General features: G+C 49.4%; 1 protein-coding gene and 1 long non-coding RNA gene across 2 annotated transcripts; one reads left to right on the forward strand and one right to left on the reverse strand.

The window, feature by feature from the left end:
* Positions 1-25597: 25597 nt before the first annotated feature.
* NTF3 (neurotrophin 3) lies at positions 25598-97384 on the reverse strand. The gene is made up of 2 exons (XM_008259713.4): positions 97144-97384; positions 25598-26691 (listed from the first exon to the last, which is right to left on the reverse strand). Exons 1-2 carry the CDS (start codon positions 97159-97161, stop codon positions 25897-25899), a joined length of 813 nt encoding a protein of 270 aa, XP_008257935.1. The 5' UTR covers positions 97162-97384; the 3' UTR covers positions 25598-25896.
* Positions 95724-97606, forward strand: LOC138843709 (uncharacterized). The gene is made up of 2 exons (XR_011378671.1): positions 95724-96425; positions 97185-97606. It is a non-coding gene; the product is annotated as an uncharacterized lncRNA (long non-coding RNA).
* Positions 97607-144179: the final 46573 nt, after the last annotated feature.

A 144179-nucleotide genomic window follows, 5' to 3' on the forward strand; every position in this document is an offset into this window, starting at 1 on the left:
GCGGAGGATTAGCCTATTGAGCTGCGGCGCCGGCCAAGAATTCTTTTTTCAACAATACCAGTTTTAGTGATGCCCCATGAAAGAAGTTTTGGTGAGCTGAATTTAACAAACAATTATTCAAGATAGTCATCTGTCAACAGAAATTGTCAAAATTACAATTCTTCCAACTGAAAATGACTTACACAAATAAGTAGATTCTAAAAATGGTATTGATGAGTTTGCTTCGGTTTTAAGCCAGGAAAGGAAAAAATTATATTACATTGCAGCTTGGTATAAATAAAACATATAAATTTAAAATAATGCTATGAATTACTTTTCAATGTTTTTTTTTAAATCTCCTTTCACATTTTTGGTGAAAAAGTAAGAATTAAATATTTACCAGCAGGGGTAGGCATTTAGCTGAGTGTTTAGGGTGCCCATGTCCCTCACTGGAGTAGCTGGGTTCAATTCCTGACCCTAACTCCTGACTCCAGGTTCCTGCTAATGCAGACCCTGGGAGGTGTCAGTGATGGCTCAGGTGTCTGGGTTCCTTCCATCCACACAGTGGATAAAGATTGAGTTCCTGGATTCTGGCTTCAACTTTGGCTCAGCCCAGGTTATTACAAACATCTGGAGAATGAACTAGGTGTGACTGGGGCGGGGGGGGGGGAGTGGGGGGAGGAATAAGAGATGGCCTATCAACTGGTCTACTCACCAGAGGCCTATAAAACCTGGGGCTGGCCCAGGCCAAAGACAGGAGCTGGGAACTCAATCCAGGTCTTTCATGTGGGTGGCAGGGACCTAGGTACTCAGGCCATCACCTGCTGCCTCCCTGAGTGCACGCTGGCAGGAAGCTGGAATCCCAATGGGAGCTGAGGCTAGAAGAACCCAGACTCTCACATGTGAGATGCAGGCATTCCAAGTGGCAGCTTCATCGTTGTGTCAAGTGACCACCCAAAATACTTAGCCTTTAATTTAAAATTTTCATGAACTTTTTTCACATATACGCTTGTGTATATAGGGAAGCACCGTTTTTTCCCTTTGGCTTCAGGCTCCACTATGGTTGGCATGGCACTGCTGGATCCTGACTTTATTTCAGATTTTGGTATAATGTGCATCACAGATTTTTATATAAATTTCAACTTGGAAAAATATGGTCTTAAAGCATGATTAATTTGATTGCTGAGTTTTTTTGGTATTCCCTTGAATTTGCACCCAAGGCAGTGCCTCATTTTCCCATCCTATTCCAGGTCCTGGATAATGGTCCCCTGCTGTTCCAAGTGCCCAGGTTTTGCACTGTCCGTGTGCCCACACCTTGGTCAATAGTTCTCCCTTATCTGGAGGTTTCTTTTTCATGGTTTCAGTTACCTGTGGTCAACTATGGTTGGACAACATTAAATGGGAAATTTCAGAAGTACATAATTCATAAGCTTTAAATAACTTTGGTTGTGGCGTATTGGCATTTATTTTCTATTTTGCTATTAGTTATTGTTAATCTCTTACTGTGACTAATTTATGAATTAAACTTTATCATGGGTGTATAGATATAGAAAAAAACCCTAGTGTACTCATACAAGAGGTCTTAAAAATACATGGAAAATGCATATTATGATAAAACTATGCATGAACTTATTTTTTTACAGTTTTTTTAAAACAACCTTCAGTTTTAAATTAAATTTTAAAAACTATTTATTTCAATAAAAGATGGAAAGACAGAGGAAGGAAGAAAGAGAGAGAGATCTCTCATTGGCTGGTTCACTCCCCTAATGGCTGCAACATTCAGGATCAAGCCAGGAGCTGGGAACTGATTCTAGAGCTCCCATTTGGGTGGCAGGGACCCAAGTAACTGAGCCATCTCCTGCTGCCTCCCAGGGTGTGCACTAGCAGGAAGCTGGTTCTAACACAGAGCCGGGACTCAAATCCAGGAGCTTGTGCATAGGACATGAGCATTTTGAGCAGCATCTTAACTGCCACACCACATGCCTTCCCTAAACTTGTGTCTTAATCCACGTATCCATGAACTACCTGTGGTTTCAGGCATCCCTGTGGGCTTGGACTGGCTCCCTCATGGATTAGTGGGGAACACTTGTCAAATTATCTAATTTACCTGCTTCTCTGCTACTTGCTGGAGTCCCGACTATTACTTGTCCGGGGTTGGACGGCCCCTGCGGAGCTCGGCCAGGGTTTACATGCAATTCGGTCTGACTCCAGGGGTGCTTATCTGCTCCGCTGTGCTGGGGGACCCTCCTGTGACAACCAGGAATGCAAGAAACGAGACCCTCTGGGAAGCAGCCTGGCTTTGCAGGTACCTGTGTGTCTTCCTCTCCGGAAGAGGAGGCTGGGGATGGGGCAGGATTCTATAAGCTGCCCCCTGGCTGGGCACGCTGTGGCTGCTTCCTTTGCAAGCTGAAGGGTGACAGGGCCCTGGCTCTACCTGGGAGTCCCCAGATCTCGGGAGGAAGGCTTCTGAATAGGCTTTGATGCTGGGTGGCTCCCCACCCCTTTTCCAAGTCATCCTCTAATTGAAAATGATTCCATGCTGCTGTCGGCCTGGAGGCCTTGGGTGTCTGCACCCTGGTGGGTACCAAGTGCAAAAATTCTGTTCTGATGACCTCAAGCCCATAAGCCCAGGAAGACATTGGCAACTGTGTACTTGTGCCTGACAAGTAGGTGCTGGGGCCTGCAGGCCTCGGGGCTCCCCGCAGACGGAAGTGTCAAGGGCCCCATGCACACAGCCTGTTCTCAGACTGCAGCGCGCCCCACACTGCCTCATGGGGACTGGCAGGCCAAGCAGAGGAGGGGCCCGCAGTGGAGGGGGCTTCCCTCCCAGGTTATGGGAGTTGAGAACATCAAATGCAGGGACTGGGCTTTGGAAATGACACCCAGAGGGGCTGTCTCTGTGGCAGTTCCCAGGTGGAATTTACCTCCTGGAGACCCCACTTCTCTGGACCTCCTAGGGTGGGTGGGGAGAAGAGAGGGTTTTACTCACTTTAAAGATGCAAAAACAAGCATTCTGAGAAGATAAATGACTTATCCGAAGTCCAACCATTTTCTATTGATTAGAGAAGCGAGGGATTTTAATTTACACTTTTAGAATTCTGAGAGCAATGGTGTATGAGTGATGCTACAGATTTTCCCATTCACTTAATGGTTATTTTGCAAAATAAGATATTTGCAGATATTAAGAGAATGAGTGTGGGCCGGCGCCACGGTTCACTAGGCTAATCCTCCGCCTTGCGGTGCCGGCACACCGGGTTCTAGTCCCGGTCGGGGTGCCGGATTCTGTCCCGGTTGCCCCTCTTCCAGGCCAGCTCTCTGCTGTGGCCAGGGAGTGCAGTGGAGGATGGCCCAGGTCCTTGGGCCCTGCACCCCATGGGAGACCAGGAGAAGCACCTGGCTCCTGCCATCAGATCAGCGTTGTGCGCCGGCCGCAATGCGCCAGCCGCGGCGGCCATTGGAGGGTGAACCAATGGCAAAGGAAGATTTTTCTCTCTGTCTCTCTCTCTCACTGTCCATTCTGCCTGTCAAAAAAAAAAAAAAAAAAAGAGAGAGAGAGAATGAATGTGGACACCTGTGCACTCGCTTCATAAGTGTTTATGACGCAGGTGGTCAGAGCAAGGGTTGGTTCTAAGCAGGTGGTGCCTGGTAGCACAGGAGGCTTCTTGTACCCAGGCAGTTCATGCCAGAAACAAATAAGTAAACAAATACACGGTATAACATAAAGTAGTGGTGAAGGCTGTGAAGAAAAGAAAATGATCCATGTAAAGGGACTGAGAGTGAAAAGCAGTGTGGAAGGAGCAGGGGCAGTGGTGATGGAGGCTATTGCATCTTTGGTGGTCAGGAGGAAGCTCTCTCTCAAGAGGTGGAATGTGAGCAGAGCTTGGAAAAGGACCCCTAAGAAGATCTGAGCTGAGAGGGTCCCAGGCAGAGGGAATCCCATGTGCAAAGGGCCTGAGGTAGGAAAGTCTGGTGAATTTTACAGAAAAACAACACTGCTGGTGTGACCAGAGCAGGGTTGGGCAGGTCATTTAAAGGCTGGTGGGCCCCACTGAGAAGCCTGGATTTCAGGTTAAGTGCGTTGGGAAGCCCTCGGGACACTTTTGAGTTGAGGATGAACATGGTCTGACTTGTGTCTGGATGGGATCTCTGCCTGCTGGTTGAAACAGCACATGCAGGGGAGAAAGATGGAAGTGGGAGGCCAGTGTTGAGATTTTTGTACAAGAGCAGGTGAGAGGTGCTCACGGCTGACCCCAGGAAGGTGACAGTGTGTTGAGGTGGGGACAGTTGTTCTGATGCTGTAGGTGTTGTGAGGGAAAGTTATGGGGTTTAAAATGGAGGAGATCACGGGATAACACTAGCAAGTGAAAGTATTATTTTTAGAGATGGGTAAAATTGTGGAAGGTGGAGTTGGGGACAGGGCTGGAAATCAGAAGTTTGGCACTGAATATTTGTAGGACAAGTGTACTTCAAACAGTTGGAGGAAAATAAATTTTTTGAAAAGACTTATTTATTTTACTTGAAAGTCAGAGTTACACAGAGAGAAGGAGAGGCAGAGAGAGAGAGAAAGAGAGAGAGATTTGATGGTTCATTCTCCAATTGGCTGCAATGGCTGGAGCTGCGCCGATCTGAAGCCAGGAGCCAGGAGCTTCATCCTGGTCTCCCACATGGGTTACAGGGGCCCAGACACTTGGATCATCTTCTGCTGCTTTTCCTGAGATATTAACAGGGAGCTGGACCAGAAGCAGAGAAGCCAGGACGTGAATTGGCACCCACTATGCCACAATGCCTACCCTGAGGATTTTGTATTTTTAAGAAATACGTTAGACAATATAGAGGCATAGAGGACAGCCTATGTGTAAAGATGCTCAAGAGAACAAAATAGAGGAGGGCTAGGATGACATGGGGTGGATTTGAGGCACTTCATCAATGAATTCCTGCTGCTTCATAACAAACCACCCTAAAACAACAGTTTATTGCAACGCACAAGTTTATGGGTAGCTGCTCCATTCTGCTAGCCTGAGCCAGACTTCTTTGATCTTGGCTGGGTTCAGCTGAGCGGCTCTTCTGGTCTTCTGGTCTCCAGGGCAGGGGAGGGGCTCACTCAGATTACTGTCGACTAACACAGAATGCCCTTGGCTGGGCTGGCTGGCGCTGCTCCACCTGGGCTATGGCACTCACAGTGCTCCACTCAGAAGCCAGGGATTGCAAAAAGCCTCTTGAAACCTGGGCTCCACAGTTACACATGGATAACTGTGTATTTTGTCATAGCCAAAGCAACCCCAAAGCCAGTCCAAACTTAAGGAGCGGGTGAGTGAGCGCCGCCTCTTGATGGGAAAAGCATGAACTCCCAAGGGAAAGGACTTGGATACAGGGTGAGGTGGAGAACTGGGGCCAGTTTTGCAGTGAATTGACTCTGGAGAACCACACAAGCCTTGCAGTGGTATATTCCAAGGCAGCAAGCAGGCAGGGAGAGGCCTGAGCACCAGAGGGAGCCCCCATGCTTCCTGGAGGTCTCAGGTATGGTTGGCCACAAAGCTTCCCTTTGGAGGAAATCCTCCTATTGTGGGCGTCACAGGCTTCTTTTTTTTTAAGATTTTATTTATTTATTAGAGAAGTAGAGTTACAGACAATGAGAGAGAGACACAGAGAGAGAGAGGTCTTCTTCTTTCTGCTGGTTCACTCCCCAGTTGGCCACAAGAGCCGAAGCTGCGCTGAATCGAAGTCAGGAGCCGGGAGCTTCTTCCTGGTCTCCCATGTGGGTGCAGGGGCCCAAGCACTTGAACCATCATCTACTGCTTTCCCAGGCCATCAGCAGGGACCTGGATTGGAAGAGGAGCAGCCAGGACCTGAACTGGTGCCTAAATGGGGTGCAGGCGCCACAGGCGGAGGATTAACCTACTGCACCACAGTGCCAGCCCCAATCACAGGCTTCTTAGAGCTGGCATGGACCTAGACCTCTGCCAGAACCATCTTCCCCCTTTCCAAAAAACTGAAGCCCAGAGAAGGGAGGTGGCTCACCCAAGGTCGCAGGCTGCTTTTGGCTCCAGGAGAGACTCCGGAGATGTTTCCAGGAAAAGGAAGTATTTCCTTTTCTGACTTTGAAAATGTCAAATGACAGCACTTTCCAAAGTGAGAGGGCAAGTCAAACCCATTGGGTTGTAGGGAAACATTTCAGAAATGAGAAGGGGATTTGCGGGGTGGATAGGGTAGGGATGTGATTTATCAAGAAAATGAGAGCTGAAGTCAGCGTCTCCACACGGCCGGCAGCAGCTGCCGTGAGACCTGGCTAAGAGCAGCTTACGTTGAAGTCGAACACGGGGACATCGTGTTTTCCGTGTTGACTTAGCTCCCTCCCCTCGACCCCTGGTCTGTTACACCATGCTCCATTCACTCTACCTCTCCATTCAGGAAAATGCACAAGCCAGGTCATTACGACCGTTTATTCATTCAACTTAAGAAAGCACCCGCTGAATGCCCACTATGTGCTGGGGGCCCATGGAGGCGCAGCAGGAAGAATGCACAGACTCTGCTCTTGAAGCATTTGCAGAGGTTATCAATCAAGGGCACTGAAACACCAGGCAGAGAGAGCGGGTGGGAGAGCGCAAGAACAGGACTTGGGACAGAGTGCTGGCAGGGGCTGGAGGAGATGGGGGCTCGGCTACTGGGTGGTCAGGAAGGCTTCCTAGGAGAGGTGGCCTCCCAAGGTGCTATTTGAAGGACAGGAAGGAGGCGGCCACGTGGACACCCAGGAAAGAGCACTCCAGGCCCATGGAGCACCTAATACCGGGGCCTCACTAGCAAACCCAGGGAGGGAAGGAGCTGCCTGCAGCCCAGCCTAACCTGTCACCTCTAACACACAGCAGGTTTTGCTCTCACACAAAGAGTTTTTTTAAAAAACACTTTTTTCCCCCTATTGGAAAACAGACTGTGTCAGAATTGGCTCAGAAACCATTTGCTCTGCTGACAGGGGAATAGAAACACAGGCCCTTGTGTCTCGATCGCCTGTCGTGGAGCCAGCGCCCTGGTGTGTGGGGCAAGAAAGACTTGAACCCTGGAACCGCATCCAATTTCCACCCAACCCCAGTAACAAGATCTCATCTACTTGACAAGCGGGCCGTCTCCCCACTTCCCTCCGGCTTCCCCTCGCCCCCCGCCCGCCCCGTCCCTGCCCCCTGGAATTCACGGGCACAACAGCTGCACCGAGAGCTCAGTTTTCAATGAAACAATAAAATACTCCTGCGTGTCCCTACGAGGATGGCATTTATGACCCGGGTGGGCCGGCTTCCTCGCTCAGACGCCCCCTCCCCGATTCCCAGGCTCACCAGCCCAGACGCCCACATGCCCCTGAGCCTGTCCTTAAGCCTCTGGGAACCGCAGCATGGGTGCCTCTGAAGGTCCTTGGACACCACACAGTCTTGGAGAAAAGAGGCACGCACATCCATGCCCACCAGGAGGGTGCGGTGCCCATTTGCCCTGTGCACCAGCCATCCATCCAGGCACTCTCTCTGGCACCTCCCCCTCCCCAGGACCCTCAGCTCCTCCCCTGTGTGCACAGCTGCCTCAGGTGAGCTGTCTGCTCTCCTGACCAAGGACAGGAGAGCCCTTGACTGTCTCAGCGAGGAGAGCGAGCGCGTGTGCCCCAGATTCCCAGGAGCCCTGCACCCCACCCCTACCCTGCCTCTGTGCCCAGCCCCTCCCAGAATGAGTACACGATGCCCTTGGCTCCACAAATTTCCCTTTAGCACCGCAGGCAACTCTTGGACAGCGAGCACAGGTAGCCCTGGGCTCCCTTCAGGGCCACATTGGACTGTCTCTGCCTCGTGGGGGCGCGGAGGAGGAGCGTAGGTTGCAAGTTTCCACGGCGCCGTGGACCAGCTGACACTTCCACCTCAGCCTCCAGGAAACGTATGTGGCGAATCCGCACGTGTTATCTAATTTTTGGTCAAATTGCTTTATAAGAACAAGGGGAACGCTCATCCACATGATATAAATGGAACCAAGATAGGAAGCCTTAGGCACACCCAAGGAAGTCCAGAGAAATCCCAAGCAGCTGCTCGCCAGAGTGAGCTGACTGATGGTGCTCAAATGTAGTAAGCCCAGGGCCATCCTTCCAGAAGGTTCTTTCCCTGGATTCCCATGTGGCTCCAGTCTCGGCCAACCAGTGAAGCTTCCTCTGGCCCTCCTGCTGCAGTCTTGTGCCCCTGCCCTCCCCCATTGCTCTATCTCCATCCATCCATCAGACCTGTGCTTTTATTCTGGGAACTTCTCACTGGCCCTCGCTTTCCATTGTATGTTCCGTGAAAGAGGGACCCCAAATCCTCGGAACTGTGCTGCACGGGATGTGCTCAGTAAGTATCTCTTAAGTGATTATTGAGTCGTAGCAGAAATAATGTGCAAACAGGGTCAAATTGGTCAAATTAAGGGCTCTAGATTGCAAACCTTGTAGAGGAATGGTGGGCAAGATCCTGACGCTCTGCAAACCTGTGACTATGCTTTTGAACGTTTGATTCTGGAGCACTGTACATGGTGGTAGGGGGCAGCTTCTGACAGGCTGAGCCCAGAGTTAGAGGAGATTACAGAGACTGGGCAGGGTTCAAGGCAGCAGAGTGAAATCTGCAAGCCTTCTTGTTAGCACTGGCATACCGTGGGCCAGGTTTTGCCTCGGGGATGGCTTGGGAACTGACGCCAGGGCCCATCTGGAATAAATACTCGGTGTTTTGAGATGGGTAGGGGTGTTTTGAGATGGGTAGGGGTGCGGCCTTGTGCTCTTGCAGACAGGAAGCAGCTGGAGCATGGGTCTCCCTGGTAGGAGTGCCTCTGAGATGGGATACAGGAAACAGGATGCGTGGCTGTTCTCCTGCCCAGAGGAGCAGAGATCAGATCCCAGTGAGGCCTTGTGGGAAGAGAACGGGAGGAGCTCCCGTAACAAAGACAGCCTTTCCCCCATTTCCCATGAGTCTCCAGACCAAGCCCTTGGTCAACACGCTGACCACCCTGTACTGAGCACTTAGGAAGTGCTGGGCTGTGTGCTAAGTGCCTCATCTGCAACAGCTCAGTTCCCCAGCTACCCTGTGTTGTTGGTGTTGTCAGGCCCCTTTCCTGCGTTTTAAAGATGACAAGAGGAACAGAATCGAAGGGCTACTTTGCCCCAGGTTGCACGGCCAATGTAGGATGGAGTTAGTGTTGGAGCGCCACTGTGGCTGCCGGGTTCAAACTCAGCCACTGGACCATCTTGTCCGTGAGAGCCATGCTGGGGGACACAAGAGACCCCCCTCCCCCCATCTCTAAACAACACTCTCACCCCAAGAGAATGCAGAGGCTCTGTGTGGCAGGCATGGATCCCAAAAACCCAACCCTTTAAAAGGAAACTGCTGAAAAAGCAAAAAAAAAAAAAAAAAAAACAAAAACAAAAAAACAAAAACCCTTACATGCCAAATAAGAGAAGATCTGTATTTGGTAGATCAGGGGAGGACAGTACCTCGTGCCTCCAGAGCCAACTTCCTTTGGGCTTCAGGAAATTGTTTATCTAGACACAGACAGGAAATATGCATAATTTCAAACTATCCCCGCACACAACTATGGCTGGGACGAGTGGGCATGGCTGGGGGGCAGCAGAGCACGCAGCTGGGAGTATCTCTTGGCTCATTGTTTGCAGGCCAAGCTTGCAACCCTGGCCAGAGCTGCTGTACTTCAAGGTTAGGGAAGCTTCAACCACAGCCTCTAAACCTCCCAAGGGGTAGGAGGTGCCCTAGCAATGTTTCTACATGGTTAAGTGCTTTCCAACCTCTTTTGAAATAATATTAACATTATTCTGAAGTCTTGGGGGCTGGCGTTGTAGTGGTTAAACCACTGCCTGCATCACTGGCGCCGAGCACCGGTTCAAGTCCCAGCAGCTCTGCTTCTGATGCAGCTCCCTGCTCTTGTGCCAGCGAAGGCAGCAGACGATGGCCTGGCTGCTTGGGCCCCTGCCACCCGTGTGGGAGATCCAGATGGAGTTTCAGTTTCCTGCCTTCAGCCTGGCCCAGGCCTGGCCATTGAGGCCATCTGGGGAGTGAGAGAGCTCATTCTCTCCCTGCCTCTCCCTCTCTCACTCTGTAACTCTGCCTTTCAAAAATTACAGAAATAAATATTTTAAAAACATATTTTGAAATCTAAAGAAATTGTAACCAAAAAAGTATTAATTTATTAAGAGGAAGAAATACATGTCCAGGAATAATGATACATTTCCAATGGAAGTAATGAATAAGCCCTCAGGTTATTACATAATCCAATTAAAGGGAAGGAAGAATTATACCTATGTTCACATTGGAAAAAAGATTTTCTTTCTTTCGCTGACTCAACATAAAACCCCACATTGACAAAGATATTGCGGCAGTGGGAACATGGTTGTCAGATTGGTTAATGAGTGTTGGCAATTCAAAGAGCATTTCAGATTAACACCACGTTCAAAGAAAAATGGAAATGTTCTGACATCTTTCAGCTGATATATGAAAGACTCTTGAAAGAAGTTTACATAAATTTGTAGCAATTCTGAAAATGTATATGATATTACCCTTGTTAAGATGTGACCTTCAAAACATTTCAATATTGGAAAAGCAAAATTTGATCAATTATGTTACAAGAGAAGATACATTATCTATTCTCTGCATAGAAAATAATATTATAAAACTCTTGTCAAATATGAAGGATATGCAATCAAAAATATGGGGGCTGGCATTGTGGTGCAGTGGATTAAGCTGTCATCTGTGAAGCCAGCATCCTATATCAGAGCAGAAGTTTGGGTCCTGGCTGCTCTACTTCCAACACAGCTCCCTGCTAATGGTCTGTGAAGGTAGCAGCAGATGGCCCAGGTGCTTATGCACCTGCACCTGTGTGGGAGACCCAGATGGAGTTCCAGGCTCCTGGCTTCAGCCTGGTTCAGGCCCAACCTTTGCATGTGAACCAACAGATACAAGATCTCTCTCTCTCTCTCTCCCTGCTTTTCAAATAAATAAATCACTTAAAAAATGAAAAGACATGAGAAACAAAGTTTGAGGATATTTCAAAAAGCTGATGGAAAATGAAATTAAAAATAAGTTTATTTCATCCAAAAATATTTGAAATTGATGTGATTTTTTTCCATAATGTGCATTTTCCGTGAACTTTTTGGAAATCCTTCCTATTACAAGAGGTATGCTAGGTGGTAAATGAAACTAAAAATATTATGTTATTTCTCTATATTTTCTGATTTTTGGGTATGGTATCTGTTAGCTTTTAATAACAATAATTTATTATAATTTATTGTTCTCCTGTATTTGTATGGGCTAGTTACAGATTGGGTGGTTTCACAGATATTGCATGTCTCACTCTTCTGAAGTCTAGAAGTCTGAAATCAAGGGGTTGGCAGGGCTGGTTTCTTGCAAGGATGGTGAAAGAAAGATCTGTTGGAGGCTGCGCCCTCTGCTCGTCCCTGGCCATCTTCTCCCTGCATCTTCACTTCATCTGCCCTCTCTCCTAATCCCTTTCTTGAAAGGACACAAACGGGGGCTGGTGCTGTGGTGTAGCAGGCAAAGCCACCGTCTGCAGTGCCGGCATCCCATATGGGCACCTGTTCAAGTCCTGGCTGCTCCACTTCCGATCCAGCTCTATGCTATGGCCTGGGAAAGCAGTAGAAGATGGCCCAAGTCCTTGGGACAGTGCGCCCGTGTGGGAGATCTGGACAAAGCTCCTGGCTCCTGGCTTCGGATTGGCACAACTCCAGCTGTTGCAGCCAATTGGGGAGTGAATGGATGGAAGACCTCTCTCTCTCTTACTGTCCTTCTCTCCCTATTTAACCCTGACTTTTAAATAAATAAATAAAATCTTAAAAAATGGGGGGGGGGCACAGACCACACTGGATTAGGGCTGGCTGTAATGACCACATTGGGACTTAACAATATCTTTCCAGGCCCCGCCTCCAAATACAGGCACACTCTGAGGGTTTAGGGACTCAGCATATGAATGTGGGGAGGGGATGCAATTCAGCCCACAAGAGAACCCAATCTTGTAGCTTTTTTAAAAAGAGAAACCCACATATTTTAAGTGTTAAGCACCAGAAAATCTTCTTTTTAAAAGGTTTATTTATTTGAAAGGCAGAGTTATATAGAGAGAGGGAGAAACAGAGGGAGAGTCAGAGAGTTCCATCCCTGGATCACTCTCCAAATGGCTACAATGACCAGGGCTCGGTCAGGTCAAAGTCAGAAGTCAGAAACTCCATCCAGATCTTCACGCGCGTGGCAGGAGCCCAAGAACTCAGCTTGGGTGTGAGAACTCAGGAGACAACCAGGGGTGCCCGGCTCAGTGTTAGTAAGAGGAAGGAGACGGTGAAGGAGAGGGAGGGTGAGAGGGAGAGAGAGAACCAGAAGAGAGGCTGGGGCTACTCTGTCAATGGCCCCAAAATTCCAGCCTTGGACCTTGGATGGCAGGCAGGATGGTGTGGAGCCTGCCGAAAGTGGCATTTGATGAACAATTCCTGTCTGGGAACATTCTCCACTCCCTTAGAAGACCAAGTCAGGGGGCCAGCACTGGGCGCAGTGGTTAAGATGCTGCTTGGGACTCCTGCATCCCAAACTGGAGGGCCTGGGTTCAAGTCATGACTCCACTCCCAGCTGCAGCTGCCCACAGATGTGCACCCTGGGAGGCAGCAGGAGATGGTGCAAGAAGTTGGTCCCTGCCACTCACGTGGGAGACCCAGAATGAGTTCTTGCCTCCTGGCTTCAGCCTGGCCCAGGCCTGGTGGTTGTAGGTATTTGGGAGAGTGAACCAGAGGATGGGAGATGTCTGTCTGTCCCTTTCTTCCTCTGTGTCTCTCTGCCTTTCAAACAAAACAAGTCAGAAGAGAAGAGAGCCTGCTAAAATGTGGACCTCCTGCAGGACAGGATGAGCCCGTCTCGTCTCATTGGTCAGCAGCATTGGCAATGCAATGCAATGCAATGCAATGCAATGCAAGGGAATGCAAAGTGCCATGAGACCTGTGACTTCCTGTATTCCTTGCAGCCTTGCTGCGCTGCCTGTGGAGTGAGGATGGAACAGGCCAGTGGCCTGGACCTGGGCCTGGAATCCAAGACTCACTCTGAGGATGCTGACTTCACTGCAGCTGACAGCCAGGCCGACATGAAGCAGGGTCAGGTCTGAAGTTCAAGGTAAAACTTGGGAGGAAGTGACATGGACAGGTCTATCATCCTGGAACTGGGACCCGGCAGACAGGGCAGGCACCGGGGCTGGTCCTCCCATCAAGGCAAGGGGACTGGTGAATAGTAAGGGTGCTGTTGAGTGATGGGCGATGAGCCATGAAATGGCCCCACCACTTTCTGAGTCTTGCACCCCGTGTCTCCTAACCTGGCTTTCAACCAGCCAGGATGCCTGTTCCCTCCAAAGGAATTTTTTTTAAGATTTATTTATTTTACTTGAAAGTCACAGTTATTCTGAGAGAGGAGAGGCAGAGAGAGAGAGAAAGAGAGAGAAGTCTTCCATTGACTGGTTCACTCCCCAATTGACTGCAACGGCCAAAGCTGTGCCGATCCGAAGCCAGGAGCCAGGAGCCTCCTCCGGGTCTCCCACATGGGTGCAGGGGCCCAAGGACTTGGGCCATCTTTTACTGCTTTCCCAGGCCATAGCAGAGAGCTGGATTGGAAGTGGAGCAGCCGGGTCTTGAACCGGCGCCCATATGGGATGCCGGCACTGCAGGCGGCAGATTTACCCACCACGCCACAGTGCCTGCCTCCCTCCAAAGGATTTTAAGCCTGTTATTCTCCAGTGGTGAAGACATGGAGAATCCTGGATCATCCCTGGAGCTGCCACACCTGCTCATCTCTTTCCAGGCACACCTGGATCTGCACGGCCACAACCAAGAGGAGGGTACAGAACACCAGCGTGGGAAGAGGCAGCCAGAACCCTGCTTGACAGACAGGACCCTTGGGTCCCATAGTGCTCCGTCTCCTGCTCACTGCATGGCGCAGGCACCCTTTTCTGCGGGATTAGCGCAAGCTCTCTAGCATGGAACGATGATGGCACAGTGAGCCTTGTGTACTGGTCCAGGCCACCCTCGCTCTGTAAGTTCCAACAACACAAATGCACACGTCAGCTCCCTCATGCACCTTGCAGTATCTGGCGTATCCTCCCTTGCCTCCCTGCAAACATCCTCTCCTCCAGGAAGCCTTCCCATGCCCCACTTAGGTGCCCTAAGAGCAAGCTGTCATGGTAGCTGTTGAGACATTTGTCACATTGCGTCACAGCTCTTTGTGCCTCTCTCCAGGAGATTGTTGTAATCTCCTTCTTGGGGAGGGATGGGAGGAGGGAAGGCGGCTCCACCACAGAGCCAGTGCTGAGGGGACATTTGATTTGTCTGAGGTCCTGCAGTAGGACCATTGTTCTGGGATCTATATGATGAGCACACCGGGCTCTGCTTGTGGGTTCTGTGTCTCTCCTGGCTCTGGCTCTTCTATGTTGGCTGCTGGCGTCTGTGGGCATCAAGCCATTGCCAAGGATCCAGTCACAAGGAAGGGCTGGCACTAGTGGGTTTTTGGTGACTCTTGCACCATAAAAATGAACTACAAGGACAAAGCCAGGGACAGCCTGGGTCTTGCTATGGCCACGATGGCTGGAGCATGAGGTGGACACAGGCAGATGTTGTCCTCTGCCTGCTCATCTGCTTCCCACCCAGTTGGCTGTGCTTTAGGGGCAGAGAGGACATTTGTGAGGGTTAAGAAAGCTTTCAGGTTGGGGCCGGCGCCGTGGTACACTAGGTTAATCCTCTGACTGTGGCGCTGGCATCCCATATGGGCGCAGAATCTAGTCCCGCAGCTCCTCTTCCAGTCTAGCTCTCTGCTGTGGCCTGGGCTAGCAGTGGAGGATGGCCCAAGTACTTGGATCCCTGCACCCGCATGGCAAACCAGAAAGAAGCACCTGGCTCCTAGCTTCGGATTAGCGCAGCACTGGCCGTAGCGGCCATTTGGGGAGTGAACCAATGGAAGGAAGACCTTTCTGTCGCTGTCTCTCTCTCTCTCTCTCTCTCACTGTCTGTAACTCTACATGTCAAATAAATAAAAAAAAAAATCTTAAAAAAACAACAACCAGAAAGCTTTCAGGTTTAGTTCTGCACTTAAAGATCAAGTGCACCAGAAGATCTGACTTGGGGCAAGGAAAAGGACAGGGCCCTGAACTTGAAGGTGGTGACAAACAGCAAGATCACAGGTGTGTGTCTGTTCTGTGGGGTCTGCAGGCCCTGGCTCTCCTCTTCTGGGCACCTGGAGACACAGATCCTGTCCCTCAGGGGAGACAGCCAATGTTACTGAGAACTTCCTCAATGCCTCATGTTGTGCCAAGTGCTTTACATGTTTGTCGTCCAGCTTAATAACATCCCTGTGGGGGAGCCAAGTTGCCTGAACATTAGACTGGATGGTGTTGGGCCAGTTGGGCCAGTTGTTACAATCCTGAATGACCGCCGTACCAGGTAATTGCTGTCCCCAGCCCAGCCCAATAGTGATCTCCCTCTAGCTTAGGTGCCCTGGCTCCTTCCCTTGGGATCCTTAGGAATTCCCTACTGGCTATTGCTTGAAGAAGAGACCAGAGGAGGTGCCCAGACTTTGCAGCTGTCTACCCGCGTCCATGCCACTCTTGTGGTTATATTGTCATCACCACCTGGAGGTGGGGGCTGTCACCATCCTCATTTGATTGGAACTTGAAGCTAAAGGAGATCAGGGAACTGGCCCTAGAATGCATGACTGAGTGGTGAAATGAGGGCTCCAGCTTAAGTTTGCTTGGATTCGGTCACTGCACCACCGTGCAAACCAGAGAGGCAACCTCTGAAGGGTCTGATCGTTACGGATTAGAGATTCCATCTGCAGAACTCCCGGTCTCTGAGAAGTGTTGGGCACACAGAGGAGCTTGTTGGCCGAGTAGAAGGGGGGTGAGGGCCACTCGGCCCTCTCAGATGCTCTTCTGCTGGCCCACTGGAGGAGTCTGAAGCCCCCGTGCTCTCACTCCTGTAGACTGCCCCTTACGGCAGTGTGCAGTGATGGAGGCTGTTGTGGCCTGGATGACAGGAGACCAGGTTCTCGTCTCAGCCCTGTGTAACCATGGCTGGGCTGCCTAACCTCTCTGAAGTCTCGCTTAGTAGGCTGAGATTGGAGGTAATTCTAACAGCCTTTCTGGAACTTCTCAGAACTCACCTGGATCAACTCCCTCCTTTCCAAACTCAAGGCCTCCTCCCTACACTTACTCAGAAGATAGCCTGTGCCAGCTCTTAGGACAACTTGTGATTGAATTAAAAATACTGTGATACCCTATTTTCAGGGCAAACTGAGGATGTTGGAGTAGAAATAACTCAATCACACTCTCCGGAGTAGTTTTCTTGTGCGTGCCTTGCATGAAAAGAAAGCTAGCCCTGGGTTGGACCGCACCTACCCTGGCTGGGGAGCTACCCAAAGGACCCAGGGGCACAGGAATTCAGAGGGAGTGGCCCTGTCCACCTCCTGGCCTCCTTGCAGCTTCAGGGGGAGAGCCCAGGGCCTGCCCTGGCAGCAGGAGAGGGAGTGAGTCTTGCTTTTCTGGAATGGAACAGGTTTGACAGGGTAAAAAGCCCCTGCAGGGAACAGAAGCACCACTATGTATAACGCACACCTCTGTTATGGGGAGCACAGGTACATGGTCTCTGGTAAGAAGCTCCCCATAGCTGACTAAGGCAGAAGTTCGGGCGCTTGGGCACTGTGTCCTGTTTGCACTTCTCTGGCCAAAGTGTAGCTTTTGACTTTTGGTTAAAGAGCCTGTGCTTTATTTAGGGCCGTGAGCTGCTGAGCGTGTATACCAATGTGTTTGATTCCCTTAGGCATACTGACATTTCGTGACTCGAATTTCACAGTGGCAAGCATTTCAACCACAAAAATATACAAGGTTATTCTGAAAAGTTCATGGAAAATGGAATTAAAAAGATACGTTTAATTACGGCTAAAAGTTCTTGACATGTATGCCTTTTTCCCCCATGATACATATTTCCATGAACTTTTTGAATTTCCCCTCATTCAGTATATGTGATACTATCATCACCCTACTAACTCTGTGTCTTTTTGTTGTTAATCTTTCTTACTTATTCACTGAAAGACAGACACCAACCCTTCCCCCCTGCCACACACACACAGACACAGAGACAGAGATGTTCCCTCCACTGTTTTGCGCCCCAAATGCCTACAACATCTGGAACGGGGCCAGGCCAAAGTCAGGAGCATGGGATTCAATCTTGGTCTCTCACATGGGGGCAGGGATCCGAGGATAAGGTCGGCTCCTGCTGCCCGCCAGGGTGCACCTTAGCAGGCAGCTGGAAATGGGACTACGCCTGGGACTCAAACCCAGGCACTTGGATGGGAATGTGGGTGTCTCCAGGGGCATCAGAACCTTTGTGCCAAATTCCCACCGGTATTGCACCTCTCCTTGAACAACCAGAAAGTACTCTCTAACACATTTGCATGTATCTTTCATTTTCTTGTCATACCCTCTAGACAGTAGGCTCCGTGAAGGCATCAGCCTCATCCTCTCCTGTGAGCTCTACTCACCAACACCTGGAAAAGAGCTGGTGCATGGGCGGTCTCCATACCAATTTGTTGAATGGGTGCATGGCTGCGTGTTGAATGAGTGCTAAATCAAAACATGATGTTTCTGGCTAAGAATTATGTTCAGAGCCCTGGTTCATGACTTTGCATTTTCTTCCTTTAACCTTACCTAAAAATTTTCTTACCATTCCAGTCCACTTCCCAGCACTTTGCCAATGGAACAATGGAGTCCTATGTGTCTGGACTGTGAAGGACATTCTGATCCTGTACTGTTGAACCTCTTGTCTTCTCTAACACATTGGATATTCTAAAGAACTGAAGAGCAACACAACCCTTCTCACTGATGCATTCTCCCGGGGTCTGACCCAAATCCTTACTCCTGTTGAAATTCCAGTTTATGAAGGACATTCATTCACCTGCTCACACAACAAATGTTGACAGAGTGCCTACTCATGGCCTCACACTTGCCTCAGCCTTTGGGATAAAGTTCTTATTGAAACCAGCATAACTTGATGACTCATAGGGATTATAACTTAACGAGGCAACGGAGTAAACAAGTAATTACACAAAAAGCCATGCAACCATAATTCCAGCTGTGCCACGTGATGTGAAATGAAACGTTAGGTCCTATGAAAATACACAATGTCGGGGAAGGGTTGACCCTCAGTGACTCGGAAGGAGGAGTTGGGAATGGTCCTGCAAAGGAAGAGAATTTATAAACTGAGGCTTGTAGGATGCACACGTGTGAATTGGATGAGAAGAGCCCAGGACAGAGGAAGGAAATTCAAGGTAGAGGGAACTAGGCCTGAAAGCTCTGCAGCACATATGTGTTTGCTCGCTTCCAGGATTTCCCCAAGACTGAGGAGGCCTTTATGCTCTTAGTTGACCAAGAGGCTTTCAAGGCAACTCCAAGCCTAGAAAACAGAACCACAATAATTCCAGTAATTCTTTCTCCTTGATAATCTCTCAGCTTTTATGTCCATGGCACATAACCCTCCTGAACCCTATAGAGAGTCGAGATTCTCACACCCTGGTTTGTTGATGAGCATCAGACTCTGGTTTCTACTGTCCTGGACAGGAACCAACTGTAGATGGCGAGGCCCGTCTATGCTGGATAACCTCTATAACTAAGAGCTCTTCTTGCACACCGTCACACATAATTCTCTCTTGTTAATCCATTATTGTCTATCGGATAGCCTTACCTTATCATGGGCACCGTTATCCAGGTTCCTGCCTTCAAATCCACTCATCCCTCTGTCTTCTTGAATTGGGTTTAGGATCATTAGCTTTGAGAAATGGTGTGATCATCTTCCTAATATCTTCCTCTCTCACCCCCCACATCCAATTTGTTACCAAATCATGTTGATTGCATCGCAGAATTACTTCTGTGATCCAACGGACTTCCTACTCCCCTGCCTTGTCTCGGTCTATGCCTTCGCTGTTATTTACTGCTGACTTCCCAGCTATAACTCCATCAGTCTGTCTGCAGCCCATTCGTCAATTATATTGCCACCAAAATTATCTTGTTAAAAAATGCTGAAAAATCCATGTAGACTCCTATTCCCTAGTGGAGCAGTGATTCTCAGGGTGAGCAGCAGCGTGCAACACCACCTGGGAATTTGCTAGAAATGTAAATTTTCCTGCTCCACCCCAGGCCTAATGAATTCTGATTCACTCAGGTGACCCAGCCCAGAAATCAGTTGTAACAAGTCCTCCAGGTGATGTTGATGCAAGCTCAAGCTAAGAGCGCCGAAACAAGCAATCCCAAACTGTGCAGACCATTCCAAGCTGGCCTTGACTTTGCTGGTCCTGACGTCTCTCTCCAGCTTCCTACAGTCCTAAAATTCTCATTGCCCCAACTCGTCTACTTTTCTCTGCATATTAGTTGCTCCCCATTCTGCACATGCACAGGCTGTTTCCGTCTGGAATAGCCTCGCCCTCTATCTCCTCCCATCAAGGTTCTACTCATGCTTTAGGAGACAGCTCAGAAGTCACCACCTCAATGAAGACCTTTCCCGACAGTCCCCAGGCAGCACTTCGGTGTCTGCTTTCTGGGATCCTGAGCCCTTTTGTTGACAAGCTGGTTATGGTTCCAGTTGCAGATTTGGCCGTAACATGGGGAAGGCTTGCTTTTAGACCATTGCAGCTGTTTTCACAGCAAGCAAGCTACTTGGCTAGGAGGTGCCCACAAAGAGACTGCAGGAATTGTCAAGCTGCTAACCCTTAGGGTCCCACCCTTTCCACTCGTTGCTCTTCCAGGAGAGATGCACCTCTTGGGCTGAGTGCATAGACTTGGCAGAGGGCCTAGCACCTAGTATGCATTTGGCAAAGATTTTTAAGTATTGAATGCCTTTATAAGGAAGGATGGATTATTGGATCTCAAAGATCTTGATTCAATCTGAAATTCCTGTCTTCTATCTTTTTTTTAAGTGGATATTACTGAAGGGCTGATCTTCTTTCCCCAGGTGGAAGTGACAACCAGGGATGAGTTCAGGAGTGAGGTCTGTGTGGTCAGTTTTATGGCTGCCTGGAGATTCGTCTGGCTTTACCAAGACTCATCCCCAAGGCTTCAAACTCAGGTGCAAAACTGATGATGTCAGGTCCCCCGTTGGGCATGACTCTGCCTCACTGAACTCTGGCACAGCTCACATGATGGGAACAGCCTCAAACTGCCCTAGCCATGAAGCTGTTGGGTGGGAGATGTCGTGTTTGGAGTGGAGAGCCCACTCCTCTACCCCAGTCTATAGACAACTGCTACTGCAGCGAGACACTGTTCCTACTGTCTATTACTTCCCTCCCGTCCAGCGATTGTTGGAATCCCTGCCGTATGAAGCGTATAATCTGTTTGTGCCAAGTGCACACTAGCCTCCCCACTCTCCTTACTCCCTCGAAATTCAGCAATCCGGGCCCCTGAAATACTGAGCAGGCTCTTCACCACTGTCTTACTCACATGGTCAAGGGCAAGCACTTCCAAGCCTACATGCGTAGACCTCTTGGGCTCCTGTCTTGCACTTCTCCTTACTAGCTGAAGTTATTTCTTTCAGTCTCTGTCCTCAAAAGGGTTAAAATGACGAGGGTGGTTATGAGAGTCCACCTGAGACATGTATGCAGAGCCTAACGTGGAAGAAGCAGCCAGTAAAACACAACAATCATTGTTATTTGTTCCTTGGTCCAAGCTTAACTTCCACCCCCAACCCCCTGCATCAGCTTCTACTTATTTCCCACCAAATCAGAAGGCCCAGAACTCCTTCTGTTTTGGCTGGTGCAGTCAGCCTGATGCGGTTTCTGTCTGTAAATCCTACACCACGGACAGCCTGTTTTCTGGCTTCAAGAATGTTCATTTTCCATATGCTCCCCAGCTGGCTACCAGTTCAGTCTCCTAAAGGTTAAACTTGTGTTCAGGAGCATTCTTTTTCAATCATTACCTTTTCTTACAAAAATGCAATCCATCAATGGTTAGGATATCAAAGCAGCTACAAACGCACACACACACGCACACACACACATCCATGTATGCACACCCAGCCATTCACACATCCCCTAGCTCCTCAGGCTATGTTTTACAATTGCCCAATAGCCTTTTATGTTTTGTGTGATGGAGACATCTGTGGTTGCCCTGGCAATGTCATTATTGAATTCTACAATTCAATACAACCAAACTCATCAGTGGTAGCCACTTCCTCTAAGTAAAGGCTTTGAGTCTTTGGACCATCCCCTTTCTTGACCTCCTTGCTTGTCCCATCCCTGGGACCCATAACAGGGATATTTCTATGTGTCTTGTTGGCCTTCCTTCTGCTCACAGTGATTCAACGCAGGCTGAGCCCTGCAGAAGAGTGCTTCCAACCTGCTCTGTGCTCCTGCTCTTCTTAGCTGGGCCAACCTCCATCTAGAACCAAAGGCCCAGGGTCAACATTGAGGCCTTTGCACTTCACCTTGTGACATCTGCGTGCTTTATGAGAATCCCACTGGCAACTGTAACTTGAGAAGGGGATTTGTAAGGAATGTGGGTCTCCTTGGGTTTGGGAGGTGGAGACTTTGAGGCAGACTAGGCTGGAGGAAGTTCCAGATGAATTGGTCCTCATTGACTGGGTTTGTGGAAGGGAACACCTGCAGGGCCCTTAGGCCAGGGGCCTTGGGAGGATGGGATGGGTGTTGTGGAGTTTGAGAGCACCTTGCTGAAGCAGAGCCCACCATGTGGGCAGGGCTGGCGCTCTCTGAGGCAAAGCCAGGCCTAACTGAGGACCTAACATTGGCTTTGCAGATTCAGGGCCACCCGAGCTTGCAGCCTGGGGGATGTGTCTTCCTGGTGAAGCCAGACGAATCTCCAGGTAGCCATAAACTGACTACATGGATCTCATTCCTAAACACATGTTCAAAGGTGATAAAATAAATGCAGATGGCTTCTCTGAGCCCTCAGTGGAGGGCTTTTACATTGACTAAGTGAACTATTAAGCACACATAGACACACATGCACTCACACCCATGGGAGAGCAAGCAGAAGTAGAAAAATTCTCAAAAATGCCAAATTCTGCAATATCAACACTAGCCTGCAGATAGCATTGTTGAATGAAAGAGATAGGGAGATGGAGAAGGAGAGAGAGAGAGAGAGAGAGAGAGAGAGAGAGAGAGAGAGAGAGAAAGGGAGAGGGAGGGAGGGAGAAAATTGTCCCATAAATCTGCAACAAAGAAAGAAAATATACAACACACTTCAGAAAAGCACACAGACAGAACTACTAGCAAAATACTAAGTTTTTTTGTAGAGAATGGTTAGCAATGCATTCCTTGATGTGCTGAGAAGGATTAAAGACCTGCCAGTCAGATGGGGCCAATGGTTTGGTTAGAGACCTACAGAATGGAAAGGGGAAAATGCTACCCTAAGGTCCGCCTCTCCTGGGGTAGGTGGTGGATACACTTTAATTAGGATTAATCACTAGAGTGCTGGGAGACTCCCACCACAATTTCAGAATGTGGGTTTCTGTAAAGCCCTTAAAAGCTAGTTGTCATCATCATCATCATCATCATCATCCTCATGAATGCTTTGAAATGCTTCCGGAAATGGATGGTTTCATTACACTGCCAAACAACTTTATGACATACACACTATCCCCTTTTACAGGCGAGTGGACAAAGGTTCAGAGAGACTAAGCCACTTGCTCAAGTTCACCTCCCTATGTGGGGGAAACTTAAGACTCATGAGGGAGTAGAAAGAGGCTCCTGCCCAGGGCCAGCAGAACTTGACATTGCAGCACTTCCTAAGCACTGAGGCCCATGCCGTCTGCACACTGCCCCTCTGGGCTACAGAATCTCCTGATGGCCATGCTAGGACAGGGGAGCTCTCTGAGGTCACACAGCTGTTGGTAACAAAGCTGGCCCATGATGCCTTTTCTCCTGTCCTGCTGAGTTCTTCACCCTGCAGCACACCTCCCCATTTACCGAAGCCCCCAGAAGAAACCAGGCACTAAGATAAAGGGGGACGGAGGAGTGTGTGGAGTTGTCCAGGAGCCAGACACTAGCCCTGCAGGGCCCTCCTATCTCAGAGATGGTTTTAATTTTCAATCTATCAACACCACAAGTGTGTAAATTGGATGGAAACAGGCCTCCTGTCAACCATGATGAAGGCTCTGCCCTGGGTCCAGAGGCTTCACATGTTGACTTTGGCAGCAGCCGAATGCCCTCTATGCCAAGACAGTTAGGGAGAGGAAGCTGGATAATGCCTCATTGCCCTGCCACCCAGTGTGGAGGAGGCTGAGTCACTATGCAGTCTGCAGCTCAGATTCTGCTCTCCAGAGTATTCATCTCATCCCAGGCCACTTTCTCCTTGGAGCTGCATGCGCCCCAGGATGCAGCCCCAGACTTGCTCTTGATGTGTGGGCAAATTCCTTGTGTTCTAGGTAGGGTCCAAGACTCAGCCCTGCTAGCTAGGACCTGTGCCTTCCACTGCTGGTCTGTATCACCCAGGTCCTTCTCCCAGATCAGCCAGACCTTCTACTGATTCACAATAGAAGTTCCAGAAGGAGCTCTTAAGAACTCCTCCACAAAGGTCCTGAGGAGGGAAGAAAGACCCCGTGATGGACAGGTTAGGTAACTTTTGTTAAATTCTTAAATATATTGTCTCCAATTTCCCAGAATCCCCTGTTTAACTAGGGCTACAGTATTTCTTTGTTAGGCTCCTGTACCCAGAATTGACTTGTCTTGTTCCTGCAATGCTGGTTCAACAGTCTGGACCTGAACCCTACAGGTGCTTCCTGGTTGCAGTGTCCTTTAGTTGGCTGCTTGGGGGAGGCCTACACTCTTGCTGGAAGCCCAGGAAAAGGTTCAGCTGTCACCTTCCAATGATGAGCTCTTGAGAACTGGATTTGGGTCAACCCCAAGACCACCATTGTCCTATCAACTTGTTCTTGAGGGGTAAGCTCAGTAAAATGAGAGCCACAAAAGATCCATGTGTAGAACTGTGGTTCCATTTCTCTAGCACTGTAACATTTACTCTGAAATGCAATGCTGCTATTTAGAAGGGAGAGGGAAGAGAGACAGGTGATGAAGGATGGAGACTGCTGTATCATCATTCCAACATGGACTTCAACCTGATTCTATGACTAATCTGCTAAATGACCTCAGGTGAGTTACACCTCCTGTTTCTTCATCTATAACCTTGGAGACAATGGCTCGCTCCAAAGATTTGTGACAATGAGTTGTCACCATGTTTGCACGTGCATGGCCCATAGCAAAGCACATCATCAATTCCTCATCCTTGCTCTTCTATTTTGGGTTCCAGAATCAAGTGTAGTACAATGCCACTGCGTCTGCAGAGGCTGTTCCAAAGGTTCACGTCATACTCTTCGTGGGCACATGTTAGAGAGCTCAGACCACGTGTCGCTCAGGGTAGGAATAGCAGACATGAGCCTTCATTACAGGCAGGGCAGTGCAGGCCTGGTGCTGGACGGGGGTCAGGGCAGAAACGAGTGACTTCTGAATTAGATTGGTGGGCACTTTTCACCTCCAGCAAGATGGGAGTGAGAACGCTTATGCTCCAGCCCCTCAAGAGGACAAACTGCTTCCCATCTGGAAAAAGACATCAGCAAACTCCCTGGGGGATGCTGATAAAGCCCTCTTCTGTTGTGCCTGGACAAGACAAGTGAAGCCATCACCACAGCCACCCTTGGGCTGTCACGGATCCCCAGTGGGACTCAGTGGGCACCAAGACAGTCCCTTCCATTTGGGATTTTTACATCGCAAGTTGATGAACTAACTCACAACGACACAGAGGAACACGAACACGGAAGAGAGAAGTGAAGGGGTGAGGAAGGCTCATTTGCCAATGGCCACCCGACACCAGGAAGTTACCAATCGTTACTCAACTGACTCCTTGGGACTGCTGGAATGGAGGCGGGACTCCCCATCTGCCTCTGTCCCTGTCAAGTACAGGCTGGAGAGCCTTCAAGGCCACAGGGGAGGAGCTGGAACATGAGCCCTGATCTGACCCAAAGGCCAGGCACGCTCCAACTCTGCATGAGTCTCTGGGAGAGACCACCAGATGAGCGAGTGAGGTCACGGGCCAAGAGGGTCTGTTCCGAGTCAAGTTATCTTCTGTGTATAGATTATTCATGAGCCAGAAGCAAACAGAAGCAAACAGTTACGAACAGCTTAAAAAATTTTCCTATGTGCCTTAAAGGATGAAAAGCACTTACAGAAAGCAAAACAAATACCAGAGCCAAAAAAAAAAAAAAAAAAAAAAATCCAACCCTTACACAACCCCAGGCACCCAAACAACAAATGTATTGAAAAGCAACTTCCAATTCTAAAATTCCCAGGTTCATTCGTACTGCTCCTGGACCCTAACACTGGAGCAAACCACAATCCTAACTGGCAAAGTGAACAGTGGAGAGAGGCAAGTGAGTACCTGGTAGTCCATCCTGCTGGGCAGAATCCAATATTAAGCTCCAGGCTACAGGGGTCTGATTTCCAATGAAGGCCATAACAGTCCTTTTAATTCATCAATCAACCATGAAATGTACCGGAAGGAGGCTATCCCTGTGTTGATACACAACTCTGACATCATCTGATTTTAACAAGTTTACTAAGACGACAGTCATGGCCTTGACAATGGTGAATGCGTACACAGTTTTACAGAGCAGCTCTCGAGAGCTGGATCACAAAACAAGGTTTAACAGATGGGAGAGGCCTGAAGGAAGGCAAGCACACGGATTTTATTGAGAAAAAAGCTTATATACTGTAGGGTTGCCGAAGTTTAATAAATAAAGGTCAACTTATAATATATAAAAACAATATAAACATTTATATGCTACATGCATATCATATAATTTAAAGTAATAATTTATATATGGGGAGAGAGGCCAATTCACGTTCTTCCGATTTTTCTCGACAAGGCACACACACAGGAGGTGTCTATCCGTATCCACCGCCAGCCCACCAGTTTGTTGTTTTCCGAAGTCAGTGCCCGCACGTAGGTTTGGGACGTTTTGCACTGGGAATTCCAGTGTTTGTCATCGATGCCCCTGCAACCGTTTTTGACTGGCCTGGCCTCTTTGCATCTCGTTTCATAAAAATATTGTTTGACGGGAGAGTTACCGGTTTTGATCTCCCCCAGCACCGTGACCTGGTGTCCCCGGATGTCGATGGCCGACGACTTGTCGGTCACCCACAGGCTCTCACTGTCACACACCGAGTACTCCCCACGGTGGCTCTTGTGCTCTGCATACCGCTTCCTCCGGGAGCTTCTGTTGGCCACCACGGGGTTGCCCACATAATCCTCCATGAGATACAAGGGAGGGGGCTCCAAGGGGGTGCTGTCACTCAGCAGGACGCGGGGCGAGCTGTAGCGTCTCTGTTGTCGCAGCAACTCCGTGTCCATTGGGATCATGGGCTGGAATTCTGACCTGGCGGGCTCTCCCTGCTCCGGCTCCCGGGGGGCCTCTGCTTTGGGCAGGGTGTTCTGGTAGCCCTCCTTAACGTCCACCACCTGCTTGGACAGCTTGTTTTTCAAAATGTCTGCCTGGATCAGCTTAATAATCAGGGAATTGAGCGAGTCTTCCGGCAAACTCCTTTGATCCATGTTGTTTCCTTGGATGCCACGGAGATAAGCGAGAAATATCACATAAAACAAGATGGACATCACCTTGTTCACCTGTAAGATCTGAAAAGGAAACACAGGTGTTAATCACAGGTCGAGGCAGCCGACCAATGCCATCCTGGCAACAGCCGCTTGATGCTGCGTGTCCCCAGGAGGGCAGGAGAGAGATGGCACCACCAGCGCTCCTCTGCAGATGTTCTGAGGATCCTGCGTCTTCCCTCCACCCTTGGGAGAGGCCAGGGAACGCACTCTGGGTCCTCTCACTCTGGGTCCTCTCACTCTGCTGTCCTTTGCATGGTATTGGCATTCAAGGTCCTCTTTATACCGTGAGGGCACGAAGCAACGCCACTTCCTAAAACACCCTCTGAGCCCAGAAAGACACGCATGGTCCACTCTACCTTGGCCAACTACGAAAACATTGAAATCACCTTCTTTGATCGGCACCAGTGACCTTGGAATTGTCCTGGGAAGCACAGTTCTAATGCTCCCCAGCTAGGGCCCCTGGGGTCTTTCAATGAAGCACACTGAGGCTGGGGATGTGGTCAGACGCCCCTCAGCAAAGGATCATCAAAAAGCTCATGGTAGGCTGGCGCCGCGGCTCACTAGGCTAATCCTCCGCCTGCGGCGCCAGCACACGGGGTTCTAGTCCTGGTCAGGGCGCCGGATTCTGTCCCGGTTGCCCCTCTTCCAGCCAGCTCTCTGCTGTGGCCCGGGAGTGCAGTGGAGGATGGCCCAAGTGCTTGGGCCCTGCACCCGCATGGGAGACCAGGAGAAGCACCTGGCTCCTGGCTTCGGATCAGCGCGATGCGCCGGTCGCAGCGCGCCGGTCGCAGCACGCCGGCCGCAGTGGCCATTGGAGGGTGAACCAACGGTAAAGGAAAACATTTCTCTCTCTCTCTCTCACTGTCCACTCTGCCTGTCAAAACAAAACAAAACAAAAAACAAAAAAACTCATGGTAAACACATTTCATATACAAACTACACATGGATTTCAAGAGTCTGTTTTGGGGTACCACAATAAAATGATGTTTTAATTCTACTTTCCCACAAGTTTTAGGAAGTACCCACATATTATGGTAACAGAGATGGGCTCACGCCTGGCTGGGCCACACCTGGTATGACCTTTGTCAATGAACAGGTGGGACCCCAGACACAGGGTGAGAAAGCACTGAGCCTCAGAGTGCCCTGCAAGCTCTCAGATGGCCACTCATTACCAGGACGCCCAAGGGGATCTGACCGAGGCCTGCAACCTGCAGAAGCACTACCTGCAGAAGACGGAGGTCCTGCAGAAACCCACTCTACTGAACCGGTGGACGTGGCTTGGATACCGAGAGGCACCGTAGATTTGTTTCTCCTGCTCCGGACTTCCTGTTTCCATTACAACCTGTTACCTTCCCAGGGATATTTCTAGCTCTGCTGCTCCTGGCTGGAGTGGCACTCCTCTCCCGCCGTCGCCATGGTAGAATGGCAACACAGGGCGCCTGCGAGTCCTGGTGGAATTGCTGTGCGGATCGTGAGATGCTCTCACTGTTCGTCTCCCCCTCAGTGGGGCAGAGCCAGGCTTTCCTGGGGGCTTGGCCCTGGAGGGAGACTCTCCAGGAGGAGCTGGGATCCTAACCTGCACCCCGATGCCCAGTCCCACCCTTGGGAGGCTTTCCTTCTTTAATTACCATCGCTACCACCTCATTGGCCTCCGGGGACACATCATTTCCTCTTTAAAGACTAAATGTGGAAGATACAATCCCTTCCCTTGGTTCACCTTTGGTACTTTCAGAATTTACCAAATCCAGGGGCAAAATGGGGAGGAAATAAACCAAGGTGACTTAAGAAATACAGGAGCAGACCTGCTTACCAACACCCATGTCTGAGCCTGCTAACGCCAGCCTGCAGACACAGCCTCTCCCCATTTGGGCTGAAGAGCTGCTTGCTCGCTTGTCCCCAAGGCTGACAGCATTGCAGGCGCTTTGGTCCAACTTCCTCTTCCTGGCTCCTGGCCTGCCTCTGTGATAAGGAGACCATCTCCCTTCCATGGGAACTACTTTTCTGGACAACCGACTTCTTCAAGGTCAAAGTTAAGAGAAGCCAGGATTCTAGCATGACTGCCCACCCCTAGAGATTGCTCTACGAATTGTAGCATCCTAGGGAAATGGTCTCCGCTGAATTACTCAATTCCTCAATGTCTGTGTGTAAGTGACAATTATTGCAGTCTTGCAGGCCCAGCAAAATGAAAGTACAACACACATGCAACCAGAATTACCCCACACCTGCCCTCTTCCCCACCCCAAAATACAACTACAATAAAATCATTTGGGATTGAAGTTTGTCCAAAATCTCCCCAAAGGCCAGCCACTGTCAGCGCAGGGTACCCTGGGTTTCTGTTCATAGGCGAACCAATCAAGCATGGCTGGAGAAGGAGGTACCAGGCAGAGTGGGAGTTGATACACAGGCTATTAGGAGGGGATTACATGGGTGAGCTGGAAGGGAGAACGCAGAGTGGCACCCATAGACTGGTGATGAAAGAGGAAGAGTTTTGAATGGCAGTGGCCTAAATATGAATCCCAAGGCTATTAGATGTAGAAAAACCATAAAAAGAGAGCATCAGCCCCAACTCCTTCATTTTACATACGAGGAAAACCCAAACTCCAGTCCAAAGAGGAGGAGAGGCACATGAGGGGAGGGAAAATGTTCTTTGCACCCTGGCCCTGACCTCTCTCTTTTGTTGAATTATGGTTGGGCTCCAACCCCAGCCACTCCGCTGCCCCTTGCATGTGCTTTATGACCCGTGTGCACCTGCTCACCCCTGCACCTTGCCTATCTCTGTTGCTCCTGTTGGGATTTCAGCTCTTCGTCAGTGCCTGGGTCACACGCTGACTTTTCTATGAAGCTTCCCAAGATCTTAGCAGCAGCACCCAATACCTCCTCTGTGTTCCCTCAGCCCAGTCTCCACATGGCTACGATAACAGGTATCACATCCCCTGTGGAATGATACGGTTTGCATAAGTCTTCCTCATTCCTGTGTCTGTACCCTTTTTTACCATCAGTCCAAAAACTTGTAATGACAGTGCTATGGTTTGAACGTGACGGGGCTCATACAGACATCTAAACCCTAAGGTCATAAACTGATGATACTGAGAAGGAGAAAAGATAAGGCAGTTACGGTGTGTAGCATTCATAGGGGCTGCGCCCTTGGAAGGCCTGCGTCTGGGCCCACCCTCTCTCCCTGCTTCCTGGATAATGATTTGCTCCTTCATCAGGGCCATCTGCTGCCCTCATCAGTGACCAAACCATGGGGTCTGTCCCACCTTGGACTTGAATCTCCAAAACTGTGAGCTAAATGAACCTTTTCACTTTATGATGGTAGGCAGCTCTGGTATTGGTTACAGCAATGAAACGCTGACTAATAGGTACTTTGGAATAAGCACTGGGAGTACATCATCTGCTGCAGGCTGGTGCTTCTAAACTACACAAGGCTGCATTAAAACCCAACAGGCTGGGACCTGCATCATGGCATAGCAGGGGAAGCCACCATGCGTAATGCCAGCATCCCATGTGGGCAGTGGTTCGAGTCTCGGCTGCTCCACTTCCAAACCAGATCTCTGCTTGTGGCCTGGGGGAGCAGTAGAGGATGGCACAAGTCCTTGGGCCCCTGTACCCACATGGGAGATCCGGAAGAAGCTCCTGGCTCCTGGCGTCAGATAAGCCCAACTCCGGCCATTGCGGCCATTCGGAGAGTGAACCTGTGGAAGGAAGACCTCTCTCTCTCTCTCTCTCTCTCTCTCTCTCTCTCTCTCTTTCGCTCTCGCTCTCTCTCTCTCTCTCTCTCTCTCTCAGCCTCTGCCTCTCTGTAACTCTGTCTTTCAAATAAATAAATAAATTTCAAAAAAGAAAATAAAAAAAAACAAGAAAGCAGTGTGAGCTTAACCCAGGCGAGACAGGTCAGTGCATTTCTCTGTTGAGGACGTCTATGTCTCCCTTCTAGTGGTCAGCGCCACGTGCACAGGCCCCCACGGAGCAGCTGTCACATAGTGCTTTTATCATCCCTGTGCCTCCCGTCTGATGACAGGGACCACACCGCCTCTCCACCTCCACCCCCCATGTCGGCGCCTTGCATGAGGCTGAACATCCCGCAGAGTTTCCGTGTCTGCTTCTCGCCCAAGCATCTCCTAGGATGGCCACCTTCCCCAGGCCCCGCTTAGTGGCCTGAGATCCTGCATGGGCTTGTGCCAAGCCTGGTTTTGGGAGCCAATTAACTCTGCCTTCTTTTCCCAAAGAAAACACAGGCCCTTGGCTCTGAAGCAGGCCTGGTCCCCTAGGCTTTTCTTGGTTATAATTAGAAAAAGACCTGTTAAAGACCTCAGTAAAACCCCCTTCCTAGGCTCTCCCCAGTGCCCACTTCCCTTGCACAGTTTTCCAAGATCCTGACCAACGTGAATATGCTATTTTCCTCACTTGGAAATGCTTTTCCTGCAGATGGTGTTTTCTCAGTCCCTGGAGCAACATTCCTACAAGGTTTCACCATTCCTCAAAATACTCAAAAGAGAGCAATTTCTGATTCCTCCTTTTTGGCTCTGTTTGCAGCGTGCGCATGCACACACACACACACACACACACACACACAGAGGGTTTTTGGGTATTCAAGCAGCAGCTGCCATGGGACAGGAAGTGAGAGTGGAGTGTGGTGGAGGAGCTGCACCCACAGTTACCTGCGTTGGTCCTGCCACACCCCAAGGGCTGCGGTTGCATCTTCAGGACTCCAGCCTCACTAGGCAAGAGTGGCTTCTCCTGACCACACACCTAAAGACTCCATCACTTATTGCACGCGTATGGAATAGATTTGTAGCCTGGCCACAGTGAGGTCATCAAGAATAAAAATACTATGTGAGGTGCTGTGGCGTAGTGGGTTAAACCTCCGACTGCGGTGCCGGCATTCCATATGGGCGCTGGTTCATGTTCCTGTACGGGCGCCGGTTTGTGTCCCAGCTGCTCCTCTTACAATCCAGCTCTCTGCTATGGTCTGAGAAAGCAGCAGAAGATGGCCCAAGTCCTTGGGCCCCTGCACCCACATGGGAGACCCGGAATAAGCTTCTGGCTTCAAATTGGTCCAGCTCCAGATGTTGCGGCCATCTGGGGAGTGAACCAGCAGATGGAGGACCTTTCCCTCTGTCTCTCCCTCTCTGTCTGTAACTCTGTCTCTCAAACAAATAAATAAATAACTACATGAGGATGGGCACTCGGCCAAAAGGTTAAAACACTGGTTAGGACACTTGCATCCTGTATTGGCGTGCCTGGGTTCAATTCTCAGCTCCCCTCCTGATCAGTGTCTTGCTAATGTAGACTCTGGGAAGCAGGAGTGATGGCTCAGGTAGTTGGATTCCTGCCACCCATGTGAGAGACCTAGATTGAGTTCTGGCTCCTGGGCTTTGGCCCTAGCCAAGAACCACTGCAAACCTTTGGGGAATAAGTGAGCAGATGGGAGCTCTTTGTCTCGCTCTGTCTCTCTGTCCATCTGCCTTTTTTTTTTTTAAGATATATTTATTTATTTGAAAGGCAGAGAGAACAGACAGACAGACACACACACACACAGAGGAAGAGAGAGAAAGAGAGAGAGAGATCTTCCGTCTGCTGCTTCACTCCCCAATTGGCTGCAATGGCCGGAGCTGGGCCAATCTGAAGCCAGGAGCCAGGAGCTTCTTCTGGGTCTCCCACATGGGCGCAGGGGCTCAAGTACTCAGGCCATCCTCTGCTGCTTTCCGAAGCAGGGAGCTGGATTGGAAGTAGAGCAGCCAGTACATTTGGGATGCTGGCATCACAGGCGGTAGCTTTATCTGCTATGCCACCATGCTGGCCCTGCCCCTCTGCCTTTCAAATAAATACATTAAAAAAGAAAAATAAATGAAAACAGTGTTTTAAAGAAACATGTAATATGCTGAGTATTGACATCCATTCAATTTTTCAAAAGGAATTATTTTATTTGAAAAGCAGAATGATAAAGAGGTGGGGGGACAAAGAAAGAAAGAGATCTTCCTTGCAATGGTTTGTGCCCCAAATGGCCACAATGACCGAGGCTGGTCTTGGCTGAAGCCAGGAGCTCAGAACGCCATCTGGGTCTCCCATATGGGTGGCAGGGGACCACGTACTTGGGCCATCACCCACTACTGTCCCAGGTGTTAGTAGGGAACTAGACTGGGAGTGGAGCAGCTGGGACTCAAACTGGCGCTCCAGTGCAGGATTCCGGTATCACGAGCTTAACCTGCTGGGACACAACGCTGGCCCACACATCCACTATTTAATTCTGGAAACCCCACTGAAGTGGGTCCTATCACTCTTGCTGCTGCTGCTGGAGAAACTGAGGCATAAGGAAGTTAAAGACCTGGCTAACAAGTAGCAGAGCAAGGATCTGAGCAGAGCCTGGCTCTAGAGCGCGTGAGCTTAACGACTGCACTATGCTGCCTCTCTGTCTGCCGCTGCTCCCAAACTTTCAACAGGCTGATTTCCAGAGGCAGCTCAGGTTCCAAGCCTTGAGCCAGGACAGCTGCCATCCAGCAGGATGAGGGCCTCCACTCCAGGCCGGGTCCCAGGAACTCCCCGCCACTGTTCCTGTTTCCTTCTCCCCACATGCCTGATAAAACATTTCTCAGAAAAGTCAATAGAATTCAGTTGTCTCCAGCCCCTCCTGGGCCTGGGGCTCTATACCCTCTCTGGGTAACCTGTCCCAGCACAGCAGAGACCAGAGTGCTGGGCATGCTACCCCACGCCTTGGGGTTGGGACCAGCCCTCAATTCCTAGGGGAACTTATAAAGAAGGGAGAAAGGTCTTGTTCTAGCTCTGCTCAGTGGGGAGTCACAAAATCAAAAGTGAACACAGTTCTACACTTGCCAACTTTTAACTATGCAAATTCAAGGGATCTCATTCTCTCTCCTGCAGCCACACCCTCTGAAGGCAAACCCGCTGGCTGGCTGGGGGTAAAGAGGACACTGTCCAGCTGTTGCCAGAAGGGCCTAATTCTTCAGAGAATTTCTACAGCGATGTCATGGTCCCTCTGACTAATCCTAGGTTCTCAGAAGCCTGCATCCTGCCAGATAACCCTAATATCTTGTTCGGGGAGTGGAAAGCAAGAGAGAGGTGGCAGAATGACCAAAAGAAAAGGAATGTGGTGGAAATATTAAACGAAACTATAAAAGACTGGCTCAGCCTGCTCCCCGGATCTTAATTGCAAAATTAATTCAAATTGGCTTTGTCCTGATCTCAGGCCCCGAGGCCTCCAAGTCAAGTCAATGGGGTCCATGTGAAGATGTTCTGACCCTTGACAAAGCTGGCAGCTCAGCGGAGCCTTCGCTGGGGATTGGTCTGGTTTGGGTTAATCTCTTTATTAATGAACCCGAAGCCGGAGGGAGGAAAAAGCAGCAGATTAATTAAAATGCACACATGATGCTCCAAGGGATGGCGCAGCAAGCGCCTGTGAGGACGAACCAAGCTGGCTGCAGCACCCCGGGCCACTGGCAACCTGGAAATAGCACGATTAGCCCCCAACTGGAAACCCGTAGGTGAAGTTACTAGGGGCAAGAGGAATCCGAAACCAACAGGAGAGGGCTGCGGGGCTAGAGGGAGGGAGCCTCTTGGAACATTGACAAGGAGCAGAAACGAACTCACCAGAGGAAGGCTCCGCAGGTTTGCACAGCGCCTCCTCCAGGGAGCTCTCTGCATTCCACCTCCTATTCACTCATTCACTCTCGGCACAGTGCTGCAGTGGGGGCAACTAGGACACTCCCTGTCCCAGGAGGCACAAAAAAGACCCAAGTTGAGCTTTTGAGAGGACAAAGAGCAGAGCTAGGGGGGAGGGGAGCAGAACAGCAACTGTCATTGCAAGACACTGTGGAGCGCACGGTGAATTCACAGACAACCTGGAGTGGTCGTCCACCCTGACAAAGATGAATTCCCAGGCTGCGGTGAGTGAGCCGCCGTGAGAGCGGGCAGGTGCACCTCTAACAGGCGGGAGCAGAGGCGGGGAGCTGAGCTCCTATCTTCGTTAAAAACCTCAAATTCTCTAGTGGCTCCTTTTGTAAAAAGGTAATACTTTAAACTCATGGTTCTGAAAAGGACTGAGCGTCAACTGGCGGCTCAAGATGTGAAATAGGACAAGATACTCAATTCTCAGGGCCAGCTGGTCTCCCTGTGGAAACACAACCCACAGTCAACAGAGAAGGCACAGAGGCAGATGCAATCGAGAACCCTGCAAAGGTCACGCTCCTGTCTCACCCCGGCGAGTCCTGAACTTGGTCCCTCCTGGAGCCAGAACATGAGGAATGGGGGATCTCTGGATACATACGGGCCCTTGGTCCCGAAAGAAAGCCAAGTGCGTGGTGATGGAGGTGGGAAGCTGTGAGCTGGCTTTGCACAGCTGTGGGGAGAGGGATTTCACATGGTTCAAATTCAAAGCCTACCCTCCTCCTCTGGCCCCCAGGCAGTGAAAGATAGAAGGTAGAGCCCATGTCAAAACAATGTGCACCAGCAGCTCCAAGGAGGAAGGCAGCACAGCTCCTCCCCAGCCCCGTGAACCCGCTGGCTTTGCCTCATGTTGGCACAGAGATCTGGAAGGAGCTTGGGATGCCGACATAAGCCCCAGGAAACCAGATTTACTTGATCCTATGCATGCCACAGACTTCTACTTTATGGCCAGAGGGTTGGCTGGGGAAGATCTGCAGAGAAAATCTGACTCACTCCCGCTACTGGCCAGAATGGCATGCCTAGTAAATTTAGTTTTATTTGTTTGGGGGCATTCACATTCACCAGGAACTGTGCATACAGGTATGCGTGCATTGGTACGAGCATGGGTGTGTACACACACACACACACACACTGTAGCCTCTGAGACAAGGGTGGGTTATTGTCGGGCTGTTTTCAACGTTTTGCATTGTTTCATGTTCAGAGACACCCTGAGTGTGAGGTTGCTACAGTTACACACCCAGTGGAGCAGGGAGCCAGCATCAGAGAACAACTGGAGCTTCAGAATCCTTGCCCCAAGGCAACCTTTTTGTTTCAAGTGCACGCCTCACGGTTGGGTTGGGTTTTCGTGTCAGGCTTACACGTCAGTTGTAAAATGCTCTCCAATGATCGGTGACACCCTTACAGGGTAAGTGGTGCTGAGTGGTTGATTTTTAATTACTATCATAAATAACTATGAGGATGAGGATGATGATAAAGTGTCTATCTTGTTCCCCCAGCCACAGCTACATCTCAGAAGCGACAGCATAAAGAAATGGGCTGTGTCTGCAGAGTGGAAGCTGAGGGAGACCCGAAAGCATAGCTTTCATGCCATTCACACTCCACCCGCCTCTTCCAAACCCACACCACAGCTGGCTTGGCAAGGCCCAAGTCTTTTCCTGTCCATCAACCACAGCAGCAGCACCAAGGCCGGGATCAACCCTAACCATACTGGTTTGGCCCCAAGAGGACTTGGCTGCCGAAAGAGTAGTCAGGCGGCGGGTTCCCTCCTCTGGGTGTGGCGATCCGGCGCCTGGCCCCTGCGCCTCCCCTCCGCCACCCAGCCCACCTCCTCTCTTGAGGATGAGGCTTCGGCAGATGCTCCACAACACGCCCTCTCCAGGACATCACCCTGCCTGGAGACCCCGAGCGCTACACCTGCCCCCTACCAGGGCTGCTCCCGCCTTTGGCTGCCACAGCCACGGCCATACACTTGAACCCGCGCACAGGCTGGGATCTGGGGTCTCAGCCACTCACAGAGCAACCCTGGGAAGTGCAGCAGGCAGGAAGAAAACCAGTCTCCCATCAAAACCAGAGTGGGCAGTGGGCACTCAGTAAACATTAGGACTCCAGTCCCAGACTGTCTGGGGAGTCTTTCAGGGCAGCTGGGCCAGGCTACAAGACCAACCCATAGCCTGTCCTCTGAAAGTAATTTTGGCACAAACACTCTGAACCCAAAGCTGTCTCTAATCACAGACGCAAGTCATAATAATCGCTCGTAATAGCAGCAAACATCTTCCTGAGCCCCACCAGATGCCAGACTTTTCCGAACACTCCACATGGATTATCTCAATTAATCCTCACTGATACGACTATTATCCCCACTTTGCAGCTGAGGAAACTGAGGCTCAGCGGGATTAAGTCATTTTGCCCAAGATCACACATCCATCGAGAGGCACAGCCAAGATTTAAACCCCTGCCTGGGCACTGGTACACTTCTAGCCAATGTTGCATCACGCCTCCCAGTTCATTCCGGAGCCCCCGGCACCTGCCGCCGGCTTGCGGTGAATTAGGCAGTGAGCACCATGCTGGCTTTCATGCTTCTTGCCTTTCTAGAGAAACGATTCTCGGGACAGGCCCTCTGAAACGTGTGGAGGGCATCTTGCAGGCGTGGGCTTGGCATTGCCATTCAGAGCGGCCACAGCCTTACCCGTCCAGCACGGAGCCAGGGGCTCACTCATTCACGCTTCAGCTTCTCAAAACACAAACCTTTCCTGGCCTCGTTCCTCCCCCACCTTGTGGAAAAGACGGAGGACCCAGGAATTCTTCTCAAAATTGGATTTCTGAAGGTGAGACGGATTTCTGACTCTGGTTTCCATTGAGCACACAGTATTTGTGTGTGATGAAGATAAACAAAATAATGTAGACTCTTGACACATTTCCTGTTTTGATTTGTTAATAAAAACCAACTCTGCCACTAACTAGCTTTGCGGCTTCCCCCGGGGTCTCAGTTCCCGGCAGTATTTATCGCACAGGGTGCTCTGTGGACGAGAGGCAGAACAGTCCTGCCTTCAGTTGTGTGTGTCGCCCACACCTGCAGCTCCCATCCACCAGCTGGGTTGACCTTGTCACCCCTGGGTAAGAATCGCATAACTCAGTGCTGCTGGTGGGCAGAGTGTCTGCTTTTCGTTTTTGGATCATTGGCCCTTTTAAAAATATGATCAAAGCTGAAAAACCTTTAAACACACATACACACACACAAATGTACTCAGGTGCATACATAAGCACACACATACAAAGTATAGACAAACACACATATACACACATGCACACATACATACATGCACATACATACATGTGCACACACATGCACAGACACAGATACGCACAGAAAGGAAAATTCTGCCAACAGTTTAAGGTGAGTCACAGACTTGCTAAGGTCTGACCCGGGGGCCACAGATCCTGCCCTGAGGATCCTTGGGCTACAAGTTCCTTTTCGGTTGGAACGCTTGGTGCTTCTATTACCCCACGGCAATCCCGAGTCATTTCTTTATCAGCCTCATTTTCTGGTGTGCCCTGTCTCTCTGTGTCCCTGGGAAGCTGGTGCTAAGAACTGGTGCTCCAAACGGCTGGGATTCTCGTGTCGTGAGAAGGCAATGGGAAATGTGACTTGCCCAAAATGAAGCATGAAATTAACAGAAGAGCCAGGATGAGAACACACATCTCCAAAGGACCAGCCCTAAGCTGTAGACACAGGACACACGGAAGGACACCTGCTCGCACCTGCCAGCATGCTTAGGGGACCCTGGCCACAGGGCAGGTTTCATACTCTATTGTGAGAGGGTGGGGTGGGCACCCAAGTCACCTGACCCAGCCAGGGAAGGAGTCCATGGAGGCAGAAAGTGTCCCTTCTCTCTTTCACAAGTGTTTGTGTGGCATCGGCTACTGACACCGACATTCACCCAAGGCATCGGCCACCGTGCGTCTCCCTACCCTCTCTTTGCTGCCACCACTCTGCATAACTTGCCTCCCCCCGCCGATGGTCTCCCTGTCCCCCAGCCTCCTTGAGACCTGGATTCTTTGCCCTGTTTGGGAACATCACTTGTTTCTGTGGGGCTGCTGCCCATGCCAGCCAACTGCCACTACCAAGCAGGGGCACCACATGCTGAGGCCGGCCGCTGCCTCTCAACACCCATGGTAGACAGGGAAGGGCGGCATACAGCCACAGAGCAGGGCTTCGGGAGGTGCCCCTGCAGGCTTGAGATTAGAGGTCTGGGCATAAGCAGAGGCTCCTGGATGCAGCAGACAGCAAGGTGGGCAAAATACACTGGGGCCTGATCTTGGGCAGAGCACGGCTGCCGATGGTTGGGCATCCTCCCACAGAGAGGTGGTGTCTGTGTCCCCTTGCTGTATACATAGCTGCCTGGGCTTGTGGCTGTTCCAACTGTTATGCAAGGGTGGAAACAATGCCACTGCTCTCAATGACCAGTCTGAAAAGGCCATGCCCTTTGGCCTTGCTCTTGGAGCCCCAAGCTACCGTGTGAGTCATCCAAGGGTCCAGAGGCCACCAGGCTCCCCAGGAAAGAGCCCACAGGTCCAGCCTTCCAGCCATTGGTGCCGAGACACTCATCCAGCAAATGGAAGTGACATGGAGGGTGCAGAGCCAGTGACGCCTGTTGAAGCCACCTGGCCCAGGGATGTCACCCAGCCCCATCCTCCCGAAACTCCTGACCCACAAGAATCAAGTTACAATAACATGGCAGTTGCTTTAAGCAACTAGACTTCAGGGTGTCTGTCACTGGCAGTAGAACAGCAATACCCACAGCTGCCGACCCTAAAGGGATTTGGAGGGGCCACCTTTAGTGTCCACAGAGACACTGCCTGCAATTTAACCAGCAGGGGCTGAGCACGTTTCCGCAGGTTGGATACGAACAGGTCTCTGGGAGCAGTGCTGGGGTGCTTCTGACTCTAGAGGCTGACTTCCGTCCCTTGGCACAGTCGGTCACCTGCAGGTGTGGCCTAGCTGAGGGTCGGCGAAACCCAGTGGCTGAATGCAAAATGGAAAAGCAGAGGTGTGGAGCCATATGCTTCTCACAGAGACTTCAGGATGAGTGTGTGTGTGTGTGTGTGTGTGTGTGTGTGAGAGAGAGAGAGAGAGAGAGAGAGAGAGAGAGAGAGACTCTCACCCACACACAGTCAGTGAGAGAAGAGAGACGCAAGGAGAGGGAAGGGGGCTTTCGTGAACAGGGGGCTTCAGTGGAGTGAAAAGGCCCCGGACAGGTGACTTTCTACCTGGCTGGGGAGAGGCAGGAAGGGTTGGGGAGTGTGCCCTCTGCAGAGCCTCCGCAACTGTAGCCCCAGAGGGTGTTTGCATTCAGATGCATGTTCAGAACTGCTCCACCCTGCCACCATGCCCCAGAACTAGGCAAATCCCTGCACTAAATCACACTTAATTCCTCCTGCCAGGGAAATGAGTGAGCTGGTGCCCGACCCGGCAGGTAGCCTCAGGCCAGGTGCAGTGGGAAAGCACGAAACGGGAGCACCCACTTGCAAACAGGGATTCCTGGCAGCATGCGGAGGCCCAGGAAATGGGCTGCAGTGGCGCAGGCCATCTGCACCTGTCCCAGGAGGGGCTGGGACGATGCCCAGAGGCACTGTCCTCAGAGCTAGAAGACTCTAGAACACACACTGCTGCAACACGGGTCAGGGGAGTGTGTGTGTGTGTGTGTGTGTGTGTGTGTGAATGTGTGGCATGCATGTCTGCGTGTGGCGTGCACATCCTATATGGTTTAGATAATCACTCGGGTGTCCCCCCAAGGTCTGTGTGTTAAGGGTTTGATCCCCAGAGTCTTGTGTTAATGGATTAAGGATGGAGCTTAATCCAATTATGGTGTCTGAGGTGGGGCCTGGGGAACTGATTACATTGGATTAGGCTGTTAGGGTGGAGTCCCCAAGCAAATGATGACTGCTTTCGAAGAAGGGTGGACAGCTACCTGGTCCCTGCCTCTGGCTGGCCAAGGGCTCCTTTGTTCACACACCCACCCACCCTTGTCAGACACCGTCCTGTTGAGTCCACCTGATCTTGGACTGCGATCCTCCAAAAGCGTGAGTGAAAGTCAGCATATTTTTTTTAAGTGGCGTCCCTCAGGTACTTGTTACAGTGATAAAAGCTGACTAGTCCAGTGTGTCCTCTGTATGTGTGTGTGTGCGCACACGTGTGTCTCTGCATCTGTGTGGTGTGCATGTCTCTGTGTATGGTGTGTGTGTGGTGTGTGTTGGGGGGGTTGGGAGTGGGTACTGAGAAGGGGGGAAAATCCAAGGGCTGAGGCCTCCTCCTCCACCCAACCCCCTTGCCTTGGAGCCATTGTGAGTCTTAGGGTGAGTGTTTGGTCCACCTCCCAGGGTGGCATCAGTTGGTTCTTCTGTACAGGGAGGGCCTCCAAGTGGATCACCCCAAGGTCACTGCAGCTGCACAGCCTGTCCTCTGGGGTCCCAGGCTCAGGCACTGTGGGAGAGCCTCAGGGCACCTGTGCTTTCCTAGGTTCCCAGATCTGGAAACATGTGAAGACAGGCAGGGTGAAGCTGGCAGGACAGAAAGAGGGACTCTGGGTCAAGTTTGCATTTCTCATGGTTTCTCCAAGCCTTCTCCAATTCCTTTTGTTTAGAAACCTCCTTGAATTTCCGAAGGCGTTCCCCTCCCCCACCCCTCCCCTGAAAACCCTAGGAGCTCCTCCAGCCTGTAACCCTTCCGGATAACACGTTCCATATGTCGGTCACTCTTGGCATGAAGCGTTTGCACTCACTTTTCGGGTCACCTCCTGCACGGGCTCCTCTTGTGCCTCTCCCCAGAACAGCCTCCCCACCCCTTCGGGTCCCCATTGGGCCCTCTGTGCAAACAGCAGGCCTGGGAGGAGACTGGAGGGTGCTTCTCCCTCCCTCCCAGGCCAGCTCCCACCCGGAGTTCCTGCAGGGTGCCACACAGCGGGCCGCCTTAGCTCCTGCCCACCCCCCGCCGACAGCTGCAGGGAGACCCTGCAGTAAGCACTGGGGCTAATTGAGCAGTGCTCTCACTGAGCTCCACCTTACTTGCTGAGAGCAGCTTGTACAGCAAGGCAACACAGCCTTCTATTGTCCTCCCTTCCCACCCCAGCGCCCCCGCCCCCCAGGGCTACCCATTGTACTAAATAAAAGCCGAAAACACGTTTCCAACAGAAGTTCCAGCGCTCCCTGTGTGCACACAGACAAATACTGCAGCCCTGCTTGCTTGACCCTCGGCTGGGGCTTACCACCCTCAGCAGCCCCTCCTTGCTTTCTGATGCACCTTTAGAAATGATTTACTTATTTTTATTTATGTGAAAGGCAGAGTGACCGAAACAGACAGAAAAAGATCTCCCATGTGCTGGTTCACTTCTGCGAATGCCTGCAACAGCTGGAGCTGGGCCAGGCTGCAGCCAGGAACCAGAAACTCAGTCTGGGTCTCCCACACGGGTGGCAGGGACTCAACTACTTGAGCATCACCGCTGCCTCTGAGAGTGCACATAAGCAGGCGGCCAGAAGGGAGAGAGGAGCTGGGATTGCACCAGACACTCCGATACGGGTGTCCAAGCAGCATCCTAATCACTGCACCAGACACCTGCCCTCCTCTGCTGGTTTCTGTGTTTGACAATTGAAAGCCATGCAGAGCAAGCCTTGCACTAGTTGTTGTGGGGTTTCCATCAGGCAGCAGAAGGTGGGCTTCAACAGCTGCAGACGGGTTGAGCTGCACGGGCAGAAGGTTGATTTGAATTGATCACGGGTGCCTGAGACTTGCATGTGATTCCTCTTCCTTGAAATCAGAACTGTATTTAAAGGTTTCAGACTCCCAGCAATGCTTCAGGATCAAGCAGAATCCACCTTGAAATAAACAACAAGGCAGCCCCTCAATCTAACAAATGGAGGCAGGACTGGGTGGGGCAATGGGCAGCCCCTGATGGAGGCCACCAATGGTTTCCCCAAAGATCTACAGGTCTTGGTCAAAGACAAAGGTCTGGGTCACTTATGGCAGAGCCATCGTGGCTCCTGAAAGTAGGGAAGGATGACAGATGAGCTCCCGCCAACCACTGTGCCTTACATGTACACATCACTGTCTCTGGTTTGGGGCCAGGGGAGGTGGAGTCAGGAAGCCATAAAGAGGACATGGCTAAGGTGACACAGAGGAACCCAGGGCAGAGAGGAGGTGAGTGACGCACTGAGAGTTGTTGCAGCCGGAGGCAAAGCTGTAAGCAGAGCCTCTGCTACCCAGGTCCTGGTCCTGTATTCTTCCCAAAAGACAGCCCTCTCTGTGATCAAATCCTGCGGTGGCCAGCACAGAAGCAGAGAGCTCCATCCTTCATCCCACCGGGACACACTGGCAAGTCCCTTTGTCCACAAGATGCAGACTGTCTGTGATGCACTCAGCACGAAGTGTGGCAGTTCTAAAACAGGGCAACCTCTGGCCATGGGAATGTCCTCCTGTCCAGGGAGGTGGACGGGTCCTGTCATTGCCTCCTTTCTGCACCCATGTCCATTTGATTCTACCCAAAGAAAACCTCTTCCACTTCTCCTACTGTCCTCCCTCCCAGCCCCCAACCTTGGCACAAGGCATTCTGCAGATTTATTGCATTCTAGAGATCAAGCAACAAGTTAAGCAAAAGTGTGTGTTAAAAGCAATCCTTTTCAACAATGCTGCCATTAAGAAAATAGCAACAGTCATAAAAAAAAAAAAAAAACAATGTTTGATGAGGGGTTTGGATGATGCCTGGCAGCTAATGAGACAACTGGATGAGCATAATTGGGGAATCTGACTACAGGAGCTCCAATTTTGCTGCTGGGCTTGGCAAGGAACCCATTGGTTTCTGTAATGTGGTGCTAATGAGCGGATTAACATGGAGGTTAAGATGGAACTCAGAATGTGCAGGCATGTGCCCTGACGCTGTAGTAGGTACTCACAGGAGCGGGCCAACAAGGACTTGGTGAATCAAAGTGGGAAAAGGCCAGGGCCTTCCTAATGGGCAGTCATTGCTGGCCGAAGACTGGTTCTTCCACTACCGGACCAGGGCATAAAATGCCAGCACCAAGTACTTCAGGGAGGTTATTCTGGTTTACTATGAAGAATGTTGTAGTGAGTTTTTGGGCATGGTGTCTAAATGGCCACATTAACTAAAGTTTTCAAAAGACTTTATTTATTTGAAGGGGACAGAGAAATAGAGAGGTAGAGGTAGATAGAAATATACAGAGAGAGTCTTTTATCCCCTGGTTCACTTCCCAAATGGCTGCAATGGCTGGGGCTGAGCCAAGCTGAAGCCAGGAGCCAGAAACTCCATCCAGGTCTCCCATGTGGGTGGCTGAGGCCCAGACACTTGAACCATCCTCTGATGCTTTCCTGGGCACATCAGCAGGAAGCTGGATCAGAAGCAGAGAAGCCTGGACTTGAACCAGTGCCCAAATGGGAGGCCCAATAGTGATAACTGCAAAAGAAAAAAGAAAAATGCTCCATCTCTGGGATGGAGTGGGCACCAACGCCACAGGCCTGTGAGAGCAGCTGGTGCCCTCCAACCCCACGTGCAGTGGGTCATGAGGCTGGTGCGGAGGGGATCTCTGCGAACTGCAGTCACAGAACGGGCTCTGGAAATTCTCTTTATGTTGGCGTTGATTCAGAATGGGAAATCTGGAACCTGCAAAATGACACACTTTAATTCTCCTTGGTGATGTTAATAATGTAATGGACTAGTGCCACACTAAGAATTTATGAAGCAGGGGCTAATCCAAGGGAAAGAAGGAATAATTGTAGCCATGCAAGCAGAAGGCAGTGCATACCCTACTTGTGCTTCTGAAAAATTTGAATGCAACTAACTTTTTTTGAGAATTGAATTCCAGTTTAAAAATATGAAGAGAGCGGCCGGCACTGTGGTATAGCAGGTAAAGCCGCTGCTTCCAGTACCAGCATCCCATATGGGCCCCAGTTCGAGTCCCGGCTGCTCCACTTCCCATCCAGCACTCTGTTATGGCCTGAAAAAGCAGTACAATATGGCCCAAGTCCTTGGGCTCCTGCACCCACATGGGCGACCCAGAGGAAGCTCCTGGCTCCTGGCTTCGGATTGGCACAGCTCTGGCTGTTGCAGCCAATTGGGGAGTGAACCAGCGGATGGAAGACCTCTCTCTTTCTCTCTCTGTGTAACTCTGACTTTCAAATAAATAAATAAATAAAATCTTAAAAAAAAACGAGGAGGTATTGCAATTAAAAAAATCTTATTGTATAATTCCTATGGAAAGCAGTAAACAAACATTCATCTGTGTGACTCTATGATCTGTCTATAAATCTATCATCCTATCTATCTAGCATAACTATGAATCTATAATAGCTATCATCTATTTTGCTTTAAGCTAAAACAAGGACTAGCTTCAAGCAAAGTGTCCTTGAAATGTAAAGCAATTGTGCTGTAAGTCCACTGCAATTCCATAATGAACACACGGGCTTCGAGGTTCACTCGCCACTGATGGCGTAAGACTTACTCTTGGACTGGCCCCTCCACTGTCTGCGTGCCCTGTTAACGAGCGTTATTCCCTGTGGCTCAGCCTCAGTGGGCTGGAAACCAGGAAGAAGAAGAGAGGCAGGAGGACCTCCGTGCTGGAAGCACCTGTTGTTTCTGTCCTGAGTCCTAATCACGCCGCCCTAAATCCCTGCAGCGTCCCCTTACTCTGAACTTTGTTTTCCCTCGAAGCAAGCTCGTTCCTTAATTCCATTCTCCACAAACATTTTGAAGCACCTGTGTGTGACGCCTCCACTTTATCAACATCCCAATAAGGAAAGGAACTGGGAAAGCCAGCAGAAGTTGTGCACTCTGCTCCTGGTGACAGCTCAAGGGCAGTCCCAAGATCAACCATGACAATAGCTATGGTCACCAAGGACTCACTGATGGCCAGGAAACTGCTAAGCATTCTGCAATCATGGTCTCCTTTAACTCTACAGTAACCCTAGAAGGGAGAGCCCATGGTCCAGCCCTTTTACGTGACACCTGTTTGCTCCCTACCACCCTCAGTGAGGTCTGGGGCAGCATCCCATGGCTAACCACGTTAACATGTCTGCTGTGAAATCATAAACAGTCACCGAAATGAAACAAAGGTTGTGTCAACTCAGGTCAGATTTTGCAGCCAAAAGGACTCTGAGTTTCTGTGTTTGGGGATTATAAATCAAAGCTTGGGGCTGCGTGTTATTCTATTCATAAATAAGAAAGCCAAGCCCAAGAGGAAAAGGCTGCTTGAGATCTGCCCGTGGCCATGTGGTAGCTATGATTCTAACAGAGCTGGGACTGAATCCCAGGCATGTCTGACACCAGCACTGTGCTCTCAAATGCCAGACCACTCCGTGAAGGTCCCCATCTTGGAGATTAAGAGAGCGAGGACTCTCCAAAGATGGTTTTCTGAGGAGGCCAGACCACAGGGCGACTGCACACATCCTTTTCTAAGTCCTCTTTCATTATCAAACATCAATGTAAGTGCATTTAAGAAACACTTTTAACATGAAAATATATTAAAAAATCTATTGACATCCACAAGTATCACCATGGAATATTTGGGTCCAGGCTGTTTTAAGCATATGCAAAGTTTTCCTATGAATTACATAGTTGAGATATCATTCAACATATGTTCTTCTGTAACTTTCTTATCTCTTATCTCTGTAACTTTCTTGTAACTTAACATTATAATCTAGGCAGTCTCCCATCATATTAAAATTCTACATATACGTAGTTTTGATGGCTACATAGTATTCCATCAGGTCAAGGTGCCACAACTTTCTGGATGACACCATCTTCTTGGACATTGATTACTTCCAGACTCCACTCTTCTTCCTACCTACCAGAGTTATTCTCACAACCCCTTTCACTCCAGTGGCTTCAGGGAAAGAGAGAGAGAGAGAGAGAGAGAGAGAGAGAGAGAGAGAGACAGCTCCCAAGCACTGTTTGGTTCACTCCCCAAATGCCCACAACGGCCAGGGCTAAGCCTGGCTGAAGCTGTGGGCCAGGAACTGAACCCACATCTCCAATGTGGGTGGCAGAGCCCTCTGGAGTCCTCACCAGTGCCTCCTAGGGTGTGCCCTGGCAGGAAACAAGCCAGGAGCTGGAGCCTGGAAATGAACCCAGGTGATCCATGGGGATACACAGGCAGCTTAATGGTTAGGCCAAACTCCTGCGGCTCCATGAAGTTCTTGAGGCACCCTCATATGTATTGCTTATGCCAAGCTAATTTATAATTTACGTCTTCAGGGTCAGCTCAGTCTCCTCTGTAGATCCACAATTTGTCGTTACGTCTTGGGTTCCTCACGGGAGCTCCCTCTACTAAAGCCTCTTAAAACAGAATCCAGAAAGTCTCACCTCCTGTTACCCAGAACACAAGAGTCTCTTAGCAGGAACTCCCTCACCTTTCTAACCTCTATGTCTACTCAAATGTGTGCAATTATGGTGACCAGATACGAGGTTCTCCAAGTCAGTGCTGCTTTCCACAGTGAAAGGGGGAGCTAAGAATAATATAAGGGGCAGCAGCACACAGGAGCCCTGGGGCCAACCAGAGTGTGTGGTTGCCCTGGGTAGAACCTTAACTTCCTCTGAGTGGCAGTCATCCTGTCACCCCATCTCCAACAGAGGCTGGGCCCCACGCACTCCCATTTCCTCAGAAGCTTCCTCCTCTTCTTCAGGGTCTCCAGCCCTGCTGTGTCTCCCCCCTGCTCCTCTGCAGGAATATCACATGCCAGTGCCATCAGTCTGCCGACAACCGTCTGATCCCAGCCACAGCTGTGAGAAGGGCATCGCGTTTTCCACCTGCACTGGCAAACACCGTCAACACCACCAGCACCAGGTCCTTAAGGACACAGCTGGAAAGAACACTGCTGGGCTCCTCATTTCCAAATCAGCTGCAGCCCTTGTCCGCCCCTGGACTTTTGGGCAGGCCAGTCTCCCTCCCCAAGCTGTAGGACAGCTCCCCTGCTCTGGTTTTCCGACCACCTCTGAGACTCACCTGTCTACTCTCTCTATGCTGCTACCCAATACTCTACCTTGCCTTCTCTTCTGTGGTTGTGACTACACTGTCTCATCCCTTTTGGGTGAGTAACGTCCACTCCCAAATCGTTGGCACAAACCTGAATCCTAAACACCACGCCGTAAGTCCATTGGGATATTTGATAGGCATCTCAAGGGCAAGGATTCATGGGAAAAAATGAAATTCAAAGATAAATTTGTGGGGCAGGTTTGGGACATGTCTTTTTTTTTGGACAGGCAGAGTGGACAGTGAGAGAGAGACAGAGAGAAAAGTCTTCCTTTTGCCGTTGGTTCACCCTCCAATGGCCACTGCGGCAGGCGCGCTGTAGCCGGCGCACCGCGCTGATCCGAGGCCAGGAGCCAGGTGCCTCTCCTGGTCTCCCATGGGGTGCAGGGCCCAAGCACTTGGGCCATCCTCCACTGCACTCCTGGGCCACAGCAGAGAGCTGGACAGGAAGAGGAGCGACCGGGACAGAATCCGGCGCCCCGACTGGGACTAGAACGCGGTGTGCTGGCGCCACAGGCAGAGGATTAGCCTATTGAGGTGTGGTGCCGGCCGGGGCATGTCTGTTAAGACACCACGTGGGACACCAGCATTCCATATCAAAGTACCCATGGTTCTAGTCCCAGCTCCATTTCAGATTCCAGCTTTCTGCTAATGCAGCCCCTGGGAGGCAGCAGGTGACGACTCAAATAGACGGGTTCCTGTCACCTGTGTGGGAGACCTGGATTGAATTCCTGGCCCCAGGCTCCAGCCTGGCCCAGCCTTGGGCATTTGGAGAGTGAACCAGCAGATGGGTGATCTCTGACCCTTTCTTCTTTCTCTGCCTTTTAAATAGAAAATAATAAACATTTAAAAGTAAGTTTACTTAGGTGCAAAGAGTTTTGAAATCCACAGCTAGAATTTTTAATAATATGATTTTCCATGAACTTTCTGAAGGCCCCTTGTGTGTCCAAAGCTGGACTCTTCATCTTCGCCCACATCCTGCTTCCTCTCTGGTCACCTGTCTTTTCTCTTTCCTAGGAAAGGATGGCACCAGAGCTCATGCCTCCATCTTTATTTTTATTTATTTGAAAGGGAGAGTGACAGAGAGATAGGAAGAGATACACACAGGGAGAGAAAGCTCTTCTATCCATTACTCTCCAGATGGCCTCAATAGCTGGGGTTAGGCCAGGCCAAAGCCAGGAGCCTGGAACTCCATCTGGGTCTCCCACGTGGGTGGCAGAGACCCAAGCACTCAGATCGTCTTCTACTCCCTTCCCACGTGCATTAGCAGGCAGCTGGACTGGAAGTGGAGCAGCTGGGACTTGATACGGGATGCTGGTGTTGCAGGTGATGGCTGAACCCACGGAATCACAATGTCAGCCCCACATTTCAGTATTCTCTTTCCTGTCACCCGTGTCAAACTGATCTTCAAATCCAGCCAGCCCTGCCTACTCCTAGTTTCAAGCCCACGGCACTCTGTCCAGAGCCCTTGCCAAGATTGCTCCATTGCTGCTGAGACCCAGCTGCACCCTCTCCCAGGCTCCCCATCGTGGCTTCCTCTCCGAGAAGAAGCTGAGCTGGTTCACCCCCCAGCTGGAGAAGCTTCCATTCTGAATCACCTTAGAGATGAAGCTAAAACTCTTCAGCCGGGTCCCTCCTTTGATGCCTGGTTCCTGGTGCCCCATCTCCCCTCTTTCTCGGTCCCCTCTGCACCATGCACACCAGCCACAGCAAGAGACTTCAACCCTCCGGACGCACACTGGGTGCCCTCACCCCAGCAGAAATTTCCCTGACTAGCCCCTGGGCCAAGAATCCTCCTCCTGGCCTCCTCCCCTGGCTGACTTCTCTTTGGCTGTCTGACCCCACGCATCCGTCAACTCCCTGGCAAAGCCTTCTCCCTGGCACTCACCAGGCACGATTACAACCGTCCTTTCCCATGTTGCTTTTCTCCACCTCTCTGCACGCATCTGGATGTTCTTAGAACCTACAAGAGGGCTCGGTACATAACAGTAGTCAGGGAGAGAGTCCCAGAGACAGAGCGACTGCGTCAATGGCACAAAGATCTTAAGAGGCGTGGCCACGTATAGCTACGTCTTGGGCTGGTTACTGTGGGTGCTCCTCCTCCTCTCAATAGGATCTCACTCTGGCTCAGAAATCCCACGCTGTTTCTGCTCCCTAGGACTTTTTTTTTTTTTTTTTGACAGGCAGAGTGGACAGTGAGAGAGAAAGAGACAGAGAGGAAGGTCTTCCTTTGCCGTTGGTTCACCCTCCAATGGCCACCACGGCCGGTGCACCTTGCTGACCTGATGGCAGGAGCCAGGTACTTTTCCTGGTCTCCCAAGGGGTGCAGGGCCCAAGCACTTGGGCCATCCTCCACTGTACTCCCTGGCCACAGCAGAGAGCTGGCCTGGAAGAGGGGCAACCGGGACAGAATGCGGCGCCCCGACCGGGATTAGAACCTGGTGTGCTGGCGCCGCTAGGTGGAGGATTAGCCCGTTGAGCCGCGGTGCCAGCCAGCTTCCTAGGACTTTGCTATGGGCTGCCTACACCCTTGAAAGATATTTATTCAGGGGTGGGCACTTGGCCAGCAATCAAGACAGCTGGGATGCCCACATACCATAACAGAGGGCCTGGGTTCAAGTTCTGGGGCCACTCCCGATTCCGGTTTCCTGCTAATGCGCACCCTGGGAGGCAGCAGATGATGGTTTAAGTAGCTACTGTTACTGCCACCCCCATGAGAAATGTGGACTGAGTGGCTCCTGGCTTCAGCCTGGTCCAGTCCCAGTTGCAAGGGAATCAGCTGATGGGAGATCTCCATCTCTCTGCCTTTCAAATCAATAAATACTTTTTAAAAGAGCAATACTTCTTCAGAGTGAGTCAGGAGTAATAAAGGCGATAGGGGCCAGCGCTGTGGCTCAGTAGGCTAATCTTCCGCCTTGCGGCGCCGGCACACCGGGTTCTAGTCCCGGTCGGGGTGCCGGATTCTGTCCCGGTTGCCCCTCTTCCAGGCCAGCTCTCTGCTGTGGCCAGGGAGTGCAGTGGAGGATAGCCCAAGTGCTTGGGCCCTGCACCCCATGGGAGACCAGGAGAAGCACCTGGCTCCTGCCTTCCTGCCTGCGGATCAGCGTGGTGCGCCGGCCGCAGCGCACCAGCCGCAGCGGCCATTGGAGGGTGAACCAACGGCAAAGGAAGACCTTTCTCTCTGTCTCTCTCACTGTCCACTCTACCTGTCAAAAAAAAAAAAAAAAAGGCGATAGGACGAATCAGAAAGGGACTGAGTTGAGGGTAGGAGGTGGGAGGGGGGATCCTGGATGGCCTGGGAGATGATGGGTGCTGTGAGAAATCTCACCCAGAACTGCATGTCAGATGCTGTAAAGCAAGGGTCCAGAGGTCAAAGACAAACATAAGAATCTCAACTCCAGCAGCCCCAGTCCAGTAGCCTTTCTCTGAAGAGGAGGGGGCAACTCGGTCATGCAGGGAGAAAGATGCCTGCATGGAGACGGGCATAGCAGGCAGAAGCCCCTCTTCATCCAGGGCTCCTCCCTCAACTGCACCTGCTGGCCCCCGCCCCTCCAGCAAGGCTTCTGGCCCTCCGGCTCTTGAACAGGATCAGGAGTAGATTGGAAGCCCTCAGGGATCACAGAGAATGCACAAGCCTAGAGAAGCTGCAAACAACACAGGTGGGAGCCAATATCTAAGGGAATGTGCCTAGATCAAGGCTGGATCAAAAGGCCCCTTAGCCATGGCTGGGCCCATTTCTCATCCAGCTCTGCAGGCCAGAGCTTCACGTAAGGTCTGGCGTGATGTAATTACTTGGGGTTGAGGAGTGCTCACCAGTAGGTACACAAGGATCTGTGAATAGCAGAAATCAAGGAGAAAGAGCCTGTCCACCCTTCCAGAGGCAACAAAGAGAAGACAGCCGAACCTCAGGCTCAGGCTCACGCCCAGGTTCATGCCCAGGCTCATGCCCAGGCTCATGCCCAGGCTGAGTAGGGGAAGTAGGGGAGTAGGGGAAACTGTTTTCAGCAAGACCACGTTGACAGGGAGAGGAGCTGTGTTGGGATCAAAGAATACACAAAGGGGACTCTGCTGCTGTACACAGAGTATACACAGCTTGCGAGTAAGACTCAGAGGGGCCATGCTCCCCCAAAAAAGCAGAATGCGGGAAGTTTTTTGTTGTTGTTGTTGTGTTTTTTTTTTTTTTTCCTTTAAGAAGTTCACTGAGTAACAGCTCAGGGGACGAAAAACTCGGGCGTGGGCAGAACAACCTGCAGTCTCTGGAGGCAAAGGCTTGCTCTGGGACTGACTCCATGGCCTCCCAGTGCCATGGCCTTCTCCCCTCGCATCATGATCCTGGAGCGCTGAGCCTGGCGATGAAGGAGGGCAAGATGGGTGCAAAGGAGAGAGAGACCAGCAGTGGGGATCAAGCCAGCCCTGAAGACTCTCCTGAGCCCCCAGCATCAGGGAGGCCGGTGCTCCCCCCTGCCCTCCCTCCCACTACCCCACAAGCAGGTCCACATTAGAGCAACCCAAACACTGATCCAAAGAGAGGGGCAGAGTTTGTAAGCACTGGACGGTGGGGGGGGGGGCACGGAGGTGGTGGCCGTGTTCCCCAGGGTCACATGACGAGCTGCAGAGCCACGTGCTGCTCTGTATGTTGTCCAGTTGATCCTTAGAGTGGCCAAACCAAGAGGACAGATACTTTCCTTGTTTGAAACTTAAGAAGGCGGAGTTTCTTAAGCTTGAATGAGACTGTCCAGTGACCAGCAGGCAGCAAGCGGCAGTGCTAAGACTAGCCCTGCTCCCTCGCTGACTCCTGTTCTTGTCCCTAAACTTTCACACTCACAGAAATGTCAAAGTATTCCTCCTAATAAATAGAAAGAAAGAAAAAGCCAAAGGTTTCCTGGAGCCTGATTTCGTCTAGAGGGAAACCTTACTGCCAAGCACATGCATCTCCTGCCTTTCTCCACCAAGCATCTCAGGCATCTCATTTATCAAAAGAAACCAGGCGAAAGTTCTCAGTAAGGAGACAAAGGTTCTGGGCCCCTGGGCCACATCAGGTGTACAGGGACTATGCCATGTGCTGGCACCGCACTCTCTGTCTCTCCTGGACCTTCTGCCACTGACCAGGACAGAAAATCTCCCCTAGACAGTGGAGACTTCCCCACCAGGCCATCTGTCCCTGGATTCTAGGGATACCGAAATCTATGCCTAGGAACAGAACCAAACCTGTGTCCAGAAGTTCCCCCTCTATCCAAACATCTTCAAGAGAAGGTGTCTCCACTCCTCCACGTCGCCCTCCAAGATCCCCTTCCTTTTCTCCAAAACACTGCCTCGGGGTGTGGACATGCTACTGACGCACCTAGTAAGCAGCCAAGACAGAAGCTGACCTTCCTATCTCCCTGTCACTCTCCCTTTCAAATAAAGAAAAAGATAAATGACACCTGAGGCATACACTACTTAAGATGTTTGTTGAAAGATCTGCTAACAGGAGAGGAGAGAGGATGTCAGTAATGTAGGAATGGGAATTGAAACCTGCATGGCCAACGGGAAGGCTGGGGAGAGAAGAAGCTCAAAGCCGGGGTTGATGGCACGCCCAGACTCTGCAGATCCGTGGCTGAGAGTTGCACATTTTGTATTTCAAAATAAGGGACTTCAGCAGAAATCAACTGGGCTACAGACTCAGCTGATGATCAAGGTTTCATTATAGAGAAAGCTCAGGTCCGATGCTGCGCAGGTACTTAGGCTTCCCAGGCCGGGGAATCGCTCTGTCTGCTGGTCTTGCAGCCTTGAGCCCAGCACAAGGATCCTGGATCACAGCCTGATCCAGGGACAGGAAAGAGGAGGAGGGAGTGACCCTGCGCGCGCACACGTGTGGTGGAGAGGAAGAGGCAGTGGAAGTGCAGCCAATGGCTCGCCCACGTTGCAGCCGGGACTCCAAGAGCGGAGCCCCAGGACCACGGATGTCCTCGCTGCAGCCTGGGCATCCAGACCCTGACGCAGGATTCAGGAGGTCAACTTCCGGGTGAGGGGAGTTTCCTGCGACAGAATTTGAAGGTACTCAGCTCTCCTCTCTGGAACCTGTGGCAGTTGATTGAGGCTTCTGGCTTTCAGTGGAGATGAGCTGGAACTTGCGACCTCATGCCAGAGAGGAGGGAGAAGCCCGATGGCACGGTCCTTCCCATGAAAACATGGCCACCTGAAGTTCCTGAAAGCAAGTTTGTGAACGCGTTGACAGTGCCAAAGGGAAGCGAGGGCAAATAAGTAGATGCCCGCGAGCAAGCGCGGACTCACTAAATAAAGCATCTCTGACCCCGTCCAGGGCTCTGCCTCCACCACGGTCCCTCTCTCCACTGGCCTCCCTCCAGAGAGCATGGCCAAGCTCTGCTCCCATCTCCTCCATTCCTCCCCTTCTGCCTGCTGTTTGGGATAACGGCTCTCACATCATTAAGCATCAAATAAGTACACCGAACTTTCTGGAATAAACACACAAAAAATGCTTCTCTCTTAGGTGCCCAGCTCTGGCCATGGAAAGCCATGACTTGCCAGAGATCTGTGACAGGTGCACGAAATGGACTCAGCAGCTGGCCTGCCTTCCTGGTTCTGGGGGTGGCCACTGTGGCCGCAGAGGTTATGAGTGTTTCTGACCGAGCTGGGTGGAGGGACCATGTCTGTCGCTCAGAACCGTATCCTGCAGGCACCGCGGCTCAATAGGCTAATCCTCCGCCTTGCGCCGCCTGCATACCGGGTTCTAGTCCCAGTCGGGGTGCCAGATTCTGTCCCGGTTGCTCCTCTTCCAGGCCAGCTCTCTGCTGTGGCCAGGGAGTATAGTGGAGGATGGCCCAAGTCCTTGGGCCCTACACCCCATGGGAGACCAGGAGAAGCACCTGGCTCCTGCCTTCGGATCAGCGTGGTGTGCCGGCCGCGGCGGCCATTGGAGGGTGAACCAATGGCAAAAGGAAGACCTTTCTCTCTGTCTCTCTCTTTCACTGTCCACTCTGCCTGTCAAAAAAGAAAAAAAAAATAACCGTATCCTGTGGTGTCCCTCATCTGTGTCCTGGTGTCACCAGGGCAGCAGAGTGGTCAGACTCCAGGGACTCACTGTGGGGTAAGTATTCTGACAGTCTGCCACCAAGTTATTTCTGAGTTCATATCCATTTTGCTCTGTCATCTCCACATATCAGACCCTTCCATGGGCTGGCTCAACTCCTCTCTTCCGAATGAAAAGGCACACCTTACAATAGGACAGGAATCGAGACTGTGGTGTCCGCAGGGAGCATCCTGTGGAGCAGGAACCCATTCCTTGGATGAGATTTGGGATGGGGGACCAAAAAAAAAAAAAAAAAAAAAGTCTGCCCACTTCTGACTAGTGTTTGACCCAGAATTAGATAGCTGTTGTTAAGAAAGTAGAAAGAGCCCTTGGGGAGGTCTCAAAATGAATCCAGGTTAGGTGGCACACATTAAGATCCTGATTTGGAGAAAGATAAGAGGTAGTTATAGGCATGATGGAAAATGTATCTCTCTCTCACTGTCTAACATGCATACATTTTATGTAAGATATACACACATCTATAGACATGTAAGAGTATGTATATGTAATCCAGCCTGAGAGGTAGGAGACGCAGAGTGAGTTACACAACCAAATCAAGGCAGAGTTGGTATCACTGAACACACTGTGATTATGCTGATTGGAACCAGATTTGAAGGACCAGGGGCGTTTGTCAGACCCAGATCATTCTTCAGAGAGAGGAAATGTCATCAGAGGGAAAGCATGGTGGGTAGGAGGGTTGGGGGTGGGGCTGGAGCAGCAAGATGGGCTCGTGACAGTTGAGGAAAGTGATTCTCTGCCCGTGTTCATGAGTGTCCGAGGGATATAGTGTGACAAGTGCAATGGAGACTGTGATGTGCCAAAGAAATGCCTAGGGAGGGAGGGAGGAGGCGGACAGGAGAGGTCACGAAGGACTGGTCTATGTGTCTCTATGCTGCATGCTATGAAATAAATTCTCTGCGACTTGGTGACTGAGCGGTGAATCATGGCTCATCTCTCCCTGTCAGAATCCAAGGATGGATGTTCATCCCATGTAGGTTTGAAAGGAGCAAGATTAATGGGCAGGGCTAGCGGGGTGCATCGGAAGAATCTCCTTAAACACAACCCCTTGAGGAAGGGTGAGAGGAAGGAGCTGCACGACCGTGGCGTTGGGCCAGTCCTCGGGGAAGAAGACGGCTGATTCTGAATCCCCCACCTCCAAGCCTGCCAGGCCACTTGCAGCTGTAGGCAGCTGCAGCCTGGCCACGGGACAAGGTTTCTTACGCACAGCGCAGGGGTATGCTCACCTAGCAGCTCTCCCTAAACATGAGGGGACTTCAGAAAGCTGGTGGAAGTGGAGTTAGCAGATAAGTTTATTTTGGTGCAGAAATTTTAAGATCCATGCAAATGAGTTTTCACAAAGTTCTTGGAGACACGTATCATGAGAAAACTTCACGTGGATTTCAGTATGTTTGACATCAAAATAAATGTATCTTTTCATGTCATGTCTCCATGACCTTGTTTTTAGTTTGAAAGAGGGACAGACAGAAAATACTCCCCAAAGTGGCTGTAACAGCTAGGGCTGGGCCAGGCAGAATCCAGGAGCCCGGCTCATAATGCGGGTCTCTCATGTGGGTAGCAGGGACCCAAGGACTTGGGCCATCTTCCACTGCTTTCCCAGGCCATAGCAGAGAGCTGGACCAGAAGTGTAGCAGCCGGGACTTGAACTTGCACTCCCATATGGGACGCTGATGTCCTATGCAGGAGCTTACCCTGCTGCACCACAATGCCTGCCCCTCCATGGACTTTTTGAAATGCCCTTTTATATGCTTTGAAATGATGGTGGCATTTAAAAAAAAAACAGTCATCACAGTGGCATAGGGGTTTAGCACTTGGAGGAAATATGAAGATTATTTAACTTCAGTCTCCATCTCGTACTTGAGAGAACCGAGGCCCCGTGAGCCAAGGTGAGTTGCCCGGCGGATGTGGACACGAAGCAGCCCAGGGAAAGGGGCGACGCACAGAGGCCACAGAAAAAGTGCGGATGAGGAGAACTTGGCGGAGGAATCGCAGGATAGTGGGTGCACGCTAAATTCTACTAACCCAATACTATGCTGCCTGGCTGTGTCGGGGAGACAGGGAAACAGGATACACTGCAAGTTAATAACAGAACTAGAGCGGGGTTTAGTGCCCTCAGGAAAATAAGTCTGTTTTTTTTTTTTTTCCAAATACGGTGCTGCAATTATGACGGCAACTTTGCCACCTGCTCTAACCAGGGAGTAGGTCCTGTAACCAGGAGGGCCAGGCATGGCACAGGTGCACACAACACACCTACAACCTTTTCCTCCCAGGCACTAAGACATCTAAGCCGGGAGTCGGGGCTTTCTTCTCTTTTAATGCATTGCTGTCATTTCCATGCTGGGTGGTGGCAAGGAGAGATGACAAGGGCTGACAAAGGTGGCAGACACTGGGGATGGAGTTGTAGCACAGCCAGTTAAGCTGCCGCACATCAGAGTGCCAGTTTGAGTACCTTCTGCTCTGCTTCTGATCTGCCTCTCTGCCAATGTGCCTGAGAAAGCAGTGGAAGGTGGCCCTTGGGCCTCTGCCACCCAGGTGGGAGACACAGATGGAGTTCCAGACCCCTGGCCTTGGCCTGGCTCAGCCCCAGGTGTTGTGTCCCTTTGGGGAGTGAAACAGTGAATGGACGACCTCTCTGTGTCTCCCTCTCTCTCTGTAACTCTGCCTTTCTAACAAGTAAAATATATATATTTTCTGAGATGGTAGAAACCACATCCTCAGACCACCTCTTATTTCCTTTGCAGTGCTTCAAATAGGAGCGTGGCTGCGGGACCTGGGGAAGAAGTTCTGGGGATGGCGGATCCTCTCACTCCTCCCCCAGTTCCTTCTCTAACAAAACTCAAAAAACCACAGAGCATTCAGGTGACACCGGCAGTCCCAGGGCAGACAGCTGCCAGTCCTACTGGGAAATCCCAACCTGCAGCATTTCTTGCCTGTTCATTTTGAAGTGGAGGAATTCTCCTTTTCGTGTTTGGACAGGAAACTCTACCCAAGAACGAAGAAGAAACAAAAGCAAATAGTCTTTCGGTGAGTAGGCAGTGCTTTCTGGATCTCTTTCTTTGCCACATCTGAGCAGATTCAGAATTCCCGGGTCGCCTCTCCTTCCCTTCACCTGTCTCCCCTACCTCTGCCCCCAGCACACACATGTGCACACACACACACACCACCTCTGGAATGAATGGATGCCTGAGAAATTCTGGATCAATAGAATTCGTAGGAAGAATTATGAGAGAACAGAACTAGTTGTCAAAGATGCCCCTGGGGCCAGCAAGATTACCTTTGCTGGCTGCTTTTAGAACTCAACTGAATGAAACAGAGCAGGCCCAGGTCCCGTGTACAGCCCAGAACAGCACAGTATCCCTACATGCTGCAACATAGGTCAGCCCACCATGGCTCCAGCAGAACACACCTGAGCCAGCCGTTCAGGAAAAACATGTGACACAAGACTGATGGAGCTCACCGCCAAAGGATTCGATTGAATGCTCTGGTGCCCAGCTGCACTCGATCCAGGATAGGCACAGCTCAGACTCGAGACTGCAGCCCGGGGCCCTGTGACACCCACAGGTCCCTTCCAGGTCCCCTGGGACCAGACATTCTTCAGATGGTCTCCAGCAACTCCCTTCAGCTCATTGAGCCTTAACAGGGGGTTGAAAAGAGAGGGTTCTGGTTGAGATGTCTCTTGAGTAGACAAGGGGTGAAAGTGTGTGGCTGCCACCAGCTCAGCAGGGGTGAGGGTGTGAGTAGGGTGCGAGCCACCGCTGGGGCTGCAGCTGCCGGGCATCCCTCAGTGGAGTGGCTTGGGAGGGTTGCTTCTCTCAGGCTCTGGAGATCCCGCTGCATCGGGTGAAGGGAGCAGCAGGTGCAGGGGTCAGGTGGGGGTCAGAGAGCACTGGGCAGTCAGACAGGTTCAAAGGTTTGCTCTGATGTGGGCTGGCAGTTTGACCATGAGTCAATCACTTAATTTCTATAAGCCTTAGCTTTTCCAGCCATAAAAGTCAGACCAGAGTGATGGGACATAAATGAAGGATTTGGGGGTAGATGCTCAGTGTTTGCCCACTCCCTGGCACCGACTCGGGGGCCAGCGAATAGCAGTCCGGCCCTCTACCCCACTTCCCAACTCTGGTCAATTTCTGGGGGAAGAAGCTCTGGATTCCCTCCACCACAGGTCAACGCAGTGTGGATGAAATGACCCAGACACACACCGTTATGGTGTCGCTGCCTTAGCTGCAGACATCAAACCCCGCCCTCCTCGGCAGCAGAACCCAGTCCGTATCACAGATGTGGCAGCTGTTCCCAGCAACAGAGCTGTAGCCAGAGTCCTCCGCCACCTTGGCTTTGGCTGTCTGGGATGCTGTCCCCAAGGACCCCATCCTACAGTGGCATCTCCCAGCTCTGGAGTCTGTCTGGTATGCTTGGGGATGGAAGGGGACAGTTTTACTGCACGGGACATAGGGAGTGGCCCTGAACTGAAGGCTCAGGTTGGGAGCTTAGACACAATGGATTTATCTCTCTGAGCCTCAGTCTCCTTGTATGGAAAACTCAGAGCTAACATCTGCCTTGTCTACCCCAGAGGGTTCTTCTCAGTCACAGATGATAAAGGACGAGGGGCCGGCGCTGTGGCATAGTGGGTAAAGCCGCCGCCTGCAGTCCTGCATCCCATATGGGTGACAGTTCAAGTCCCGGCGGTTCCACTTCCGATCCAGCTCTCTGCTATGGCCTGGGAAAGCAGTGGAAGATGGCCCAAGCCCTTGGGTCCCTGGACCTGTGTGAGAGACCTGGAAGAAGCTCCTGTCTCCTGGTTTTGGATGGGCATGGCTCTGGCCATTGCAGCTATCTGGGGCGTGAACCAACAGATGGAAAACTTCTCTCTCTCTGTCTCTGCCTCTGCCCCTCTGTGACTCTGCCTTCCAAATAAATAAATAAATCTTTAAAAAATAAAATAAAAAATAAGATAAAGAATGATCCTATGGGGCCGGCGCCATGGCGCAATAGGTTAATCCTCCACCTGCGTCGCCAACATCCCATATGGGCGCCAGTTCTAGTCCCAGCTGCTCCTCTTCCAATCCAGCTCTCTGCTGTGGCCTGGGAGAGCAGTAGAAGATGGCCCAAGTCCTTGGGCCCCTGCACCCACATGGGAGACCAGGAAGAAGCACCTGGCTTCTGGCTTCGGATCAGCGCAGTTCCAGCCGTTGTGGCCACCTAGGGAGTGAACCAACGGATGGAAGACCTTTCTCTCTGTCTCTCCCTCTCACTGTCTGTAACTCTATCTCTCAAATAAATAAAGAAAATCTTTATAAAAAAAAAACCAATGAGCCTTAAGCAAGTGCTAAAGGGAATGGTGAAGATGATAATGGTGACAACATTTCACATGTGAGTGGCTGGTCTTCCCCTTGATGGTATGAGAGGGTTAGGTGCTCAGAAGGGAAGACCAGCTTCGGGTCCAGCCTAGGGTCCCCATCTGTACCCTCTTTGGACAGAGATACCTCGTTCAAGTACATAGAGAACTCACTGCATTCACTTGAGAGTTTATTCATGTCATGTGCTCATAAATCCATGTAAATGCAAGTATGCTGAGTGGTGATGACAGGGTCACTTCTTTAGGTCAGAGCTTCCCACACGTGGCGCTGCATGACCTGCAGCAGTAAATACTATGGCTTCTCAGGCTACACCCACAGCCACTGGCTCACCAGGATCAAGCAATATCTTTATGCTAAAACAAATCTCCCACGGTGACCCTATTACACCTGTCTGCCTGGGGACGGGCGGAGACATCTACCCCAGGCAATCCTAGAACAAAGCATCAGAACTGGCCCAGAAGTCTGTGTTTGCCCAGCTGAGTTGGTGGCCTTGTAACCCAGAATCCATCGGGGCCTCCCAGGTGTGGAGGAACAGCTGTGCTTGTCTACCACTGTTCCTTTCCAAGGAGTTACTCCAAGATAAAGCATACTGGGTACACACACACACACACACCAAAGGCACACACCAAACAGGAAAAGCACAGGTCAGGTCAAGTCCAGAACTGGCGCCCTGACTTCCACTTTGATGTGGAAATGGACACCACTGTTTTTCTATCCATATTTCTAAGAGGCACAGTAAACAAACGTGAATAATACACAGTGCTCCTATCACCTTGTCATTATCATCACAAAATCATGCACCTGGAAAGGGCTAATGCAACCTCCTGATTTTACAGATATGGAAGCAGGGGTTCAGAGAGGGCACCCAGCAAGTTGGTGTCCCAGTAGTGTGGGATAACAGAAAGAAGAACCATCTTTGCCTTTATCCAAGCAAGTATTGTACAGAGCTGCCATGATGCCACAGTGGACGGCCTTTGGATCCTGCAAGGGCCAGAATTCTGCCTCTCCAATCCAACCTCAATCTAAGGAAGAACCTTTCTCTTAACCCTTGCCCCTTACACAAATTGATCCCCCTAACTAGATGCACCCCTCAGAGCCATTTATGTCCATGCCTGGGGTCCCTTCTGCTGTGACTTACTGCCCACCCCCCACCGTTTCTGCCTATCCATCTACAGCCCTGCTGCAAGAGTGCTCTCCAGGGTTACAGAGGGTACCCCGTCCTCCAACTATTTCTCCAACTGCCAGAGCATTTTGATGATCTGTTTGGTGAAATATCTACTTTTCCATGTGTTTTGTGTAGTCCTTTATCTCTTATGAGAGTTTCCATGCTGTGTCGCAGCACAGTCCATGGTTACACACGTGTATCAGGATGCCCACTTTGTCTAGCACACACTTAAGTGGTCAAAATGTATTTGTTTAAAAGGAACCTTGATCTGATGCCATGGTCTGGGTAGGTGCTGCCTCTTTTATCCCAGAAGAAAGGAGATACCCCTGGGTAATCTTTTGCATAAAGTGTTTGTATTTGGGCAAAAGCATAAACAAGACAAAACTCAGAATTTGAGACCATATAGAAGAGATCTATTCAGCTTGCCCCTTTTAGGGAAGACCAATAGGCCCAAGAGAAAACAATTGACTCAAGTGGCACAATGCACTTTTATACAATGTGGGAAAGGCATTTGGAAGTCACTTGTATCTTAGTGTGTGTGAATTTATGATTGTAAGGGTTTGATTTGGTCAAAGAACTTCGGGGTTGCTGCTCTGTGCGTGATCCCGTCCCAGCCTGGAGGCAGAGCCCAGTGCCTGCCTGATAGTATCCTGGGGAAGGCATCCCTGGGGGTGCTCTAGGATCAAACTCTGCTCTTCTGAACTTGGAACGAGTGAACTGTAGTACAACCTTACCAGAAGCAGCCTGTCCTGCCACCACTACACTACCCATTCTCTGTTGTCTCCAGTGCTGAGAAACACAAAATGGGCTGCACAAAGATCTCCACCGAGAGCCCTTGCCTGGCTCCCCTCTGGCACAGCACAGATGCTCTGAAGAGTCAGAGGGCTGCAGCACGCCTAGTGTTGACACGTGGCTACACACACCGTGCTCATTGGAAGAACAATGATCACATCGCAATATGTGGGTGTGAACTCTGCTCTCCCAGGGTACCAAGGGAGCTTTATATTAGCTCAGCAAAGAGAGATTTAATGAGAGTCTCCGGAATGTGAAGTTGAAGTAAGGGAGAGTTGGAGGGCACAGCTGTTCTCCATCTGCCTTCACTGAAGACGTGGAAAGAGGCAAAGAGAAAAAGCAGAGCTATCTACTGTTCTACCGGCAGTGGGGAAGGCGTGGGCAGGATGTGTCTGTGTTTGGCCATCACTGGCTGAGTGCCTACAGTGTGCCAGGCCCTGTTCTAGGAACCACCACATAGGTTATCTTAGCTGTTATACATTACCTTACTTTGAGCTCTAGGGTCAATATTACTGTCTTATTCTAGAGGATGCAACTGAGGTTAGAGAGTCATTATTAAATAAATTTGACTCTAAATCTAATGTTCTTTCCATTAAAATGGAGGTTGCAAATGGGTTTCAATCCAAGTCCCAAATCTAATGATTGCTAAATGGCTACCTGGAGACCTGCGTTGAGGATTAAAAGATCCTTTGAAGCTCAACTGCAAAGAATATAGTGATTGATTAGTAATGTCTGTTATGGGCAAAAGTGTGACACTGAGGATGTGGGGAAAAAGGTACCCTAATCCACTGTTGGTGGGAATGTAAACAGAAATCTGAATACAGACCTACCATATGAGCCAGCCATCCTGGGATTTTGCCCAAGGGAAATGAAATCAGCATATGAAAGATTTATCTACACCCCCATGTTTATTGCAGCTTAATTCACAATAGGTAAGCTATGGAATCAACTCAAATTTCCAACAACTGAAAACTGGATAAAGAAATCATGGGATATGTACACCAGGGAACACTACAAAGTGGTAAAAAAAAAAGTGAAATTTTGTCATTTGTAACAAAATGGATGCAACTGGAAAATATTATACTTAGTGAAATAATCCAGTCCCAAAAGGACAAATACCATATGTTCTCCCTGATCTGTGGTAACTAATAGAGCACCTAAAAGGTTATCTATAGAAGTAAAATTGACACCTGAGAGGCATTGACTTTGAACAGCCCTTGTCTCGACTATAGAAGACTTTTTCTTGTACAGTTTGTTGAACCCTTTACTTAATATAGTTACTCTTATGTCTATAAAGTTAATTTAAAATAGATCTTAAAAAATAAGAATGCGAATAGGAGAGGAAGGAGGAAGAAGAGTGGGAGTGCAGCTTTGTTCCTAAAGTTGTATTTATGAAATGCATGAAGTTTGTATACCTTAAATAAAAGGTTTCTTTGGAAAAAGGGAATATAGTGTGCCTCAAATAAGCAATAATAATAAATAAACAAATTAAGTAAATAAATTCATAAGTTAAAAAGCAAAAAAGAGCACCATGATTGAATAGTGATGTCTACTCAGGGCAAGGAATGCAGCGTGGCGGCGTATGGGCTGCATTTGCTTGTCAACCCTGCACTAAGGAGCAAGGTATCCAGCTACAGAGATTCATCACAAATCCAATTTTCCACTATATCCTTCTGAAATGGCCCCACACATGTACCCTTCAAATATGTTCAGCATTCTCTTGATTTTTCATTTCTCAAGTCTTCCAAGTTCTTCACATTGCTCTTTAAATAGCTATCCCAGAAAATGAGCCTGGCTCAGCAAGGAGATGGCCACAGTTTTCCCTTCTAAGGGCTTCTTCCTCGAGGCCGCCCCTCGCTGAGCTTGCCCGTCACCGAGAAAGGCCCTTTGAGAGTGGAAGAAATTCTCAAAATACAGGGGGACACAGGGGTCTTCTATGGCCCCTGACGTCTGTTCTCTGGAACGAGCATTACTGATGGGGCGTGGAGAATGGCGTTCAGGAGGGCTGGGTACGTGAGGGCATGGAAGGAGGGAGACAAGGAGACAGAGGAGCAAGAGGCACAACAGAGGCAGTGGAGAAGCTGCTTTCAACGTTTACACAAAATGGTGCTGCCTGTTCTGAGCAGGGAGTTAAAGGGAGCAAAGACCGAGTTTAATGACCAATAGCTCCTTCAGCTTAAGAGTGATTTACTGCCTGGTGCAGCCAACCATTAAAAAATAATTAAAAGAGGAAAAGACAGGGGGAAATGTCTCTTCTTCACTGCAGCTCCATCGTGTTAATCATCACGGTCACTTGGATGACATGCTGCATTTCAGGACTGGCCGCAGCTGAGGACCTCGAGAAACCAGATCCCAGCATGGGCCCCCTTGAAAGCGATTAAAGTCCTATCAGAGCAGGCTGGACCCCCTGAGAGCAAAGACGTCATGTTTGGAGCAACAACCCAGGGAAATGCTCATTGGGCAAATCAAGACCTTAAAAAATAATTACAGTTCACACATCCTGAAGCAATAATGGCTTCAAAACTCCCTTCACATGTGATTTATACATAAGCACATTTCCCCCTTGAACTTTCTCCCCTGTTCCCATTCTGCTCACTCCACCCAAATCCTAGTGGTTAGGAAGTCAGTATTCCTAGGACCTGCTAAAAATCCAGATGGAAAAACCCCAGTCTGCATCAGCAGGAAAAGAACGGCTAGCACCACCTGCCATTAAAATTCTCATACACGCAATTGCGCACAAATGTGAGGATGTGTGTGTATTCCAAGAGGTTCAAAGGAGAAGGGAGAAAAATTAATTAAGCCTACAGCTCTCTGCCAAGGAATCAAATGCTCTCTGGGGCCTGGTATTGAGGCAAAGAAATGCACTCCTACAGAGTTGCTGGTTCTGATCCAGTGCATCGTGGAAAGAAGGGAAAATAAGGTTAGGTCTGGGACATATGTGTGTTGAGGGTGGGAGTGGGCTGCTACTGACCTGGCCTGGGACGGTGTCCAGGGTCATAAAGGAAGTGGTCATTACATGTGCATCTATTATATGCTAAGCAATGGCATAGAGAGAGCGAGAAAGGAACATATAGAGTTGGGGAAATTCCTTGGCTGTTAGGCCCTGTGAGTATAGAAGAATGAAACAGAGACAAGTGCTCTCTCGATGAGGTTCCAATGCTGGGAGGTGGGATCAGGAAAAGGCAAGAAGATAAGCTGGCCCTGTAGGACAAGTTACAAGTCAGAATGCACATCTGGAATGACTAAGCAGTATCTTTTCAACCTCAAATGTAAATTCAGGAACCAAGTGCACAGACCACCCATGCCTGCGGAGAGGCCCAAGATCCACCCACAAAGGGCACGGAAGAGATTCAGCCCCTCAGAGTCCCTGCTGATGAAATATGCACAAGGACCTCCACGCCCCCTGGGAAACAACAGCCAAGGCGCCTCCTGGGACAGCCCCTGAGCTCTGGTCTTTTCTCTCTCTTATTACAACTGCAGGTGTAAAGAAATGGAAATGAAAGTTCACTGCCAGGCAAGGATCCAACTCTGTAATTGAAACACAAAAAGCCCCAAAGAGGATGCAATTGCTTATTATAAGACCTCCAGGAAGCAGCCTCTTGCTGAGGGATGGAGGGAGAGAGGCAGTGCAATGTGTTGTCCTGGCAGGGCAGGAGCAGCGAGATCGCTGAGAGTGACGGACAGGTGTGCCCCCAGCTCAGGGCTTGAGGGCAGGCACTGAGCCTTGAGCCTCCAAGGCTTCTTCTCAGATGCCCCTCCAGCAGTAAGAGTTGACTGCCTCTGGGTGCAGTGGCTCCCGAGACACCTGACTGGGGTCAAGGAGGTAGGGTGTGGTCAGCCTGTATCCTCTCACTCCATCCCATTTGAGAATCCACAAGAGGAGGAGCTTGAAGGACTGAAGGAAGCACCTTGAGGTGCCAAAGCAGGTGCGAGCTTTGGGAGGAAGAAGAGCGCCAATGAGAAACAGGGACACAGAGGAAACTCAACCAGCAAAGACTGAGCCGCCAACTCCGTTCTGAGAGTCAAACCTGCCTCCCAACAGCTACAGCGAATGGGATTTTTCATGGCACTCCAAGGCCCCCAGCTGAAGACTGATTTATCCTCTTTGAAAATACAGGAAGGGTTTGGGCACGTCCATGTGTGTGAGCCTGGTGTCTGGTGTGTGTATGTGTGTGTGCATGGGTGGGTGTGTGCTCTGTTTTTCTACACTGCTGGTCACAGAGAAACAAGGACTAGTTTGTCTACCTGCCAGAATCATTTCAGAGCTTGCTTCAAAGGACTTTCAAAGCAAAAATAAGCTCCTTGTGGGAAGGGATTAGTTCTCATTCAACTGTTTGCCTGGCTGTGCGTATGGAAGGAATGCCTGCCAACGTGAATGAGGGCTGGTCACCTGTGCTGGGAATTCACAACGTTACCCCGAGGACATTTTGTACTTAATCCTGGCCTTGCTCTTTGATCTTATGCCAGGTTACTGCAAGAGAAACACCTTTCATTCACCTACCTGTTCATTCACCAACTACTTATTGACTGTGTGTCCTAAGCCAGGCACTGGCTTGGGTATGGTATGGAAGGCTACTAGGGACAATCATGACTTGTTCCTGCCATCCAGAGCCTTGTTAGAAAGACAGTAAGAAATGCTGGGTGCCTTGGAAATTGCAGCTGGCCTTGGGGCAAAGCAGGGTGCCCTAGCCTACGACCAGGCATTAGGGACCACTTCCCAAAAGAAGTGATACTCAGGCTCAGAGGGGAAAGGTGAATGTTCCAGGAAGTGGAAACAAATACCTAGTGCTGAGGCTTGGAGGCCAGAAGAAAGCATCTGAGACTGCACTGTGCATTGTGCCTGCACCAGATCCCACTGTGGCAGAGGCACCGCGTAGGAGAGAGAGGGAGGAAGGTGGGGGAGAGAAGTTAGGGGCGAGATGGCGAATACGCTTGAAACTCATGTCAAGCACCCAGAGGTAACTGAAGAGGCCATGCACAACCTCAAGTGGGAAAATGACCCTATTAGCTTTGCCAAGGGGGAAGAATGGCGGGAGATAAGGGTGGTTCTGCTGACAGCAAAGGGTGGCAATGAGATGGGGACAGATTCAAGAGGATGGCTTAGAGGGGAGGATGATGAGGATGTGCAGGCTGCCTGGTGATGGGGAGTAGCATTCGCAGCTGAGTCCCCCTGTGAAGAGAGGAGACAACGGGGGGCGAGGCATGGGGCTGGAAAGGCTTCAGACATTGGCCGGCGCCGTGGCTCACTAGGCTAATCCTCTGCCTTGCAGTGCCGGCACACCGGGTTCTAGTCCCGGTCGGGGCGCCAGATTCTGTCCCGGTTGCCCCTCTTCCAGGCCAGCTCTCTGCTGTGGCCTGGGAGTGCAGTGGAGGATGGCCCAAGTGCTTGGGCCCTGCACCCCATGGGAGACCAGGATAAGTACCTGGCTCCTGCCATCGGATCAGCGTGGTGCACCGGCCGCAGTGCGCTGGCCGTGGCGGCCATTGGAGGGTGAACCAATGGCAAAGGAAGACTTTTCTCTCTGTCTCTCTCTCTCACTGTCTACTCTGCCTGTGGGGGAAAAAAAAGGAAAAAAAAAAGAAAGGCTTCAGACATGAAGGCAGCCCCTGCTGGACCTGGGGGCAATGAGTCTTAGGGACCTACAGGACACGTGGGGCGACCATCTGCCGGGAAGCGGGAGGCACAGAAAGCATTGCTACACTGGGGAGTCAGCCTGCTACACACAGAAGGGCCCCATGGGGGCGTTTAAAACTGGCTGTGGAGAGAGGGGAGCCCAGGTCCGGTAAAGGACAAAAGTGGGAAGTGAAAGCTGCAAAGTTCGGACAGATCCCAGGCTGGAGTGGATTACTGCACGGACAGGGAGTATTTCAAGAAAGAGGACATAATGGGAGGGCCGAGCTGAGAGGCCAAGCAAGCTGAAGCCAGAGGTGGTGGCTGTGCAGCTCATCGAGGGTGCAGGCCTGGCTGCAATGGCTTCAAGCATGGAACAGGAAATGGGGCCACAGGGTCTCCAGGAGAGAAGTTTGGCTGTGGAGAGGAGGAGGGCCACTGTAGGAGCAGGGCCGGAGAAAGCACAGGACAGCGAGATGGACAGAGGACACCCGTGACCCCTAGTACCCAGACCCCAGGAACTTCCTGCCAAGGACAGGGTGAAGTTATTTGTAACTTCTTGCCATGCACACCTCAAATCCTAACATGTCATGAATGACACAGCAGCTGTTCTTTCTGGAATCCAAACAATGCATGTATGCTATGGTTTGGGGAAGGCTTGCGTGGGTCCCCTGTGGGTGCGTGTGTTGGAAATTTGGTCAGCAGGGTGGTGATGTGAGAGGTGGCGGGCCCTTTAAGAGGTGGCATCTGGCTGGTGGTGGCAGCCTGAGACTGCCCCATCTCCATCCTCTGCCCTCCTGTCTTGTTATGTGATCTCTGTCAGCACATGTTCTTGCCATTGCGAATGTCAGCCTGCACGAGGTCTTTCACCAAGCTGAGCTGATGCTGGCCCTGGATCCTGGGTCCTCCATGACAAGTGAAATCAGGCAAGCTGTCTTCTGGGAGTAGGTGTTTAGCCCCTTGACTAAGACACCAATATTTCACCCCCGAGTGCCTGGGTTTGATTCCCAGCTCTGGCTCCTGACTTCAGCTTCCTCTCAGTGCACACTCTTGGAGGCTCAAGCATCTGGGTCCTTGCCACCCGCCTGGAAGTCATTCCCAGCTCCTTGACAAACTCCAACCATTGCTGGCATTTAGAGGAGTGAACCAGTGGATGGAGGCTCTGTTTGTCTGTCTCTATACTTCATAGAAAATAAACAAAAAGAGTTATTTTCTTTGTTAAGCACCCAGCCTCTGGTATATCATCGTAGCAACAGAAAACTGGCCATTTTTCTGTACCTGTTTGCAGAAGCACGATGATAATTTTGTTCCTGTTGCCGGAGAGCAAACCCAAGCCCAGCCTGCTTGGCCCTGCAGCTCTGCGGCCTCTCAGCCTGCCCCATCCCAGCCGTGCCTCCAGCACCAGCAGTGTGGACTGCAGGCACATCAGGGCTGTGAACAGAGCAGTCCCTGTGGGGAGACTTGGATCAACCTGGATCCAAATCACTTGACCCAAGGGAGCTTGCTCGGCTTCCCTGTCTGTCCCAGGAAGCTTGGTGAATGTCAGCGCTCAGACACGGAGTCTGTTCCTCGTCATCTGGTGTGTGTGGAGCTGCCGGGGGGGAAAATGACACAAACCTCTCCTCCGACAGCCAGACCCTGGGCAGACTCTCCCCAGAACTCCAGCCCTGGGTGACCGCTCCAGCAGGGAGCTGTAGCGGTGGAGGTGGGCTCCCAGAGCCCACAGCCAGGGATGCAAACAGAGTGGGCACCGCCTCTCCCTCCACTTGCCCGGAGAACCTTCTACGGAGCCAGCCTCAGCCCTGCCACATGGTTGGGTGCAGTAGACCCCAGAGGCAGGGAAGGAGTCAATAAAGTTGGCAAGGTCACACCTGGGACAGAAGAGCCCTCAGTTCCTGGTGCTCAGTGTGTTTTCAGGGTGAGAAAAGGAAGCTGAAGAAAGCTGTAAAAATCACACAGGTGGGCCATCGTTTGCTTGTTTCTCCTCATTAACCCATAATGACTTATGTGATTCTCCAAGGACTGGTACCACCACCCTGCTAAAGAACCTTTGGGAAAATGTGGAGGGGTTTCTGGTTGTCATGGTGACCAGGAGGTGGCCGATGCTACTGTATTTAAAGCCTGCAGTGCATCATGCCCCACTAAGAACTGGCCCATTCCAAGAGACTAGTGTGCTCACTAAGGAGAACTCAGTTCCAACTGGCAACCAATAGAGCACCAGTGACTGTGGCGTTCCCAGGACAGCTAAGGGAGGAAGTGACGGGTAAGCAGAGTGTCCCTCCCTCAGTGGGGCCACTGGCCTGCTCTCTGCAGTGGCCTCACAGCCGGGCTGGGGCAGGCGAGCACCACCCTCAGCTGGCTAGAGTCAGTGTGGCTTCCCCAGCCTTTGTCCCTCTCCCTGTTCCTCCTTCTCCAGCCTTGTCAATCAAGGAAGAGGCTTCCAGGGATGGACAGGGATGGCATCTAGCAAGTCAGCATCCTTCACCAGTACCCTGTTCCCTGGGTGACACTGCTGGATGCCCTGAGCAAACACTGCCTTCTCTGGGCCACACCTGCCCTCCCTTTCCTCGCCATCCACACAAACAGTGAATAAGCCTCATTCCCACCACTCAGAGTGGTGGTGGGCTAACCTAGACAGCATGAACAGGGCTTGGCCGGGGGTGGGGTGGGGTGGATGGGTTGCGTGTCCTTTGAGAATGGAGCGGTGTGCATGCAATGGACAGAGAGCAAGCTCTTTGCACCTCTGTGCATGAGGGGGCACCATAATGTTCATAGGAAAAAATAGAACTAAAAAGATAAGTTTATTTGGGTGCAAAAACATTTTGAAATCCATTTGTACATTTTTTTCACAGTATGCATTTTTCAAGAACTTTTACGTGCATGGATTTCAATTTTTTTCTGCAGCAAAATAAACTTACCTTTTAATTCCGTTTTTCATAAACATTTGGAGATACCATCTTAGGGGATGGCAGATACCAAGGCAGTGTAGACAGGTGACTGCAGTCCAAGGACTCGTCTCCTTGTTGGATCTGCACTTTTGGAGGCCAGCAGAGGCCAGGCTCAGGCTTTTCTGCTCCCAGGTGTCTGCCTCTCACCTGGTCGGCCCCCAGCCTTTAACCCAGACAGCCTCAGGCTGTGTTCAAGCAGCCTGGCATCGCCTCCCAGGGCTGACAGCGATGGAAGACAGATGTGTGCAAAGAACAACGGGAATCATGAAAAGGAGTCGCTCCCATGTGGAGGGAGGCAGGAGCTGGGAGAGGAGTGGGGGGGGGGGTGCGGCTTAAGCAGTGCACGCAGGCGCCAGATGCGTGCTGCCTGAGCCCATGGGCAGGGCAGCCGCGCCCCGCTGGAAGATGTTTCCACAGGAAGAGGGGCTGTGCTCACTGCAGGGGGCTGGGGCCGGGACTCCCATTTGCTCCACACATTAGTCTCCAGCTGAGAATTTTGTTCTGGCTGGGACAGGGCTCCAGAGAGCCCCCATCCACCTCCTGAGCTCTCCCATGAGTGAGCCGAGGTCTACAGAAGGAAAGTGCCTAGGTCAAAGGCACACAGCCCGCGGCAGAGCCGGGCTGAGAACTCACACCTGCCCAGCAGCGTTCCAACCAGCTGCTCCTCTCTCTGCATCTCCGCCACCCACCCCACTTACCTCCACCTCTGCTTTCTAAGACTCTCTATTACCTCCCTCTGTGGCCTGCCACCAGGCCTCCTTGCTTGTCTTACACAGCTCTGAGAAACCCTCAGACTGCCCACAGAGAAAGCAGGAGGTGTGAGTGGCATGGGCACGTTGAAAAGCAAGGCTGGACTCTTTCCTCCCTGGCCATTGCTATTGCTGGGATGGACGGAGACCGTGCACAGGGCTCCTGCCCCTCTTCACCTGCCAGTCTGTACATAGCATGCCCTCTACTTGGTAGGCGTGTGGAGGAGTTATACATCCCCAATGTCTTTCCTTCTTGAGTTAAGTTTTATCTCCTTTGCCCCAGAAATTAGGTAGAAGTCCTAACCGCTCCCTAGCATCTCAGAATAGAAAATAAGTTTATTACAGAGGTAACCATGTTAAGATGAAGTCATTGGAGTGGACCCTAATCCAAAATGACTGGGGTCCCTACAGCAAGGGGACATTTGGACACAGGAACTCACAGGCATCAAAGGGAGTGGTGCAAAGACACAGGGAGAAGGCCATGGGAGGAGGGAGCAGTTGAATGATGGAGTGATGGATTTACAAGCCTGGATGGCCCGAGGATTCCAGAGGCCAAGGAGGGGCGGGGGGACAGTGGCTTCCCTAGCACTGTTGGATGGAGCATGGCTCTGCCCACCTTGACTGTGGACTTCTGGCCTCTAGATGACACAGTCCTGATGTCCATGGCCACCCGATCTGTGGTCCTTTGCCGGAGCAGCCCCAGGAAACACATCCATCTCTCAACTCTCAGTGGTGTTCGTAGGCTGCCTACTGTCACCCAGGGCTTTGCTGCACTGTCTACAACAGACAATGCCAAGTGCAGCTTTGGTTAACACACCACAGAATGCAAGCTCAATCATGTCGATCTTGGCTCAAAAGAGCTCGGGGAATGTCTTTAGGAGGCTCAGTTAGGAGGCCCTGACAGTTCCCACGTGCCCCCAAGGCAGCTCTCAGAAGGTCTGGTTGCGGCTTCTGGGGAGACCCTCATGACAGATGGCCCTAGTCTGTGGTCAGCTGCGGAGATTTCAACCAAGTGGACAGCTTGAAGGGGCATGAGGCTACGCAAACGGGAGAAGAAAATCCTGCAACTACCCCTAACATCTGCTGGGAGCACAAATAGAGCTGAACGCGGATCAAAGAGATTTCTAAGGAACCGAGCGAACAGTTTTACAACGCAGCCCTCAGATAAAGGCAACTGGAAAAGCTGCCGGCTCCAGTCCGTCCAGAGGGAACAAATAAACTGGGGAGCGGAGGGCCCAGGAAGGGTGGCAGAGATGTGTGCACGTGCGGGCAGACTTGGAAGGCAGGGGAAGCCCATGCTCTATGGAACAGTGAGTTTCTTGGGGAAGGCAGAGGGAAGGATGGGAAAGCACGAGAGGGAAGAAAGATCCAGTATCAGGAACCGGGGGAAAGCAAGTCTTGTCGGGAAGTCACACACACACCATATGCTTGCCACAGACTCTGGAGGTCAGGACGATATGACTATATGCATTAATACTGCTCGTCATCTGTAATTGATTTACTCTTTGAAAAACATCTTTTAATAAAGTCTTCATTAAGTGTGAGCATGGTTCTAACTATTCTGCATGTACTCAGTCATTTAACACACAATCCTATAAGGTACTTATATTTTTTAAAGATTTGTTTATTTATTTGAAAGAGTCACAGAAGAGAAGAAGACAGAGGCAGAGAGACACAGAGACAGAGACAGAGAGAGAGAGAGGTCTTCTATCTACTGGTTCACTCCCCTGATGGCTGCAATAGCCAGGGCTGGGCCATGCTGAAAGCTAGGAGCCAGGAGCTTCATCCAGGTGTCTCACATGGGTGCTTTTCCCAGGCCATTAATAGGGAACTGGATTGGAAGTGAAGCAGCCAAGACTCGAACCGGCACCCATATGGGATGCCGGTGTTGCAGGCAGTGGTTTAACCCCCCTATGCCACAGCACCAGCCCCAAGGCATTTATATTATTATTGCGCTTCACAGATAAGGAAGTGGAGGATGATAGATATGTCAAGGATCCCAGTGATGGAGCTGGGATTTGGAGCCAAGTCAGCCTGACTCCTGTCCTCAAATCCTTTTCTACTACTCTACATAAGATGTACACAAAGCTTAAAGCTTGGGGGTGGAGAAGGGGGGAGGAGAAGACAAAAGCAGAATAATCCAAAAGTTTGACCAAGGAAGCACCTGGGCCCAGAAGATCACACTGGTGGAGGGAAGGGGAGGTGAAAATCTTCTTTGCAGGATCCAATGTTTCTTACTGGGGCTGCCGCAGGCGGGGGAGGGGCACACTGGAGCCAGCCAATGAGCCTTCCTGCTCTCCCCACCCCAGAGCTGTCAAAGCTTGCAAACATCACCACTTCTCTTTAAAATGTTGACATCCCTAAGCCCACAAAGGTAACTTCTAAAAGTTGCATCTTGGAGAATAACATGTTCATACAAATTTGTGTAAAACGAGGGTAATTTCAGTATGAAAACTATGACCGACATGAAAGCTTGCCTCAGTAACGCCGTGGGTAAGCTTGGCACATGATGGAACACCGTGCAGTGAGCGTCAACTGACACAAGCGAACCTACAGATACAGGGAAACACACATAAAGGAACGGCAGATTTTTATGTAGGATGTACCCCTACAAGAAAGGGGGGAGAGTGGGCATTTGGCCTAGTGAGTAAGGCGCTGGGGAAGACACTGTGTCCTGCATCAGAGTACCTGGGCATGGTTCCCAGCGCTGGCTCCTCTCTCCAGCTTCCTGCTACTGCACACCCTGGGAGGCAGTGATGATGGCTGAAGATATTGGGTTCCTGCCACCCATGTAGAAGACCTGGACTGAATTACTGGTCCCAGATTTGTTGCAGACATTTGAGGAATGAATCAGCAGATGGGAGCGCTCTCTCTTTCTCTCTCTCTATCTCTCAAATAAATAAAAATTAAAGTAAAAAGTTTCAGATAAATACAAAAAAGAAAAAAAGCAGAGATACAGACAAAGAGACATACATAGACACACAGAAGCAAACACACTAACACACAATTATACACAGACACACAAACATGTAGACACAGACACACAAGCGTACATTCAGCGACCCACAGAGACAGAAACACACACAGCCACAGAAACACACATGCAGAGACACACACAGACACACACGCAAACACAAAAACACACCGAGTAAGAACTGGAGGATGTGAGCTACCCTGCCGGTGGGATTTCTAGCCATTGCTCTGCCCTTCCACTCCTTCTGACATCTTCCCAATCGTCTATATTGATCGCATATTTGAACGGCCATATATTTCAGAATCAGAAAACACGCTGGGTTTTAGAACTACCTCTGGATGAACCCCTGAAGCCTCAGCTGTTCTCCACAACTTCCCTCTGAGCACCAGAAAGAAGGGGATTCTAGCATCCCACCCAGCTCTGCGCTGCCTCTCTGGCCTTGATTTCAAGCTAGGGAAAGCCGAAACTTTTTGCATGAAGGGGACAGATGTATTGTGTTATCTGATTAGATAAAGGAACCAAATGTGTTTAGTCTGCTGATCTAAGCAGCATGTGAAGGAGACAGAGTAGGACAAGACTGGCGTGCAAGGGGTGCTGTAGCCTACTGTACAGCACCCGGGAATTGATGGCAGCAAGGCGCTACAGAGAGGGCTGGAAGAGGAGATGGGAAACACTGGGTAAGGCTGCTTGGGCTCCAGAGTCGGATGAGAGCGATCCCAGCCTCGGTGCTGCCACTCCCTAGCCAGTCCTCCCTGGGGGAGCGGTTCCACTGTTCAACAGCTACCTATTGACCAACCACCACATGACTGTACCCCAGGTGCCGCAGGCAGCAAGGAAGCAGGAGCTGAAGCCAGCGTTGCCCTCATGGGATGCACACCATAGTAAGGAGCCCAACACAGGCGTTAGAACACCAGTGTCATTTCTAATCAAGAGGCTCTTAGAGAAACCTAAGAAAAAAGGGATGGGTAATGAAGCAGCTACTTCAGCCAGGCCTGATGAGAATTCAGGAGAGTAGGAGCACCAAGTGTGGTTCCCAGCTGCATAATAATTAACCTTGATCATTGTTTTGAGACTGAAAGAGCCACATCTATTTTTACTGCAGCGAAGACTGAGCAAATGACAGTGGCTAGCACAATGATTGAGTCTTCACTCTGAGGTTGCTCCACCTCCACAAGAACAGGAATCACTGCTCACTCCCGTGATTTAATCTACCTCTGCACACTCTGGCCCTCTAAGATGGGGTTTAACCACAGGTATGAGATGCAGGTGTCACCTGAAGGGGACCCGCTGTGATTCCCTCTGCCGTGTCTCTAAGGAGAGCTTGAATCCAAACGGTACTGTTGCAAAGGTGCAGAGGAAAGGCGACCTACTGCTCCTCTGAGCCCACACACTTCTGGGGCTGCGTGAGAGCCCTACCATTGGCTAAGGTTCTGCCAAAGCCCAGTGGAGTCAAGCTCCAAAGCAGATTTCCCACCCAGGTTTTAGGGATAACCCCCAGAATGCACTGGTGTCTCTGATCCTCACCCATCACTGGGCCAGTGGCCAATGAATCTCCAGGGGAAGAAGGAAAGAAATGACACCCCTGGCTAGGCAGGAGGAAAGGCTTTCTAGAAGTCACGTTTTCTAAGCCATGGATTCCAGCCTCCCAGAGGGGAAGAACTCATCAGAGGCTAGGAAAGGGCACAGAGAGATATGTGTGTGTTTGGAGGTGCGCACACCAGCAAATGTATGTGCTAAGATGTTTAAGGAATTAAACTCTGAGCTTAAATCAGGTGGATTACTCCGGGGTTCCGTAAACCAGTAGCTTATTGTCAGCAGACCTCAGAGGGACTAAATGTGTTTGCACTTGACACCAAAGCGGATAGCGTGTTGGCGCCTTTCCCTTTCTCTATATTCAAGGCCAAGTCTGGAAGATCTGTGGAAGGTGGGGAGTCAGAGATGTTAGGGCTTTCTCTGTAGCCCTTGCCCTTCTATGCTCCAGGGGAGCTCTTTGTTTCCTGGAGCCAGACAGCAAAGACACACACAGAAAGCACTTCAGGAAGGCTGACTCTTCATCTAGAAAGTAGGACCCCACCAGACTCCTAGTTTAACACTAGGAACAAATGAGACGGCCTCAAGGAGTTCCCTAAATGATCAGTGAACATTCTTATGGGGGAAAGAATGCAAACCAAACACAGAAAAGGGGGAGGAGAGACACGTGGTGTTTACAGGTCCTGTCTCCCCAGACCAGATTCCCTGGGAGGGGAGCGGGAGCTGCCCGGTGACTCCACTCCCAGTGATGCTCCACACAAACTGTGTCCCCTCCTGGTACACCGTGCAAGCCCCAGCACCCAGGTTTCCCACCTTTGAGCCTGGCTGTGCTCCCCTTCTCCCTAAAGCTCTCTCCCCAGATCTAGGGGTCTCCATTGTCATCCATCAGAAGCCTTGGGAACCCTGACTGTCCTCCTTGTGATACAGTCCCATGGCCCTGCTCACTTCTTTCTTGAGTGTCATTTAGGTGAGGATGTCTTTTTTTTTTTTTTTTTTTTTTTGACAGGCAGAGTGGACAGTGAGAGAGACAGAAAGGTCTTCCTTTGCCAGTGGTTCACCCTCCAATGGCCGCCGCGGCTGGCGCATTGCAGCCGGCGCACCACGCTAATCCGATAGCAGGAGCCAAGTACTTCTCCTGGTCTCCCATGGGGTGCAGGGCCCAAGAACTTGGGCCATCCTCCACTGGACTCCCTGGCCACAGCAGAGAGCTGGCCTGGAAGAGGGGCAACCAGGACAGAATCCGGCACCCTGACCAGGACTAGAACCCGGTGTGCCGGCGCCGCAGGTGGAGGGTTAGCCTAGTGAGCTGCGGTGCTGGCCGGAAAGGATGTCTTAACCAGCCCTCCATGCAACATCAGGTCCTGGCGGTGAGGAACTATGCACAGAAAACAATGGTTACCGTATCAGGCACATGGTAGCCATCGTTGAAAGGACTTTTTCAGACCCAGAGTGTGTGCCCAGAGTTGGTTTTTCAGATTAGATAAATGAAGCTCACCGAACATTCTGTTCATCTTCATCTTGTGTATGCAAAGGAAGCTCCTCCTGGTGGCCCGAGGAGCCCAACAGGAACAGTGGTGTCAGTTGTGCCCTCCCCCATCCCATTTTTCTCCCTAACACACTCCACCACTCACCCATCAGCAAACGCTTCCAGTCCTACTTCCAAAACAGACCCCAAGTCTTTGGGCTTCTTAACATCTCCCTCGTGACCACCACTCTCTTGCCACCTTGTTTGTCTCACTGATTTGTTTTCACAGTCTGTCTCCAGCAAAGCAGGCATGGTGACCTTTCAAAAATGTTAATCAGATGACATTTTCCCCTGCCCTAACTGCTCCAATGACATCTTGTGACTGTTGAGAGAAGGATAAAAACTCTGGCATCCCAACCTGTTGGGACAGACAGATGGGGTGGGTGGGGAGGAGTCCTGGCTAAGTTCATCATTTAGCTCAATTCATCCCACAAGCACTCCACATGGTCTGCAAAGTCCTACGCAATCAGGTTGACTTCTCACTCTTTCCTAGCCTCACAAGACTTCTTGCTGAGCCTTGAGCACTCCCATCTCAAATTGCCTCTCCAATCATCCAGCACACCCCTTTGTTTTATCTTCCTCAGAGGGAAGTTTGCTTATCTCTCTATGCATATGCCTGTTTGCTTGTGTTTATGGATGAGCTCCATGGGAATGCAAGTTCCATGAGGGCAAAGGGTGAACCTTCTTACTTGATGCTCTGTCTCCTGCACAAAAAAAAAAAAAAAAAAAAAAAAAAATGCCTAGCACGCAGCAGGAGCTCACTAAACACTTCTGGATTCAAGAAACTTTCTGGATACTGAAGGAAGAATCATGTGCCAATGGAGCTCTTGCCAAGGTCAATTGTAATGCCAAAAGAAATTCCTAGAGATCAGAAACTGAAAGCCAAGACTTGATAGCCCTGGCCAGGAGTCAATCCACCCATCTTTAAAATTACCTGGCTGAAATGTCCCACAGAAAACAAAAAAACTCTAAAAGGCAACCACAAACTGGATAACCTCAGCAGATAGGTTCCTCAGTGCTGAAGAGGGTCCTGCCAAATTCTGGGACCCTTTGCGCTGTTGGACGTTTGCCTGGTATTCGGTGCAGTGCAACCGGCACTTCTTGAGGACCGTAGTAGGTCCTGGTGGGTACACAGATGGCTAGGATAGGGCCTTATGGGCAAAGAATGTACAGACGCACAGGACAGCCAGATTCATGAGCACACATAATGTAGCAAATGATGAAGCAGAGATGTGAGCTGGGCTTCAAGGAACACTTCCTGCATGAGTGATGGCACCTGGGACAGTAAGTTGGGCAACAACACTGGGAGAGGCTCCCAAAGCACCAGCATGACCAGAACAAAAGCAAGACTTTGAGAAGCCTTGGGAGGAGGGAAATGAGCATAAAACATGTGCCATGGAGGGACAGGCAGGTCCGGACAGAGGCGCTTAGACTGCACTCTGCAGGTGATGGAGAGAATCCCCTGCTGCATCTTATTCCCGACAATGGACAAGTGATTTGTTTCATTAGTAACAAAGTCCTTCAACAAACATCCCAGCTAACACAGGACACAGAGCAGAGGTCTCAAAGGCAAGAAAATAGCTCCAAACCTTTTGAAATAACCAAAAAATTAATCTAACAACCAGATAAAAGGCTACCATAAGAAAAATTTCACTAGTCAAACTCTATTTCTTGCAGAAAGGCATGAAATGTAAAGGGTGAATGGAAGTGGGGCAGACACCAGACTGGCTCCTGGCTGGATGCAGGAGGGTGCAAGGGCAGGGCATGAGGCAGGCGAGCAGAGCTCTCGCCTCTGGTCAAGCTGCTTCGTTTCTCTGAGTCTTAGCTTCCTCATCTATAAGATGGGGGGTGGGGAGAATGATGTCTGTCTTGTAAAGTTGCTATGGTGATTGAAACTATACCTAAAGGCCCCAGCACAGTGCAATATCTGGGCTCATGAACCTACATGCAAATAAAGGAGCCAATGAATCATGAAGAAAGTTTTTAAGCTTCCACATTAAAAACCCTAGAAAGTGGTTGTCTAATTGCCTAGGATTTCAAGGTCTGAAGCTTGACAACTTGGGATATCCCTAAGGCTTTCATTGCTCCCTCCAGCCTGGAAATGACTGGCAACTGCGTTCATACAGTGAGGCTCTGCATGTTTTGAATGAAGAGGCAGAGCCCAGGTGAGACTCTGAGAGAAGAGCAGCAGATCCACATGTGGGAAAGGTGACCGAGAGGAATGCCAGGCTTCCACCCGGAAGGTATATTCCAGGTCCAAGCCCTCCCACTCTGAGTGTGCAGGAGCTGAGAGGACCCGCCCCGCCAAACTTCACGGGCTGCCATGCCTTCCTACACCACAGTGCAGCATTCATTTCAGGCCTGTATACTCTGCTAAAGATGCTGATGGAATTGCTACCCAAAGATAAGACCACGGATGGTCCCAGCCATGCCTGAAGGCTCAGCAAGAATTAGAGTCTTGGGGGCCGGTGCCATGGCTCACTTGGTTAATCCTCCGCCTGCAGTGCCAGCATCCCATATGGGTGCCGGGTTCTAGTCCTGGTTGCTCCTCTTCTAGTACAGCTCTCTGCTGTGGCCCCAGGAAGGCAGTGGAGGATGGCCCAAGTGCTTGGACCCCTGCACCCGCATGGGGAGACCAGGAAGAAGCACCTGGCTCCTGGCTTCGGATTGGTGCAGCGCTGTCTGTAGCAGCCATTTGGGCAGTGAACCAACGGAAGGAAGACCTTTCTCTCTGTCTCTCTCTCTCACTGTCTATAACTCTACCTGTCAAATAAATTAAAAAAAAAAAAAAAGAATTAGAGTCTTGCAGAACAGGAAGCCTTCCCTTTTGCTGACTGGCATCTCTGTGTGGCCTGCTTATTTGTCACCCACATTAGTCTGTTCCTTGTTGACTGCTTCTCCCCTCTCTGGAGCAGAAGCCTGCCCTACAATTCAGCATGAGGATCATGTGTTTCTCAGACCGGCCCCACCCACGCTCACCTGAGAATCCTCCCGTGCTCCATAGCTGTTTCCAGTTTTGATCTTGTTTACTGATTGCTTTAATTACTTGGTGGTATCTGCTCAGTCCATAGGCCTGAACACCAAGGACAACTACACCTTTGATGAATGGATGTTCAAATGTGTGGGAGGATGTGCTCCAGAGGATGAGCCATCACCCATCCCAGGAAACCAACACCCTGGGAAGAAACAGCAAACTCTACTCCCAGAGAAACCAAGACCTCAGGAAACCGTGCAAAGAGTCATGAAGGAGCAGGTGTTCAGCCCAGCACTGAAGATACGCAGGCGTGGTACCACAGTGCCTCGGTTCGATTTCCAGCTCTGGCTCCAAAGATTTCAGCTTCCTGCTAATGCAGACCCTGGGGAGCAGCAGATGACAGCTCAAGTACTTGGGACCCTGCCAGCCCTGGGGCACACATGGATTGCCTTGACATCAGCCCTAGCCCAGCCCCGGATGCTGCAGGCACCTCGGGGGTAGCCAGCAGAAGGGAGTTTTCTCTCTCCACCTCTCTGCCTCTCAAGTAAATAAAAATAATTATTTTTTTAAAAATTACAAAAGAGTAACAAAGGACTTTGTGTGGTTAATAATCTCAACTATATGAAGAGCCTTCCAAAAGTTAGTAAAAAAATACCCATTATCAAGAACTATGCATGAATTTCAAAAATTCTTTGCACCAAGTAAACTTGTCCTTTAATTCCATTTTCATATTTTGCAGTATGCTCATAGGAGGCACTGCATCCACAAAATGAGAATGCATGTGCTTCAAGGGGGTTTTTCTAGAAGCACAAAAAAGGCAGGAGCCACTGTAGCAGGGGGGATTGTCTTTGGGATTTTGCACCATGGGACTGGAAGGGGCTTTCTTGGACACACACGTGACTGTGTGCATGGGGCTGTGCCAAGCTGCTGGAGACAGCGTAGGGGACAAGGCTGGCAGGCCTGGCAGATGACCCATCCTGAAGCAAGCTCAGATTTCCTGGACAATGCGTTTACTTCCCAGCACACACCCGCTCTTAACCTCCTGGCCCATGGGCAGCCCCTCTCCCTGAATCTCCTATCTCTGATAACATCATCAGAAACAGGTAGAGGAACACACTGCTATTTTTCAAGCTGCAGCTACAGCATTTCTTCCTATTTCTTATGGTGCCATCTGAAGGTCCTTGGGAATTTTCACTGTTTTCAGGAGTACCTACGCCCAGCGGTGTCTTATCAGGGAACATCTTCCCAGCCACCTGCCAAGCACAGGTATCAGTGTGAGAGTACATCAGCTTAAACCCTAACACAGATTTGTAAGTTACAGCTGGCAAAGCACTCACCCATTCATCATCTTCTTTGACATCCCACATTAACTGTATTAAGGACGTCCTTGCACAAGAGGAAATTAAGGCTCCAAGAAGTTGTGACTGTTAGTGATCCAGAGTGCAAACAGCACCTGCTTACAAATTATTTCTCTCAAAAGTTGACTTCAAGGATGTGTAGATTCTTTGGTCAATATCTCTGAGGCAGAAAGAGTCTAAAGAACATTTTCCCCTTCAATTCTCTTGCGTAATCCTATAGGGGGATCCCTGGAGGATCACTCTTAACACCTCTTACAGAGACTGTGTCAAATACTCCTCAAGACCATGGTCAACTTCCCGACACTCTTTCAAGCCACAGTGCATGAGCCTTTCTGAGTGTGTTCTGCATTAGACTTTGGAAAGCAAAGTAATAGCCCAGAGTTCCCCAATGACTGCTTCTGCTCATCCATCTTTCCCCTCCTGGAGACAGGGCTCTAGGAAGCCTCTGCTGCAGGTGCGGGCTGTGTGTGGAATGCGAGAGGGGGACAGGTGCACAGCCAAGGCAAGAACGACCTGAAGTCCACCCACATGATGCACACGGAGAGGCAGCCCTGTGCTCTTCTGCTTCTGCCGGTTTTGCAAGGTTTGTCTGTGTCGTGCAGTGCACCTGCAGTCCCTTCGGCAGTATGAGGCTGTCCCCACCACTGCGGGTCATGGCTTAGCCACCACCTGCTGCTCTCCTAGATCATCCCCCCCTCCTATCTGGTCTGCATGTCTCGTTCTGCTGGATCATGGTTCCTAAACTCCACTTAGACTGCTTAGTGGTTCAGAGAATTCCAGGTCCAAAAGTTACATACTTAGTTTTGGGTGCTAGACATCTAGCTCTGGCATGGCTGGAGGCATCCACCATGACATCTTTTGCAAGAATTCTAAATGAGAAACCCACACACTGCAATGATTCATAGAGTCTGCCTGACGATTTGGTAGTATATGGTTGGAAACATAACTTTTCCCCAGGTTTGTTTTGTCGCCTGCTTCACTGAACTCCACTCCCTGCTCTCCTGCAAGCCCTAGGGACAAGGCAAGGAAGAGGACAACTGTTTTCTCAGCCTGCGCCTCTTGGAAGCAGCAGCCCAAGACTTGCTCTTGGCGCTGGATCCCACAGAGCAGAGGGAGCAGATAGGTGCTTTCTTTTCCACTGAACCAAGGCTAAGCCTAGAAAGGACACCTCACTGGTATGTAAATTCCCAGGGTGTGCCACTGTAGGAAAGCTGATCATTCAGCAGTCACAAACATTTTCATTGAATTCACTTTGCAAACCGTGCACTCCAACCTGACTCAGTCTGTGACTCCAAGGGCAACTGGGTTTCTGTGCCCTAGTAAGAGGACACATATAAAAATACCTGCACATCATTAATGCCCCATCAATGCTAGTCTTTCCCCTTTCTTTTCCCTATAGCCCACATTCACCCACAAAACCCCCTCCTGTAGCTGAGGTTGAAGGACACTTCAGAGAGGTGTTGAAACCCTGTCTTCCAGTGTCCAGGTTCTGAGGTAAACGCTGGATAGGTAGGAAGTAGGGTCAACCCAAATTAGCTGAGCAACCTTAACCTCCACTTACGAGGAGTTCTCAGAAGTGCACACCCAGGGCAAGAATGCAACAGGTGCATGACAAAGCTGCTGAGAGGCACAGTTGGTTAATACTGTGAGCTAATGGTTCTCCATGTTGGCTGTGCATTGCACCCTCCTGATTGGCTCCAAGAAGTATAGATGCCTGTGTCCCAGCAATAGGCCAAGGTCAGCCAGAGTTTACAGATCTCATAGTGCAAGGTGAATCGGGAGCAGTCAGAGCATGGGAGAGTCTTCGTGCAGCAGAGGTAGGTCTTTGCCACGCTGGAGGTCCTTGTTACTCCCTAGCTGTTGCCCCTCCCCACTCCAACACCTCCCAAGGTGCAGGACTGCATTCTGCATACCTGGGTCACCTCCTTACATGCTACGCAATGTTACTTTGTAAGAATTCTATGTGTAGATCCACTACTGGGCAAGGACGTGTTGTGCAATTTGGTCATTTGCAGGAGAGTCTGAAACTTTAAATAGCCAAACACACACACACACACACACACACACACACACACACACAAGTCCATAGAAATCATCTATGAGTGAGGCCGGTGTCAGGAAAGCGGGACCCCCTCCAGAAACCCCAGCTACATCAGTGCATGTCCATATCTCACTGGTTGCTAATGGAAAGCTCAGGAATACAAACAGACTCTCCGGAGTAAGCCACTGACATATTTCAGATGTCCTGGGGGTGACCCCAAAGCCATCTCCCTTTTAGCTCCTCGATAAAATCCAATTAGGATAGAAAACCTGTAGAGGAAGGAAAAAGGTTGGCAGACTCCCTCCATGGCTAACCACCCTACACTCTCAGTACTAAGTGGAATTAGTTAATCCTCTGTGAAACACAGAGCCACGCTACTCAGTGTCTGAGATCCCGTGAGGGTCCCCAGAAGCAGCGCTGATCAGAGCAGCCAGGGATCAGGGCAGGCCTGTTGCTCCCCCTCTGCATTCATTCATTCATTCATTCATTTTTCTTTTTCTTTTTTTTTTATTTGACAGGTAGAGTTATAGACAGTGAGAGAGAGAGAGAGAGAGAGAGAGAGAGAGAGAGAAAGGTCTTCCTTCTGTTGGTTCACTCCCCAAACGGCTGCTACGGCCGGTGCTGCGCTGATCCGAAGCCAGGAGCCAGGCGCTTCCTCCTGGTCTCCCATGTGGGTGCAGGGGCCCAAGCACTTGGGCCATCCTCCACTGCCCTCCTGGGCCACAGCAGAGAGCTGGACTGGAAGAGGAGCAACCAGGACTAGAACCCGGTGCTCATATGGGATGCCAGGGCCGCAGGCGGAGGATTAATCAAGTGAGCCACAGCGCCGGCCACCATTCATTCATTTTTCATTCATTCCCTCTTCCATGCCTCTGGCCGTCTGCGATTCTGTCGCTGAGCAACTCTTTCCTAAGAGCCATTTCCAGGTGGCAGTCAGAGCCCTGTTTTCAAAAACAAAGGACGGCCAGCCTTCAACCTGGGCTGACTCCCAGTCTCCCGTGGCCCCCCACTGCCCTCCCTGTCACTCCCGCCTGCTCCTCCACACCGCACACAGCATCTCAGGCTGCTTTCCACGGGGAACTTGACTCTCCATTTCCTCCTGCTTTCACCAGTCATTACCAACCACATCGCAAGCCAGCCAGACACTTCCCAGGCATTTCCTGAGGTTCTTTGGTTCTATGCACATTGCTGGGAGCTGACTCCCTCCCTCCACGTAGGTTGGTCCTGGAGAAATTTCCCTTGCATTTCTTCCCCAGGGCTGCTGGCTGTCTCTCTCTCTCTCTCTCTCTCTCTCTCAACAATAGTCCCAGACATCAGCACGACACAGGAAAACATACGATAAACAAGGCAACTCCTCTCCAATCTCCTTCTCTTGCTTTTCCTCCAGCCTTGGCTGTGCTTCTGTTGAGGGGTCCCCCAAAGAACTCAGGAGACTTTCGGCAGACAGACTGTAACCTGATCCAGCAGCCCTGGAGGAGCCCTGGGCACTGAAGGGGGTGGGAAGATGCGCTTGGGGTCTGTGCTAGAGCTGACAATCAAAGGAAACCGCCAGAGGATTACAGTGAAGAAGTCTCCCCACCAGCAACCCAACCCAAATGCAACTTGATTTCCTAGACTTACTAATAGACCACAATACACGATACACAATATCTTCCTCTCTTTCTCTCTCGCTCGCTTGCTCTCTCTCTCACACAAACACACTAAAAGACAAGAACATGAAATAAATAGCACGTTTCCTTTGTGGTAATTCAAATGCCAAGGAAAAGCAAGAGAGTGAGCTATGAAAAGCAATCTTTTCTACATTTTAATCCACAGTCATCAAAAAGTCTCAGGTACTGGGGTCAGCGTTGTGGCGGCGTAGTGGGTAAAGTCACCACCTGCAATGCCGGCATCCCATATGGGTGCCGATTTGTGTCCTGGCTGCTCCACTTCTTATCCAGCTCCCTGCTAGTGGCCCAGGAAAGCAGCAGAGGATGGTCCAAGTGTTTGGGACCCACCCTGCCACCCAGGTGGGAGACCCAGATGAAGCTCCTGGCTCCTGGCTTTAGCCTGTCCCTGCCTGAACCTGGGGAGTGAACCAACGGATAGAAGATCTCTCTCTCTCTCTCTCTCTCTCTCTCTGTCTCTCCCTGTCTTTGTGTAACTCTGACCTTTAAGTAATTAACCAAACCTTTAAAAAAATAAAAACCTCCAAGGTGAGCATTTGGCTAGGATAACAGTTAACACACACACACACACACACACACACACACCGTCCCCGCTCTGGCTCCTGACTCCAGCTTCCTGCTAATGTAGACTCTGGGAAGCAGCATGGATGGCTCAAGTAGTAGGGTCCCTGCCATCCACATGGGAGATCAAAATTGAGTTCCCAGTCCCTGGCATTTGAGGAGTGAAACAGAAGATGGGGGCTCTCTTTTTACTTCTCTGCCTCTCAAATAAATCAAATAAGTGGGCAGAAAACCTCCACAAAAGCAATGGCAGAGTGAATTCTAATGTGAAGGACTCTTGCAGTGGAGCTATGACTACTACTAGGATACTGAGGCAGCAGCTTGGGGGGGGGGGCGGGCTGTGTGACTCGGCATGTGGAGATGAAGCAGCACACAGGTGCTGTTTGGAGAGCCTTGCCCCCTCTGATGTGCACAGCTCCCTGAATGGCCCCTGGGGAGACTGTCCCTTTCCTGCAGGGTTCTCATCTCAAGGACTCACAGGCAGAGACCCTCCCTGCAGGGAAGCAAGTGACGTTATCAATCCCCAACACACTGGAAACCAGGATTCCACCTCCTACTGCACACACAGTGGTGTGTGCTGCACAGCAAGGGATGGGAAGGTTCTTAGACAGCAAGAGCTTTGGGAATAAGGAGCCCTCAGCTTCCAGATCGGCTCTGAGCCTGACCCACGATGTCATGCAGCTCCCTCGGGAGCCTTTTCTGGAACCCTGGTGTTGCTAAATGCAGGCCCAGTCAACTTGCCCATCATCGTCTTGCCCAAGTCATCCCAGCCTCCAGCACTCCTCTGTTCTTCAGCTCCACATGTCCCTGTGGTCCCTGCTGGTCATTGCTGGTGGCCAGACACACACCCCCACCTCCTCCTGTCCATCTCTGCAAGTCTGGCCAATCAGACTGCCTGACCATGGGAGCTAGGGCTGTGCCCTTCACGGCCTGGTATTCCACGTGGCATGGAGAACAGGGATCAGGAAGGCTCAGCAGGGGCAGGGCAGTCCCCTTAAAGTAACATTTTGTTAAGCAGATAAAATCATCTCACTAATTTGTTATTTATTTACTTATTACTTAGATGAGAATGTTCCTATCCGGCTGGTTCACTTCCCAAATGCCCTTGACAGCCTGGTCTGAGTCAGGCTGAAGCTGGGAGCTGGGAATGCAATCTTGAGTCTCACATGGGTGGCAGGAGCACAATTATTTGAGCCATCACCACTGCCTCCAAGCGTGTGCATTAACAGGAGCAGGGTAGCTGGGCACTGGACCCAGGTACTACACTACGAGGTGTCTTAAGTGGCGTCTCAACTGTGGGCCAAACATCCGCTCCTGTGTTATGCCTTTTTTTTTCAATAGTCTCCCTTCCAAACTCTAAAGAAAACACTAAATAAGGATACAGTGTCTATTTCTCCTGGTGTCTGAACTCATTAAGAACAGGATGTGGAAAAGAAAAAGAAAAAGCCAAGAAGTTCCCTGAGCGAGAGGGACTCAGAGGACAGGAGTGGACAGTAGATGGCAGTCTGTCCCTGTGTCGGAAGTGGTCACGGAGGCAGTGCACGCTGGCGGGAGAAGCAGAGCCCAAATGCCTCCGATGGACTAACCTCCACTGCCTGTGCCCGCTACAGTTGGAGCAGAGATCTTTCTGAAAAGTGCACCTGTCAGCAAGCATGCCTACTGTCCCCCAAGCCCCAGCCCCTGTGCGACACGCATCTTGCCGCGAAGGAACAAGGGTTCACATCCCAGTGGGTCACGAGCATCTATCGCCCTAGCCGTGGTCTGGCACTGGGACTTCAGGTTCCCACACAGTGACTGTAACCTGTTTGTTTCCTAGAACAGCTTATAGATGCTGAGGCCAGGACCACTGCGTCCATCTCTGCATCTTCTCCAATGCCAAGTGCAAGGCCACCAGCAGGATGCTCACTGCACGGTCGTTACAAGTGTTCTGAGCTGCTTTCCAGGTGTCGGAAGAGTCATGCACAATGACGTCCACTTCCCCGTGAACAAGAGCCCACTTTTGCAGAAGAACTAGGGAGGCGAAGACACGGTGGGAATGGGCCCTTGGAGAGAACAAGAACGGCCCTCCCTGGTGGGAAGGGAGGGAGCACTCAGACCTTGGGGCAAAACAAACAGGAGACCTAGACAAGGTGCACCACCCGCCTGAGCCTGGCTCCTGGTGCTGTCCTATTACTGCTGCACTATCCGAACTCGCCAGCCAGCCACTCACTCCTTCACCCAGCACACTTCCGATTTCCAAGGCAGGCACTATTCAAGGAGCTGGAGGCACATAAAGGAAGAAAAGAACAGTTCCCATTCCTCTACATAGCTCACATTCTAGCGAGGAAATAGGAAAGCAAATAAAACACAGGGAGGTTGGGAAGGGAGCTCCAGGCAGTCTGGGAGAAAGGCAAGGAGCCCCCTTAGAGGAGGCAGTCATGATTAGAAGACAGCTGGAGGATGATGGGAGTATCTCTGGGGTCAGCCTGGTGGTGCGGCCCAGTGAGTTCAGCCCTGGCTTGTGAGGCCTGCATCCCGTGTTAGAGTGCTGCTATGCTTCTGGCCCTGCTCGCTGCTGATGTGCCTAGGGAGGCAGGGGAAGATGGCCTGAGTACTTGGATCCCGGCCGCCCTTGTGGGACACCAGGATGGAGCTCCTGGCTTCTCGCTCTGTGTGGGCCAGTCCTAGCTATGGCAGCCACTTGGAAAGTGAACCAGTGGATGGAAGATTTCTCTGTGTGTGCGTGTGTGTCTCTCTCTAGCTCTTTCAAATCAATCATTCAATCTTTAAAAATCATATTATTGGTGAAATGGAGGATTGAACACCGGAAACAAAATATTCATGCAGAAGGCACCCCTAAGGCCGTCTCAACTGCCTGAACAGATGCATATTCCTGTCACTGCTGTCATTTTGCTACCCAGACATCTCCCTCTACATTTAAGCCATTTGGGGATATCCCTTCCCGATCCGTCCATCTAGATTCTCCTATGAGGCCCCAATTCCTGAAATTGAATGAAAGGGCAGGAAAAACTTTAGAGAGCATCTAAGCCAGGAGCCTTTAACTCTCGTTTAACTCACAAGGCAAGTGAGACCTGACATAGTTCAGGACCTCCCCCAAATTGCTGTTAGCGACTGGGAGAGCAGGCAGTGGAGTCTGGTCCTCCCCCCGGCTCGTGGTTTTTGGATCTTTCTGATTTAGCGTGCTGAACTCGGCTACCCGCAAACAATTTTATTCCACAGAAACCTCTCCCGATGCTCCCAGCTTCCAACCCTGGATCTGCCACAAGTCTGGCAAGTTTGCTTCTTCAGCACTTTATAAACACACCCTCACCCCTAGGGTCAATAACTTATCTGGCATCGCGTAACTTAATTTCCTCCTCCAAGCTCTCCGCCATGTCGGACAGAAGTCCTCAACACCAGCAGGGATATCTGGCCATTCCAGGCCCAGGCCACAGGGAGGCCGGGGAAGCCAGCGACTCCAGCCCCGTCCTTTCTCAGAAGGGAAAATGGAAGCCTGACGAGGGAAAGCGCTCGGCTCCAAGTCCCACTGCTAGCCCGAGTCCTTTGCAGGGCGGAATGTGGCCGGCTGGGCGTCAGGAGGGCTCCTTGGCAATCATGGCACACCCCTGTGGAGAAATCTCCATGTGAACCTGGTAGAAGTACCTTGTGAACCATCACGAGCAGGTCTGCCAGCCCCAGGATGGAAGCGATCCCAGACTGCGAACTTGAAACACAGTCCCTAAGGGATAACTTGGAGCCAGAGGGGGAAGATATTTTTAAACACTGGGGACTTAGACCTAGAGACGGAGGGAGGGGTAGCATATTGCAAAATCCTGGCTATCATTAAATAGAAGGGGAAAAGCAGTGCCCTACACGCGAAAGGCTTCTTTTAAATGGTGCTTCTGAGCACCAACCATCTAATAGGCATTGGGTTAGTGCTTGCTGTTAACTTGCTCAATTTAAAGCCTTCCCTGGACAGAGCAAAGTCATTTCCCATTAACTGCCTTGAAGATGCAGATGAGACGGGGTGGGGAAACGGGTGAGGTGAGAAAGAAGAACAAGAGCCTTCAGTCACACCCTTCCAAGAAGGCAATGCCATCCTAGGCACTCCTTGGATCTCCCTACTTCTGGCACTGCCCAGACACTGGCCCGCAGAGGTGGTTGCTGGGGCTGGAGCATTCTACAGCCATGCTGCTCTGCATCCAACACAGCACGGAGCGCACCAGTCCTCATAGTAACCCCTGTCCCCAAACTCCCTGCAAGAAATCGACTTTAACGTTGGCCCCGGTTCAAACAGCATGAGCTCCGCAGCCTACCAAGGAGAGCCACTTTCCAAATTCTGAAGCAACACCAGGCTTGCCACTCATTTCCGCTGTTTGCTTCCATTCTGTGCACTCCCCATCCCAGGATTCAAGAACACTGGGACCTACCACCTCCTGTGGGTGTGTGGATCAAAACCAGATGTCCGGCTCCAATCTTGCAGAGTTTACAAGGAGGCAATTGTGGCTTAAATCAATACCCACATTCTGGAAGGGCAGATTCCCTTGTCAACAGAACGGGAGGTAAAAGGGGGAGAACTCACGGAAGCCAAGACAGATGTGGCACATGCTTGCCAGCAGGTGGCTAGAAAGCCCAAACATTTGTCTTGCACATGAAAAGGAAGCTTCAGGTGGAACAGGTTACCCTGTGGGGTGACAAGCTTTGCAGAAGCCAACTGAACCAGCTCCCAGCTGGATGACACAGACTCGGACTGGCAGGTGAAAGACTTGGGATGGCCATACGCTCTGGGCTGTAAAGGCAGCGTTATCAGCATCCAGTTGTGTGAACATGAGCATATCCCTTAACCTCACATAACCTCAGTATCCCCACCTATGAGAGGGAATATTCTGGGCCCTGAGGCGAATGCCATGCAGTGCTTTTAGTAATGCTTGGCACCCAGCAAGGGCTGGACTATTAACTATCATCATCAGTAATTTTACAGGTAGGTGATCATCTTAGAAACACAGACATGGAAAGATACTCCAGTGCAAGCTTCATCATAAGCACCAGATCTACCAGAAGGCCAAACCCAACCCCTTTTTTGGCTCTACATACATGGCCCAGAGGCACAGGCTAAGCCAAGGTCTCAAGCATTCTTGGCCAAAATGCAACACTCTGGCAAATTCTTTGCATGCCTTTCTGCCTTCAACTCAGTCACTCTCTGAAGATAAAAACAGGAGTTCAGGAAGGATTTGTCGGGGTGCACTTCACAGGAAGCATGGCAGCCCAGGTTCAATAAGAAGCCAGAGCTATGGTAGAATCCTAGGATGGTGGAGCTAAAACAGGACTTAAAGATCTTATAACTCAAGCACTTCAGTTATAGATGCATAATCACAGACCAGACAGGCTGCCCAGAGCTAATTAGTGACAGAGCTCAGCCTTTAGCCCCCACTAGCAAGCAGGAAGGCCACCTTCTGCTTCATGCTGCTCACGTCCGCCTGGGCCTGGGGTCCTCTGAGATTAGTATGTCTTCATTCACCCCGGGAGCTCCAGCCTTGAATGTTTGAGAACCTTAACCCTTCCCAAAGATCTCTGATGGGACAAATCCACAAACGACATGGAGATCTCTGGAGATGCTGCTGAACGCTGAGCAGTCACAGCCACACCACATTCCATTTCACCGTCTGATTTCCAAATGAATTGCAGCCCTGGCAGAGGTCTGTCCTTTGAGCATGCCCAGAGCCCCACAAGGCCCTCCCTGGTTCCCTGCTTAACACTGATTGAGGAAGACCATGGCAGAGATGGAGATGTGGATGACAAACGCATTCAGATCATGTGTGTGTATGGGGGGTGCCATCTCTACCCCCTTAATATTTTTGGGCAAGATGAAAGGCTGAGTGAAGAAAACTGTTCACAACAATGAGAACACCTTAAATTTCTTAGGCCATCTGTTGTGCTCCCACAGCTTCTGAAGTGAGTCCTTTGAAAGGCTAGTTTTGTCTGGCCTTGACCTCAACAGAAACTGTCCTCGGAAGAATGAAATAGAGTCTGCACCAGCTTCATACTTACAAGCACACATATCTCTGTGTACAATGGTCTGAAGGAAGTTGCCCTCCATTTGTTTCCATAAGCTAACCCACCCGTAAGGTACAATATGACGACAATGTGTCTGTACACCTGCAACCTCTACCATAAATTCTACAAATGCATCCTGTGGCCATGTGTGCCCCAGCACACGCATGCTCATGTGCACACACACACACACACGTACACCATGCTCACCTCTCTTCAAATGGCAGTCCTTGCACAAAGTCCATCTACAGACCTTAATCAGTCTTGTCTTTGAAAAGGGTTTGGTCTTCTCCAGCAAACTCAATTGTAAATAAAACCAAACCTAAAATCCTAGCCATGGCCATTAGTCCTGCAGTCCCAATGCCAGAAACTGCAGCCTCATGACAAAGTAAAACAGCAGCTGGTGAGGGCCTGAAGCAGGCTCGAGGTGTTTAAAGATCTGAGTTGGGCCACCATCCCTACTGTCTTCAGCCAACACATGGGTTTGCATTCTCTCCAGTGGAGGCCTGGAGAAAGCAGAACAGAAGCTGCCTGCTCAATGAGGCATCCTGAACGGTGCGGGAGAGGAGGCTCCTGGACATGGGATACCTCTGAGAGAGCAAGTGCAGAGATGGGAAACGTTAGGTAATTAAACTCTGCTGGCCTGTCCCGCCTGGGGAACGTGAGACCCATCAGCAATAACTTCTTCCAATCAATTTAATTGGCCCAATCTCGCCAAGAAAAGCAACAGAATTGGTTTAGTGCCTCATGGAAATAGCTTGGCTCCTGACTATTTATGGCAACTGAACTCTAGGATGGGGGCCTGATGCTGAGCCAGGAGTTGACAGCGTGTGCTAACTTCTGGAAAGACTCCGAGGTTTCAGCAGCCTCTCGGTGCCTCCATTCTTGCCTCTGGGAAAGTGGCTGTGTCCAGCTTGCTGCATGGGCTCACAACATTTCCCAAACCCAAAACCCAGGCCCTCCTCCTCCCAGGTGGACTCTTGCCTGCCTGGCCATCACAGACCAGAAGCAAACAGACCTTGCAGTAACTCAGGATGGCTGGATTTTGCTCCTCTGGTATTCAAATGGTGGCTATGTCCAGGACAACTACTCTGTTCTCTGTCCTCAAACTCACATTTGCTTGGGCATTGTAGTCTGCATAGCTGATGTTTAAAATTAGGAAAATGCCTGTCCCTGATCATTAATAAAACAGATTCTTGAGCTATCTTTCTTCTGCATAGATCAAAGACCTTTCAGCTTTCCAGCAACTAGAATCTAGGTCTGGCTGCCTCCAGGTTAGGGCTGAGTAAACCCAGGCAGCCATGCAAAAGTCTTGTTTACATAGTGGATGGCAGTAGGGCTGGGATGAGCATGAAAGATGTGTATTAATTAGCTCACAGTGTAGAGGGGAAGCGGTAGCGGCTTCATCTTCATGACTTACGTGCCTACTGGCACCTGTGTTCAGATAGTTCAATTCGTTTTGTACAACTAAACACACCCAGTTTTGACGAGGGAAAAAAACCCTGAAATTTCATCTTCATTGAGTCATTATAGATGTTGCTGTTTTTTACAAAGAGGGAGAGAGAGAAAAAGAGAGAGAGGGAGAGAGAGAGAGAGAGAGAGAGCGCAATTAGAAAACTTTTCCAAAGTCACACTGTTCCAGTGTGGCAGGATTTTACAGAATCAAGGCTCTTCCAAGGGCAGTCTCCCGCCATCGCGTCTTCTGACCTACACCAACCCCCTCTCAAGGAGAGGAATTTCCCATCAAAACAACATAGAACCTCAAAACACAGCAGCTATGAAGCTGTGTTTAAAACTGTCCTGACCAAATGCCTTCTTGGGATCAGAACCTAATCAGAGGGAGCTCCTTATCACCTGGCCCAAGCAGGCAGCTCCATGCACATCACAAACACTCACCCTGCTCGGGTGTGAACCCAGCCAGTGTCACCCTCCCTCATCCCTAAGCCTACAGCCCTTTGTATACACATCAGAGCATCCAAGACACTTCTCACAATGCACCCTCTCACCAGCGCCAGAACCAGTCCCTCCTGCACTCCTGGTTCATTTCTTGCCAGTTGCTTTTCCTGCAGCTCTCCAGCACCTGCATACACAGGTTAGTTCCACAGAGTCCAGGAAACATCAAAGAACAAACTCTCTCAGCCCGCATCTTTCCGGATCACTTCTGCCCCCTTCTCTGGCTCCACAAAGGAACTCTCATTCCTGCTAGGAAGGGGCCCTGGGCACTGTCACCATGGCCAGCCTCCAGCACGGGAGGGGAACCTGCGTTCAGATCTACCTTGCAACACCCTCCCACTCCCAGCCCACACGCCCTACAAGCAGCAGTCACACTCCCAGCTCTGGGACCCAGTGCACAAAAGTATCCACCACCCCCTGTCTTTATGACTGCTTTTGTCAAAACCACAGATACAACTCGAGTCAGCGTCGCTTTGTCCCCTAAGATCCACAAACATCCCTAGAAACTGAATTATAGACCTTGACGAAACCTCAAGCAGCAGTATAACAGCAGCAGTCAGCTGAGCTCCAGAAGGAATTTTTTCCAGGGCACCGTGCCATGCCTCAGTACCCAGCAGTAGGCTGAGCATTTAGTAGACTTTCATTCATTTTAATTGATGAAAAACATTAATTAATAATAGTGGATTCTGCTACTCAATATGAAAGCCACTTTACAACATATCACACACATCCCTGTCCCTGAGCAGACAATAACTTCATCCACACACTCTCATCTGATGCACACACCTCTTATCCCCCACCCAGTGCCAATACAGAAGGACCTTTCCCCTTAAGCCTAAGCCTTCTTCCACTCCCTTCTCTGGGAAGGCTGGGAGAGAAGAAAAGCAAATAGCAACCCAGCATCCCCACCGCCCTGGGCCTCTCTAGCACAGGTGTCTGATTCTCTGTCTCCCATGTGCCCCAGTGTCACCCCAGCCAAATTTCCCAGCATGAAGTTCACATTCTGATCCCCCCAGCTAATCTTTCCCCACCCCCTACGCACCTCTTCGTTAATAATCCTCAGGCACCCAAGCTCCCACAGCGACCCCCCCCCCGCACCGCACCCACTCCACGTGTCTGTGCAGGCGTGCACCCGCCATCTGTCTGCCACACACTGCACCCCTCCTGCTCTGACTCCCTTCCCAGGTACCGATGCCTCATTAACTACACCTATATTCCCACCAGCTCTCATCTCCTGCAGCGCACACAGATGCCCATCTGACAGACTCCCTAGAAGCCCACGGCTCCCAGGCAGCGCCACCCCCCCCCCCCGACCCCACACACACACTGGCACCACACAGGCTGACTTTGGGGAAAACCTCCCCGACCACCCAAGGCTCTCAGTCTCCCGCAGGAAGGCAGACCCCATTCACACAGAGCCAGCTCCCACACAGTCCTCCTGTGCTCAGAATCTCCCACCAGCTTCCACCATCACACACCTGCAGACTCTGCCTTCCTTCAAGCTGTTTACAGGAGCTTGCCTGCCTCTCTCTCTCTCTTGCTCTCTCGCTCTCTTGCTCTCTCTCTCTCTCTCTCTCTCTCTCTCTCCCTGGGCTCACCCACGTCTGTGTGTTGCAGCCCCAGGAGCAGGCGGTTGGAGTTTATCTCCTCCTTCTACCTCTCAACTTTCTTTGTGCGACATGTCAGGCAGGCATGGGGCAGGAGGCGCGCAGGCTGAGTGTGCAGGCCAGTTTGAGTGTTATGACAACAGCACCAATAGGACATCGCCCTCCATATTCCCACCGTCTGCGACCTGGCGCGCAGGGCAGAGCGCTTCGGTGTTTCCCTGTTCCCCGTTTTTTTGCACCTCTTTATTAAAAAAGCGGCGTCCCTAGCATTCTGTACGCGCTGTTACAAACATCAGCCTCTGGCAGTGACATCCACCCCTGCTACACTTCCCTCTCCCCTGCACCCCGTGCTCCACCCTAGCCCCCACCACCAACACAAATAAACAAGTCCTCGGGCGCAAGGTCTCCGAGCTTCCCAGCTCAGGCGCTCGGACTGCGTCCTAGGAGCAGAACGTTGGCGCGGCCTCTGAACCTGTCTCCCGCCGCCAGAGTCTCCGCCAGGCGCTCAGTTCGGCATTCTCCACCAGCCTGGAATCCCACCCGAGTCAGGGTTTCAAGGAAAAGGGTGGTTTCTAGTCCACAGCCCCACACCATTCCGTGCAGGGGTCTCGGAACCGTGCCTGTGAAGCGCAGATGAGAAGCGCAGCAACCAGACTCCTGCGAAGAAGCAGCGCCTCCTGGACACGCACCCACTGGCGCCCGGGAAGGACCCTAAGAAGCCCCCTCCCCTAGTCCCAGCCCCTCGGGCCCCCTGCCCTTCCTTCCTGCCCCCTCGACTTCCAAGAGTCCCCAGTTTCCCTGGCGGCATCCACCCCTGGCTAGAAGTCTGGGGACACGGGGCCAGTTGGGTGGTTAGCAGGTCCTTTTAACTCCGACTTAGCTCCGCAGATCCCCGGTCTCTCAGCCCCCCTGCACCACTGCTCAGGTTCCTAGAACCCTCTCGGAGAAACCGCAAGGAAAGTCCCAGGATGGCCCAGCCTCGGGGCCCACCGCTCCCAGGCGGGGTCCCAGATGTGAGGGCCTCGCGCGGAGCTCCGTTTGCGCAAAGGCCCGGGATCCGGTCGCCTCCGGGTAGGCGCGGGCGAGCCTCCAGCGCAGCCTGACTCCAGAGCAGGTAGGCGGCGGCGGGGCCAGGAATCCCATCTGCCCCAAGTGGGAAGCGCCCACCGTCCCGGTACGGAGCTGCTTGTCCCCTCCCCCAGCACACAGAGCGGCAGCGGTGGCGGTGGGGCGTGCGGAGAACCGCGCGCGGTGGCCGGCGGAGTGCCGGGCGCGTGCCAGGAGACTGCGGCGGCACCTTCGCCTCCTCCCCGCCCAGGGTCTGTCTGCCACCCCCTTTTGTTACAGGGTGCACAGTACGCCTTCTCGGAGGAGCAGATGCAGCTGGAGGGCCGGCGTGGTGGCTCTGCGAAATCTCCTGCTCTTCCGTAGTCCCCATTTCGCCTTGCCTCCGCCCCCCACTCCCTTTCTAATCCAGGTCCCTTAAACCTGATCACTTTCCCAGATTGAGGGCGGTTTCTTGGGCAGCCAGGGGACGAGAGGGAGGCGGAGGTGGGGAGGGGTGTCCGTGTGTGTGTGTGTGTGTGTGTGGTGCCTGAGTGAGGGGTGGGAGAGGATGGTTGCGCCTCGGCCTGGGCAGATCCCAGCACAAACTTTGGGGAAGGCGCAAGCCCGGGAAAGTGAATGCGTGCGGCGCGATGGGGGTGGGGCGCACTGCGGGGCTGTCCCCCTCCCCACCCCCACCTCCGCCCCGCGCAGGTCCACGGGGAAAATCCCGCCGCACGTGCGCCCCCCGGACCTGCCCACCCAAATTGCTCGCCGCCTCCCCTTACCGTGGCAGAAGTAACCATGGCATCCGTGTGACTGATTCCAGGGACGTCGACATGAAGAGAAAGGTGGACGCGAGCTGGGTCATCCAAAGTCTTCCCCGACCCCGCCCCAGCCACCACCCAGCAGGAGGAAAAGGAGAAGAAAGAAGAGGGAAGAAAGTTGCGCCGGGCTCTGTCGCGGGGCGGTGCGCGGAGCTGGTCGGTAGGGAGAGGAGCCTTCAACTCTGAGTCCCGTGAACATAATCTGCGCGGTTATAAGCAGCCAACCCGGCCAGATGGCTCCGCGCTCAGCGCCTTAACCCCTTGCGCGCCGCGCCTCCCGCCCCCGCACCCGGTCCGCTGCACACCCAGCGTGCCCGCGCCCGGGCGCCCTCGGACTTGGCTCTGGGGGCCATTAAGGGAGAAGGGGTCCTGTCGCTTAGCTTCTCTTAAAAAATAAAGAAGAAAAACCCCTAGAACTTCCAAATTAAAAGTACTCTTCAGTGCTCCACCCCCACCACCGCCCCCTTAGAGATCCTGGAAAAAACGAAACGTTTCGTTTATCACTACATTTTCCGCGTCAGTGTCTTCTGCCTTATTTGTCCTTTTTCTGGAAAATGTTCCTTTTAATCTTCTTAGTTTTTCCTTTTAATTATAAAAAGGCCTTCCCTGCCCCCGTCCCCAGGGGGACTGGGGCTGCAGCACCCACTCCTCCACCAAGCCCCGGCTCTCGACAACTCCAGATCATTCCCCACCTTCTCCTCCCCGCACCCCGCAGCGCGCACACGCCCAAGGGCCACCGTCCCCCGTGCGAAAGCGCAGCTGCAGGGGACCGGCACCCAAGGCGCGGTGCGTGCGGCCCAGCGAGGTCAAGCCAGTGAGGCGGGGGTCCGGTGGGCAAGGGAAGCGAGGGAGGGGCGGCTGCGCGTGTGTGTGCGCGCGGGAGCGTGGAAGGGCAAGGGGGCTGGCTCGGAGCCTCCCACCTCACCCAAGCCCCTGGCTTCCCAGCTCGGCTGGGCCCTGCAGTGAGCACGCGCCCCACACCCACCCGTCTGCTGTGCCGGGCGCAGGCGAGGCAGCAAGCAACAGACTTCTCCGTGGCGCCCCCGGAGCCGCGACGCTCACCTCCTCACCCCAGCTTCACTCGAGGAAAGGATGAGGTGGGGGTGGGGGGAGACTCTCCACTGGGAGATAAATTTAGCCGCCCGTTGGACCCCGGTCACGCCGAGTTCGCTCCCTCTAAATTTACCGAGTTAAGTCATCTTCTTTCGCCCATTTGCCGTCGAGAGGAGTGGGGAGGAAGACCCATTATTAGGGATCCACGGGGAGTGGAGCTTTACACCCTCCCCCCTGTCCTTTACCCTCCCAGAGTCGAGGCGAGGCGGACCCGGGCCCCGGCCTCGGCCGAGCGCCCTGCGGCGGTTTCCAGCCGGGACCTCTGGACTCCCGCGCCCCGGGGTGGGGGTGGGGGAAGGGGAGCGAGCGAGCAAGGATCCCGTCACCTCCCCACCCTGCCGGTGGAGACGTCGAGTAAGCAACCGCTCCGTGGTGCAGCCCGGAGTCTGGTTTTGAAAACTCCCCTTTCCTTGGAATTGTTTGTGAATTTGGCCGCACACTGAGAAACACCGTAGCCGGACGCAGAAAAGGAGTCGCGCTGGGCCCGGGAGGGGAGACAGGGAAGGTTGCGGGTCTGGGGGCTGCCTACAGGATAGGTTGTACCTGCCTCATCATTATCCCGGCCGATGGAGGTTGCCACATGGAAAAGGGCCAGCAGCGCCCGCGGAGGCCCAGGGGCGTCACGTCGCGCCGCCCCACGGGAGGGCAGGGTCCCCCTTGACTCTGTTCCCTTGGTGCCAAAATATCGCCGTCTTCCTGCGGGCCCTCCGCCCCGCCGCGCGGCACCATGAAGGTTTGCGTGGGGCGTCTCGGCTGGGTCTGGGTTTTCTCCTTCTCCTCTGGCCCGCCTCCCCGCCCTCCCCCACTTCCCGCACTTGCCCCCTCCCGCCCCCCGCCGCCGGGGTCAAAGGAGGAATTCAGGCCCCAGTTGGGGCTCCTCTGGCCGAGTTCTGGGGCTCTTATTTCTCTCTCTCTCTCTCTGTCTCTCTCTCAAGCCTCAGGTCCTCCGGGAACCTGAAGGTGGCAGGGCAAGAAGTGCTGGGCTCCGCTGCAGCGAGGAACGGGTTAAATGCATGTGCGGGCTGATCCGCCTGCAGCTCCTCGGTCACTGGCAGTCTGGAGGGAGGAGGGGAAGAGGGGCAAGCTTAAATTCGAAAACTCAAAAGAAAAGACGCAGAGGAAGAAAAGGCAGCCCGGTTGAAGTCTCGGATTTGTTCTGCAGATGCCGTGCACTGGCCGGCCGCCTCCCTCTGCCGGGAGGTGGATCGCAGAAGACTCTGTATTGTTTCCCAGCTCTGGGGAGCCGGTGGGTCTGCCTCTGCGTGCAGTCAACAGGCCTTGTAATATGAGAGGTGACACCTTAATCTTGCCAAATATGTGCGATGTCTTTGGGGGAGGGAGGGAGACCCGGACTGAAGGCTGGAGTGCAGGATGTGCAAGGACTGGTTTCCCACGTGGAGCCCACAGGCCCGTGTCTTTGTGCTAGACCTGCCCCACGCGATGTCCCGTGAGCAGGCAATCTGCACTTTGCTGCCCTTCTTTCTACCTCCTCTCCTCTCCCCTCTAAGGAAGCTGGAGGATGGGTTGCACCCCCATCCCCCACCCCAGCCCTTCCTCTGGGATCCTAAGACCCTGGCAGAAACATCAGCAGAGGGGTTTCATTTTGAAAGACAGCATAGACGATGATGGGCTGTAATGCAGAGTCGGTGTGGAGCTGCAGAACGTGCTGACTTTGAAGCCAATCTGTGTTTCTAAATAGAGGTTTTTCTTTTTGATGGACCGGCTGTAGCGGTATAGATAGAAAGCAAAGGGCAGAACTGGGAGATAAACTGCTGAGTTCATGCCTGGGAGCCTGTGCTGGGGACAGAAGCCCCTTGCTAGGTCTGTTTTGATCGGCTAGGTAATTGCCTCTCCAAGCTGGCTCTGTGGTCAAGGCTTTGGCCCTCTATCTGTTGACTGCATTTTTAGGTCGCTTGCTCCCTGCTGCATCCAAGGGTACGGCCTCGATTCCTGAAAGTTGTCGGGAGAACAGGACCCACATCTAGCTTTTGAAAGCCCTCTTTCAAACTCTTTCCCACAGCAACTTTCTGGAGCTTGCTGGCCACTCACCCTTAGCTTTTGTAATAGCACCACTCTGTGGTTGAAACGCTGAACAGAAACAAAATGAAAATGCTGGCCGAGTTGTGCCTTCACCTTGGAAGGGGAACATTTCTCACAGGTTTCTTCCAGTGTATCGTGTGTGTGTGTGTGTGTGTGTATGTGTGTGTGGAGGGGGTGGGGCCCAGCATGTGGCCCTGGAGGGGGCTGCAGGCAGTAGCAGCAGCATGTGCTTAATTCATTGCTACATGTTGACCCAGGAAATGAGAACTGGACCGAATGGCCTCCCAGGACACTTTCCTCTACCACCACACGTGGCGAGGGCAAGCTGGGTTATTCTCCCCACCACCACCCCGCCCGGGACCCTGTAACTACCCTTGCGTGTGTGCCGCCTTCCACTGCTGTGGCTTTGGCTCTCCTTGGCGATGACGGAAACACACCCCGCACCTTAGCTCAAGACCCAATGTCTGTTCTGTTGCTGGAGGGTACAAGGAGAGGTTCGGCAGAAGGACTGCGGTTCCCTTCTCCCCACCCCACTGGCTCAGGCAGCTGCTGTAGCTGCTGGGGCCCAGAAGTCTGTCTGGTAAACAATTAAAGGGAATGCAAAAGGTGTTTGCACTCAGACTGCAACCCTCAGGGTCCACAAAGCCTGCTTCATGCTACCTGGGCTCTGGCTGCTCACCCATTACTGCACTCATAGTGACTACAGCACCATTAACGGAGAGATGCACAGTCTTTTGGGCCCACGAGCCCCTCCCTGAAGGCCCCAGAGCCCAGTGATGCTTTTTCCCCCAAAGAAGGTGTGGTCATCCACAGAAACCAGGTGACTTGTCCATGTTTGTTATAGCAAGCCCAGGGTTTTCCCCCAAATCTGTGTCCTAGGCACCAGTCTTGGTCTCTTAAACAGAGGTGACATTCTATGAGCCCCTGTGTCCCCACCCTGTGCCCCAGCCTTTGGATCACCTCCTCCAGGGCACCAGAAACAAACAAACAAAATAACCTAGTGACAAATCATCGGGGACTGGAATTCACCAGAAATGTGGATTTTTGGAATCAGACAAATTTGAGTTCATGCTGGTTCCTCCCTCCAGGGGCTCTGTGGCTTTGGACAGGTTCCTTAACTTCTCAGAACTGATTTGGAATTGGACAGAACAATGCCAGTCTCATAGGAGCACCCAAAGACCGAATGAGCTACTCTGAAACACCGTGCACAGGGCCTGGCCTGGGGTGAGCACTACCCCACACCGTTGGAGGCCCTAACCCTGCCATGCTCCTGCCTGGGAATCTTCTTCAGCAAGATGCTTGCCTCTGGAGTGGCCCAGGGTATAATTTGTTCTGCAAGGATATACATTTCCCCTTTGCACAAAGACAGCGGGAAATTAGAATGAAATGGTAGACATGTTTAGAATTTGTATGGCTTCCCAACGTGCACCTCAGAGAGGATGAAAGTCCTAGTGGAAGGATTTCGAAATCTCATCTTATTTATTCTCTGCCTTTCAAGCAGAGCCACCTCATCATTTACAAAGGGAATTCCATCACATCCTGCAACTCCTAACAGATTGCCTGGTCTATTATTGGTCTGTTGTTATTGCTAATTATGTTCTAGGGCTTACCTTGAACAATATAATGAATTACACTGAACAACAATGAATCAACTCATCTGGTGAAATAGTGTCTATATTCATAATTACGTTTCAAGAAATGACTCGTAATGATAGAGAGAAGGTATGTATTCCTACCACACAGGTGGATGTAGAAATCGTAATAAAGTCTCCTGTTCCACCAGTCATGACATCAATTCCTAACCACCCTATAAATTAACTTTATGCTGCACCAAACTCCACTCGTAAAAAAAATGACATTAAGGTTTCCTAGGTAACTAATGCATTTCCAGAGGGACTAGACCTCAGGAGACAAAAAGAGAAGAGTGGGGGAAGGGAAGTACAGAAAAAGAAAAAACTCTATAGGATTAGGCCTGTGTGACATAAACAAAATATTTCATGGGGAGGAACCCATAAAGTTTTATTGCCTGGGTTTGACATGGATATGGCATTGCCATTAATTCCTTCTTTGGGTCATAAACTACTCTGTGGGCTGTCCCTTCCATCTCAATGGCAGCACTTCCTAGTCCAGGTTCGCTTTCACAAAGATTGAGGAGGAGGCGCACCTGCTGATCTGCGCCCACTCAGCAGCCAGCTGACCCTTGAGCCTGTCACAGGTGTGAAGCCGATGGAAGGACAGAGCCAGGTTGATGTGGAAGTTTCAAAACGTGTGTGCTGAGGACTCTGAGAACTGTGGAGCAGGCCTGTCAGTTGAATAGAAGGCTGGGCCCGAGGGTGGTGTTGATGAAGTCAAGGGCCTGTGTCCGAACTCCCAACCCAGGGGCTTCTCCTGGCTGCCTTCATCAGGGGGCAAGGCCTCCATGGTGAAGAACAATCTGAAAGTTTAGGGAAATGGAAGGTCGCAGGTGGGGTGTAAAGCTTACATTTTTGCTGATCCCAAAAGGCAATGCGATCTGCAGAATTATTGCTAGGCTACGGATGGGATATGGGATGTGGAGAGTGAGGCTTGCCACTGCCTTGTGACCTGGGGAGGCAGCTGAACTCTTCAATTCCTTGGGTTTCCCATGTATAGAAGGGATTTAATCTCATTTTCTCTTATAACAATGAGTATGAATACAGCAAGCACACCGTTCAGTTGGGGTCCTGCTGGAGGAAGATCCCAAGAAACAAGTTCATGGGTAGAAAGTCAACAGCAATGCCAGCACTGTTTATCACACAATTCTTTCCATTGGTGTTTTTTTCTTTTTTAAGATTTATTTATTTACTTGAAAGGCAAAGTTATGGAGAGGCAGAGAGAGAGAGAGAGAGAGAGAGAGAGAGAGAGAGAGAGAGAGAGGTGTTCCATCTGCTGGTTCACTCCCCAGATGGCCACAATGGCCGGAGTTGCATCCATCCAAAGCAGGAGCCAGGTCTCCCACGTGGGTGCAGGGGCCCAAGGACTTGGGCCTTCTTCCACTGCTTTCCCAGGCCACAGCAGAGAGCTGGATTGGAAGTGGAGCAGCCAGGACTCGAACTGGTGCCCATATGGGATGCTAGCACTGCAGGCTGTGGCTTTACCTGCTACACCACAGTGCTGGCCCGTCATTGGTCTTTTTTTTTTTTTAAGATTTATTTGAAAGATAGAGTTACTGAGAGAGGTAGAGAGCAAGAGAGAGGTCTTCCATCCGCTGGTTCTCTCTCCAGATGGCTGCAACAGCTGGAGCTGCTCCGATTTGAAGCCAGGAGCCAGGAGCTTCTTCTGGTCTCCCATGCGATGCAGGGGCCCAAGGACTTGAGCCATCCTCTACTGCATTCCTAGGCCACAGCAGAGATCTGGATCAGAAGACGAACAGCTCGGACTGGAACCGGTGCCCATGTGGGGTGCAGGCGCCACAGGCGGAGACTTAACCTACTGCGCCACAGTGCCGGCCCCTGTCCATTGGGTTTTGAATTCAATTTCGGATTTGCCTTTGCGGGGACTTGGAGGGGTGAGAAGGCTTAGGAAAGCCTTAGGGCCACATCACACCCTCCCTTTGCAATGCTGCACTTCCTGGCAGGAAGGGATGGAGGAGGCTTGGGAAGTAAATGTGTACAGATCCAAAGGTGCAGTCCTGGCAAGGATTTAACACAAAGGAGGACAGGAACCCTGGTCTCTTCAATGCTAAGTTAGAGCCTGTCCCTCGGGCCCGTGTTGTGGCCTACTGGGTAAAGCCACTCGCAAACTGGCGCCCATATGGGTTTGCGAGCTGATTTCACCACTTCCAATCCAACTCCCTGCTAGTGGCCTGGGATAAGCATAGGAAGATGGCCCAAGTGCTTGGACCCACCCACCCCTGCCACTCATGTGGGAGACCCAGATGAAGCTCTTGGCTCCTGGCTTTGGCCTGGCCCAGCACAGGCTGCCGCAGACATCTGGGGAGTGAACCAGCAGATGAAGAGCTCTCTCTCTTTCTCTGCCTCTCCCCCTCTCTCTGTATCTCTGACTTTCAAATAAATAAATAAGTCTTTAAAAAATTTTAAAAAGAGTCTATCCAGTGGAGTCTTACGTTATGAGAGCAACATATGACACGTGTGTCCACCTCCCACCCCTCTGCCCAGCATCCTAGGCTCCTGGGGCCCTGCAGAGGTCACCTCATCTCTCCCCCAAGATCAGCCCTCCCTTTCCACTGTCCGTTTGGGTGCAAAGTGTGTGGACTGGGGTGGGAGGTGAGGGAGGTGCAACCTGTTCTCCACGTCTCCTGGAGAGTGCCTGCTCTCCAGTGATCTGGGAAAGCTGTAGAAAGGGACTCCATCCAGCGTTTTCACAAAACACTGAAAAGAGGTGTCAGTTCCTGGGAGTGAAGCAAGCTGAGTTCGAGTAAAAATAAGGTTCGATACTGCTGCTGCTATCCCACCACACGCATATCAGACAGACGCACGCCGTGCACACATCGGGTGCTTTGCTATATTTACCAGCCAATTCACTCACAGCTTTGCCCCTGTCCCCACCCAGAGCAGGCTGTCCTCAGGCCCCAATCCAGAATGCAAATAATTCTCAGGGGACAAAGGGTGCCCCTGCTGTCTCAGCTCTGCCAGCTCATACACTCCTAGGGCAGGAAGGAATGCTGGCAGGTGGAGAGTTTCTTTACAGATGATGACATGACAATAACAGGGGATGTTTCTTGGGTACTGATGGAGTGTCAGAAACTTAAGAATCTTGGCATTCTATGTCACTCACTCTTTTAAGCACTGTGCGTATTTATAAATATATGAGGGTACTTCAAGGAGTTGGTGGAAAAATAGGGCTAAAAGAGATGTTTGTTTTGGTGCCAAAATTTTTGAAACTCATGCATGCATTTTTCATAATATGAATTTTTTAATATCTTCCTGTACATGGATTTTACACCATGTACTCTTTTACACCAAACTTGATGTATCTTCAAACATTTGTATTTATTTATTTCCCCATTTATTTGTTTGAGGGGCAGAGACAGTGAGACAGACAGACATACACACACACAAATACACACAAACATACACACACACAGAGCAAGCTCCTATCTGCTGATTCATACCCCAAATACCCACATTTGTAGGGCATGTCCAGGACCCAAACCAGGAGTTGGGATATCAATCCATTTCTCCTGCACGGCCTAATTACTTCAGCCATCACCACTGCCTCCAAGGTTTGCATTGAGCTGGAATTAGGAGTCAAAACTGGGGTTTGAGCCCAGGTCCTCTGATCTGGGATACAGGTGTCTCAATCACTATTAAGGGCTCATTCCCTAGGCTTAACTGCTAATTCTATTTTTTATGAGCTTTTTGGAAAACCAACATGCACACACACACACACATTTGTTTTAACACCAGGCTAAGGAGATGGAAAACTTGATTCGTGTCTCAGCTCCATTGTATAATCTTAGACAAGCTTCTTGTCCCCTCTGCCCCCTACCCAAGACTCAAATTTTAAATCTATAAAGTGGAGATAATATTATGAATATAATAATAAAATTGAGCTTTTTAGAGGCTCAGTGCTCACTCAGAAATTATAGAATGCTGCGTTAGGACATTATGGGCAATCACTGATGTTTCGCTCCTTGCGTTTGATTTGCATCCTGTCCAGTCACAAATGTCCACTCATACAAATGTCCCTCCTTCCAGTCTGGACACACGTTTAAATTTCATTTTGGCCCCAGGCAGATCTCTTCATATAAATGTTGCTTCTGAATGAGCTTTAAAGCCTGGAGCCTCTGCCAAGATAGGAACCCTGAAGTTTCAGATTTGCATGTCACTGCCTCACCCTATCCACCTCTCCAAACAAGGCTGAGAGAATCCCCTGGGATCTTCTCTCTTGACTTAAAAGGTTTTCAACGCTGAGCCCAAAAGTTAGAATTGGCTCCTTTGGAGTGACTAGAAAGAAGTTTGCAAATAAATGATGGTGATTATCTTTCCACCTGTATCCATCTCCTGCCACGGACTGTATGGACATCTCAAAGATCAAGCAAATAAAAGACATGCAAGAACGTCAGAGACAGCCTTGCAGATATAGACACTGAAGCTAATAAAGCAAATCAATATATTTTGCCCCCGGGCTAGCAGGGAGTGTGCGGTAACAAGGACAGTGGAACCCCAACTGGCCAAGGATTTGCAGTATGGAACACTGATCCACACCCCATATGTCAAATGGAAAACAGAGACGGGCTGCCACCGAGAACCAATGAATGAACGCCTTGCATTCTTTTGGAGTTGGCTCTCCCTAAACAAGTCCCGCATATTACAGAAGATGTAAATGGAGGGGCTGCCAGAGACTGAAGGACTCATCAGTGAGAGGATGTGGTCACGCCCTCTGCTTCCCTAGAGGACGCTCTTCCTGGTCTCCCAGGAAGGGAATGCATCCCTGCTTTCCTACTGGAAATGGGAGAGAGAGAGAGAGAGAGAGAGAGAGAGAGAGAGAGATCCCCAAATGGCCACAACAGCCAGGGTTGGGCCAGGCTGAAGCCAGGAGCCTGGAACCCCATTCGGGTCTCCCTCATTGGCGGCAGGGACCAAAGCACTTGGGCCGTCCTCTGTTGCTTTCCCAGACACAGGGAGCTGGCTTAGAGGAGGAGCAGCCAGGACTTGAAGCGGTGCTCTGACATGGGGTGCCGGTGTCAAAGGCAGTAGCTTAGCCTGCTGTGACATCTCAGTCCCTGTTTCAAATTATTTCAATATTTCCTTTCCTATATTTTGTTCCCGTTATGAACAATCATGCCCAAGTGCTTGGGGCCCTGTACCCATGTAGGAGACCCAGAAGAAACTCCTGGTTCCTGGCTTCGAATTGGCACAGCTCCGGCCATTGCAGCCATTTAGGAAGTGAACCAGAGGATGGAAGACCTCTCTCTCTTTCTCTCTCTCTCTCTCTGCCTCTGTCTCTGCCTCTCTGTAATTCTGCCTTTCAAATAAACAAATAAATCTTTTTTTTTTAATTTAGGCACAATAAGAAATGAACAACAGGGGAGCACTGCGGCACAGTGGGTTAAGCCGCTACTTGGGATACCCATATCCCATGTTGGCACACCAGTTGGAGTCTCAGCTATTCAGCTTCAATCCAGTTCTCGGCTAATGTGCCTGGGAAGCTGTGAATGATGGCTCAAGTACTTGAGTTCCTGCCACCTATGTAGAAGATCTGGATGCAGTTCCTGGATCCCGGCTTCCTCTTGGCCCAGCCCAAGCTCTTGTAGCCATTTTGGAGAATGGGCCAACAGATGGAAGATCTCTTTCTCTCTTTTCTCTCTCTCTCTCTCCCTCTTTCTGTCATTGTGGCTTTCAAATAAATAAATCCTAAAGAATGAAACTTAAAATAAGCCCCAATGAATATGAAGAATGAAATCACTGAACTCCAGATATGGAAACCCCAAAGTCATTGGAAATTAAACAACACATTTTTAGGTATTTCATGGGTCAAAAAAGGAATAACATGGGAGATTAAACAATATTTTGACCTTTAGGATGATGAAAATACAATGTGTCAAAATCTGTGAGATGCAGCTAAAACAATGCTGAGAAAGAACATTTTTATTTTTAAAAAGAGAGATCTAAAAATTAGTGACTTAAGGTTCCACCTTAAAAATCTAGAAAGAGTAGAACAAAGTAAACCAGAAAAGTAGAAAGGAGGAAATAATAAAGATAACAGAAGAAACTGATGAAATAGAAAATAGAAGGGTCAAAGTGTGTGTGTGTGTGTGTGTGTGTGTATGTTTAAAGACCAAAATTGGTAGCCTTGTAGCTAGACTGGTCTAAAAAAATGATAGAGAAAATATTAGCTGCATCAGGAATGAAAGAGAGATTATCACTGAAGTCTACCAGCTGTTACAAAGTCAGGCAGAGGATTCTCATGAACAGCGTCAAGGCATCCACCTGACAGCTCAGATGAAATGGATATGCTACTTGAAGAATACAACTTGCCAAAGCTAGCACGTGATCCAGTAGAAAATCCGAGTATCTTTTATCTATTAGAAAAATGGGATTTGTTATCAAAGTCCTCGCCATCAATGTAACCATAGAAAAGATGGTTCCACTAATGACTTCTATCAAAGACTCAAGGAAGAAATACCATCAATGCCAAAACTGGTTTCATACTGTTATATATGTGCAATCCTAATGCCCAGATCTAACAAAGATATCAAACCCTGCCACTGCAAATGAGTGAAAGAGAAGAAAATGGCACAGCATTATATCCTATAAATATAGATGCAAAAATTAACAAAATATTAAATAAAACTCAGAAATATATAAAAAATAATATATGTTATGAATAAGCAAGGTTTGTCTCCACAATGCTAGGATAGTTAACATTTGAAAACCAATCAATGTAATTTATTCTATTCATGGAATAAAGAAGTTAAGTCATAAGTTTGTTTTCCATGAAGTCAGGAAAATTGTTCGATATTGTTCAATATCTATTTGTGATAACAGCCCACAAGTACACAAGCAAACTAGAAACCAAAAGGAACTTCTGCCATGTGATAAAGGAAATAAAACTGATGGAATTTTTAGTGGTGAGAAGTTGGATGGTTCTGCCTGAGATCAGGAGCAAGGCAAAAAGTAAGGAATTTCTCAGGCATCACTGCAACGAAGAACGAGCAAACCCACTATTTACAATCACGTGATGGGACACTCCTCAGCAATGAATAGGGACAAACTGAATGAACACAACAAGGGGAATTTCAAAAATATCATGTTGAGTTAGGGCAGCCTTAGACAAAATCATCTATTTTATGTGATTTCACTCTTAGGAAGTTTTACAAAGGCAAAACTAGTGAATTGTGCAAAAAATGAGAGAAGCCGTTCTCTCTGTGGTGGGGTGAGTGAGGAATGCCTGGGAAGAGGCACTGGGGACTTCCTATAGAGACACAGGTGTTTATACATTTGTCAAAACAACCCAGGTTCTGCTAAGATGTGTGCAATTCGTTTTCTGTCAGTGTGTCCAATGAGCAATCTCTTTAAGACAATGTCTAGTTAATGAAACACATACACCAGTATTTAAAGGAAAGTCTCCTCTAATGTATTTGTAAATGCATCAAAAATGAGAAGAAATGATTGAGGGACAGAGGAATAGCTAGATGGAAAGACATCACAAGTCAATCACGACAAAATTTAAATCGTAGAATCTGGTCTGTGGGCATATGGTTGCTCACTGTAACATACTTTAACCTTTTCCTTATGTCTGAAAATTCCTATAATAAAATGTTAAGTTAAGAGAAAAAAGTATTATTGGAGAGCTCCCAAGGCAGCATGAATATGAGGGAACAAGATCTAGAGAAAGGGAAAGTACCGGGCGGGGGTGGGGGTGGCTGGGGGGAGCGAGACTGATCTGCAGCAACACGTTCCTCTAGGGAAAGGCGCTGGTTTGTAAGTGGTAGCTGGGGCACCAACACCGTGGTGGACTCTCAGTGATCTCTGTAGACATCAGAGACACCAACTGGCACTTAAGATCCCCCCCCCCCACCCCAGCAACAAAAGCTTTCAGTTTTGATTGTTGTGAGCCTGCTTTTCCGAAGGAAGCAGGACCCAAGTACAGTATCATTTTTGAAATAAAAGAAATCAATCAGCTGTGTCCCAAATAGGATTCAGGTGATCTTTCCTTGGCAAAATTGTATGACACGAAGCAAGAGAAAATCTTACTGGAAGAAGTGAACACCCTGCTTCAAATTATGCAACACTCCAGGCACAGCCCCCCGTAGTCAGTGATAAAGGACCAGGAAATGTGTCCAAGTGATTGAGAATGAAGGGGAGAAACCAGACAATAGATAGAAGTTATTAGATACAGACATTAAAATAACTGATTGGAAAGAGCACAATTTGGATCAAGAGAGATCTTGATATCTTGGCCGGCGCTGCAGCTCACTAGGCTAATCCTCCACCTGCGGCACCGGCACACCAGGTTCTAGTCCCGGTCAGGGTGCCGGATTCTGTCCTGGTTGCTCCTCTTCCAGGCCAGATCTCTGCTGTGGCCCGGGAGTGCAGTGCAGGATGGCCCAGGTGCTTGGGCCCTACACCCGCATGGGAGACCAGGAGAGGCACCTGGCTCTTGGCTTCAGATCAGCACAGTGTGCCGGCCGCAGCGGCCATTGGGGGGTGAACCAAAGGAAAAGGAAGACCTTTCTCTCTGTCTCTCTCTCACTGTCTACTCTGCCTGTAAAAAAAAAAAAGAGAGAGAGAGAGATCTCTTTCCTAAGATACTGGCTTCTTGAAATAAACCCTTTTCTCTTACCAAAGAAATAAAATAAAATAAAATAAGATGAATAGAATAGAATAGAATAAAATAACTGTGACTGCTATGCCACCAATCATTTATCTATTATCTATCTATCCATATCTATGTATCTATCTACCTATCTATAAAACAAAATGAAGAATCTGGAATTCTTAACAGAATAGGAATATACTTAAAATAATCCAATGTAATACTAGGACTGAAAAATTGCAACAAAAATGAAGAATTCAGGTTAAATGTTGCTGAAGAGAGGACTTGTAGACCATCATACAGGTCAGTAGAAAATTTCCAGGCAGAAGTCCAGAGGGAAGAAAGAATTCGAGAGGTGATATACAAAGAGAACACCAAATGTTCTTGCAGTTAGTGTTCTAGAAGGACAGGGAATAGAGAATGATGCTCTACCAGAATCTGAAGAGACTGTGTCAAGAATTTTTGAAAGCTGATGACAGACAGCAGTTGCAAGGGTTTGGTTTGGACATTGTCTGAACTGTCCCCCCAAAAAGTTCTTCTGTTGGATGCTTGGTCCTCGGTGTTGGTCCTTTCAGAGTAGGGGCCTGATGGGAAGCCATCAGTGCCAACACTCTCAGAAGGGGTTCAGGGAGTTCTCACGGGGCCCTGGTTAATTCTCAGGGAAAGGCTGTGACAAAGGAGCAAGGGTGGCTTCTCCATAGAGTATCTCTGGCTTCCTGTCTCACTACAGAAGCTCTCTCTCTAGCACATCACCCCTCCTTGATGCCATCACTGTGACAATGAGGCAGCCGGGGTCCTCACAACACCAGCGCCAGTGCCATGCTATTTGGGTTTTCAGCCTTCGGAATCATGAGCTAAATAAACCAATTTCTCTGCAAATTCCTCAGCTTCAGGTATTTTGCTATGGCAGTGGAAAATGTGCTCATACATCAGGTGGTTCATCACACCTGGAACTGGATAAATAGAAAGAAAAGCACATACCATCTGATAAATACAAGAAACCTGAAGATGAAGAAAAAAGAAGTACCAGATGGAAAGAGACACATTATTTTCTTTTTTAAAACAGAATTTTTTATTTCAAAGGCAGAGTGACAACAAAGAGGTAGAGACAGAGAGAGAAAGAGAGAATCTTTTCTCCACTTGCTCATTCCCCAAATGGCCAGTTCTGGGCCAAGCTGAAGTCAAGAGCCAGGAGCTCCATCTTGGTCTCCTACAGGGGTAGCGCGGATCCGTGTACTTGGGCCATTACTCACTGCTTTCCTTGCTGTATCAGCAAGGAGCTGGATCTGAAGCAGAGCAGCCAGGACTCAAGCTGGCAATGGTACGGGTGCTGGAGTCACAAACAGCAGCTCGACCCACTGCACCACAACACCAGCCCCAGGAGACACATTACTCTCGGTTGCAGAAAGACTGATGAATAACTTTTTAATAGAAACTACAGAAGTTGGAAGAGGATATCAGGGTACAGAAAAAAGTAGTTACTATACATCTTGAACTCTTTATGCAATAAGTTAGCCTTCAAAAATATCTGAAATAAAGTCATTTTCAGATCGTCAAAATTTGAGATAACTCATATTGGAAGATGGGAACTAAAGGAAACATTCTGGAGAGTTATTTCTGTGTAAGGAAAATGATTTTACATAAAAGAATAGAAATGGGAAAGAAAATAATGGAAAAAGGCTGGCAGCACAGATGGATTAGGCTGCTGCTCATGATACCAGCATCCATATCTGAGTGCTGGTTTGACTGGCTGCTCTGCTATTAATCCAGCTTTTTGCTAATGCACCTAGAAAGGTAGCACACACACATACACCCATGCACCCCCCACATACACACGTACAATAACAAGAATGAAAATGGGGAATCAAAGATTCTAAAGAGTTTGAATGAAGTTATTTCAAAAGACATGGTGAACAATATTTTATCAACACATTTAAAAATTTCTATGAAGTATACAAATTCCTAGAAAAAGCTCTAGTTTTCCAAAATGATACACAAAAAAACTAGAAAATCTGAAATTCTTACATAATTTAACTAATTTGAGTCTGTAATTAGAACCTTGAGAGGAATGCCCTGAATGGTGTGGCTTCCCCAGTGAGTTCTTGTAGATACTTGATGAAGAAACAACATGCACTTTGCACAGAAGGTATCAGGGGGTAGAATGAGGGAAGGTGTTCCAAACTGCTTTACGAGACTAAAAAGCTGAAAAAAGATACTAAAAGAATAAAAAGACGTAGGTCAACCTCTCTTATTAATACAGATGCCAACATCTTAAAATATTAACCAAACCAAAATGCAAATAATGTTTTTCTAGAAATGAGAATTCGGCTTAACAGAAAAAAATGAATCAGTGCAATTCAGCACCTGAAGCAAGCTGAAGAATATCTCATGACCATAGTACTAGATGCAGAGATTATTTGATAAAATTCCACTCCTGTTTATGAGAAAACTAGCAAACTTAGCAAAGTAGGAACAGAAGGCAATTTCTTGAGTCGGATAAGGACATCGATACATTCACACTTACAAACCTAGAGCAGACATCAGGTTTAATGATGAAATATCAAAAGCTTTTGCTTTGAAAATAGTAACAAGACAAGAATATCTGCCAGCAAAGAGGTTCTAGTCAGGGTGAAAAGGCTAAATAAATAAATAAGTGAAATGAAATAAGAAAAACAAATAGGTTGAAAAAGAAAAAATGAACTTGCTATTATTAATGGACAGCATTATTGTTTAAGTCTAACTTTCAAAAGAATCTCCTGATAGTCTATTTAATTTAGAGATGAGTTTAGTGATATCACTAGAACCCGGAGTGCCGGCGCTGCAGGCGGAGGATTAGTCTATTGAGCTGTGGCGCCGGCCAGTATTTGTTCTAATTGAACATATACTTTTCTGTGACCCTGCAATTCTACTTAAAATATATATTCATTAGAAACACAATACAATTTTGCATCAAGAAATATTTGCAAAACATGTTTGCCGTAGTAACATTTTAGAAACAATCTAAATGCTCCTTAGCTGTGGAATTAGTAAATTGTAGTATATTCATACAATGCAATATTCTACAGCAAGTGAAAATGAATGAAACTGCTGCATGCAACAAACATAAATTTGATTACAATATGTTAAATCAAATAAATCAGACATAAAAGATTACATAATGTCAATCTCATTTTTAGCACATTTCTAAAACATTTAAAATGTTTATGTTTTATGTTTAAACATTTCAGCTTCCTTACTTATAGAGCCCTTGAGTAAAATTATTTAAAGTTTTCCTATTATTTAGTCAAATCAGTTGTACCATTGTGAAGCATTTCCTCTGATATGCCACTCAGCATTTAGAAAAATACTGGAGCCTAATAGAGCTCTGGCATAGAAATCAGAGGGCATGGGCAGAGGCATCAATCTTGCTTCTGTCATGGGGAGCTATTCCATGGAACACTCATCAAACCACTCTCCCTCTGTGAGATTCACTTTCTTATTTGCAAGAGCAGGAGCTGCCCTCGATAATCTTTCAGTTCCCTCCTGGTTGTGAAGCTTCACACTTTTTCAGTTTGCTGATTGGTGCCAGATCCTGAGAATGATGAGTGTGGCGGGGATGTGCTGTGATTAGATGGCTTCTTCCCTCTGACTTCACGGGGCACCTTTCCCTTTCCTCACGGTGTGGTCTTGGGTGGACAACTAGAGCTATGGGGGCTCCTTGATAAACACAAAATGTGTGTGTTCCTTGGTACAGTAAATACATTACCAATTTGTCTATTTGCAGCCTCCAAGGAAGCGTGGGTGAAGAGATAAGAGAACATCCAGTCACTTTTTTTTTTTTTGACAGGCAGAGTGGACAGTGAGAGAGAGAGACAGAGAGAAAGGTCTTCCTTTGCTGTTGGTTCACCCTCCAATGGCTGCCATGGCTGGTGCACTGTGGCCGGTACATCCCGCTGATCTGAAGCCAGGAGCCAGGTGCTTCTCCTGGTCTCCCATGCAGGTGCAGGGCCCAAGGACTTGGGCCATCCTCCACTGCATTCCCGGGCCATAGCAGAGAGCTGACCTGGAAGAGGGGCAACCGGGACAGAATCCGGCGCCCCGACCAGGACTAGAACCCGGGGTGCTGGCGCCGCAAGGCGGAGGATTAGCCTATTGAGCCATGGCGCCGGCCACCCAGTCACTTTTTAAATTCAGATTTTCCGGCTCCACCAAAGTGCATGACAGTGTATTAAGTGAATTGGTCTTTAGGGTCTTAGATAGTTGTTTATAATATTTTAAACATTATGAAAAATGGGTTTGATACTGGAAATAGGCAAATGTTTTTATCTTCAAAATAGTAACGACTCAGGGAGATTATAGATTAAACTAAATATTCCGGAATATTTAGTATTATATATTAAGTATTAAGCTCTGGGGTCCCACAGCTCAGGGGACACCACACAGAGGCACGATGGGATTTGTTTTGTGTTTGTTCAGAAGCAAATGCACCGTAGGCTGCACTGGAAGAGTTTTAGATCTTATTGAGAGGGAGCTAAGCCCATGGAACTGTGAACTGGTCAGTCTTGTTGGAGGTGGCGGGAGATGGAGTTGGAAGAGGTCCTCAGGACCTGAGGTCCATCTTGTCCAAGTAGTGAGAGCAGGACGCTGTGAGTCTTAGTGCACTGTTCCATCTTGTTTCCCTTCTTCTCCACTGAGTAGCTGTACGTGATTGTGACCACAGCCCCTGCCCATCAGAGTGGCAAATAAACTCCACCAAAATTTGCTAATTTATTAAATAGTTTTATACATAGATTAGATTCAATAATAATTAAATTATTAAATGTAAATATATTTAATACTATATTTATTAAATTATTAAATGCATGCATGTTTAATAATTACTTATTTATAGAGAAATTTATTTGAAAGGCAGAGAGACATGTAGAAAGGAAAACACAGAGAGAGATATCTTTGATCTGTTGGTTCACTATCCAAATGTATGTAAAACCAAGGCTGGGGTAGGCTGAATCCAGGAGCTTGGAATTTAATCCTGGTGTCCAATGTGGGTGGGGTTTGACGTACCTGAGCTGTCATCTGCTGGCTCCTAGAAAAAAAAAAAAAGCTGGAATCAGGAGCCAGCGTTCAAACTCAGGCACTCTGATACGGGATGCAGGCATCCCAAGTGGTGTTTTCACCACTGCGCCAAGTGCCTTGACTAATTCCTTTTGAAAGCATTTTAGCAGCAGCTCCAAAGAGTTTCTAGAACCAAGGTGCTCCATGGCTCAGAGGCACTGCTGGTGAGTTCTTGATGTGTGGACTGGCATCTGAGGAAGCATGGAGGAGGAAGAATCGTGGCTTCTCGCCTTGGTGAGAGAGGCTAATAGTTAAGGTTAGTGTCTGTCTGCAGGTCAAATCCAGCCACAGACTCAAATACCAGCCCAAGATCTTGCCAGCCCTGTGCCACAGGCAAGTCAGAGAGCTCATTCATGCTTCTGTCCATACAGTGGGGTGGATGATAACAGTCACATAACCCCCCCCCCCCATAGCTCACGTCCACACTGTGTGAGTTGGAGCTGATCATCCGACTTTTCCAAGCTTCATGTTTCTCGTCTGTCAAATCTGAATGCTAATATTCCCCACTTATAGAGTTTCTGTGATGCTAACTAAAACAAGACAGTGTATAAAGTTCTTACCATAGTGTCCTTCAATTATGATGTTTACACAAGGGAACCATACCTGTACCATTTCTCAGTTTTTTGACAACTAACCCACTCCAAAATGAGGATCCTGGTTTGATGTCACAAAACAAAAATGTCTTCACACTTTACATGGAGTAGTGATCAACTTTCTTTTATTCATTAACCAAGATACTCATGATGATAAAAACATACAAATTCACAATTCTTTTAAATTAGTACTAACTTTGATATTTCTAGCATCCGTCTAAAACGTGTGAGTCTAGAGAGTGAGCAGTTAGGATGCCCAAGTCCCATATCAGAGTACCAGGTATCCTACCAAGCTCTGGCTCCTGACTCCAGCTTCCTGCTCATATCCCAGAAGGCAATGGTGATGGCTCAAGTTACTGGGTTTGTGCCACCCATGTGGAAAACCTGGATTGCATTTCTAGCTTCTGGCTTTAGTCCTAACTAGGCTGTGGCAAGCATCTGGGCACTGAATCAATAGATGGGAGCTCTCTGTCTATCTCTATCTGTTTGTCTCTCTGCCTCTCAAATAAACAACATTTTGAACAAAAAAAACCCTGTGTGTCTATAGCTTCCCTTAATGCTGCCCCAGTATGGGTACAAATGCCGCAGTCTGTGGGCATATTTTTGTGTGCTTAAATGTGGGCAGGGTGTGCTCCACCCTGGACCTCTGGGAAATCAGGACACGGGGGGCTATTTGGGGGGGTCTCCTCTCACGTGGCTCTCCAGGCTGTTGATCCACAGCAGGGCAGAGTTTTTCCATCTCTTCTTCCTTCCCTTACAAAATGCACCCTCAGCACTTTTTTGGAGGCCAGTGGACTGATGAGTTGGACATGGCTTTGGAGTTGTGTAGACCTCTCCTGTCGGTGTGAACTTGAGCAACTCCTGTCATCTCGATTTCTTGGCCCACACAATGGAGATAAGAACACTTTCTTTTCGGAGTTGAATAATACACGTCAAACACCCAGCATAATGTCTGGTAGGGAACAGATGCCAATTCCTTTACCCTTTCCTCTCTCTCTTCTTGTGCCCCTCTCTATGTCCTCTGTCTTCTACAAATCCGGTACATTTTACATCACTAAGTAGTGAATATATTTGAGTGATGAATGGCTTGCCTATATGTTCTGCCTTTTCATGCATTTTGGGTGAGTGGTTTTTTTTTCATTTTCAATTATCTTTATATACAGAAGATCAATTTAGTATATGTTAAGTAAAGCTTTCAACAGTTTGCACCCACAAAGAAACACAAAGTGTAAAATACTGTTTGAATACTAGATATAGCCTTAATTCACATTGTACAACACATTAAGGACAGAGATCCTACATGAGGAATAAGTGCGCAGTGACTCCTGTTGTTGACTTAACAAATCAACACTCTTGTTTATGGCATCAGTAATCACCCTAGGCTCTTGTCATGAGTCGCCAAGGATATGGAAGCCTTTTGAGTTCTCTGACTTTGATCTTATTCTGACAGGGTCATAGTCAAAGTGAAAGTGGAAATTCTCTCCTCCCTTCAGAGAAAGGTACCTCCTTCTTTGATGGCCCATTCTTTCCACTGGGCTCTGCATTTAGTTTTTTTTTTTTTTTTTTTAAGAATGTCCTGGCTTTCCATGCCTAAAATACTCTCATGGGCTCTTCAGCCAGATCTGAATGCCGTAAGGGCTGATTCTGAGGCCAGAGTGCTGTTGAGGACATCTGCCATTCTATGAGTCTGCTGTGTATTCCACTTCCCATGTTGGATCGTTCTCTCCTTTTTAATTCTATCAGTTAGTATTAGCAGACACTAGTCTTGTTTATGTGATCCCTTTGACTCTTAGACCTATCAGTATGATCAATTGTGAACTGAAATTGATCACTTGGACTACTGAGATGGCATTGGTACATGCCACCACCTGGTATTTTTAAATGATGGAACTGAAGTTCCAGGTATGCACATGGGTCAATCAGCCATATATTTGGCTCGAGAATCTTGGAAGATGCTCCTCTCATGCACAGAGCGGTATCCTTAGTGTACAATGATGAGCCCTCACGCGGGGCTCTTTCTGTAGGTCTCCTGGTTCACAATCCCCAGGAGATACTTATTATGCGGTATTTTCACTCATCCACTTTAATCTGCATGATTTCCACAAAACAGCCCCAGACTTCTAAGGGCGGCATCCTATTCATCTTTGTTCCCCAGTGTCAACACGTTTAATGTGCCTGACAGATGCTGACTGAAGGAATGAGAAGCTATAAAAGAAAAAGTCAAATCCTATGGCCCTCTTGAAGCAGGAAAAATCTCTGCTCTGGCATCTGCTGGGGACAGGTTTTTGCTCCCCGCGGTGGAGAAACCTCTTCTGATTCAGGGGGTAAGAACCGCCTCGATGCACCCCTCAGGCAAATGGTCCCCAGCGCCTATTTTCAGGACTTGGCCTTGAAATTTAGAATTGGATCCACCAGAGAGCTAGCAGAAGGCATACGCTTGTCTTCCAAGAACACTATAATGGGAAAGAGGAACTATATCTCACTTTTCTAAAAAGTAATTTAATTATCCAACAGCTAACGTGACGACAGAGATTCCCCACACAACTCCTGAGGGCCTCTGATCTCATTCCTCTCTTCCCTAGGTCTGACTTTAGTTCAAGTACAAGGGAAGCTCATGACATTGTCGCTGTAGTGCTTTATAAATATGATGTTTATCTCCCTTAGCTATAGCCTTCCCTCAAGTCTTACCTAGCTGGAATTTGTCTATTGCTGTTTTAAGTTCAAGTTCATGAGAATTTACCCCCCAGTTGGACAATGTTGAGTGGTGATTAGGTCTTGAGGGTTCTGCGCTCTTGAATGGATTAGCATCATCATGGTGGAGTAAATTTTCTTGTCACGGGTTTGGGTTTGTTAGAAAAGCACATTCGGCGTGCAGCTCCCTCTCGCTCTCCTTTGTGAGATCTCTTGTCCTTCTGCCTCCCAGCGGAGATGATGCCCCAGCTGTGGCTTCTCAGGGAGGTCCTCGCCTCCACAGCCATAAGAACTGAATCCTTGGGGGGAGGATTTGGCCCAGCGGTTAAGATGCCTGCATTCAGTATCAAAGTGCCTGAGTCTCAGCTCAGTTCTGGATTCCAGCTTCCTGCTAATGTATACCTTGGGAGGCAGAGGTGATGGCTTAAGTAACTGGGCCCCTGCTACTCCCATGGGAGGCCTCGGTTCAGTTCCCAGCTTCCAGCATTCAGACCTTGGGGGAGTGAGCTGGCAGGTGGGAGTGCTCTCTCACTATTGATCTCTGTTGCTCTCTCTCTCTCTCTCTCTCTGATCACAAATACATACATAAATAAAAATAGATAAGTCTCTGTTCTTTATCAACTATCTAGTACTTGGCATTCCATTACAGCAGCATAAATGGACTAAGACATCAGGTCTGAGAGATCAAAAGAGCAAGCCAAGGGGAGAGGCCTAGAAGAAGCCAGAGCTGTGACTCCTGAATCTTGGACTTCCATCTTCCAGAGCTGTAAGAACTAAATTCCTGTTGCCTAAATCACTTGGTGTATGATATTTTGTTATGGCTGTCCTAGCAAACTAATACATGTGCAAGAGGCAAAATCTTCTTATTCATCCTTGGATTCTTTAAATTCTTAGCATTTGGAGCGTCTTGGAATCTAGATGATAATCAATACACTTGTATCAAATAACTCAGAGAATCTGAGATTGGTATCACCCAAGTGGAGTGGACAGATGTGGATCCTAGTCTGGGAAAAGGAGGCATCCAGCCACAGAGTCCGTTTGGGGAAATCCCAGGTCCCAGGGTGTTAATGAAATGCTGGAGGACTCCAGGTTCTGCTGTCCACTCCCACCAGCCAGGTGCAGGCTTGGCTGGCCTTTGAAGACCGCTTTCCCCCAAAGGCCTTCATATCACTTTGCAATGATCATGAGTTTCAAGGTTCTGGGCTTGATTTTCCTTGATCTTAAGGATATAGAGAAGTTCTCTTTTATTCTCTGTCAAAATTTATTAGCGTAACCTCCACCCCCCTTATTGCCTTCCACCCCTTAAAAACAGGACATTCCTCTGTAGTGAAATAACATGCCAGCGACAAAGACAAATGGACAGCAGTGAGAGAAAGAAGGGGAGGCTGAATTATTTTCTTTCTTTCCCATATAAATATAGCAAGAGAATGTCCGAAGGCATAATAGAGCTTTGGGGAAAGAGCCCAGTCCATTTACAGGGGAGGAGCTAGGACTCTGCTTTTTGCTTCCAACTTTTATTAGAGGGAAAATTGGAGTCAAATTATGCCCAGAGTGACCTTTTCCCTTTCTTCCTCCTCAAACGACAACATTTCCAGACTGTCTGCTGGGACTAGCTTTCCCATTGCACCTACTTACTGTAACGTCCTCTTACCTAGATTCTTATGCCATATTCACGTTCACAGTCCTGGTGCTCTTCCAATGTACACTTGTTAATGTTTTATTTGCCAGTTTTTAGTGAGTTATTTATTTATTTGAAAGGTGGAGTGACAGAGAAAGAAGGAGAGAAGAGAGAGAGAGAGAGAGATCTTCCATTTGTTGGTTTACTCCTCAAATGCCTGCAAGAGCTGGGGCTCAGCCAGCTTGATGACTGGAGCCCAGAATCAGTCCAGGTCTTCCAGGTGGGTGGCAGGAGTCCAAGTGCTTGGAATCTCATCTGCTGTCTCCTAGGCTCGTTAGCAGGAAGCTGGACTGGAAGTGGCGCGTAGCCAGGATTCAAGCTGGCACTCTAAGATGGGCTCTGGACATTGCAAGGAGCTGTTTGACTGTGTCCTAATGCCTGCCCATTTTAACATGTTTCTAACAAAGTGTAGAACTTTTATTTTAAGGAACAACTGTCTAGCTTAGTGTCTGGGGCCCAGTAGGTGCTTTGCAAATGTTTGTTTACTGTGAATGGGTGGACGAGTGAAAGAGTGAGCTTAAGTTTGTGCTCCTTATCCCCACTTTATGTGTAAACACACACACACAGACACACACTCAGATTAACTGGCTCTCTGTCCATGTGCGTGATTGCTTGTGACAACAGAGCATGCTGACTTGGCTCAGTGTGCAACTCCAGACACAGAAAGCAGCAGTCAATTATGGGAATCCACAGAATCAAGCACCGAATGATCAGAATGCATGGTCAGAATGGGAACAAATTCTTGACTTGACCAATTCCAATTCCGTCCTGGGTTCTGGCTGCCCTAATGCTGTTTGTGGTCCCTTGTCATTGGAGGCAGATCTGCTGGCTTGCCCAGTGGTTCAGAGACTGATCTTATACGCTTTCTTTGTACAGTCGGGGAAGACAAAATATCAGGTGGAGCAGACCAGAGGAAAGACATCAAAAACAACTGGTCCCAGGGCAGGTACTTGGGCTAATTGTTAAGACTTCAGTAAAGATGCCTGTGTCTGGGGCTGGCATTGTGACTTAGCAGGTAAAGCTGCTGTCTGCAATGCCAGCATCCCATATGGATGCCAGTTTGTGTCCTGGCTGCTCCACTTGGGATCCAGTTCCCTGTTAACAGCCTGGGAAAAACAACAAGATTGCCCAAGTGTTTGGGCCATTACCACCCACATGGGACACTCAAATAAATTCCTGGGCACCTGGTTTTCCAGCCTGGGACATTGCAGCCATCTGGGGAGTGAACCAGTGGATAGATGATCTCTCTCTCTCTCTCTCTCTCTCTCTCTAACTCTGAATTTCAAATAAAAAAATCATTAAAAAATGATGCGTGTGTCCCATTTCAGAGGTCCTGGCTTCTATACCTGGCTCTGGCTCCTGATTCCATCTTCCTGCTAATGTGTACCCTGGAGGGCAGTGGTCATGGCGTAAGCAATTAGTTTCCTGCTATCCACCTGGGAGAACTAGATTGAGATCTTCTCTCCCAGTTTTGGCCTTGACCCAGCCCTAGCTATGGTGGGAATTTGGGAAGTGAACCAGGGACTGGAATCTCTCTCTCTTTCTTTTTTTTTATTTTTTATTTTATTTTTTTTAATTTTATTTTTGACAGGCAGAATGGACAGTGAGAGAGAGAGACAGAGAGAAAGGTCTTCCTTTGCCGTTGGTTCACCCTCCAATGGCCGACACAGCCGGCGCATCGCGCTGATCTGAAGCCAGGAGCCAGGTGCTTCTCCTGGTCTCCCATGGGGTGCAGGGCCCAAGTACTTGGGCCATCCTCCACAGCACTCCCTGGCCACAGCAGAGAGCTGGCCTGGAAGAGGGGCAACCGGGACAGAACCCGGCACCCCGACCAGGACTAGAACCCGGTGTGCCAGCACTGCAAGGCGGAGGATTAGCCTAGTGAGCCACGACGTCGGCTCTCTCTCTTTCTCTCTGGCTTAATACTACTGAGGCCAATGAGGAAGAGATTGTTTCAAGGGGAAAGGGCTTCCTTGCACTGTATCACAGTTGTTGTTTGTATTTTAAGCTCGTCCTGCTTAATACATTGGGACTGTGGAAAACGTGCTGCAGAATTCCACTTCAAAAAGAATATGGAGATGTCCCAGGCTGTATGCAATGTTCCAGGCTGGAAAACCAGGTGCCCAGGAATTTATTTGAGTGTCCCATGTGGGTGGTAATGGCCCAAACACTTGGGCAATCTTATTGTTTTTCCGAGGCTGCTTAGACTTTCATCTTCAACACAGTAAATGAAACACTCCATCTACTTTGGAAAACATATTCTTTTCTAGATCTATGTTGCTTCAACTTTAGACGTGGATCAATCTGATCATTTCATATTCCATCAGTGACTCATTTCAATCCTGGCTCCCCAGTTCCTAGTGTGCAATTCTTCAGGGGAGCAGGACTGGTGTCTACACTTCTCCTTCAGGGCGTGGAGACTAATTATCTGAGGTCCACATAAGCGGATGACAGCTGGACCTCTAAAGGAAATTGGACCACGCGGCTGATGAATGAAGTAGCATTAATTAATGAAGCTGGAATGAATGGCTTATGGTAATTCATTCATTCAGTGTGTCTTACTCACAAAGCACCTTTGTTGGGATTTTCTCAAGGACACACTGACATTTCCTTTGAAATGCAAAAGTCAACAACCGTTAATTTCCAGGAATAAAGGCCTGAAAAAACAAGACCAAGAACAGGGCTCTGGGGTGAGGCGCCCAGGTAGAACGTGCTGTAGATGAAAAGGACAGATCCTATGCTGTCTTTATTTCTTCCATTGGCCTAGGAAGCGCTGTTATCCTTTGCTTGGCTGATACAGTGATTCCCGGGGGTTCTCCAGATTCATATGTGTCTTAATTGTAGAATGAATTACTTGTGAGCCATTGATTATAGAATCACTAAGACCTGAGTATCAATTTTGTAGCCTGGGCAAATTAGCACATATCCCTAAGCCGTGTTTTCCTCACCTGTGAATTGGGGATAATTTCATACATCTCAAAGACCTGTGATGAGGGAAGGTGCATGCATGAAGGTTTTGGGGGTAGTGAGGGAAAATACCTACGAAGTATGTATAATACCTACAAAGAATGTATCAGAGTTTGTGGGACGTGGTAGGTTTCCAGGAACTTTTCACTGCTATGCCATCCTAGTGTTAACCCTGAGACTTTGCATAACCCACATTCTCCTCTCTTTTGCATCATGCTCACTGCTTCGGCTCTGAAGTTTATTCTTCCCTGTACGCGTTCATGCAGGACAGTTAAGGTAGATGATAGGAGTCCCCAGGACTGATCTTGTGGCCTCCTTGGCAGGTTTGTCACCTCAGAGGACTTCAGAGAAAGAGCTTCCTATCCCAATCCCCTCTTTCTACACTAGGCATGAGCACACCTGCATGTGCTTAGGCATGCACACACACACATGCACACACACACATGCACACACACGCACGCACACACACGGGCACTCTGGAATGGATTCTCAGAGGGCATCAGCAAAGGCTCCTAGGCAGTCTTTAGAACATTGTGAATAAACAATAAACATCAACTGAATCTCAAGCTGCTTTTCAGATTTGCTTCTATAGCCTTAAATCAATACAAAAAAATGGCTGTGGAGATTGGACAAATGAGTCAAAGAATGAATACACCTCCCTTGCATCAGATGATGGAAAGGATGCTCCACTGATATTTCACCCTTAATTGACGATTAACATTTTCTCTTAAGGACAGCTTTAGTTCTGTTCTCTATGTAGCTGAACTTCTCTGCTTAATGCTTAATCACAGTTCAAAGAAAACTCTGGAGGGCTGCATATCCTAGCCAAGTGCAACTGTGCAGTAACCTCAGAAATCTGTCCAAAAGATCCAGATCCAGCAGTTTCCCAGACTGTCCAGTGAGGCCTGCTTGGTTTTCACTAATTTAATCAGCCATGCAGAGGAAACCAAGGTGTTGCCTTTGGCTTTGGGGAATTTCCCTCTTGCTAACTGGCTAGAAGGGAACACTGCCTTGTGGGATGATATTAGGGACAGACTCATGCAATTTCAGATCAAGAAGAGTCCTTGGAGACAATTCAGTTCAACCCCATACTTTAGGAAACAGGAAACTAAGTCTTAGAGGTGGAATGTGCCTTGGTCAGAGCAACACAGATAATGCAGTTGGTGACAGATCACGGGCAGTCACCCAGATTTCTAGTTCAAGCTCCAGTCTGTGTCTGTATTGTTACCTTATCTTTGTAGTTCTGGCATGGAAATTCTGTGGTCTTTGGAATTCAACAAGCTGATATTTGTATTCATTGTTTTATTTTTAAACATTGGTGGGTTTCCTTACTACTGTTATTCCAGTTATCATTGCTTCAAGGCTACAATGAAAAATAGGAATGAGTGAATGGAGGCAATGAAACCAGCCCTGAGCCCACAGTCTGGCCAAGAGCACTGGCCCAAGTTCGGCACTCAGTGGAAATCTGTTGGTTTCACTGGGAGCCAGGTGGAGAGGGACCCTCGTTCTTTGTCCTCCAGGAGAGCAGGCAGTCCCTTCCGGCTCATCCTTACCAGGTTTCCCATTCAGCAGGGATTCAGTGTTTGATGAAAGAAAGAGCAATGGATGACCAAGTGAATGAACAGATGCACACCTGTTGGAATTCCATTCAGCTGGCTTTTCTCTTACTCTCTGGTGTCACTTTTTCCGTGGTGCCCCCGTCAGAGAATTGTAGAGCTGGAAAGGGGAATTTTGGTTGCCAGACTCAACAGTCAGTTTCCAGAACAAGGTTTGGAGACCCAGTGTCTGGTGGGCAGTGTCAGGGCTGGGATGGCATTCCAGGTTTTATGATTCCTGGTCCAAGGGCTACATTTTTTTCTCATCTTCTTCTTCCTTCTTGTCTGATGTCTTCTCCAGGGTACATCTGCAACCTTGATTTCCAACCTGGAAAATGTGTTCTAGGTGGCACTCCCACCAGGAAGATGGGATGCTAGAGTACTGGCAGGTGTGCAAAGCACAGACAATCCCCTGTACTGAAAACAAACATCTGCTCTTCCTTATAACCAGAATGGCGGCTCCAGATCAACTGGGGGCAGTTTTGTGAGTCTAAACGTCGTTCATATTCCTCAGCGTGTGGCAATTCCAATTGACGTCTCTCATGTGATGCTCCTGAATCTCTGAGGTTGGCAGGAGTGAGGGAAACCCATCTTTAAAGACGTGGAAATGAGGCCCAGAAATTAGGACGACTTAGCCAAAGTCTGGCACTTACTCTGATAGTGTGAACACTGGTGCCTATGGGTTGATGGATTCCAAAGGAAGTGGATGGACAGCTGTAGTTGCCAAGGGTGACACCAGAGAGAGCAAACGCTACGCTCCAGATCACATTCCTTGGCCTCACAGATGGAGAGAAAGGTTAAATGCAGAGAGAAGGGAGGGATAGCACATGTCTTTGACCAAGTGATGTGGAAATTGCACGTGTCACTCTTTCTTATTTTCCACCTGCAGGAGCTAAAGTCATAGGCTACTTCTATCCACAAAAGCAAACTGAGCTTGGCACACAGAGCCAGTAAGTGATGGAAGCAAGACAGGTGCTCATTCTAGCTGACTTCAAAACCCATGACCTTATTTTTTGGGCTGTATTTATTTATTCCTCAAAGTCTGAATTTAAAATTGGCAACTCATGTTTGATAAGATGGCTTAGGGAACCTTGAAAACTCAGTCAGACAAGGAAAACATTCATTTATTGTCATCCTCCAACTGTAAATTATACAAACTGTAAGAGAAGATGGGGTTGGTGTTGAGGCACCATGGGTTAAGCCACTGCTTAACAGCATTCCATATGGGCACTCGTTCTAGTCCTGGCTGCTCCACTTATGATTCAGCTCCCTGCTAATGCATCTGGGAAAGCAGAGGAGGATGGCCCAAGTGCTTGGGACCCTGCACTTGCATGAGAGACCAGGAAGAAGCTCTTGGCCCCTGGCTTCAGATGGACTCAGCTCTGGCCGTTGTGACCATTTGGGGAGTGAACCAGCAAATGGAATACCTCTCTCTCTCTCTGTCCCTCCCTCTCTATCTGTAATTCTACCTCTCAAATAAACAAAATCTAAAAAAAGTGAGAGATATCAGAAACATTATTTCACTGACCATACCCACACAATCACAGATGACATTCATACACAGTCCACTAATTAATTAATTAATTAATTCATAAAGCAAAAAAGAAAAAAGAAGTATTGAGCACCTTCTAGGAGGCAGGTCCTAGGCTAATCATTTCTTGTTCAATGCTCAGCAAAATAGACCTGGCTTCTCTCCTCAGGGAGCTCATAAGCTTGAGGAGAAGAAGGGCATGAACTATGAGACAAACACCAGCTATCACTATTACTACCGATACTAATTCTGCAACTACAGATTTGGTAAGTACTATAAGGAAAATGCTGTCAGGAAAACACAGTTGGGAGCGGCATTTATTTTATATTGAGTGACCTGAGAATGCTCATCAGTAGAAATATCATGTCTGCTGTGCTAAGAGCCACAAATTGGAGAAATGACTAGACCAGGGGAGGTGTCTTCAAACAGAGAGAAGAGCCCGTGCAAGGGCCTTGAGGCCCCAGCTGGAGACCTGGCCAATGGGAACCCAGAGGACTCCAACGTGGTCTGGAAGCACAGTTCAGGGTGTGTTGGGCCTTGGAGTCTGCGTGAAGATGTTTGGATTTTTATCTCATCCCAGTGGGTCATTCTCAGGAGTCGAATCACCAATTTAAGATTCTTCTTGTTGATATATGGAAAATGAGGATGAGGAGAAGCAAGAATAAAATGGAATAAAAGTTAATTGTATTAGTTCAGGTGAGAAACGGTGGTGGTTTGGACTAGAGAGGAGCTAGTTAAAGGTGATAAATCAAGGTAAGAAGAAAGGCAGGCTTTAGTGCACATATTGAAACAGCATAGTGGTGAAGAGACAACACGAGGGCCGGTGCCGTGGCTCAATAGGCTAATCCTCCACCTGCAGAGCTGGCACACCGGGTTCTAGTCCTGGTCGGGGCACCGGATTCTGTCCCTGTTGCCCCTCTTCCAGTCCAGCTCTCTGCTGTGACCTGGGAGTGCAGTGGAGGATGGCCCAAGTACTTCGGTCCTGCACCCCATGGGAGACCAGGAAAAGCACCTGGCTCCTGGCTTCAGATCAGCACGATGTGCTGGCCGCAGCGGCCATTGGAGGGTGAACCAATGGCAAAAGGAAGACCTTTCTCTCTGTCTCTCTCTCTCACTGTCCACTCTGCCTGTCAAAATAAATAAATAAAAAAAAGAGACAATACGATTCAGCTAGGCCTGCTCTGGATGAACATTTATTCTACATGTGTGTTACACATGGACATTGATAATTCCTAAATGAGGGGACTTTGCCAGGGCCGGGGAGTTAGAGGCAGTTTATCAGATCAACCCAGAGATGCTATAGGCAGAGTGCTTAAAATTTTACCTGTCCAGGGCCATCCCTAAATCAGGGGGGACTGATAGTGGCCACCTAGGGAGCTAGTGCCATTGAGAAAACAAACTAGAAATTGCTTTGATGTCTTCTGTTTTATCATAAAAGCTAATATGAATATTTTCCTATTCAAAAATATATAGGTATGTACATGTATACTCATGTATATCACATAATATATATGAATAATGTAATAATATTCCAAGTGTTAATATTAAGCTGTGTCAAGTTACTTATAATCAAATAAAAGTGACCTTCCAGGTGACTTCGTGTAGCATCTGGCACAAAGCCAGGCATTTTTTGTCCCCTTCTCTGAAAAATCCCTGTGTTGTCAATAAATGAAAATGAGAGTAAGATCGAACAGATCTGGCTCCACCATCCTCACCAGGCTCAGGCAAGGCGGTTTCCCCATCCCTGGCATGGTGATAACTCTGTCCTATCCCCCGCGTGTGCAACTTCATAGAGCCATGTCAACATGGCACATCATCTTGCTTATCATCTGCGTGAGCCCCGGGAGCTGCTGTGCCTTCCTGTTCCTCTGCCGTCATGTGTGAAGATCAAGTTAACTAAGGAGCCAACGGCAAGGCTCTGATAATATGCTGTGTTCCTGGAACGAACCCAGAGCGTGCACACACACAGAAACAGATGCATACAGGATCTGTGTCTGAGGAGGAAGCCACCTCCCCAGTCCTGAGCTCCATTTCATAGAAGTGGGAGTGGGAGGCCTGGCTGGGAGATGACCTTCATTAGCTCGGAACCACCACTTCCTCCTCTTTCTTTTCCCCCTTAGAGATTTATTTATTCATTTGCCTTGGCGAAGTTAATGGGGACTTGAGTTGGGAATGGCGGGTGGCCAGCAGGCTGCTGTGGGTGGAGGGTGTTATATATTGCTTCCTGAAGGGTGACATCTGGGGAGGGAGGGTGAAGGGGAGAAGATGGACTGCTGAGGTCTGCTCTAATTGAATACCTAGTGAGCAAGATGGATGACCCCCCCCCCCACTCCCTCCAGCCTACCAGGGAGCAATTAGAACTTGAAGTAGCAGGAAGAAAGAGGAGGAGGAAGGCTGGGTGGGGTGAGAGCAAGCAAGTCAGGGAGACAGGATCCAATGCAGTGCGAATCTCAGACTAAGGCAGCGAAACCAGGCAGGGCTGGTGAGGATAGGGTGGGAGGGTGAGAGGAGCCACTGCCTCTCGCTTCTAACAGCAGGCACATCCGGAAGGCGGGGCTGGTTGGGTGTGATTGGCAAAGGCCTTCCTGTCTCCTCATTGCACCTTGCGTCTCCATGTTTGATGATGCATGAAATGCATTAGTTTGGATTAGGATTTTGAGTCCCCTGTGGGAGGCAATATTTTAAGCTGTTGTCATTCTTGTACACAGCAGTGTGAGGCAGCTGCAGGAGCAGGGGGAGAGGTTGTAGGAGCAAACTCATTTCATAAGGAGAGAGCAAGTCCGAGCACATGAAGGGGAGAGATAAGGAGGGAGTGAATGGGGATACTAGAAACAGGTCATTTTTGTCTCCCACATTGTGCTAAACCAACTGCTCCAGGGTTGAGGTGGAAAGGCTTGGTACATGATGCAGAAACAGTGAGGAAGTGTACTCTATAGTATGGGAGGCCATACCCAGGGCCTTAGCCATCTGCCTCCCGGGACAGCCTGGAAAGGGACACCCTGCTCTCCAGTTCTTCAGATGGGAACTGTGATCTGAGAGGCTACACAGCTAACCCAAGAACATTCAGTTGAAAAGCAGTGCTCAGAAATTCAAATACGGGTCTCTCTCCAAAATCTGTGCCAGCATATAGGGATCTTTTAGTAATACTGAAATCCTCCATTATTATTTCATGCTTTCTCTTTTCTCATATTTGGGTGCAGAGAGGTAAAGAGAGAAAAAGAGAGGAAGAGAGAGACAGGGTGCGCAGGAGAGATAGATAGGTAGGTAGGTAGGTAGATAGATAGATAGATAGATAGATAATAGATAGAGACAGAGACAGAGACAGGGAGAATTCCTACCCCATATTTTCGTTCACTCCCCAAATGCCCACAAGAGGTGGAGCTGGCTCAGGACTGAAGCTGGGAAATAGGAACGTGATCCACGTGGATGGCAGGGACCCAACTACTTAAGCCATCTCCTTCTGCCTCCCAGGGTATGTCCTAGCAGGAAGTCAGAATCAGGAGTGGAGCCAGGACTCGCACCTAGGTACTCCGGTGGGACAAGTGCACACCCCAAGTGCTATGCTTCCTTAATGAGTATGTGACTCCCTGGTGCTGCCATTGTGAATGAACACAGGCTCAGAGGCTTGAAACAACAGAAATGTACTCTATAGTTTGGGAGGCCAGAAACCTGAAAATAAGCTCTCCTCTAGTGGGTCTAGGCGAAAATCTTTCCTTGCCTGTTCCAGCCTCTGGTTGATCCAGAGCCCCTTGACTTGTGTGGTGTCACTCCAGTACCTACTGCCATCTTTGTGTGACCTATCTGTTTCTCTGCCCCTTCTCCACTCTTACAAAGATACCTGTCATTGGAAATAGGACTCTTCCTAATCCAGATTGATCTCATGCTCAGATCCTCCACCTTACTGTGTCTGTAAAAATCCTTATTCTCAATAAGGTCACATTCCCAGGTACTGAGAATACAGTTCATTTGGGGAGCTATCGTTCATCCACTGAGAACTTGGCGAATGGAGTGTGGAAGCTGGATGCTCTGAGACTCACTCCGTCCCCTTCTGCACCTGGAGTTCACACGCTAAGTAGCTGTGGCTTCTGCTTGAGCCTTACCAACCATGGTCTTGCTTTCAAGGAAGACAGGAGACAAGGATAGTGCTTGTCAGCTGTAATGGGGACATGCGACTCCGAAATCTGAAACACTACACTTTAGGCCCACAATCAGATTGGAACTAGTTTTCCAGTTGGTGGTGGGGTGATTGGAGGGGGCTATTTTTTGTTAACATCAGTAACAGCTCCTAGTTCTAGACCACCTGTAAGACCAATGGCATTTCTTCACTGGACCATGAAGACCTGTATCTTGTCACCAGAATAGGACCCTGTGTCCAGTGCTAAGGTGCCATCAGCTACAAAGATCCTTAGCAGATGGCCGCAGTCCCATGTCTGAAAGTGAAGATAAAATCTGAATAACCTCTGCCAGCAAGAAGGCATTGGTGATTAGCTTTTGGAGAGCAAAGGGGGTGCCTCTCTCCCACCCCGGGCGTTCCTGGCTGGCTGGGGAGAGCCGTGGAGGCTGAGCTGTTGAAGCTGCATTCTCCTCCTTGCTGGCCACTCAGAAGACGCACCAGCTCTCCCTGAAGGTGGCTGGTGGCTTGCAAATGTGGGTGACGCATGCAGGCCCTGACACCCATAGGGCGGGAGGCGTCCTTAGAGTCTAGAGCCACCATCATTGAGTGGCTGGGGGAGTGGACACGTTGACACACTTTAGCGTGGATGTGTTTTTTTTCTTCAAATGTCAGGAGAAGGATTTGGGGGCTTATTTCAGAATCCAAGGGAGGTATTGGGCCTGCCTTTCCTGACATAATTTTTTTAAGATTTATTTTATTTATTTGAAAGACAGAGTTACAGAGAGAGGTAGAGACAGAGATAAAGGTCTTCCATCTGCTAGTTCACTCCCCAGGTGGCCGCAATGGCTGGAGCTGTGTCAGTCTGAAACCAGGAGCCAGGAGCTTCTTCTGGATGTCCCATGCAGGTGCAGGGGCCCGAGGACTTGGGCCATCTTCCACTGCTATCCCAGGCCATAGCAAAGAGCTGGATTGGAAGAGGAGCAGCTGGGACTAGAACCGGCGCCCATATGGGATGCTGGTGCTTCAGGCCATAGCGTTAACCCACTGCACCACAGCACCAGCCCCTCATGCCATAATTTTGAGGAGCTTCTTCTCTTTTCTGTGCTGGCCCCAGATACTTGACATGTGTTTGTTGGGAAGAGGAAGTTGAGGAGGAAGAGGGGAATTGGAGCACAAAAGAGAAAGAGCAAGAAAAAGCAGTGGAGGGAGGAGGAGGGGGGAAGATGAAAGCGAAATTCATAGGAGAATAAGGATTGGAGAAAGAATGAGAAAGACGAAAGGAAGGCAAAGAAGAATGTACGAGAGAGAAAAGTTACTGCTTCCTGTATCACGGGAGCTGAGGTGACTCTTTTTTTAAAAAAAATTTATTTATTTTTATTAATTTTAGAGAGAGAAAGAGGCAGCTACCTGCTGGTCCTCAAATGTCCTCAGTATCCAGGTCTGAGTCAGGCCACAGCATGGAGCCTGGAAGTCCCACATGGTCGCAGAACTCAAATACGTGAGCCATCATCTGCTGCTTCCCAGGCATATTAGCAGGATGCTGGTAGGAAGCAGAGCTGGGCTCCAGCCCAGGGACTCCAGCATGTGATGTGAGCATTCCAAGTGGCAGCTACACCTGCTGTGCTGCAACGCCAGCCTCCCCCGGGGACTCTTTCCCCACGTGTTCAGAAGAGCAGCCCGCCTCTGACGGCCACATCCCAGTGATGAGGGAGGCTCTTTGTGGCCCTGAGCACTGAAACAGATGTGGTGCTTTCTGTCATTCATTCTGGGGAGGAGGAGGAGTGGGAGAAGAAGAAAATTCACCAAGGTTCTGAGTTTTTGTGATGACTTTTTAAAAATAGCAAATGTCATTGAATGATTTTTTAAAAATAGCAAATATTACCTTTCTCCAAAAACCACATTTATTTGTGAGAATCTGCCTTTCCCAATGCTCCAAGCATAGACTTAAAAGTAAGCTTTTCAGGTGATACACACCAAACTAACAAGCCTCTGTAAAAAGAAGATGAAGCCACCAGCCAAAATCCCCATACTTGTTTGGTAGTTCAAAACTTAGAAATATGTTTCACATAGACTATGTGACTTGACTCTGTGAGTAAAGATGAAGTGGGTTCTTATTTGCAATTGGGAAAATGTATAGCTTAAGAAAGACAAATTTTTCAGTCTCACTGCCCAACTACTCAAAAGACTTAAATTACAATAATTATGCATATGGAGAGATGTTTATGCAACATGAAGCTGAACATTCTGCTTCAAAGCCATCCAAGAATGGAAGACCCGGCCTTAGGGAGTGAGTTGATTATCAATAGCAGATGATATGGATCAAAGTGGGTGTCCCTCAGCCGGAAGACATTTCCATGTCCTAAACCCTGTGAATATATCTCTATCAGAAGTAGGGTCTTTCCATCCACTGATTCACCCCCCAAATGTCCACAAAATCAGGGCTGGACTTAGCGGAAGTCAGGAGATAGGAACACAATTCAGGTGTCCCATGTGGCTGGCAGAAACTCGATTACTTGAGCCATCCCCATTGCCTCCCAGCTGCATTAGAAGGAAGCCAAAGCAGGGACCCAAACATTGTAATGTGAGATTTTGTAGGTGTCCCAGTCTGTGTTTAACTGCTGGTCTTGGGCCTGCTCCCAACTGTCTTTATTTTGACGAGTGACTCTCAGCTGGAGGCTACATTGTCCATCAGGGGATAATTGGCAGTGTCTGGGAACTGTGATCATCAGAAGTTGGGGTGGGTACTACTGGTATCTAGTAGGTAGAGGCCAAGAATGCTGCTACTATGCAGAAAAACTCTATCCACAACTTTTCAGTCCTAAAGTGCTGAGGTTGAGAATATGCACCTTAGGATAAAATCTTGGGAGTGGAATCAGCAGGTCTTTGGTTTTGACTGTTATATGATTGTAAACACTGTGGCTACAGCAGAGTTAGAGAGGTAAAAACAAAACAAAACAAAACTTGGCCCAAGAGTTACAGGAGTGGCAAAGTCGGGGCCACAACTTTGGTGCAGACTTACTATCCAGTTCTCTCATTAACACAGCCTGGCTGCCTCTTCTTTGTAGTCTATAGAGAACAAAGATCTAACAGGGCATCTCAGGACCATGACTGATGGAACATGGACATGTTTTTTCCCCCCAGATACTTTTTATTTAAAGTATACAAACTTCAGGCATTCCATGACCATACTGATTAAAGTGCCTTTGTAGTAAGAGTATCTTGATAAAATAGCACATTGCTGATCAGTGAGTGCCCAAGAATCCTTACACCAAGCACTGCGCTCTTCTAAAATATCTGCCTGCTTTGTTGTGGCCATCTGAGGTTGGTTGGGACCCACCTGTATGGTCTTTGGGCACTGGACGTGTCAGGCAGGGAATGTGGCCGTCCATCCACACAGCCAAGAGGGAAGGATGTGATGTCCCACTCTGGGCAACACGAAGTGTTCATGAATCGTGGCGCGTGATTCAGATAACTTCTCCCACTGATGTTGCAGTGAAACTGAGAGGGGCTTTGCTCTAAAAAAACACCAAATCTCAGGAGAGTCTTCAAAGGCATTGATCATCTGAACAGGGCACATTGCTTCGCTGAAGGGCAGTAGGGCTGCAGCGCAGCAAATACAAAGTGTGCTGCAAATAGAAAGTCCCTATTGTCTGACACATAGCAGAACAAAGTGCGCTTGACCCCTTTAAAAGAGATTCCCAATATTTTTAAAGAATCAAAAATATCTTTCCCCAAGAAAAAAATGTTCAAAATCCCCTTCTTTTTATCCAGCAATGCTCCATTTAAACTTAACCTCTCCTTCTGTTTTAATGGTTTTCAAGAAGGGAACATGTTGACATAGACCTTAGTTTCCTTGCCTTCTTCTTTGCCCATTTTGTCCAGAGTGGTTGAAGACTGGATGGTGGATGCAGAGGGAGTGGTCACCATGATGACTGGAGTATAGACTACTGGTAATATTCAAGCATTTAACATATCCACCTTTATTCATGTACTCAACAACTAAAGATTGGCTATGTAGTTAACATGCATTAACGGCCACTCTACAGGACACACAAGATGAGTAAGGTAAGTCCAGTTTACAAGATAAAGTTTCCATCCTGATGGCTTCAATGTGAAAAGGAAAGTTGGTGTCCTCAGATATACATACACAAAGGCATATAGTATTTGAAAAGATAGAAAGAAGCCTTTTAGTTCAAGAGCCCATGGAAGGCTTTCAGGGGTCTTGAAATGATACTCTTGTTGAACTTAAAGGGTACATGGGATTCGGGGAGGACGGAGTATGGGCAACTGGCCCTACATGAACAACATACATGGAATTACAGAAGGTCAGGTTAATTACTGATGGTGGTAATCATATAGGGTAGATGAAGTTTAGATGAAGCATACATGGGAAGCAGTGGAAATTAAGTTTGAAAAGATATGTTGGTATCAGATAGTGGACTATATATATTTGGTGGACTACTATGCTTCCTAGGGGTAGAATAGATTCCAAGGGATACTTCCCCGACACACAGACATACACAAATGAGGACCTGATGCCAAAGGAACAACTCACGAGGGAGTCTCTTGCAGTGGCCCAGAGAAAAATGATTTTGGTTGAGCGATCAGTTACAAATATTAATTTGGTGTGATGTATAAACGAAGGAAAGCAGAAAGTGAAGTTCAAGATTACTTGAAGGTTTCCACCATGAGAAGTAGAAGATGAGCTGTTAAGAGAAATGAGAAACTAACTAACAGTTGATTTTGGAGGGAAGATCAGAGATTCACTTTGAAAACCTTGCATGTCCCCCACATTGGGAAATCGACGTGGAGATGCAACAGCGTCTTCTAGAAATGTGACATGGCAGGTTCAAACCGGAAGTCCTCAGATTCAAGGTTTTGATTTGAGCCATGAAGCTGGCTGACTTCGTCAAGAACAAATTTAGCAAAGAGGGAAAAGAACGGTGGAGAAGAGAGAACAACCACCTCCAGAATGCAGCTGATGAGGCGAAGCTGCAGAGGGGGCAGTGTGACCTCACTGGGGAGCACTCCCACTTGGTGGTGGCACAGACCTGGCCCCTCCCATGTGCTGGGAAGCAAGAGAAACTTGGATGAAATGGCACATGGTGGTTAGGCGGGGAGTAAACACCAATGGCTGTGGCGTTCAGGAGGTCTCAGGTGCTGGCGTGGCACAGGGGAACCAGCCACTTCCTTCCCTGTGTCCTGCAGTCAGGACTACTCAGCTCACTGCAGCCAAGACTCCCTGGTGCTACAACCCTCCCCCTTATTCTTGCATATCCCCAACATGAGTCCAACACAAGTGAGACTACTCCTTCATCACATGTGATCCAAAGGGGAAGAAAATTCAGGAAAATGGGATGCTCTAACATTTCCTGTCTTCAGGGCTCCAAATGACTGGATCCGTGCTACATGTGTGTAAGATACACACACATCCTTTCTCTCTCTCTCTCCCTCTCTCTCTCTCTCTCTCTATATATATATATATACACATATAGGAATATATAATAATATATAAATAAAAGAATGAATATATATATATACACATATATATTCTTTTCTCCTATTGTCAAACAATTGGCCTGTAACCCTGGAATGATAAAAATTTTGCTGCCGCTCAGCCAATGAACCAGACAACCACGTCTGGAATATTCAGAAGCTCCTGTTGCTACGCGATTACATGGGTTTGCAGGCCCACCTTGGTATTCAAGGATGCATCTTGAACGTAACTGCTGCTTTGGTTAGTTAAGTGTATGTGTGTTAATCCTAAGCCACAGAGTCAAACCTAAACCGTAACTATTGCTTTGGATAGTTCTCTCTCTCTCCCCCCCACCCTTTCTCTCTGACATCTGGAGAATATTAAGAAAGTAAAACACTCAACTCCTCATGTTGAAATATACCATTGTTATTAAACCTGGATATACTCATAAAATTTTGTCTTTCACTCAGAAAGGAAATATTTGCTCCTACACCTGTTGTTGTCTGTTACCAAGTGATTTTCTATAGTCTTTGGTCAGCTACAGTCCCCCCCCCCTTTTTTTTAACATTTTCCTCCTTAAGATCATCCAAAATTCCTCCCAGACACTGTTCATCCATAAAACACGTTGAGAAATTCCCATGACTCCAAATGGCTGGACTGACCACTTCGAGGGGTGGCAACTGTTAATACTTTTGTTCCCATTGTAAAACTACTCAGGGAGCTGTACCTTAACTCAAATCAGCGACTCAGTGCCCTAAAAAGGGATGAAAACAGAAGAACTACAAGATGGCTATGTTGGGTTGTACATGAGGAGAAAGAGCATTGCCTGGCTGCAATAGAGTTTAAGTCAGATAGACGGGGCCAGCACCATGGCGCAGTAGGTTAATCTTCTGCCTGCAGTGCCAGTAATTCATATGGAAGCTGTTCAAGTTCCAGCTGCCCCACTTGCCATCCAGCTCTCTGCTATGCACTGGGAAAGCAGTAGATGGCCCAAGTCCTTGGGCCCCTGCACCCGTGTGGGAGATCTGGAAGAAGCTCCTGGCTCCTGGCTTTGGATCAGTTCAGCTCCGGCCATTGCCGCCATTCCAGCACTGCAGGCAGAAGCTTAGCGCCTCACACCACAGTGCTGGGCCCTGAGTAACTAGCTTTCACACTGGAATTCCACCTGTCTTCTGGCTCCAAGTCCATTGACTGATTCTGGTAAATGGTTTTACAAGAACTCAGAGGTCACCCGACCCTGGAGTAACCCAGGTATTGGGGAGGGAGTACACCAGGGGAGGGAATACTCTTAATAACATTCTCAAGGGTTGCTCAGCCCAAACCCAATAGAAAGAAGGGGGCAAGAAAGTCTTGGCAAGGCGAGGGCCGAGAAGTGCAGGCAGTGGATCTGGTGGGGAAAGCAAGGTCTGGCCATAAACCTGACGTCTCAGGCTTGCTCCATCATTGCACTTATAGTGGCTCCCACTGGATAAATGGCACCTTTGTCTGATTTGTACTGCTTTAGCAGAACACCGGAGGCTGTATCATTTATCAAGAACAGAGACTTATTTCTTACAGTGTTAGAAGTTGGGCAGTTCCAATCCAGAGGCCAGCATGTGCAGCCTTCATGCTGCACCATCCCATGGAGGAAGGCAGAAAGGCAAGAGAGTGCAAGTGAACAAATGGGGACTGAACTTGCATTTGTGATAAACCCACTCTGGAGATAACATACATTTATGCAGGCAGACCACTCATGGCTAATTGCCTCTGAATGATCCTGCCTCTCACCACTGTTGCATTGAGGATTGAGTTCCCAACACATGAGCTTTGGGTGACACATTCAAGCCACAGCAAATGGCATCCCCAGAGCTCTCAATATTTAGTACCTGCTGTTCCAGAGTAGAATTTTGTGACATTTTCTGAAATAATCCAGAAAGGAGATCAGTGAATTTGGGTTTGCAAAAATGGCATCTCTTTTTACTAAGCTTGATGAAATTGAGTATTTTCTCCAATTATGAAATAGGCAGAAATCCAAGGTATAAGTAGCAGTAATTGTGACACTTATTAGAAAGATATTTCTATGCTCAGATAGTTCAATGAGATACTTGCATGAACCAAACTTTTCAGAAAGAAATATGCTTCATACTTGTTACTACTTCAAAATAATGCAATATTCCACCTGCCTGTGGACTGTATTATTTAATGTGCTATAAAAAACTAAATCTATTATAGAATCACCAACTTGTTTTTTAGTATTTTGACAACTATATCTCAATAAAGCTAGTGTACTTTTTAATCCCATGTATTTTATTTTATCCACTTAACCAAAAGATTTTGTGAGGCTGCAGACTTCACTAGAGTGAGCAAAGGGTCCCAGGCACAAATAAATTTTAATAATTCCTATTCATAAAAAAAGAATGCCTACTCTTGGGACTAAGACAAGAACCCTACAGCAGGGGTCTGGGGGAGCCCTGGGAAGACTGGATCTGTTGACATAAAATCTTTAACACATCTTTGGTTATGTAAAGATAAGCAGAGGTCATAGTTGTCCAAGGGCTAGAAGCTGTGACTTTGTCAATCATTTTTGTGGCCATTGGCAATGGAAGAGGGGATTTGGGGCCAGGGTGCAGGAACTGACAATAGAAGGTGCTCTGTCTGTGGGGTCAGCAGCCTGTTGCGGGGGCTCCCTGAAAGGAGAGTGGCTGGTGTGCTTAAGCAGCTGTGGCTGTTGACACCAAGGTCAGATTTTCCTTTCTTGTACAGTAGTCTTATGCTCTCCCCAACCCTGAAGACAGATGTATCAACACTCCAGCCAGATGTGACTTGGGGAACACAGGGCAAAGCAGTGCGTGGGAAGAGTAGCAGATTGGAGAAGTGAGATGGAGCTGCCAGTGGATGGCCGGAGAGCTGCCTATTTGTGTTTCCCCAGCATCCAGCACCTCTTTCTAATAATAAAGGCTCTAAAAGCGGCTGTTGCATTAATAACCAACTGGGTGAGCATCCTAATGGAAGAATGCATTCACAGAAAGAGTGGCTCACAGGCACATCCAGGTGCCTATCAAGGCGGGGCAGTCATCCACTCCAGAGAAGAGCATCATTTTATCATCAGCACTTCTACAATGCTTAACTCATAGTGCTAATCAAAAGCACACAAACTTTTCATGTTTTATTGTTATTTATACATTCCTTGCTGCTGACGCAGCCCCTGTGTTTGTTGATAACATCCAGGGCAGACCTCTCCTTCCGCTCTTCTCGGGGCTCATGCAAATGCGTGAAGTGCTGAAGCTCCAGCTCACTCGTCAGTGAATCGACGCGGAATCAATGCGCCAGGGCACCTACAGACATCATCATCTCTCTGTAGTGGAGGCATCGCTCTGATATCCTGGGGATGTTGGGGAGCACAGAGAAGATGTGCAGAATGCAGGTCAGAAACCCCGAAGGAGTGAATGGGCGGTGCTCAGTGAGCATTTATCCCACTCCAGACACTGTCCCCTGCCCTCCTCTCTCTATGACTGAATCAGCAAAGCCATTCCTGTAAGGCGCAATGCCCCACAAGCACATACTTCACTGAGCACTTACCACTGAGCACTTACTCACTGTTTTTAGGTGAGAACCTCTGCTTCGGGTACTATGAATTGGGAAAGGAGCATGTCCACAGCAGGCTGCTACCCCTGCCAGCTCTGTCTTCCAGCCCTGCACCCTAGGGATGGATGGGCCCAACGGCCAGCTTGCTGAAGGCTGAGCAGGCCACATTTCCCCAGGGCTGATGGGATGGGGAGGGAGGCAGGCATTGACTGCAGCCAGGTGGCTTGTTAGGATGACTTGTGGGGCCTGGGGCTGCCCTGTGTCCGTGAGTCACCACCGCTAAGTTTAGTGCTGGCTTCAGGCACACAACAGATGGGCAGTCAGAGTGAAGACATTCTGCTGGACTCTAGCCCAGCGTGGCTCTGTCCGATTGGTGACTTGGGGCTGACTCAGAGAAGCCAGGTCTGAGCTGTCACAGACACGGTGCAGGGCGCCTGGCCTTCATTCCTTCTCCACTCATTCATTTTCCTTGAGCACCAATTGTACAAAAATGAATACAAGTTCCTCCCTCAAAACGCTTGCAATCTACATGGAAGTCAGATTACAGCTACAGTGTTACAGCAACAGGATGCAAAGTCAATGGGTACCGGAGAGGAAAAAAGAATGAATAAAATCTGGGCAGTACTTTGTGATTAACAAAGTATTCTCTCAAATCTATCATATTGTTTGTTTCAAATAGTAATCTCAAGAAGTTGTGTTAATATCCTTGGGATCAACAAGGTGAGCAATAGGGTGTCCAGTATCTCAGGGGAGATAAGACCATTGTGGGGCTGGAGATGTGTCTACCTCCCTCAATTCCCAAGTCACTTGGGTATATTTTCAGCTTCTGGTTCATGCAGGCTCTGATGCCCACTTGCCTGGCTGGGAGAGTCTGTAGCATAAAGGTCTTGGTCCTGAACAGTAATTGCAGTTGAATGATCTTGGTGTCTCCTGACTTCATCTCTCTCAGCCTCTGTGGCTCACTTCACTTCCTTTGTCTCCCTTAAGATTCTGTTGCTTTTTTCAATCCTTCCTAGGCATGGATTAACTTTACTCTCTTTATACCTTATTCCTGCTGCTTCTGAAGCCACATTTTGGTCTATCCAGTAGCAGTGGCATGGAGGTAAAATACAAGGGCTTATGTCTCGGATGAGGGAATGAGGCAGTCAGGGGGAAGAGTGCCATGTGATTCTCGTGGAGTTGGTAGGATAGTGCTGTGGTCATTCCCCGAAGCCTGCACTTGACCCTTCACTTCCTGTACAAAATCTCTCCAAGGCTATGGTTAGAATTCAGCATAATAGCATCCCTCTCACCTTACATCCTACAAACTCAGGCTCCCAAGTCATTTGTTTGAGAAAAGCCCACTCACGGGGCTGAGAAGGTTAAGCCGCTACGTGTGATACCTGCATCCTATATGAGCACCAGCTGGAGTCCCAGCTGCTCTTCTCTTGATCCACTTCCTTGCTCATGTGCCTGGGGAGGCATCAGAAGATGCTCCTAAGTGCTTGGGGCCCTGCCACCAATGTGGGAGACCCAGATGGAGTAGGCTCCTGGCTTCAGCCTGGCCCAGTTCTAGCCATTGCTTTCTGTCTGTCTGTCTCTCTTTCGCTCCACCTTCAAATAATAAATAATTTTTTTAAAAAATGAACTTCACTATTTCCCTAGGTAGGGAAAGCCTAGAATAAGTCACCTGTGATGAGAACCGGAGGGCAGGTCTCCCCCGAGTCTGTTTGATGCGTTTGCAGGCTAGAACTCAGGTTCTGCTGATCCAGAGTCTGTTGTGAACCTCTGATGGCCACTTAGCAGGTTTCCCAGCCTGAACTCAAGCCTTCTCTCTGGCTTCCTATTAGACTGACTCTTGCTCCTTTCCAAACTCAAGCTCTTAACACAACACAGAGAAATGTGTGCAAGCCACAGACAAGCTCTGGTTACTCTTCTGATCCGGAGCAATGAATCCTGTTGGATGTCACATCCTAAATGAAATGCTTGGGAGCTCCCTGGGATGTGGGGAGGGAGTGGGCAAGAGGGGAGGGAAGTTGTGTGGCCAGGGGGTGCTGGCGTGGGAGTGGGAGTGCCAGTGTGGTTTATCACTAGTCGGCAGATGACATTCTTGTTTCATCACATGATGAGTGTTTTCACGGCACTGAACCAAGGCCAGTCAGAGACCTGTCACAAGGAACATCTCCATGAAATACCCGTGAATTCACAAAACAGATGTTGGCCAGGCAACATCACTCACCTGGTTGACTCCTTGGAGGTGACCACAAAGCATGTGGTCCAGAGAGGGTGGATGTGGGTGGGCATCTTGAAGCCAGTTGGTGACAGGGCCAGATCTGGAACTCAGTGCTGACACATAACATGAGGTTCTTTCCACAACGCCAGGGTAAGAGACTCTCAGATGGCAGTCCTTTGGGTCTAGCTCTGCACTAATTGGCTTCCTGATCTTGACCACGTTACTAATTCTTTCTTAGCTTCTGTCTCTTTTTCTATAAGGCACAGTTTTGGAAGCACTGCCTGTACCTCAGCAGATGCGGCATGACTGCCTGTGTGGACGGGTCAATGTGCCACGATTTGGAGTGACCGTTCCCACATCAGTTCCGTTACCAGACTATTTGCCCTCCTTTTGCTTATACGTGATCTTCCATGTTCTGCCTGTTTTATAGGGTGAGCCTTTCAAATGAACAAACTGTCTCTCATTCATTCTATTAGTCCATTGTAACACACCTGGGGTGAAAGAGATTTGTTTTAAGAGTGTTAATGGCAGTGGTGGCATAAGGAAAGCAGGTGTTATGATCTTTCCACTTGAATGACAGTTTTTTAACCCTTTTTCTTAAGCTTGATCATTGATTTGTGTCATATTATCAGGCACTTCCTTGTATGTTGTTTTTTGAAGTGTGTGTAACCATGAGTGTGTGCTTGTGTATGTGTTTATGTTGTAGTCTTTAATGGGGTAGACCTGTATTATTTTGTTTTCCCAACATCCTTTTCCCCTTCTTTGGGTACCTCAGTATTCTTTAGTAATTTATCCTCTCTCTCACACACACACACACACACACACAGTGAGTACAACTTACTCCACCTGCTTCATGACTGTGATTTATCTCTGGATAATTTGAGCCTTCAAATGTCCCAGCCCCTGGGCTTTGTTAATAGAATCCAACTCAATCTAAAGAGACTCCAGAAACAATCCAACCCTATCTAAAAAGACTCGACTCCAGAACTCTTGATAGAACTACTGGGGATACTCTAATGCTCTGTTTTTCTACTGGCCTTGGATTGAGAAGATGTGCACCTGTCTGTCCAGCAGGCAACCCTCCTTATCTGCATCATGAGGGAAGCTTGCCTGAGAATGGAGCTTAGCCAGAGCAACGCAGAGTTCAGGGACAGAGAAATACACTTGAGCACCTGGAGCCAACTGGGCCTGAGCCAAACCTTTCTTTGAGCCAGTAAATTCATACTTTTACTTAAGCCAGTTTGGGATGGGTTTACTGTGACTTGCAATGAAAAAGTGATAAAATTACATTAAATTACAAAGGTCTTGGAAATCAGAGCTGGTGTTTTCCCTCTTTTGCTCCCCTGCTCATTGCCAAGTCTAAAGTCTGTTCTGCTTCTGTCTCTGATCTGGATGTTCAAGTGCAGCCCTGCATGAAGATGGCTTATGAAGCCTGGAGATGCTGGGGTGGGACTGGGCTGCACCCAGTCTTGTCCATTGTGTTCGACGCTCCAGATTCCTGCCAGGTTCCATGGAGGTCTCAGCTCCATCAGACCCTTGGTTCTTTCCTTTCAGGGAAAATTGCCCCTATTACATACGCAAACTTTTTCCTTGTTGAAGGTCCTTCTTTAGGAAAATCGATTACATAAATTAGTCATATGTTAAATTGTCTTTCTTTTTTCTTCTGCCTTCACTGGATTGTCTTGAGCCTTTTCTCTGTGTTAGTACTGTGATTTTCAGCTAAGCCTTCTCTTGCCCTCGTTGTCTCTTACAGTCTTGCCTTTTGTTCTGCGGTAGCATTGTTCCTCCCTCAACATTTTCCCTTGGATAAGCAAACATCTCATTTCATTGCTGTATCTTCTGGCTTTCGGGCTGTTTTGAAAGTTTTGATCGTGCTTGTATTGAAGGTTGCACGGTGTGAAGCACATGGACTGGGATTCTGTCCTGAGATTTTGCCTCTTCCACACTGCCACACCCAAAAGTGCTTACTTCTTTTTTTTTAATTATTGTAAATTTTTGCTGAACCTTAATGTGTTTTCTCAATTCTCCATGATGTCAGTGAGGGTGCATGTTGTCGTCAAAACAACAGAGACTCTATGACCTGTTGGATC

Source organism: Oryctolagus cuniculus, chromosome 9, assembly GCF_964237555.1.
Source record: "Oryctolagus cuniculus chromosome 9, mOryCun1.1, whole genome shotgun sequence".
Lineage (NCBI taxonomy): Eukaryota > Metazoa > Chordata > Mammalia > Lagomorpha > Leporidae > Oryctolagus > Oryctolagus cuniculus.